The sequence below is a fragment of the Marmota monax genome, unplaced genomic scaffold (assembly GCF_021218885.2).
Source record: "Marmota monax isolate L192 unplaced genomic scaffold, Marmota_monax_Labrador192_F-V1.1 WCK01_AAM20220418_F8-fsc00043, whole genome shotgun sequence".
Taxonomy (NCBI): Eukaryota; Metazoa; Chordata; class Mammalia; order Rodentia; family Sciuridae; genus Marmota; species Marmota monax.
This window is the reverse complement of record NW_026691982.1, coordinates 3,447,100-3,591,278: the sequence shown is the minus strand read 5'-3', so window position 1 is coordinate 3,591,278 and position 144,179 is coordinate 3,447,100. Positions and strand designations below refer to the sequence as shown.

Below are 144,179 nucleotides of genomic sequence, written 5' to 3'. Positions count from 1 at the left end.
CTTGCAGTCAGGAAGCAACTAGGGATTCTAGTGAATAGCTCCTGACATTAGCTATAAGCACAATCACAACTCCCTTAATTACAGAAGAGATGACAACAACACGGCCCCAGAGGGAGCTATACAGACATGTGGCAGGGAAAGCACGCAGAGCACTCTTCTCCATGCTTTTATGTTCTCCACAAAATAAAAACAAAGTCATTACATGACAGTGAGGAGAAAATACAGTGTGTTGGCATTTTGTAGAGAAAGAATCGTAAACTAATCCTCAAAGAGAATAAAAATTTATTAAATTTGGAGAGTATAATATAATTCCTGGTAATTATGGGGGGGGGGCATTTGGGATTAAAAAATACTCACCTAAAGTGAGCTGGATCAGTATGGTTTTACGTTTGCCTACAGCTACATGTAGCCTCTTAACTGGACGCTCAGATTGTGTGGACCTTTGTATGTTTTTATTCAAAAATCAAAGAAAGTGAGTTGAGTGTATATTGCAAGAATTGGATTATAATTCTACCATGGAATGTAGAAAATGAAAGAAATGGAAAACAAAAAACAGAAGGAAAAGGGTTGAGCAAAGATAAGAGAATCAGTGGACATTATGTCCTAGAAAAAATTGAGAAATTATTGAAAGTCAATTGTTATGTTGATGTGAAAAACAGAAGGTGATGTTTAGAAATTAGGATATTTGAAATTTAAATTTTAAAAGGTGTCAATTATTGGTAATGTCAATATCTTAGACATTAGCATGTATCACAGTAGCTGAGGTAAGGGGGAAATCAGATTCCAAGTAGAAGAGATGTTGAAAATACTAAGGAGCAAAGTATTATTGATATTGAAAGATTATCAAGAACTATAAGAAAAGTAGTGTTGTTAAGAGCAAAATGTTATAATAACGAGGAAAAATTAAAGTATAAGTCTAACCAAATGACTCTAAAGGAGTTTCCATGAATAACATTAAATGATAGGATATCATTAAATGCACATCAGAACTTTTGGAGAGAAGGCATAAAAAGAGTGGTCTAATTTTCAGCTAAATTTCTTGCAACTAGCACAGTTCCAGAAACTTGGTAAGAGCCCAAATATTTAATGTTAAATGAATGAAACTATTAATGTGTGAAAAAAACTTCAATATGAAGAGAATCAGCAGCACTTTTAAAAATTAATTACCAGTTCTAGAAATTTTAACATATAAACATATACATATTATTCAATATGCCCTATAATTTTTTTTTATAATGAAAATGACTCAACAACTTGTACCACAATGAGGTTCACCTCAATCCAGTCTAATTATTAACCTTAATGAGTCCTATGCCATTATCTGTGCTTCAGTGTGTCTTGGGTTTAGCTATAAGTTCTCTTTATCGTTGTACTTGTCTTCAAATTTCTCAAAGCTACAGTGGGTAGATTTTTAAGCCTGTGATCACCAGTTTTGAAGTTGAGTTCCTAATATCTTTTACTGATCTTATATGCATAAGAATTAAAATACACTTGATGGACTACCATCTCTGTCTCCAGTGTGTATATTCAGAATCTCATACTTTGCCTCAAAATAGTCTACATATACTTCCCTATATTCTGCCCAATTAATTTTGACAAAATTTGATTTATATGTATTAAATTGTTTTTATTATCATATCTTTGCTTGCCTATTTTCAGGTTTTAAAACTTAGCTTGCATTCCTGACTTTATAAACATCAAAATTCATCTACATTCCAATCTGGTTTACTTATTTGTCTGTGTCCTATGACTGCTTAAATCCTGATCATGACAAATTTATAGTGCTTTGCAGGGAATATTTGTGTGAAAAACAGAAAGAAAATGCAAATACCCAAATAAATTTACAATCTTCTAATACACCACATATCAAGAATAAATGGTATTGTATATAAGTGGTACCAAAAATCATTCTAAGCTTCAGAATTAGCAAGAGTATTCCATAATGAGAAAAAGATATAATAATTCTGTTCATCATCGTATAGAAAGCAGAGGAAGGTATCTATAACATAGCAATTTCAAGCTGAAAAAGAAGAAAACAGCATGTAACCTGGTTTACCAGGCAAAGAAATTAAAAGACCAGTTTAGACCATATTAGAGGGAAAAGACTCATTCTCCACTCCTGACACTTCTTTAGGTGTGGGAGGGATGCACATTAGCACTGCACTCCTGTTCTCTTTCACATGCTTGTTAATTCTCTCCTAGATGAGTTTGGAAAAATGCAACTGGGTGTGATCATTTCAGCCCCTTCTTCTCTCTCATTCTTGGAATCTCATTGTCTACTGGGACCATATTTTCTGCTCTGTTTGTCTATTGTAAACATTTTGCACTGCCTTTAATTGTTAAATCTAAAAATCCCTTCTAGAATATTTCTATTTTTTTTTGTCAGAGTTGTATCTTTTTGTTAGCTACTTTCTAAAACTCAGTTTCTCCTTCTACACTTTTTTCTTTTGCATCACTCATGCACATTAATTGTGCATGTTCCCTAAAAGTCGCTATATTGTAGTAGTTATGAATACAGTCTCCTCACTTATCATCTGAGAGAAATTGAGGCAGTTACTTAGTGACTTTTTGTCTCATTTCCACATCTGATAGTAAGGCTCATAAATGCAAAAGTACAATGGTGAAATTTATTGGTCATGTCTCTGTCTCAAGGAGTTGATGGTTTCCTCCATATCCTCATTGGTAAGGTAATGATACAAGAGTCTTTATGATAATTTCCCTATCCTAGGAAGGCAGAAATATGTTTTACACTGCCCTAGGTGATTGAATCCAAATTAATTACCTCACTTCCACATTTTTAAAAATACTTTGCAATTTGCCTAATAAAGCTTTGTTGCATGAGCTATTTTTGTCTTGTTCCAAAAATAATTTAGAATCAAGTAAATGAATTGAGTTAATGCAAATCTTTATTATGAAAAAAAAATTATATTGTCCATTTTCCCCCCAATCTGTCTACATACCTTGGCACATGCATTGCATCTGAGGAAATTCTAGTCAAAGACAATATGCTAAGCTATCTTTACTAGAAAACTGAATTCTAGAAAATGATGACTCTGTGGACACATGTGTCTCACAGAATAAGAAAACAAGCCTTGATATGGCTATAGTGTGTCCTCACCATTCACTCACCATTCCACACAGAAATAGTAAAGTGTAGGCCTTGGGTTTCCTTCTTTGGAAGAAAGAGGAAAGGAAAAGATTACCTTTTTTGTTGTTGTTGTTAAGACTAATGTTGCTGTAAGAGAACTCAATGGGTATGTGGAAAATGGGAATTTGTAATGCCAGAATCATTTTTTTAATTTTTAACTAATTCTCTCTGGTTTTTTTGATCATTAACTAGAGCTATAAATTTGTTATTTTGAATAAATAAAATCAGTATTACTGTTCTTTGTGTTAATAAAGATTAAATGAAAAGTTTGACAGAAACCTGATTTTATATTTTTAGGGATAAGATTCAGGATGCTTTTAGAAATGCATATATATCAAACATGACTTTCCAGCTATTATTTTAAATGCTTGCTTGTGACACCGCTATGGATATAATCATATTTACATGGAAAGTTGTGTGTTAGTATTCAAAATACAATTTAGAAATGAAATTCTTTCTGTCATTTTCTTTCTGAAAGGAAAATTCTCAATATCTTCCCATTATAATTAGAGCCATCTAATAATGAGGCCCAGTGATGCGCTAGGATCGATCAGCAGCCTGGCATTAATGGTGTCTGAAAGAAATACATCAAACTAATGAACAGCTAAGAGACATGAGAATAACTCTTGGTGCTTTAAGTCTAGACTTTCAATAGATGTTTGAAATACTTCAAAGACTAAGAGGATTAATTTTTAAAATAAATCCTTGAAATAAATTTCTTGAATATATTTTTGGAGTTCAAATGCATACCATTTTAAGTGAAAAATTGATTGCAAAAACAAATTACTGCAAATACATGAAAGTGAACACTATTGAATCTACTTCTTTCCATGACTTGCTAGTGAAAATGCTATAGGTGAAATAGGGGCTTGAAAACTTCCCTAATATTTCTCTTTCACACAGCTCATATATAAATAAATAAAATATATAGGATATGACACTTGTAGTTTATACTCCTAAAATATATTTTAATTTTTCAACTTTTAATGTAGAAGTACTTCTCTACTACAGATGCTGTTCCCTAAACCTAATTGGTAATATGTGTTGTTTTTCATCTTTTTTTTTAACCCTTGGGAATAATGTTATGTACAGAGTTTAGGTGAATATTTTGTGTGTGTGTCTGGAGAGGCTCTTGGTTTAACAAATAGAAATTATTGTCATTATTCTTTTTTTTAATTTTCTTTTTTTGTTTGTTTGTTTAGTAACACATGTTAAACTTAGGGGCACTTAACCATTGAGCCATATCCACAGCCCTTTTTACATTTTATTTTGAGTTTATTTGTGGCAGAGTCTTGCTAAGTTGCTTAAGATCTTGCTAAGTTGATGAGCTGGCTTTGAACTTGAGATCCTCCTGCCTCTGCTTCCCAAGTAAATGGGATTACAGGCATGCACACTGCACCCAGCTCATCATTCTCATTTAACATATTGAAATAGTTACAGCTAACAGTTTTTGAGAGAATGCTATGTTCCAAGAAGTATTATGTATGTTTTACCCTCAGGTGAACAAATGCAACACACCAGAGAGTATAAAACCTATGTGTATAGAATCTACTGACCTTTAGCCTGGGTCCTGAGAATATAACAAGGAAAGGATAGTCTTTTCAATGAACTGTACTGGGAAATGAAATATTCACATGAAACATAATTAACTTGAACCATTATCTTACAGTATATACAAAAATGGACACAAGGTAGATTAAAGACTTAGAAGTAACATCTGAAACTAGAAAAAAAAAATGGTCCTGCAAGAAAACAGGCAAGAACTTGATATTGGTTTTTCTAATTAAGTTTTCGACCATAGAACTAAAAGCACAGTTAAAAAAAAGCAACCTAGAAATGAGAGAACATCTTTGCAGACTGTAAATATGACCATTCTCCAATAAATTCAAACAGCTCTTATTTGTGGCTATTATTTGTATTTTAATTTTTCCAGGGATAAATCAGAGATATAACATAATGAGTTCAATTTGCCAAAATATAGTCATTCAGTAAGTAAAAGAAATCAGGATTGTACCTATGTAGGCTAGCTCAACTAATGCTTTCATGGTTATTCCGTGCTTATCTTATTGGTGCTGCTTTAAGAGGGGATTATTCAGTTATTTTTTGAGAAACCTGAAAAGCCATATTCCTGGCCATTCCTGTGACACATTTCTGTTATTTTCTCTTTAAAAATCACACGGTCTTGAAACTGTTGTTGGTATTTTCTGTTGTTGTTGTTTTGTTTTTGATACCACGATTTAACCTAGGGGTACTTAACTACTGGACCACATCCATGCCCTTTTTATTTTATTTCATTTTTTTTTTCATTTTAAAATAGGGTCTCACTAAGTTGCTTAGGGCCTTTCTAAGTTGTTAAGGCTGGCTTTGGACTTGCAATCCTCCTGCCACAGCCTCCCCAGCTACTGGGATTTTAGGGATGTACCAAAGCTCCTGGCCCCAGTGATGCAAATGTTCTATAATCTCTATTCTTCACTATGGTGGGTATGAGCCCCAGTTAGAATGTAACTAGTATACCTGAGATACTAAATTTATAATTTCATTTTAATTAGAATATAAACTTAAAGAGCCACATATTGCCAGGAAATACCTAATTGGAGAGTAGTGGTGAAGACTTTCCAGTAGAGACAGATAAACTCAAAAGTCTATTCATAGCAGTAGAGTAAACTGTGACATTCATGCTCTTTATCCTAATGATAAGTGTGTTTCTTGTTCCAGAAATCCCATCTGTATCTGCAATCCTGAGATTGTTAGCATTAGTACACTGAAGAAGCTGAAGATCCAGAACAGCAATTAAATTCTATGCACAGGTAGGCCAAAGAAAGAGAAAGTTTAGCTGAGTTATCCTGTGTTCTGATTAGGGAATGTAGTTGTCAGGCTCTTCTACCAATGTAACTTCACAGATGGTCCCCAAGTCTCTCTTTTTATTCTTCTGTCTCCCCACTGATGTTTATTCCATGCCCATGTGTACTGCTACAAAACATGTTCTCTGCAAAATAATTCAGTCACATTACCTTTAATATATTTTCCTTTGACTGAAATCAACACATACATTTTTGAAATGTCCTAATATAACTAATACTAAGAAGGGGAAACTAACTGAAGGGAGAAAAGAATACTTTGTTCTATACTACATTGTCCTATTTTTGTTTTCATGTAGAAACAAACACCTTTGTGCATATATATATATATATATATATATATATATATATTCCCCATTATTATGTTTTGAATACACAAATCTGAAAAGGTTCATAATTTTCATATAAAAATAGCCTTAAGAAATAGCAGAGGTTAAGAAAAAGGGCTTTTGAGGAATATATATATATATATATATATATATATATATATATATATATAACATATGCAAAAATTAAACTAGTGATAATAATAGTGGATGTGAGAGAGAAAAAAGTAAAGAAATATTATTAAGTTTACCACCTCAGGCACACTACCCCCTGCTGAAATCTTCCTTACACCAGTTTAAGACACCTGCTTGGCAGTGAAGGTATCAGAAAATTTCTCAATAGCAATCTATTAGGAAAGAAGCAAATATGAAGAAACAGTACAAAGAAGAGAGTGATGTGTTTTAGCAATGATCTGTTAAGGATGGATGTAATTTAGATATTTTCAGCACAATATCACAACATCAGAAAATTTTTAGTAACATATAGTCTCTAACTCTTAAATGAAGGAGATCAGCAGAGTACTAATTTCCAAATGAATGTATGTTTCTCAGTCTGCATGACACAGTAAATAGTAAATACAGAAATAGATACAGGTAGAAGGACTATTCAAGCAATGAAAGAATAATAGACAAAATGGTGAAAACTAAGACTCAGAAGTACAAGAAATAAACTGAATCTGAGAGAAAAAGGATAGAGCTTGAACTGGTAATCTAGGTTTTTTTGGTGTTTCTTTTTCCTCAGCTACTTTTAAGTGATTAAGAAATTCAGGTTGTCATTTGCTAAGAGCCACAGCCAAGTAATATGATGCATGGCATTTTTGGTTGAAAGGTGACGCCAGCAAGCCATTGAGATGATATGATTATGTTAAGATCTGCATTCTTATGGATACTGGACTCCTGCTGTCCACCTGGGCCTGCTACGGGACTCCTGGAGAGTTCCCATTGGTTGGGGAAGTGCAGTAGGAGGGAATTCCAGAGGAGGGACTTCCTGTTGGGGTCCGGGGAGAATGCCGCGTGGGTCGGTCGGGAATCTTCCCAGGAGCATACGGGGCATTGGCGGCAGTTTCAAAAATAAAGTTTGTTCCTGCTTGAATGGCTTGTGATTTTGTGCCCAGCCAGACTGCGGCAGTCATTCCTGTAGCAGAGGCAATAATTATAGAACAAAGTGCACTCTCAGATTTTGTGGATGAGAATCCTCCTATCAGAAAGACTTAGATGCTTCATGGTGATATACCCAGCACTGAGCTTGAATGGACACATTCTGTCTGAATTAAAGGACATTTCCAGCTGATATGTGGTGCTCCATTCATGTAAACAGCAAAGGTAATTTCTAGAGGGAATGAATCCTGCTTACAAATAAAGGCACTGAATGTGATTCTTAATTAGGCTGCTTTGTTTGAAATATGTATGCTTTATACTGGATTTATGCAGAGAGCTAAAATTCTTGTAAATACATAAGTGATAGAGATTCCAGCAACACCGGCTAAGACTTGGTCTTTAATCTGGATTCTGGATAGGAATGTCATGTGTATTAATAAGGTGATTCTTGGTGGAAATCTGAATGGGGGCTGATCACCAAAAATACCAAGTAACGATTAAAAAGCTGGGAATTTGCAGTCCCATCTCTCATGTTCCCTGAGGTATAGAAAGGATGGAGATTGAGTTAAAAATTGATATCTCTGTGATAAAACCTCCATAAAAAAATTGAAAAAAAGAAGTACAAGGTTCCAAGGGATTCCTGGTTGGTGAACACACCAATGGCAAACCTGGAGAGGACATGGAATCTGCATGTCCCTTTTGCCATCCCTTGCCCTGTGCATCTTGTCCATCCTGAGTTGTTTAATAGGTCAGTAAGCAAGTAGGTGAACTATCTTCTGGGTTCTGCAAGTCATTCCAGGAATAAAGGAAGGAGGGGCAAAATCCTGCACTTTGTAGTTGGTTGGTTAGAAGAACTGGTGACAAGCTGGATATGTAATTGGTATCTGGGGTGGGAGAAATCTTGTGGGACTTAACTTGAGGGATCTGACACCACCTTCAGGTACACACTGTCAGAACTGAGGGAAACTGTTGCACACTCACATATTGCCTGCCGAAAACTGGAAATATTCAACTTCTTGGTAGGAAAATATTACACTCACTTGGCATCATAATACAATTGAGGTAGTTTTGTGAATATTGAGAATCAAATATGGAGAAAAAAAAAGAAATTGAGTTTTCCTTTTGCTTTCTCAAACTCAGTTTTAAAACTTTCCAAAAATTAAAGTGATAATTAAAGAAGTAAATTCAAAGCAGAAACTGAATTTAGAATGAGACCAAAAATTAACAATATCAAGAAAGTGGAAACATTAGTGTTTTAGAATCCTAAAATTCACTGTTTTATGCCTTAAATTTTCTCCTTTTTTTCTTGTTTTCTCAGGCTTTTTCTCTCATATTTTTAAAAATATAGTTTTGGAAATAGAAGCTGTATCTAAAACAGAAAAAAACTATGCTCTGAAAATTATCAACCTAAGGAAAACACAAGATTTTTTTTCCATATTAAAAAGAGTAAACTGCTTAATAATTGAGGTCTACATTATGTGTGTAGGCTATGTGTTTGCTTAACACTGTAATCCTATTATAAAGTAGAATAGCAAATAATTTTTGGAGACATAAAGATCTGTGTAAATTTCCATGGTATCCCTGCACATTATTCCTAAAGGACTTGGGCAATTATCATATGGGAAAACAACACTACAGTGTGTAAGAATTAATTAGGATGAGTGTCTCATTGTAGTTCTCTACTTGAGAGTTTCTGTTTTGCAAATTTTAGCTGTTTTGGTCACTTCAAACTTTGAAATCTGTGTCTTCCATTCAGTGAGGTTTTGCACTGAAGCATCAATATTATTTGCAGGCAGAAAACTGATGTAATCATAAAACTCACCATGTTTGGTTCCTTCTCTTGGGAATTCCTAACCCTCAATGCTCATTTCACCTTTTCTGAAAACCATTGCTGTATACCTTTATACATACACACACACACACACACACACACACACATACTCTAGTTTTATAGTTGTTTTGGGGAAAAGGTCAATACAGTACATGCTTTTTCCATCCTATCTATATATGAAAAAATTAGTAACTCAATATAAGTACACTGATTCCTACAGAAATCAATTACCCATTTATTTGTTGTGAGAAAAAATAGAAACAACATAGAAGTGTTCATTATTTTTGTACAGGATCGAAAAATGTATGACACAGTCTCTCTAATAGAGTATCAAGACATCATGTGTTTGTGTATTCCCTGTAAATATCCACATATAGAATTTTTCACTTTAATTTTGAATTTCCGTCTTAATGCCTGTATTCCACTATAACATTTGTCTTAGTCCATTTGGGCTACTATAAAAAAATGCCATAAACTGGGTACCTTATGAACAATAGAAATGTATTTCTCACAGTTCTGGAGGCTAGAAAGTTCAGGAACTGAGTGCTGGTTGATTCATTCTCTGATGAGGGATCGTTTCCCAGGTCATAGATTGGACCACCTAGGTGTGCTGGAAAGGGAAAGGCAGCTCTCTGGGCCTTTTAAATATATTTATCCCATTTGTAAGTGTTCAGCCATCATGAAACTAATCACCTCCCCAAAGGTCACACCTCTTAATACCATCATCTTGAGACTTAGGGTTTCAACACATAAATTTTGTGAGGACACAAACTTTCATACCATATCAATAGCTCATTATATTTAAAATTTGTATTCTTAATTCTTGGTTTAGAGTGTACAATGGTATGCAACAAGTTAAAAAAAATATTGTTGTACTATTTCATAAAGAATAATCATGGGCTAGGGTTGTGGCTCAGTGGCAGAGCACTTGCCTAGCATGTGTGAGGCACTGGGTTCGATTCTCAGCACCACATATAAATAAATGAATAAAATAAAGGTTCATCAACATCTAAAAATAAATTTTAAAAAACAATAATTCAAGACAAAAAGCAAAACACAGCCATAAGCAAAGACAACAGATACTTTATAAACAGTAAAAATGTATCCCCAGCTTTAAATAAAGGCTTCTGAGAAGATAAAGACCAGAAAACATGTTGGAAATGAGAAAAAGATTGAAACACTAGTCACAGAAAAATAAATACATATGATTCTTTAATATATAAAATGACAGTTGACTTTACATATGAGAGAAAGTGAAAAAGTATTATTTCTCATCTATCAGAGGTGCACAAGTCTCAAGTTTGACAATATGTCTTATACATTATTGATGAGAATGCAAATAGTACAAACCCTGTGGAGGGAAACATGTAATATCTAGAGAAATTACATATGCATCTATTTTTTAGTACTGCAATACCACTTCTAAAAGTCTATCCTAACTATACACTAGCAAAGTGATTTATAAACAAAGTTCTTTATTCTGGCACTATTTGTAATAGTCATGTTAGAAACAATCAAAACACCCATTCATAAAGGACTGGTTGAAGAAAAAAAAAGGAACAATGTTCTAAATCAGAAGAAGGAGTCCTAGCTCTTGTAAAACATATAGGCAAGTGCTCTATATAATGAACTGAAGTGATCATCAAATATATTAAATTTAAAAATCCAAGACAAAATAAAATAGAATAGTTATGTATCATACTTTGATTAAAAAGCGGAAAAAAGTGAACATGCACATAAAACATGATTATATTTACAAAAAAACTAATGAACACCCAGCAAAAACTACTAAAAATATTTATTATTTACAAGGAGTTAGAGGAAATATAAGGAACAGGAATGAAAGGAACTCCTCTGAATGTGCCTATAATATAATTTTCATACTCAAATCATGTAAAACTTTACAAAATAAAATCATGAAGAAAAATAGTGTTAAAATAAGTTTAAACAAACAGCTAATTTTATGAAATTTTGGTGACATGATCTAACAGATGAAAGCAATATATAAGGTCAAAGTAAATGAAAACAAATGTTAAACTTACTCATTTGTATTATTATTACCTTGAACATATTTCATGTGCGATTTTCTACATGTGTATAAATAAGCAATTATGTTAATAATACATGAGAAATACACTTTTCATGAAATGATAAGATCTTAGATATAAATTGAATAAATATGCAATTTATTTTTACATACAATTTTCTTTCTTTTTTTTTTAAATCCAGGGGTGCTTCATCACTGAGCCACATCCCCAGTCCTTTTTTGTATTTTACTTTAAGACAGAGTCTCGCTAAATTGCTTAGAGCCTCACTCAGTTGCTGAGACTGGCTTAGAAGTTGCTGAGACTGGCTTAGAAGTTGCAATCCTCCTGCCTCAGTGCCCCAAGTCATTGGGCTTCAGATGTGTACAACCACACCTGGCAAAATTTAATTTTCTAATGTATATTCTTACACTCTCCATTGAAAAAGATTTAAGATAAATAGCAAATAAATAAATTAAAGCCTCTATCGTCCAGATTTTTTTCATTAAATACCTTTTCACAGTACAAGTAATTGGCTCCTTAGATAAACACCTCTTTTAGATTCAGGAATGAAAATTTATAAGTGTGGTATAAATAGTTAAACATAAGGAAGGGAAGTCTCACGGACTGAATGTTTCCCCCAACACACACAAAAAATTGTATGTTGTAATTCTACCCCCAAATATAATGGCATTTAGAGATGGGCCTTTGGGGAGGCAATTAGGCCAAGAGGATAGAGCCCTCCTGGATGGACTAGCTCCCTTATAAGTAGAAAAAAAGTGGTAATTTCTTTCCTATCCATGTGAAGGTACAGATATAAGGCTCTCAAAAAGCAACACAAAGAGAGACTTCGGAGGCTGAAGCAGGAGGATCACATGTTAGAGGATAGCCTTAGCAACGGAGGAAGACATGTTTCAAAATAAAAAGAGCTGGTCATGTAGCTCTGTAGTAAAGTACCCCTAGATTCAATCCCTAGGAGAAAAGAAAAGAACAAAATAACAAATAATCCAATAAAAATGGACAAATGGTTCAAACATGCATTTCTTGAAAAAGTATAAATGGCTAGTAAAGATTGTAAAAATTGCTTAGTATTTTAATTATCATGGAAATACAAATAAAAACTAGGCTGAGATGACATATCACCATAGTCTGAGTGACTATTATAAAAATAATAATAATAAAAACAAAGGCTGGTGAGGATGTGGAGGAAAGGAAACATTTTACACTGTTTATGTGAATTAGTGAAACGACAATAGAAAACAATAGGAGATTACTCCAAAATCTATTAATAAAACTCTCAAATTATAGAGCTGTACCACTCCTGGGTATATATGCAAAGCAAATGAAGACAATGTATACAAAGAGCTGCATACCCATGATAGCTAAGATACGGAATTACTCTAGGATCCTATCAACAGCTGAATGGATAAAGTGAATAGGTTATACATACATGATGGAGTATTATAGAGCCATGGAGAAAAATGAAAACTTTAGGAAAGAAGATGGAAAATGGAAAATGGATGGAACAGGATGTCACCACATTAAGTGGAATAAGTAGATGCAGAACAAGTGTGGAATGTTTTCTCTCATATGTGGAAACTGGGGGGAAAAATGACCTGAAAATATAAGGTTAAGTATCAGGAACTGGAAAGAGGATAAGGAAAGGAGGGTAATAAATGATAGAAGGGAGGGCGAATGTGATCAGCGCAGGATATGTGCATATTGGTAACATCATAGTGAAAGTCACTCATTTGTACAATTAATATGTGTTAGGAACAAAAAGAGGAAAGGGAGGGAGGGAATGAAAGAAGTAGAGTAGGAAAGAAGGAAGGAGGGAAAGGAAGGGAGGAAGGAAGGAAGGAAGGAAGGAAGGAAGGAGAAAAAACTTTCTCCAATCAGGAACTAGACCCTCAACAGAACTGAATACACCAGTACCTTCACATTGAACTCTAGATTTTTGAGAAATAAATACTGGCTGTTTAAATCCATCAGTCTATGGTATTGTGTTATAGGAACCAGAGCTCATAAAGACAGAAAACTGCAAATCATGATGTCCATTCAAAAAATACCTGTAGGAATGTGTTCTTCCTCTTTAAATTTGTTTGAATCATTTGTATAATTTTAAAGTGGTGTTTACCATGGATTGAAATCTCCAAGTATATAAAACTCCCAGAATGTGAGTGTGAATAAAATCATAGAGAAGTTATAAAAATAGAAGAAAATTAAAAATTTATCCTGCAGTTCTTTCATGGACTACATTTTGAAGTTATGCAACCCTACTTGATGAGGGGAAGCTACTAAAAACAGATTAATTACACACATTAAATGCAAAAAAGATTAAAGTGTTTGAAAGCCACAATTATGTAATTCAGAGTAAAATAGCTGATTCAGACAGTGGTGTTATTTATGTGACTTATTGCTCCAAATGAGGAAGCACCAGTGAATCAAAAGATATTCAGGTTTACAAACTAGTGGCAAGCAGAAATGTCAGTGATTTCATACAATGGTTCTCTCGCTATATAGAAGTAAAGTAAGATAGTAAAGATAGAAAACAACAGAGTTAATTGCATTTATTCCAAAGTGTTTAATATATTTTGGAATCTAAAATTAACTTCCTTTTGCTTGCAAAAGAACTTCTATGCTCAGCTAGGAGGCTGCTATGAAACATTAAACACTGTCAATTCTTACTGTGATACAGCATTAATACTGCATAACATCAATATTTTATATTAAGAATGTTAATTATCCCTGAGTTTCTGGGATGCCTAACAGTGCTAAAGTACTAGTGCACTAATTTTATTTTTACTTCATTTTCTTTCTTCTATTGGCTGTTCTTCCTGGATCTGATTCTTCTTCCTGTAGCGAGAAATGAGTTAAATCAGCACTCACTGTCAACTGGAACAACCTTGGAGCTGAGTTAATTCATCACCTACTGACAAAAGGTTAAAAATATTGAATATCAATATCCAGAATGTTTTCCAACTCACAGCAATTGTTTGGCAGTGCTGATGTCTGAGCTCTGGGAATAAAGTGCAAGATTTGGCATTCTCTGTGTCCATGAAGTTACTTCTTAATGTGCTTTATATATGAATATAATGCAAATTTTCACCTTCACTTTCTTTCAGTGTAGTTGACACCATAGAGAAATTGTAATGCCAAAGCTAATATAATATCAGAATGTACACATATATATTCAAAATTAAGAGCAAATTTGCACAAGTGAGCTGCAGGATTACCAGCTGAATCTATAGACTCCTGTTAATTCATGCATATCTGATTATACATTAGGACTCTGCCTACATATGGAGACAACAATAGCACTATTTTTTGAATGAACTCAGTTCAGTTAATATCTGCAAAGGCTTTGTTAGACATGAGGAGGATTAGTACATGAAACTCTGCCTCTGAACTCAAATAATCAGTATTCTAGCAATTCAGAATAAAATAATTTATTTCAATGTTGTGCACAGACACACACAATACCCTAATGCATTGTAAAATGTATTATACCATAACAAATATGCTAGAAAAATAAAGTAGAAGGGTAAGATTATTTTGACCATGAAAAATCACTTCTTGGACATGGTTTCATTGATATTTAAAAATTAAACATTACAAACTGGCCTTAAGATAGATAAAACTCTGTTGACAAGAGATTGTGGCCATCTCAAACATATAATACATTCTAGCAGTGCATGATTCTGGAGATTTAGGCCTCAGTGTCTAGTAGTATGCAAATGATGATCCCAGGAATTGGGTTGCAATAGAAGAAAAAAACATATGTGAGACTATAGGTACATAATATATAAACACGTTTGCTCACACACATACACACACACACACACACGCATGCATATACAGACATACCCACAAAACATGGTCATCTTCAAAGGAATATGAATATGCTACAATGAAACCCACTATTCTGTATAATTAATATGCAACAACATTTTTTTTTAAATATCAAATTTTTCCTGAACTTGTAAGACAAGTTTATCTATTTCATACCACTTTATATTTTCCCAATTGACCTTGAATGAATCATTGAATATTCCATAATCAGATTATTTTATTTATTTATTTATTGTTTGTTTGTTTGTTTGGGTTTTTTTGTTTATTATTTTTTATATTTATTTTTTGCAGTAGGGGGGATCGATTCCAGGGTTGGTCTCCCACTGAGCTACATTCCCAGTTCTTTTTATTTACTTATTTTTTTTAAGTTTGAGTCTTCTGACATTGCCCAGGCTTGCCTGAAACTTGGATCTTCCTGCCTCAGCCTCCAGAGCAGCCCGGCTTATAGGCATGCACCATCCAACCTGGCATCTCACTCTTAATTCAGTCTTCATGAATCCTTTAGTAGTCATTTTACCAAAGATACTTGAAAGCTAAACACTTTTGGGGTGACAGATGGAAAAATGTTTTCCACTGCTGGAAACTATGTATCAAATAAGTGCTTGCTTTATGTTTTAGTTATATTTTTATTTCAAAAAGAAAATAAAACAGAAAACCTTGGAAACTTTGCTTATTTGCTTATAATTTTACTTAGACTTTTAAATGTATATTTGTAATATTTCTCTCTGAGTGTGTGTGTCTGTGTCTGTGTGTCTGTATATGTGCTTTGAGAGACAGCTTTCTTTTACTGTTCTGCCCTTGAGATGCATGTGCAGAATCTAAGATGCACAGTCATTCCACTCGTCACGTCGTGGTGGGAATTTAAAGTCAATTAATGAACAACTTGAAGTCTATTTTCAATAAATTGCCTAAATGAGAAAGCAAATAACTCTGAAGCAATCTGCTGTTTCAGATGACAAAACACAAACATTATCAGGTAAGATAATTTGTGAATATATTGCATAAAGAAGCTTTTTTCCCCTGAATACTCTTTTTTGGGGGGATGGGGGTGCATAATCAGGGATTGAACTCAGGGGCTCTCACCACTGAGTCACATCCCCAGCCCTTTTTTTTTGTACTTTATTTAGAGACAGGTTCTCACTGATTTGCTTAGTGCCTCATTTTGCTGAGGCTGGCTTTGAACTTGTGATCATCCTGCCTCAGCTTCCCAAGCTGCAGGGATTACAGGCCAGAGCCACCGCACCTGGCCTGAATAGTTCTTAGCTTCCTAAAATATTCATGAAGAACCGTATTTTTGTGAAGAAATTGTTGCAATTTCCCTTTCTTTTTTAAATTTTTTTAAATTTTTTTGTTTGTTTTAATTAGTTATACATGACAGTAGAATGCACTTATATACTTTGACATATCATACATAGATGGGATATAATTTCTCATTTTTCTGAGTATACATATTGTAGAATCACATTGGTCATACAGTCACATACATACATAAAGTAATAATTTCTGTTTCATTCTACCATCTTTCTTATCCCCACATCCCCTGCCTTCCCCTCCTTTCACTTCCCTTTACCTAATCTAATGTAATGCTATTTTTTTTTGCATTATGATTCTTAATACACATATATACCACAATTTTTGTATCTCTGTTTGTATATAAAGTATGTTGACACCCAATTCAAGTCTTCATGCATGTACTTTGTATAATGATTCCACCATCTTTGCTAATCCCTTGCCCCCTCCCTTTCCCTCCCGCCCCTCTTCCCTATCTAGAATAATTCATCTATTCCTCCCATGGTCTCCCTCCCAATCCCACTATGAGCCAACCTCCTTATATCAGAGAAAACGTTGGGTATTTGTTTTTTGGGGATTGGCTGACTTCACTTAACATTATCTTCTTCAAGGCCATCCATTTACCTGCAAATGCCATGGTTTTGTTCTTTTTAATTCTGAGTAAAATTCCATTGTGTATTTATGCCACATTTTTTTTTATCCATTCATCCACTGAAGGACATCTAGCTTGGCTCCACAGTTTAGCTATTGTGAATTGTGCTGCTATAAACATTGATGTGACTGTGTCCCTGTAGTATGCTGTTTTAAAGTCCTTTGGGTGTAGTCTGAGGAGAGGAATAACTGGGTCAAATGGCGGTTCCATAATCAATTTTCCAAGGAATCTCCATACTGCTTTTCCAACTTGTCTGCACCAATTTGAAGTCCCACCAGCAAAGTATGAGTGTACCTTTTTCCCCATATCCTCACCAACTCTTGTTGTTTGTCTTCATAATAGCTGCCATTCTGACTGGAGTGAGATGATATCTTAGAGTAGTTTTGATTTGCATTTCTCTGATTGCTAGAGATGATGAGCATTGTTTCATATATTTGTTGATTGATTGTATATCCTCTTCTGAGAAGTGCCTATTCAGGTCCTTAGCCCATTTGTTGATTGGGTTATTTGTTTTTTTGGTGTTTAGCTTTTTGAGTTCTTTGTATATCCTAAACAGGAAGAGTGAAGCAGGTGGTATCGCTATACCAGACCTTAAACTATACTACAGAGCAATAGTAACAAAAACAGCATGATATTGGCACAAAAACAGGCTGGTAGACCAAAGGTACAGAATAGAGGACACAAAGACTAACCCACAAAATTACAATTATCTTATATTAGACAAAGGTACCAAAAACATGCACTGGATAAAAGATAGCATCTTCAACAAATGGTGCTGGAAATCCATATGCAACAAAATCAAATTAAACCCCTATCTCTCACCACGAATAAAACTTAATTCAAAATGGATCAAGGTCCTAAGAATTAAACCAGAGAATTAAGAATTAACCTAAGAATTAAACTCTGTGTCTAATAGAAGAAAAAGTAGGCCCTATTCTTCATCATGTGGGATTAGTCCCCAATTTCCTTAATAAGACTCCTATAGTTCAAGAATTAAAACCAAGAATCAATAAATGGGATGGAATCAAACTAAAAACAAAAGAAACAATCTGTGATGTAAATAGAAAGCCTACATCATGGGAGCAAACTTTTACCCCTCACACATCAGATAGAGCAATTTCCCTTTTCTATTAGCATGCAATGAGTTCAAAGAAGAGTTAAGAGCTGTGTTTTACTTCTTGACTCTTGCTTTACTCTGGGAGTCTTCTATGAAGCCTTGGTCACAACAGTGATGACAATGATAGTCATTGATAGGAAAACAGATTCAGTTTCATATTTTTTTAAACAGTGCAAAAAAAGTTTAAGTGATGCTTCTATTTTTTCATTTATTTTAAAGTTGTGGATTTATTTAAAATAACACTCTAATTTTTTTCTGCTTAAAAAAGAAAAAAATGGGATGAATAAAACAATGCAGGAAATAAAATATTGGTGAGCAGTGTTACACTGTTGCAAAAACAAATGCCAGAGTTGTCAATAACTGAGAATTCAATAATATTCTGCCCACCAAGGTCTAGGAATCAAAGCAAAGGTTGCCTCTGAAAATTAAACTACAAATACAATATCTAATTGATTATGACAGAGACACAGGAAATGATCCTACTGGGACCTCTAAGCTGGTAACATTTGACTGTACCTTTAGTAAATGTATGTGTAATGTTTTCAAAGAAGTAATTCATCAATAAAGGAACAGTGTTCTTACCATTGAAGCATAAAGTATCCAAATTCTTTTATCCTAGTATAGAAACACTACTCAGGAAAGAAAGCCTCAGATTTATATTGTCCACTACTTAGGGAAGAAAGTTTTAGAGTTTTATTGTCCAATATTGTAGCAACCAACCAATTAAATTTTAACTCTAAATTAATTCAAATTAAAATAAACTCAATCTTCAATTAGTTGTGCTGTCTATATCCTGAGTGTGCAATAGCCCCAAGTGCTTAGTCTTTACAGTTTCAGACTCCATGGAGAACATTTCTATTATCACAGAAATATCTATTGCACAAGGCTAACTTGAACAATAAATTTTGAATATTTAGAATATCATTGTAGTGATGGTGTACTGTGTTGCAGTTAATCAACTTTAAGCATTCTAATAAAATATCTAGAATTAACCACATTATGAGATAAATTTTTGAAACTGTACTAGCATGATGTCATTACCTATTAGAATGATTTAGTGCTCTTGCTTTAAACCATGCTATTAAACAACCTACACATTGTCACTTATCATATGATTAAATTGTGTCAATACAAATACAATGAGTTGCCCATAAGTACTCAATATGCCAGTCTGTATTAAAACATGTCTCATTTAGAATGAAAAAAAAATCCATTATATTATTTTGCAGACTTTGCAAGTAACTTAACAGGGAAATAATGTGGTGATCATTCCCATACAGGTATTTCTCCTTGAAAATTAGTTCTGTAGTTTACTACAAATTACTACCTAGTCCTTCTGTCTTTATGTGTCAGTCACGTTAACTAGTTATTGCTAAATGCATCCAAGATACTTTAACATATGTAGTATATTGTCATTAAAAACTTAAGACTGTATCAAGTGATTAGGTGCTGGACTATGTACAGCTATGTAATAATAAAATTTCAACAAGACCAAACATCACACATATCCAGGTCTTCTGATCAAGGCCCAGATCTATGACTCTTGCATAGTTCTCTTACAACCAACCCAAAGAATCAGAATACTTGATGAAGTCATTGTTCAACGGTTGAATTAAAAACATTATATAATATATATGTTTGTGTTTGTGTGTGTATATATATGTATATATATAATTATAATTATAAAAAGGGGAATTATTAGATTGTTTTACGTGACCAGAGCTGGCTAGATCCACAATGGCATTCTGCAAGTTAGAGAGCTGGAGAAATCAAAAACTGCTCAGTTGAAGAAGAAGGAGTCTCAGAAGAAGAGGGATCAATGATGAGAGAATAAAAAACACTTTGCCAGAAGCACTCATCATCTTTTGAAGTCATACTGAAACAAACAAAAAAAAAATTAAAAAGGACTGGTGATGTAGCTCAGAGGTAAACCACACTGGTACCATGTTAGACCCCAGTGTCAAAAACAAAACAAAACAACAACAACAAAAAACAATAACAAACAAAACTGTGTGGTCTCAACAACAACAACAAAAAGAAGGATTGACAGAATTTCCAGAAGTACACAGTAAATAATTATTACTATTATTATAATAAGCATTATCTTTAACTTAAATATAACCAAAAATTTTGACCTGTATTAACTCCTGAAAAGCACATGATGGTTTTGCACAATAATGGGTGTCACATTATCTATATTCTAACTTGGATATTTAATAATAAAATAACCAGTCAATTAATGAGAATTCAGGAGAAAACTGTAAAGTTGAGGAGTAATTTTTTCAGTAAAAATCTGTCAAAACTAGTAATTCCATATGACAGAGTGCAACACAAATTTAGTTTTTAATTTAATCCACCAGATAAAAATGTATTTATATTTCTGTTCTCTGAGGAAGGTGTTTTATAACCTGCATCAATTAAGCTATTTTCTTTCTTTTCTTTTTTTTTTTTTGGATCAGGGATTGAATACTGGGGCACTTTACCACCGAGCCACATTGCCTGGCCTTTTTATGTTTTATTTTGAGACAGGGTGTTGCCAAGTCGCTTAGGGCCTCATTAAGTTGCTGAGGCTGGCTTTAGACTTGAGATCCTCCTGCCTCAGTTTCCTGAGCTGCAGGGATTAGAGGCATGTGTAACACCCCACCTGGCTGTGCTGTTTTAAACAAGTAGTTATTTTGGATGTTTCAACACTACCTTAGGAATTTTTTTCTACTTTTTCAGCAGGATATTCTTGAAAATGTTCTTGAATTTTATAAATGATCTTAAAGCCATAAAAACTTTCTTCCAGAGAATAAAAAAATAAATTAATTAAAACACCTGAAACATTGAAAAACAAAAACCTTCCTGTATCAAATTTTGCAGTTTCTTCCTGTATTTGGAAGCAGTAATTTGGAGAAATAGTTAACAATTTCATTCAATTACATCAGATGTGATGAGTGTTATTTCTAGCAGAAAATGGGTGAAATGTCTTATATGTGTTCATCCAAATGCAATGAGAAAAATGTACTTTGTTACTTGATGCTATGTCCTAATAATATGGTAAATTTATCTATTTGGAAATATCATTTTCATTTCTTAATGTACATAAAATTCTATAAATACGAATTTATCTGTGTGAGGCTATTCCCTATATATAGTTTGAATTCTATTTCAGAGTAGATGCTTATTTACATACTAGTGGATGATCACTATCAAACATCTACTTACAATTATTTAGAAGAAATGTTGTCATTCAGAAATGAATATGCAGCTAGAGTAAGAACTGACCTTTGTCAGCAAATATATGGATGTTTTTAGTAGTAAGTAATTTATAGAGAACTATGCAAAGCAGTACAGCATTACATATTTCGCTGGCTAGTCACTTAAACCACCATCAAGGTAAAAGACATAATTCTGTAACTCCCTCTACACTATTTTCGTGCATTTCATCTTAGAATTTCATCACTTTTAATTTGCTTGCCACAAAGCAAAGCATATTTTTGTGTAATTCCTCTCTTCCTCTGATACAAAATTACACCATTTCAAATTTATGGGGATCCAGAGATTAGAAACATTATGCAGCAGTCTCATTTAACCAAAACAACATTTTAGACATCTGTCCTCAAATCCCTTACATATTTATCAATAAAACAATACACTCAGACCATATTTATTTATGTGAAACAGCATTCTGCCTAAACAGAAATTTCTGTTTTACTGAACATACTGATTTGTGTGTATCTTGGAATAACATTTATCTGGATTTTTATTTGGTTCAAAAATCAATTTTGTTATTGCCAAAGTAAAATATAAAATAAAACAATGTTACTCTTAATATACTAGGGTGGTAAGGATTTTATATTTCTTGTGGCTGCTAAGGACTTCATGTTTTTTCCAACCAAGTTCTTTGGGTAGATTTTACGTTTATTAAATAAGGCTAAAACTAAACAGGAATTAATAGCTATCTGCAGCAAGTTATCAGGCTTATGCAAATGCAGGATTAGAATCCTATAATGCCATTAAAACTTGTTTTAAAATTCATCCTTCTCTTTGATTTTGGAATAATACTGCCTCAACCTTTGTTTTTCTTCTGTGTAGAATCACACTGTGAACAGGATATATCAATGAAATCACATATCCTATCTTTTGTGCTTCCTAGCATCTTCCAGAGCAAGAGACTGTGATCCTACAAAGTGTGGGACATTCACATCCATGTAGCTTGGTGCTGCAAAACTGACAGTTCTAAAACAAAAACAAAAAATAAAAACCAACCACCCTGAAGCCGTGAGCTGCCCTTGACACTTCTTCCTGTCCCAAGCCATATGGTGCCCTATGTTCAGTTATTTATTCTGACACTGCTTGGACTCTACTTCATCGCTCAACTTATTGGACAACTTACATGTGACTCTGAGAAAAAGAGCTTCCTACAATTACATTTTAACATTCTTGCTGACAATCAAGATTCCTGACATATCCCTTTTTGATAATGTACACTTAAGAATTGGGGCTTGTCACATAAATGACTACAATGATGTGATGTGATGAAACAGTAACTCTGATAATATTTCAAAATGACCATTGAAAACCTGTGGTCCATGATTATAGAAGACATCCATATATATTTCATAGTCCAGTGTTTTGGAAGCTGATAACCAAATAACCTCTGATCACAAAATGCCAAGGATAATGGTGTTAATGGACTATCTCTAGGGCCAGAGGTTCCTATCAAGTACAATAAATAAGATAATCTTACTTCATATTTCTTTTCATACAGTTTTGTATTACACAATATAGAAACTGTAAGTATCAATAATTTTGCTGTTTATCATTTTAAAACATTCAAACATTCATCTGTGGGTATTATTCATCTGACTGTAGAGAAAGAGTTTGTGGGCATAAAAGCCAGAAACAAAATAAATTTAGATATAGAAAAATGGATTCTTATAAAACATTTTCTATATTCAACCAGGGACCCCAAATTAACACTACTAGCAAGAAATACAAAAACCATACACACACACACACACACACACACACACCAGAGGACATGATAAAACTGGAGACAATAAGAAATAGACTTAATTTTCAATCATTCTTTAGTGGGCTTTAAAAAAAACAACTATTAATTTCATTAGACATCAAGGACATTCCCAGTCTTCTATATCAGAGGTAATAACTTATGAGTATTATTTTGTGTCATGAGTCATGCACAATATGGAGACTTTGCATGCAATGTTTCCTTTAATGTCATAACAACAAATATCAGGCAACAATATTATAATTCAGGAAACAGGGGCTTAGAAAGACTGTACAGATTGTGTGAAGTCACAAAGATAGTAAGTATTCAAATCAGTTTGCAATCAGAGATTTTCAACCAGAGTCTTCAAAATGTCACTGGGAATCATGCATCCATCATAATTTATCTATTTCCTGTGTTAGATGCTTGATATTACTACCCCACCACTAGTAAAACAAGGTTCACAATACTCATTAGTTGCCTAAGAATTTATTTGTAAAAATTAAATCATCAACGCTATATAGTCCTACTTGTGTTGCAAAATATTGCTCCAGTGGAGCAGAATAAGAAAATTTAGACATATCTGAAATATTTTGTTTTTGACATTGAATGTCATGTTATAATAAAAGTAAAGTGCAGGTTTCCTTCAAAATGAAACATACACAGTGGGATTTATTTTGTAATTATAAAATATCTAATCTTTTTGAAACATATTCTTTTGATTTATTTTACATTCGTAATTATTGCCTTAATAAAAAGGATTTAAGATACCATAAGACAGGATGAGAGATTAAAAGTTCACCTAATCCTCAATAAAAATAAGCAAGGGTCAGAAGTCCTGGGCTTCATAAAAACTAATAAAACCAATTCTAATGAGAATCTGATAGCAGGCCTTGGTTTGTGCAATCTGCCAACAGCCAAGAGCAATAGAGGGTATTTGAAGTCATTTATCTTTGCTTCTCCCTTCTATTTCATGTTAGGATTGACAAAACAGAAGGAAATGATTAAGAACATGAGCTCTGGATTGTCAGAATTCCTGCTCTGATATTTATAAACAGCAAGACCTGGGAACAGTTGCTTAATATCAGTAAACCAGTGTCATTTTTTTGTGTGTGGTTATATACCCTCCCTCCTATCTATGTTATTATAGAGATAGCATAATATAATGGGAATACAACAATGTAACAGCATCTTGCTTAGTAAGCACTCCACAAATGTCAGCTATTTTTAATTTTTCCAATCACTCTGCATTGGAAGAAATGCTATATTTATTGTGCATATCTAAACATGTAAATTCATGTCAGTAAATATTTATTGTGTACTTAACAATGCCAGCAGTGGAAGTTAACCATGTATAGCAAATATCCCTAATATTGCTGACAGATGTGGCTGTGTTTTATTTCTCTGGAACCTTGAAAAGACTGAAATATCTGAGCAAGAGACAGAAGGAGAATCTATAGTGCTTTATTCTTCTATGGAAGTGGACATTGATATAGAGAGACCTCCTTGCTGACTGAAAAATTTTACTAGTAGCAAGATACTCAATCATTCAACAGTTTTATTTTGATAGATTGTGATTTCCTGGCTTGAGACCAGAGGGAATCCAGAAAATCTAATTTATCCTACAATTATATATATATATATATATATATATATATATATATATATATATATATATATATAAATAATATATATATATTATATATATTTTATATATATATATATATATATTATATATATATATATATATATATATATATATATATATATATATATATATATATATAAATAAAATGCTGGCCTAGTTTAAAATAGGTGGCAGCTCTCAGCATTGATTTAATGTAATTCTTATATTTAATGCATGTTTATTTTTTGTTTTTCAACTAGGATTTTTTTTCCCATTTTAGGAGTGAAATTGAAAATGGAACTCTCTACATTTTGTCATTTGAATTGTTTCATCTTTCTCATGGGCTTCCTGATTCCTTTGAAAAGAAACTAAAGTCACATTTTTTTTTCTTTAATTGAAGTAAGTAGAGATTTAAAACTGGATTCATATTCCAAAGTGTTCACCTACAGCAGTGACATGTGACTTAGTGTTTCATGAATTATTCATTAAGATGAAGCATTCTGACCTACCAACTTTTGTTAGAAGGATTGCAGCAGAAGACCTACTTTGAATGCAAAGCATAATAACTACAAATGCATGTGTACCAAAGCTATGGGTAAGGCTACATAACACAATTCTCTGCAACTAAAAGGATAGAAATGCATGAATTTGAGACATCTTCGAAGGCAGCCCCTGGCATGAATGCCTAATTACTACATATTACTTCTGAAGGCATGGATAGGGTACTCTTCACAGCTACTTGATTTCTTCTCACAGTTCATGATCTTCTTTCTGCCTCTCTAAGATATTCCTTATTTTCCCTCTATATCAATATACTGCTGTTTTCTATATTTTTATCCTCTGCTTTCCTTTCACACAACCCATCACCATCAAAACAAAATCAAAACTAAAATCTTCCTCAGGAAATCTTTTCAGAAGAAGCTGTAATATAATGTCTTCATGACAAAATATTCAGTAAAACCTCAGTGTTGACTCAGCTGCCTATGCCAGGTACTTTTGCAAAGGACATGTGCTTATGTACAATAACATTATTTAAAGGTGATATTCTTAAAGTTGAAACATTTTCAATATATTTCCTTTTCACATCATCATCTTAACATTGTGTTCTCTACAAAAGAATTTTCAAAATTGAGTGCTGTGCTAGACATCCAGGGATTTCTTAACATTTCCTTATTTTCAGCAAAGTCAATTATATTAAGAAAATAACTTCACACAAGGATTTTATAGGAAAGATGTATAAAAAATACATTTGATCCTGACCACAAAGAATTATAGAGTTGGGTGTAACAGAAATGGTAATTCAATGTATAGTTCTCTAATTAGTGATGGCTTGGTCCTAACCATTTATTTTAGGTGTCTTTTCTTGTAAGGCTGAAAGGGACACAGCATAATGACTTTAGAAAGTTAAATTTCCACTCATTTAAGCAATAAGTGTGAAATTAGCAATGCAGAAGATGCCAGGGATATGTTGTTAATCAAAGCAGATGTTGACTTGCCTTCATATTGATTGCTTTTATTCTATTTATTTAGCTAGCTAGCTTGTCACTGTGGAATGGTAGAGGCAACTTTTAATGTAAGATACAGAAAGACAACATCTTCACCAATGCAAGGACTGTGAAGCATGGTGGAATTACAAAGGTAAAGTTCTACAATTTAACGCAGATGCTTGGTGGATTAATAAAGACAATATTGGATAAATACAGTGTGGGTGAAAAAGAATAATTTAGTGTGTGATATAAAATGATAAAAGAGATTACATGTAAAGAAAAAGAGTTTGGATCTTATGTGTACTATAGTATACACTCATTTAAGTGTTTTAAACAAGGTCTTATCTTGTAAAAGATTTAAGATATTATTACTGATGTATGGAAAACAGTTCATAGATGAATAAAATCAGAAATATAGAGGTCAGACAGAAGGTCACTGTAGTTTCTGAGTAAAAGAATGAATACATCCTGGCTTAGATGGATGACTGTAAAGATAGAAAGATCTATACATGTATTTTTTATCAGAAAGATGTACACTTTAAAGGATAAGAGAAAAGAAAGAATTAAAAATGACTCTTGAGTTTTTTCCTTGAGGGACAATAATGGTTTAGAATTTAATAAGAGAAAGAGTGTAGAAAGAACAAAATTGGCTATAAAACTTTCTATTTTAGATTTGTTATGATTGAGATAAGGATCATTAAAAGAAACATTTGAGCTGTATTTGAAACTCCTCACATCTTCCTCACTCAGATCACCATGCTTTGCAAATTTCTTCTTTTTGATTTTGTTCTTCTTAGTTCTACATGACAGAATGGGAACACTCAAGAGAAAACAAGTAACAGTTAATGTTGGCAAGGATGTGGGGGGAAAGGTACACTCATACGTTGCTGGTGGGACTCAAAACTAGTGCAACCACTCTGAATGTGGTATGGAGAGTCACCAGAAAGCTTTTGCAAAATTCTACCAATCCCTACAATGCTTTCTACTCCATTACTCACTTGATACAGCCCCAAAGACCTTGTGAAGGTAGCCCAGAGGCCATTATCAGAAAACTTTCCTGATCTCTGCCATGGATACCCTCCATTCATTCCTGTTTATTTGTCTTTCTCTTCACAATATAGTAAATTTGGCAAGAGCATAAGCTGCTTCTCCATCATTGTTATTCCCAGTCACCAACCTACCTATCCAATAAATCTTTGGTTTTTTATGAAGATCTTCCATTTTGTATTCTTACAATAACAAACATCTGAGCAATATGGAGGAAGAATTTTAGTGAGCAGTGAGTAAACTAATCAACAAACAGAGAATCTACAAGGATTAAGATTCTATATACAAACAAAACCATGGATTATGGTAGATGCAGCTATTTTGATGTTTGATCATTTTGGCTTCTCTATTTCGGCCAAATAATACTTCGGTGGAGAAATGTGCATCCTAAAACCATGATAAACAATGAATTCTTGAAAAAAAAAAAAAAACCTTGAAACAACCCAGTCCAATAAATGCTAATAAATAAGGAATATGTTATGGAATTCTAAGTGTCCCCATAGGAGGAGGAGAATCATTGGCACAGAAAAGTGCCTATCTCGATATTATGGTTTGGATCTGAAATGTTCCCTGAAAAGTTCATGTGTTGAAAGCCTGATCCTCAGTGCAATGAATGTCAGAGGCAGGGATTTTGGAGTTTTGACATTATCAGAAGATTCATCCACTTGATGAATTAACCTATTGAGAGCTGAAAGGGTTACTGTATAGCAAATATAGGCAGGTAGGGTGTGCATGGAGAAAGGTGACTGGGGGCTTGGCCTTTTTCCATATCTGTCTCTGTGTCCATATCACTCCCTCTCTGTTTCCTGGCTGCCCTGAGCTGAGCTGCTTTCCTCTATCATGCCTTTCAGCCATGAAGTTCTGCTTCACTTCAAGCCCTGAGCACTGCAATCAGCTGACTATGGACTGAAACCTCTAAAAATGTGAGCCCCAAATGAACTTTTCCTCCTCTAAGTTGTTCTTTTCAGTTATTTCATCACGGTGATGAATAACTCAATAACACACTGGAGCACTCTTTTCTCCACACTATGTGGACTAGACACTATGTTTCGGAGTATGTCATTTTCTTTTAAAGGAATTTTCAGATTAGAAGAATGATATTGTAAGTAGAGAAGAGCAAATGGAATACTCTAGAAGATTTCTAGTAACTAGGAAAATATGTTCCATGCTTAATTTGTTAAATCAATTTTTTAATTTAGTTTTGTTATTCAAAATGTGTTTTTTCCATTTTTGTTAATAAAGTTATTTATTGTGAATGGACAGATTGGAAATGAAATTCAACTGTAATGGGTTAATTTTTTTCTCCAGCTATCACATTAATTAAGTTAGGTAAAGATGACTTTTTAATTGATTTTAGTTTATTGATGTGAGATGGAAACAGTCATGTTAGTTGAAGACATCTGGCCATACAAAACAAGAGAATTTGGGATGGATTAATTTTTCAAGTCTATGTGATTTACATAATTGGAATATAGAAACTGAAATTAAACTTAACTCTAAATGTGAGGTATTTGCACCAGTTTATTTATTCTTTTTTCTTTCTCTTTTTAAATTTTTAAGCAGAATAATTATCCTCTGGAGCCTTAGGTCTTTTTTTTTTTCCTGTACCTCCTATCTGCTCTTAGATTAGTTTTACTCTTTTTCTTTGTACAAGTTTTAGAATTCAAAAGTAGTGTTTTCTTTTTAATTTTAATTTTGATTAGTTTTCTCTTTAAAAACAATGCCACATTTTAAGTATGCTTTGCATAGAAGACAATGCTTCTGTTGTCACTCACTATTCTTGAGACCTAATGGCTTGACCTAAGATTTAGTAAAGTAAGAGAAAAACCAAAGAGAAAGACAAGAAAAATAAAGAAAATATGTTTGTTAACCTTGGAAAATACTTCATGCAGTACTTCTTAATACTTTTTTTGTTGGTATAAAATACTTAAATACATTTTTATATGTATTTATATATGTATATACCTTTAAATGCCAATGAATTACCCAATATTTGTCAAATAGGAAATATCAGAATTAATGATGATCATTAAATCTTATCATTAATGTTTATCATTTTAAAAACTATCTCATCTGTATTTATTTTCTAATCATGAAAAGCCTTCAAAGATGAATTTACTGCTATTTGTCATGGTTAATCTCAGCAGCAGTATGTTACCCCTGGCAGTCTTTAATCACAGTATTTATATACATTTTCCTCATGAAGACAATATAATAGATCTTATTTTGTGTGTGTTCAATTAATGCACCAAAATTAAATAGAGTAAACACTATCGTTAGCTTTTTAGTTTGTTAACAATTCTGTTTATAAAAATTAATATCTGTGAGAATTATATTTTTAAATAGTAAGATTAAACATGAACTTAAATACACAAGAATGAAAAGCATCAGATATAGTTTAGAATCTTTGAATCCATGTGCAGGTGTGTGTCTGTATGTGTGCATGTGGTTATATCATGGTCCAAATGAAATAAAATGCATTTCCCTTGGTTACAAATTTCTGTTTATTTAATTCCTTGACTTTTCTTTCTTTTATTTATCTGTTGTTCAGCATTTTTATTTTATAAATCATTTAACCCCTTAGCCACTCTAATTTGAATTGTATGCAAATCCAGTCAGTAAATTTTCAAACATTTTTGACACTTGTAATTTAATCAGTCATATTGTTTTTCTATTATTCTCATATTATCTCTTTTCATGAATTTCTTAACTTCATTCAATCTGCTCCTCCACTTCCTGGATTTGTCTTCTAACCACACTGAAAGACTAATATTTTGATACTGTGTTGTTTTTATAACTCATTATTTTATATACTTGCCTGCAAAATTTTATCCCAACTCAAAACATACTCTATATACTGATGAGCTATGCAACTACATATAACTCCACCCACATGGGTTTCTCAGATTTGGAATTCATTGGAATGTTGCTGTGCATATCTCTCGAAATGTGCGCAGGCAACTACAAACTACTATGTTCAAAGTATAATGTTTAGCTCCTTGTTTCTGTAATCAGTCTATCTTAGAGAAAGCAACCCATCCACTGAGGTTCCAGACTCAGAAATGCATATGCATCATGACAAAATGTACTCAAACTGGTCTCCCCATCTCTCTTGCCCTTTGTCACTGGTTACTCCACTTTCATCATTAATCTGCATTATTATAAAAATTCAGAGCCCTTCTCACTGTATCCAGGTTGAAAACTTCCCATCTACTCTTCCATTACTGTCAGAGGGATTTTTCTACAGGAAAATTTGATCATGTCACAATACTTAAAACTTGTTTGCTGTTTTTTTCTCTGATATCAGAAGAATAAAATATCCAAATATGAGCCATGGTTATTAACACCAATTACAATCATATCTCTGCATTTTCTACCTCCTCAACTACAATACTATTCAATAAAACAAACAAAAAAACAAGCAAGTAAATTGTGTACTCGAACCACACCATAGTGCTTGAATACTATTCCTTACATATATATATAGTTTTTTCCTTTTTATATATTTAAGCCTATTTTTTTTTCATTTGACTGAAAGTGTCTTTCATATGCACCCACTTCATGTCTCTATGTACCAGGACAAATTCTACAAGACATTTTGTATCAGCCTCAATGTGTAAGTTTAGCAATTTTCCACTTACTTATTGCTTCATTGTGTTGAGCCTGAGCCCTTGGGATCCTACATTTTAGCAGTAAGTACCTGTTGTGGCCTATGCTCTTGTTTTAGCCTTCTGTGGGTAAATACCTTTTTTGCTGCAATACTACCTATCTCACCTCTCTGTTATAACCATTTTCAATTGCAATGTAATCCTTGCTTTTGATTTTTCATGGTCCCTTTTATACTTTGTCCCGATAATAATGGGTTTGATTTTTCTTATCATTTTTTCACCAACTAAATTTTATCATAATTGCTAACACAGAATTGGCACTTCCAATATTTATAAAATATTCAAATAGAAATTAGTAATTCCAAGTTGACTTAATGGCATGCAAACTAGCTTCAATTTGATTTTGTTGTCATTTTCTAAAGAAGTAATTGAAAACAACACATAGTAAATTAAGGTAGAGATAGTAAAATTCTGTAATTCTAAACTTTGTAACCAGGATGTCCTTCCAGTTTGCTATATATGGCTGACTGATGCTCTTTAATGTTTACTTCAAAATAGTCCATGCATGATACAGTAGTTATCTCTAGTTTTCTCTCTCAGAGAAATATTTTTACATAGCATTCATTCAGTAATTAATGTATACCACTTTGTGATGCTTAAAAGTATTGTTACCAATAAATAATGCCAGCTATTTCTTCCTTACCAATGCAGAACCAGACAGCTGCCACCTTTTAAGTTCCGTTCATTTCATTCCTAAAAATGAAAAAAAAATTCACAAACCATTTTTCTATTATGTTCAAGGTAGATCTAACTCCTTTATTGTTTGTTTGTTGTGCTTTCCTTTTATACGGGCAGTTCTCTATTGGAAGAATGCATTCACAACCTCTGTCTACAATTGCTCAGAAACGTTGTCTCTTCCACCTCACTGGTGCCAAAGGCCCAGGGCACTTCACTGAGAGTTCAGCATCCAGTGAGCTGTTTATGATACACAGCACACACTGAGAATAACTATTTGAATTACTCTTTCAGCTTCAGTAGAGCTTTGTCCCTTTGAGGAACCATCAGAACACCAAATAGGACTTCAGGGTATTCCAAGGATGTTATCAACAAACCACTCAGAGAAAAAAGAGAAAATCCCCCATATCAGCATACACGATTGAACTTTTATTTATTCTTGTACATGTATTGTGCCTTTTGTTCTCTGTGTCTATTATTTTCCTCTATGTCTTCCTCTTCGGAACTGCCTGTTTATGTTCCACTAAGATAAAAACAAGGATATATATACACACACATGTCCAAACAAGTTGGAATTTTCACCATAATTCCTTTCTTTCAGTTTTATTTCTTCTCTAGTCCCACATTTCTTTTTTCTGGATTTGTGTGTTTGTACTTTTGTTTGTTTGTTTTACTTTTGATATTCTCAACTAGTATATAAAAATGGGGCAAAATTAATGGAAAATTCAGATTTGAATGAATTTTGTTTTGAGATGTGTACTCAGGATGTTCTTGTTTTCATAAAGATTTTCAGAAACAATAAAAAATATTGTTAAAAATTAGGAAATACTTAAAGATCTTACACTATCCAAAAACATACATGTTTAATTTGGTACTATCTTTATACTTTAAATAAAAAATTACATAGGGAAGACAGGAAGAAAAACTCAACATGTGATATGAGATATTGCATTTTTGGAAAACTTAAACTGCATGCAGATTCACTTGATTTTCCTCCCACTGAGAGATGGAGTCGATGCTCCTGCCCCTTGAGTTTTGATTGGCCTGTGACCATCTCGAATAAAGTGAAAATGATACTGTGCCTATTGGTTCCCCCATTTAAGAAACTGTCTTCTGCTGATTTCTTCCTCTTGGAGTTCTGAGCCTCTATCTAGGCAGTCTGACTACTATGCTAAAAAGGGTACCTGTAGAAGCCCTGAGGTGACTTGAGGAAGAAGGAAGATTCAGCTGAACCCACCTGAGCAGATTTCTCTTTCAACAGGGAATATAGAAAAGAGAGGCCTTCTTGGAAACCTCGTGCCAGCTTAGCCACCACTAAATACACCAAGGACCCCTGTACCAGTAAGGAGCAGAATTGCCCTCTCAAATTCTGCTCAAATTCCTAACTCACATATTTGTGATGATAATAGCATGACTGTTGTTTTAAATCTCTACATTTTGAAATAGTCTGATATAAAACAATAGGAAAAGGACATGATGGTTTTAGATAACATATCAACATTTATGCTAGTTGTTGTATTTTTTTAACTGAGGTTTTTTTCTTAATGTTGAGTTGTTTCCTTTAATACAAGTCTCAGATATTATAAAATGTATCTTTCTCAAAAAATATTTGGGGCTGTAAAAATTTCTTACAGGAATTTTAGCAATTTTGTTTAATATGTGATTCATTTGTAAAATAGCAAAGCTAAAGCTCACAGGGATGGATAGTCAATATTTAGATATATTTTTAGTGTGTTGTAAATTTTTACCTTGAAAACCTGTTTACACTGCTGTATATCAAATAATTTCATTATTATGACCTGTTCTTCCCATTGATTAAGAATTTTATATTCAAAACAAGTTTAGATTTTTCTTGAATTGGTATTTTTATTATAAGTCAAATATAGAGGAAAATACAAAATGGTAGTATGTATTCTAGATTAAAATCACGTCATGAAACAAGTTATCAGATGAGGGAAAATATGCCTCAGTAGTCCTTGTTTCAAAAAGACAACAGTTGGACAAAAAGTTCTATAAAGCAGACAGGGGTGGGGGATGGGGGTGAGATAGAAATCTAAAAACAGTGGAAAGCATGCCAAAGGCAAAAGAACATTAATCAAAATACAATATACATAGATTTATAAGACAGTTTTGTAAAATTACATATCTTAGCCTTTACATTTTGGTAAGATATGCTTCTGTCTGTATTGCAGCACAGCAAAGCCAGCTTAATATCTTTAATCTGCCCCTTCATCTAGTTGCCATAGTAAAAACAGAAATGTTTACAAATCCTCATTGTGGTCTGGCTACTTCACTCGATTTTCCTTTTTACCAAGCTCTTCTCTGTGTACCTGAAGACTGAAGTGCTTCTTTCTGATTTAAAATGACAAACACTTTCTTCATTCTAGGGAAAAAAAAAGCCAAAGTCAGTTGTGGAGTTAAGAAATATTTAAAACAAAAACACAAAGAAAGAAAAAGAAATGACTGTGTTTCCAAATTTTTAAAGAACACAGATTTTTTTTTGTTGTTGTTGTGGGTACTGTATGCCAAAGGTATTAACATCTGTAATATCCAGTCATTCAAGCAGTAGGTGGTAAATATTTATTTTTTCAGAAGGAAGGATTTTCTGAAGTTTCTATGCAGAGAAACTGAAGATAAATGTTCATCACTTTTATATTATTATCTTTGTTATGACTTATTTGATTATAATATGACAAATTAGTTAGGCTCTCAAAGATTATGGGAAGTTTCTTTGGATTTAGTGTCCAAATTAGAGAGTGGCATAAGTAATATAGCCTTGTGAGCTTTGGGTAGACATATGACTTTTTTGGAAGAAATAATGAAATTATACTTTGCTGGTGACCTTTCTGTTTGAATGCCATATCCTGTATTAATCAGAATATTTTAAATACAACTTAAAATTTCTTAAACATTCTTAATCATTGAAAGAAGTTACATGAGTACTGAGTTTTTGCCCAATCTCTGTATGGTCTCATAATAAAGTTTATGGACCACATAGCATATATTTTTGGGTCAGTCTTCATGTGTAATGGATGGTCTCTCTTCTCTTCCTCGCCATTCCTTTTAACAATTATTTTTAATAATAAAATCAAGAACAATTACGTTTGTGTAAAGTTTTATATCTTATAAGCTATTTTATGGAACACAATGAAATAGTGCTTGAAGGAAATAGAAATTCTAATAAGATCCTTAGTCTTTTTATTTGGGGGGATAGGTACCAGAGATTGAACTCAGGGGCACTTGACCACTGAGACACTTTCCCAGCCCTATCAGCCCTATTTTTGTATTTTATTTACAGACAGGGTATCACTGAGTTGCTCAGCACCTTGCTTTTGCTGAGGCTGACTTTGAACTTGTGATCCTCCTGCCTCAGCCTCTAGATCAGCTAGGGATTACTGGCATGCAATACCATGTCTGGTTTAGTCTTTTGACATAAGTAAATCCAGCAACATTTAAAGTACAAAAAGCAAGAACTGAGGAGAAATACATGAAAATTCACAAGGATTCCCTCTGAATTTAGTAACTCAGTAAAAACATGTAAAATCTCAACAGAAGAAGGTACAAAACTGAACACAGCTATTGAATACATCAGCAGGAAAAAGCAAATGGATACTTCTTTCCTCTGCTGTTCAACTATTTACTTTCAATATTATGTATATGTCACAGTATGATATTCCATGCTTCGTAGCCCTGGGAGTTCTCTGAAATTTGAATAAGACATTATCCCTGCTCTCAAGGAATTCATTCTTATGTGGAACAAATATAATAAAATGTGATAAAAATTGAACTGCAGGTATGTAAAATATATGGCATGCACAAAGGCAGGAGGCTTTGCACCTGTTGAGGGCAGTTTTACAAAAGCCTTACAAAGAAAGTAGAGTTTTAATTGTGTCATGCGATTGGTAGGAGTTAAATGGTGTTTAAATGACTCCTGCAATTTTGGCAGTGCGCTGCAATTCCTTCTAGCAAGGAGGTTGCTCTGATGCATAAACTAAACTCTAATCTCTCAAGCAGCTAAGTCCCAATAACAGAGAAGAGAGTGTGCCATTATAATTAGCTAATGATCATAGTGAACAAAATCATAACGATAACTTCCCATGTCTATATAACATGCTCCCTACCTACCATCATTTTAAACACTGCCTTTACTTCTAAAGAAACAGAATGTGCTTCTTCATTAATGAGCATACCCAGTCCTTTAAATTCAGAATGATCTTTTAAAAATGAAGCCAGATCATGTAACTCCTCTGCTAAAACATTGTGATCACTCCCTACAGCTTTCAGAGTAAAAACCAAAGTCTTACCAATGGCTCACAGTTGGTCCCTGCACTGTCTCTTTTCCAACACACATTTCTTCTTGGTGTCCTTTCTTGGGACTCTTACCTCTCCTGCTCTATTTTTTCCAGCACTATTCAGACATATTCTTGCCTTAGAACATTTGTCTGAGAAATTCCCTTTTACACCTGTTTAAATTATCCTCTGACTTTAGATCCAGCCATATTTTACCCCTCTGTGCTATTTTAATTATCTGGCACTGACATTGTTCTAATTACAAATAAGCAATTTAGAGTGTGTATTTACAAGAAGGTATTCAACAATCTCGCTCCCACCTGGCTATCCAGCTATACAGCCGGGCTGTTTGTTACCAGCTGGTATGGTGTAGGATCTTACATAAAATGGATGTACCTGTGCAATTCCAGCCATTTAGGAGACATTTGGTTGGGGCCAGATGAGCATGGCTTAAATAACATGTTAGATTCCTTGGATTACAAAGTACAATGATCAATCCAGGATTTTAAGTCAGTGTGGCAATTATAATTCTTTAGGAGAGTACTTATTGAGACATTTATATGTTCTTGAGATAGAGCTTATGATATAAAATTTGTATCATAATTATAACAATACAGTAATCTTTGTAAAGTGGACAGAACAAGTAAGCTCTTTCTGTGATGCTGGGTATCAAACCCAAAACACTGTACATGCTGGGTGAGTACTCTACCACTGAGCTACACCCCCAACCCTTAAGGTAAGCTTTTTATGGAAAATACAGCCCAACAGAGCTGGGCTTTACAAATAGAAGTAACTCCAAAGCATTCACAGCTCTGGAAACTTGTTTCACTAGCCTTTCACCCTACCACACACCCAGAAAAGACCGCCTTAGACACTAATTGGTGTTTTGCTACCTCTTGTCTCTTAAGCTCTTTTACTGCTATTTCTGTCAACTGACTATATTTTCTATACCTGTGCATCCTTTGGCTTGTGACCTTCCATAGATTCTTCCATTGATAATCACTGGGGCCTCATTGATTCTGCTGTTTGTCTATTAGTCTGTGCTCTTGTAGGGGTATCACTTCATCTCCAATATTTAGATTGTTCAAGGGAGATGTTCTCTTGGTTCTTTTATTCTGCTGTGAAAATTTCATGATTTATGACTATTAAGGGCTCATAACCTGAACTAATTTCGACTATTTTCCTATCAGTGAAGCAACCTGCTTTGAAGGATTCTCTTGGAGTGGTGGTTGCAATACAGAGGAATTAGCAGTGCTTGTTTTAGGACCAACACTATTAGCCTTCCTGAGGAATGTCATTGAAAGAGAAATTCCTAGGCCTAAGGCTCAACTTCAGACAGAAACTCTTGATTTGAGGTCCTTTGGTCTGTTTTAACAAGGCCACAAATGGTAATATTTGAGAATACCTTATTTAGAAAAAGATTAAAGTTTTAACTGCAACATAGGCAGTTTAATATAGAATAACTTAGTTTCCCAGTGGATATCAGAAACATTAACTAACAGAAACTATCAAATAAGGGGATTCATTTTTGAATTAAGAAAAAACAAAAACAGTTGGGGTCATATTGTTAGAGTTGTGCAGGAGTCACTTTGATTGATATATTTTTGTGATGGTTAATATGCACTATCGACTTGATTAGGATAAGAGATGCTTAGGAATAAGAGACCCCTAGGTATGTTAATGAAGGTATTTCTAGAGATGATTGGTATGTGGGGCCAAAGTGAGTGGGTGGCACTGTCTATAGGCTGGGGGCCCAGATGGAACAAAAAGCAGAAGAAGGAGATAGGTAGCCTTAGCAGACTGAAGCTGGATTCTTCCTGGGGAATTGTATCTGGTGCTGCTATTATCATCCAAGGATATTTAAGCTCCTTCCTTTTCAAAGTGGAGTCTCACCAGTGATTCTCCAGGGAGATTTCAGGTCTTCAATCTCAGATTGGAGTTGCATCATCGTTCATTTCTGTTGTTCAGAAGCTCCAGGTTCTTGGAGTGGACGGCTACTGGTTCCTCTGTCACCCTAGCATGCAGATGGCCCTTTTGGGACTATCCAGCTTCTGATTGCATAATCCCATCTAATAAACCGCTTTTGTAGTCATACATATACTCAACCTGATGGTTTTATTCATCTATAGAACTTTGACTAATACAATTTCTAATCTATCTTTCCTTTAATCTAAAACATACATATATGGGTGCAATATGATTTTAGAACATAACTCAAGCTATATTGTAATAGACCGTTTTATATATTCATATGGAGCCAGATAGGATTGAATGCTACAGTTAGAGATAGAACCTGGAGTGTCCCACAGAGGACCATTTGCATGTGTTAAAGTGTGTTGCCAGTCTGTGGTGATGCTATTAGGAGGTAGAAGCTTTAAAAGGTGGGGCCTTGCTGGTGAAAGTTGGGTCATTGGGGGTATGCCCTTGAAGAGAAAATTGGGACTCTGGCCCCTTCTTCTTTTATTTTGTTCACTGAATGCCTTGAGGTGAAGAGGGCTCCTTTGCTACATGTTCCCACCATGATGTACTTGGCCACCAAAGACCCAAAGCAACAGGACTGAGTCCATGAGCCCAAACAAACCTTTCTCCTTTTAGTTTATTTACCTTAGGTATTTTGCCCCAGTAATAAAAAGATGACTAACAAAACTGAGTTTATCAAAAGAAAGATGATTTTTCCATGGGACTGACTTGATCAAAAAAAGCCCTTAACAGAGGGTTAGGGCTCCAGCCCAGATCAGAAAACCTCCTTGCTGTCTCAGCTCTCGTGTCGGAAAGCCTTCTAGGCCAGCAACAGTGCGCAGCCTCCTAGAACTGCCAGTGGCCTCCAGGACCTGAGGATGGCCTCTTGCCAGTACCTAGCAAAATGCCAGGGCCCTTAGTTACAAAGCTATTAGAAACAAAGTTGGCCAGTCTCTTAAATAAACGGGAGGGAGGATTCTTTCAGCCTGCAGATGAGAATGCTATCCAACCAACACCTTCATCAAATCTCTGAGACCCACGACAGAGAAGTCAGGTAGGCTATGCCCAGATCTGACCCATAGATAATGTGTAATAATATATGTCTGTTATTTTAAACTGTAGGTTTTTGGTAATTTATTATGCAACAATAAAAACAATATGCTATCTCTTTACAGTATTTAATCTGTGGTTAGGCATTTGGATATAAAAATGAAATATATTAATATTAACTATTTGTTTTCTTCCATTTTCCCTCTCAATCCTTTCTTTATCTTCCATGGGAACTGGGGAAAAAAAAAAACAGGATTTCTTAAGCCTTCATAAGACTTAGAAAACCCTTAGGCCAAAACAAACACTTTCTATTGCCACATAAAGATCTTTATGAAAGGTGAATACATAGCTATCATCCTGAAATTCACACCTCATCAGTTCTGTATTAGAGAAATAAAAATAATCTCACACCAAGGAAAAAAAAATGGATGTGAAAGCAAAAAGTAGAAAGGAGAACATAGAGTCTTACTTTATACATTCTGATCCTGAGCTCATCCTGAGGTATAAAGGAACAAAGAAACTGCCTCTGAAAATATTAGTTCTTTATTTGTTTTACCTTTTAAGATCCTCTCACCTCAAAAGTCTCTTTGGAGAACAACTCCTTAACACAGATCTCTTGTACTCCTAATGAGGCAGTAAAGTCTCCTTGCAATTATTTTTAAGAGTTTTACTGCTATAATGAAGGGAAATTGACAATCCTTGGGGATAAATGCATTTGAAAAAGTAATGAAAATTTCCAAAATCTTGAAAGTGCCTGGTAAGTCTCTCACACTAGTCCAAAGTGTATGTGGTCCTTTAAAAATTGGTGTCTTCTGTTTAACTTCGGACCTTAAATCTAAGTTTATTCCGTTTATTATTCTTGTTTGTTGATTTGTTTTTGTATATAAGTTTAATTGTGGTATATACCAGAATCCCACTTTGTGGATGTAAGTCAGATTCCAGATATGGAAAAGGTTAAAAGTTCACTCCTTCCCTTTTTGCAGCTCCCAAGCACATAAATCAGTATCACTGATTGTCCTTAAGTATTACATGGTAAAGAGTCCCTGACTGATCTTGAGATGGGGAATGACAAGTCTTGATTGAACTGAAGATTCCAGAATTTATATGTTGGATTCCTTTAAAATTAAACTTTCCCTCAAGAATTGGAAATTCAGGCTTGTAGCTTTCAAATTATTCCCTGCTTACATATTCAATAAGGACAATACATTGAACTCTTATAAAACTGAATAATAACTTATAAGTTATCTGCAGCCATAAACCATTTTTCCAAGTCAGGGATCCAAAGATCATTTTGGAGGACATATATATCCCAAACTCCTGAGTTTTCTTTATTTTTATAGTCAGTATATCATTTACCTCTTAAGTATTTTCAACTTTGCCCTCCTTTCTCAATCCCTCTTCTCTATTCTTTCTGAGTTAACTCTGGCAAGATCCTATTTGACCCCTTTTTATAAGAGACCATTATAATACATGAGCAAAAGGGCATAATCAGGTCCTAACAAGTGGAACAATTTTGTCAAACAACACTGATAATGTTAAGTATTTTATCTAGGGAAATAATCTGAGACTGAAACCACTGTTAAGTTGTTGCAAATACCACTAAAACAACAAAGAAAGACATGAATATTAAGAATCTAGATTCTAAGGTTAAGAATACAATGTGCCTGATGATTGGCAAAGGACAATGGAAAATATGAAGCAAAATTTGTTCCTGTGTGGGAAAAAAGGAAAAGGAAAATATATGCAATTTAATAGTTATTGATAAGTTCTAATTCAATACATTCTTTTGTTTTATTTTCCTAATCATATAACACCTTTTTAAAGACAGAATACTTGTAGTTTAGAACATAGACTAAGAAGTCAGGCTGACTGCAGTTGAATATCAGCTTGGCTGCTTAAAGTCTGTGTGATCTTAGACATAATGCTTTGGGTCCTCACTTCCTCACCAATAATGGAAATAGTAATAATTGTACTATTTAAACAAACCATTCCCAAGATACACATAGAGTCAATGAATATTTAATATCTTTATTACCTCTGCCATATGGTCTCAAAAGAGACGAATATTAAATAACATGCCCACAGTTACATGGCACATACCCTTATATACATTGGATTAAAATATAAATCAGTTTTACTCAAGAATATATAATCATAATCCCTCTGTCTTATTATCTCTAGTATAAAAGGTTAGACATGCAATTATCAAACAATTTTTCTCTTTATAGTATTTTTTACTCTAGATTTTTTATCAAAACTTTTTAATATTTTGCTCTAAAATTCATGACAAACTTGAGTTTCTTAAGTGTTGCATTAACATTTTAGAAAACCAAAATAAATTTCTGACTGACATTTTCCTTTATTGCAGCCACCTGGAAACACACATGAAAATAGTAAGATTATTTAGCACGTCACCTGTCTATTAATCAAGTCTAAAAAATAATTATCTGTTGAGAAATCATTTTCAGTTGGGACATTTTAGATTTTCCCATTTTACAGATAAACAAATGTTCCCTTCAAGATATTTAAATTAAGCTCATTTTAAAAATAATCTTATTATAGTTTTTTTTTCCACTTTTGCCTAACTATCGTGCATGATTACTTAAAGATAACTTTTAAATTTTAAACAGATTACTTTATAATATTGTAAATTTCAATCATTATTCCCTTTAATTCAAAACATATTTACAAAGGAAAAAAAAATAATCAGCTGAATATTAATTCCTTTAATTCTCTTCATTGATCATTAATTTATTTTAAATTTTCTCATTGATTCCTATTGTTTGAAGTCATAATGTAAGATATAAAGAATTATGCTATTCTTGCTGATATGCTGTCATCACATTGGCATGAAATATGTAGTATGAACCAACTGTGTTGATTCAGAGCAAGGGCCATGGATGGAAATGCTAATGACATGTGGTATAGACATCAGGAAGATTTATGGGAAGACTGGGGGTATTAAGTCAGAGGACACTGAAGTGACTAATGCTGTTATCATCTTCCAGTGTTGTGTACTTGAATCAGACACATGGATAGTGGGGAGTCACTCTGCTCTTTCACAAATTTATAGAGAAATTGGTAGGAGACCAAGGAGTACCCATGCAATTTTATAATAATGGAAGCTTTCATTATGAGACAGTAGCTCTTTATTTTTCCATGTTCTTTGCTCAGAGTAGTATAGTCAGAAATTAGCATCCAAGTATATTTTTATTGGTTTTAGTATAGCAGAGTAACTCTTGTACATAGTTTCATAAAAACATAAGAAGGAGTATTTAGTCAGTTTTCTTAATTGAAAACGTCAAAACCCATAGCAGCTAAACAGACTTGTAACACTTATTAAAACTGGTCAAAAAATCTGTGAGGGATAGAAAACTGGATTCAGAGAGCCATACAGCCAGAAATGTTACCCAATCATCCAGTACAGGCTGATATGCCAGAAACTTTTAGCCAAGCAGACATGGAAAAGTATCTGGGGAGGAAGAAAACTAGATGACTTAACACCCAAAGAAATGACAGAGTTTACAACCAGTACTACTCACCACTGACAAGTGCTTACCCTCTTTTGACTTCAAGGAAGGCTGGGAAATGAAATCTAGCAAGGAAGTGATATTCTGTTACAATGAGAAAAGAGGAGAGTAGGTTTGTCAAATCAATAATATTTTCCACCATAAGCATTATATTATTGAAGTTGTTTCCTCTATCTGGTAATTGATTCCACATTTTCAAATTATGTATTTATATTTTTAGACCCTGACTTTTCTAATTTAGATACTATATACTTCATTTGTTCAAAAATACTGCAAATAGTCTTAATAACCTCTATTGATGCTCTATCCTTCCCTGAATACTATTATATCATATACTTAATTGAATATATTCTTAGATAATTATAGCTATGGAAACATTTTAATATTCAGCTGATTATTTTTTTCCTTTGTGAATATGTTTTGAATTAATTTTCCCAGTTTTTGTACTTTATTATTGGTATCATTGCCCATATACATACTTTTATTTCTATTTAGGTACTTTTGCTGAGAAAGTATCATGTTTTCCAACAGTATCAATTCTACCATTTTACCCCTATAGTTCCAAGCTAGAACCTTCTTTCTCTTGAGCCAATAGGTACAGCTTCTCTTTTCCAGAAGTCTATCACATCACTATCATTATAGACCTCTTGTGATAGAAATACTAAGCCCATAAATGGTACATTTCCTAATATCGTTCAGTTATTTGGTTTTCATAGGTTTAATGGTATCCATTCAATCTCCAAACATTGAATGTTCCTCATCAATCAGCATAATTCCATTCTTTTTTTTTTTGCCAGTAATTGTTTTAGATATATTCATGTGAAGCAGGCTGCTGTGATAAAAAATGGAGATGATACTGGGGACAAGTTTTCAAAATAGAGGTAAGATAACAACTCCCTTTTGATTGTAGGCAATTTCCTCTGATAATAACATACATATTTATGCTAATTTACTTTGTTATGATAAAGAACATCTAGAAAACCATAGAGAAGCTTTTCTGGATCTCTGAATTTGGGATCAGCTGAAATAATCACTTTTGAGGTAACCATGGCTTCAGATTCTTGTTGTGATGGATAACCTTACACATATGCATTATTTTCTATAGAATTTTAAGATTTTTTGACATTTGTTCCTTTGGGCAACAGTGAGCTTTACTATTATTTATGAAAACGAAATTATCATATTTTATTAAGTTTCCATGATTTTATTTTTCTGTTTGACATACCACTTCTCTGAAAGTGTTTTCAGAGTGTTCCGTGATACACTACCTATGCTTGCCTGGAGGTATGCTTACATTTCCTGGTATTTAAATATTTTAACTGTTTTTAAAGTTATGTTTTCTAACTTATTTTCCTTCCACAACTTACAATACTACTCTATTATCTTCTAATACTTAAGATTGTTCCCCAAACTGAATTATTTAATAAAGAATCTTTGTAACTTACTGGATTTTTAAAAAAATTTTAAATGACTTACATTTGCTTTGAGTCTGTGCCATTGTTCTTAAATTGTGTTTAATTGGTGTAGGGGATTTTGCCTGTGGGGAGTTTGTAAGTTTGATTGTGTTTTCCATTCTATGGAACATTTTTAAATAGAACATTTTCTTTTCTAAAGTGGAAAATTCTCAATCAATCAAACATAAATGTATTATATAGACATCTTTATCTTTTTCTGAGCCTTTACTAAAAAAAAAAAAAAAGGCTCAGGCTTACAGTTTCTGATCCAACATATAAGGAACTGACCTAACCAAAAGTAAGCAACACTTCTTAGAATCATGGCAGTTATTGAGGTCAAAGGGAAAACTGTTGCCTGAAAAATTGAAGAGACAGATAGCGAGGTAGGAAAACTTAAACTATAATAGACAAATTGCTTGGATACTCTGTGTGTAGACAGTCTTGAGAGTTAAAATTTCCAGGGGCCAGGAAATTTTGAAATGTCTCCCACACTTTTGTTACCTTTACCTATAGGAGACCTATCAGATCCTAAGTGTGTGGATTGGAGAAATATTTCCTCCTCTTTCTGCAGGGGGGAAGAGGGTATAAGTAGTCATTTTAAACACATGCAGAGATAGTTCTGTTTGCTGAGTAAGGCCTGTCTTCAAGAGAAACTACTCTCCCAGATCCTAAAAGACTGGGGCTTCAGAGAGCCTTACAGACCTAAAGGAGGAGAAATATATAAAATGAACTCCTCAAGCCTTCCACATATGGAAGGAGAAAATACCTAACCTCAGCACTTCTAGCCTTCTTGTTACACCTAATGGGGAGACACCTAACCAACCAAACCACAAAAAACAACAACAAACAAAAATGATGAACACATGTGGTAGTCACAACCCAGAACATAGGGTTATGAAAACATTGAGATGTAAGTAATGTACAGTACAGCATGTCCTGTTGCCCCAGACCTTGCCATTAACCTGTCGCACTCCTGTATAATAATGAGGGAATTAAGCTGAAAGAACATGTCTTAGACCTTAGGGAAGTCACTAGAGAAATCTGAAGTTGACTTCACAGGCAAACAAATCAGGAACAACAGAGAAAAATTTGTCCTTTAACATCTAGCACTGAGGGAAACATAACCTATCTCACTGAGAGAAAAACATAAAAATCTCATACTGAAGGCCTTGTCCCCTTAGATTCTTACACTCAACGAACCATGTCTGTCTTTCAACAAAAGTTATCAAAAGGAAGACTAAAAGACAAAAGCCACAGTGTAAAGAGACAGAGAAATTTCAGAACCTTAATAAGTATGTCAAAGATCTGGAGACTATTGGACTTTAAAATTTAAAGAAATTGATCAATTTACCAAGTTCTGTAGTGGAAAAAAATGGTCAACATATAAGAAAAGATTGGCAATGTACTAAAAAGATAAAAGAATGACTAATAATTAAAAGTTAGGAAATAAAAATGTAATGGGTTTGTTTGCTTTTGATTTCATGATAATACCTTTCTAATAAAATGAGTTAGGCTAGAGGCTGAAATTTCATCGAGGGTTCTGTTATGTCTCCTCTGTTACCTACCATATGTTTCCCTAGAGACTTCATCTTCAGTAGTTTCTGAGCCATTCAGTTCTATCAGTTGTGATCCCTATTATTACAAAATATCCTGATCAATGTGGTAGAATGGTATGGGAGGAGGTGGGGCCATAATTAATTTTAGAACTTTTACTAGGTTTGTGCTTATAGACTGTGACCTTCATGAGTGCTTCTCAACTTTACTGCTTCTCCTCTCATATGCAAAAGGAAAGCTGGAAAGGGCTGGAGTTAGTTATTTCCCTTGCCATAGGTAAGACGGTTTTCTTGGGATGTTCTTTGTTAAGGACAACATGCTATAGTCCTATATTTAAAGTGATTATTTTCCCCTTCCACAACCAGAATCAGGAGAGGATGCTCATCATTGTCATTCTGAGAACATAGGAGGGTTTCTAAATTAAGGTTTCGGGAGATTCCCATAAGATATTGGTCCATGGAGCTTTTAATATCCCAATGTAAAAAATGCTCAACCCCCAGCAAAAACTCACTTTCTGATTCCAGATGCAGCATCTTCATTTTCCAGGGAGCTGTGCTTCTCTATTTGCCCCTTTCCAGTTTTTGGTATAGCAGTTTGATGAGTGATCTCAATTCTCTGATAGATCTACAAAGAGTTGTTGACATTTTGTTGCTATGAGGATAGGGTGGCAACTTCCATGACGTTTATGCATTATACTGGAAACTTGAAATCTGTTGTTGCTTCTAATTATGGTTGAATTCCTCCAGTTTCACTGTATTTCAGTTGCAATGTTTCTCTGGAAATGTAGCTATTGATCATCTTGAATTCTGGTTTCTATTTAGGAAGGATATGTAGGCTTCACTGTGCATCATATTTAATGTTTAGATGATATGAAGAGAGACTCCTGAGGAAATATAATTTGATGCTACAATCTTATATTTATAGTTATCATTTTCAAACCTAAGAATCTAGTTCTCTGGATTAAAAATACAGAAAAAGACAAGGAAAAAAATGGGCTCATCAATTTCCTTGCTAGGTAGTTATACTTGTCCTTTTTCTTTTTTTTTTTTTTAAGGATGCTGCAGCCATCCTGGAATACTTCAGTCAAATTCTCAAATAATATTACTTTCTACTTTGAAATACTGATATATAAGGCTATTAACCAAGAAAAGAACAAACTTAACCATTTCTTTTCCATTCAAATTTCCACGCATTTCAACCATTCTTCTCACATAGGCTGGCATTTTCCTAACAGTTTCCTTCTATTCTCTTTTCCTAAGATTTGTATATGCAAGTCAGATCTATTAATTTACTTTTTGGTTTTATTACATCATATGAACATCATGTAGATTAGGGTCTGAAAAGAGAATTAGCAATGCTGTATAACGTATCACTTGTCAAGATGTAAGTCTTACCACAAGGTTTTATATATTTGTTTTCTGAGATACTTTCTGAGTCATACAGTTTTTATTTTAAGGTCTTTTCCCCCTATGTTCGTGAGAACATTATTTCATTTGTGAATAATGAAATAATAACATGAGACCCTTCATATGAAGTTTTTAAGTTTATTTGAAATGATTACTATTGAATTCTTTTATTTCTATTTTTTAATCCAAAGATCCATTGATTTTTCCTTATTGATCTCCCCATTGTATAGTGGTTGCATCATATCTTATATCATAATCAATTAACTAGAGGTTATTAAAACTACTTTTAAATTTTCTTTGTAAAGAAAAATTTATATTATAATTATTAGAAGAAAAAAACAATAATTATTTTCACCCTTCTGTTCTCAAGACCACAACTGGTACTTGCCAAATTCATCCTTTGCCATCTATTCTAGACATTCTTTGCTCTCAGCACCTCTGCCCATAGATGGTTTATTAGGTGGAGTGACCCAGATCTTCACAGCTGCATGACTTTAGCCTGTGTGCATCATGACAATCTCAGGCCTTCATACTGCATTTATCAATTTAACATAAAAATGGAAATGGAGAGTGAAAAACACATTAAGTTGATCATCTCGATGCTATATGTAAATTTCTTATCCTGTGTGTTGCAGAGAGCATATTGTATCCAGATAAACAGAATTAATTCTTCCTGACTGGTTGGGACTTTTCTCCTGACAATCTAATAACACAGGGAGTTAGAAATGAATGGACAGTCCTAATCTGAGGATTAATGGGACTCTTACTGTGGTGTCTGGAAAAGAATTTCCTGTCTTGGAACCAGAAACTCTTTAAGTCTATAGAGACCAAACTGCAGGTTTTTGAAAGTATGAATTCAGCAGGTCACTGAGAGTGCATACTAGGTTGTGTTTCACAGGAAGTAGACTCCATTGGACATCTTATTGGAAAGTGCTCTTGGCATCAATGATTGCATAAAGCCTAAGAAAATAAGTTTCAGCAAAGGGAGAATTAGATTGTGACACAATCACAATAAAGCTTCAGTTACTACTGCTGAGACTTTATAAAATTGTAAGAAATCAAGATGGGTTGTGGTAGACACTCAAATGTTGTCATATTTTCTTTGCAGAACTCAATTTCTCAGTTTCTCAGTTTCTCAGCTTCTGGTAATGGGAGCAGCCAATAGCTCTTAGTTACAAATGAGAAAATGAAGAGCCCTTTCCATTATTTACCTCAGCTAAAGAAAGTCACCTCAAGAAAAGTCACCAACTTTTCTTGGAATAATCCCCAACTAAACACTGATTAATGATTGGGCATAAAGTACAACTATGATGGCCTAAGATCCAGAATCCCCCGAGAAACAGTTCAGGCCTTTGTTCAAAATGAATTTCAACTTGACATTTCTTTCTATTCAATCCTGCTTCCTTCTTAACAACCAGGCATTGATCCTGAGATAAACTCCTCAATAAAGTCAGTTCCTGTCAATCTCCATAACAGAATCAGATTCCCAGAGAATGGTTTTTGATGTTATAATCTACTTTTAACAGCTCTCCATTAAGGGAAATGTTCACTTACTTCAATAAGCAAATGGATCCAGTATTTTAATCTCAGGTTGCTGTGATTATAGTAATGTTTTTCCTGAGACCTTCGATTTTCCAATGGATGAAACTAAAATGTCCCAGTAACTTTTCTCTGGATGTTAAGGACCCTGTTCTCAGTCTGCATACTGGATGAGAAAATAAGATCAGTGCTCTAGCTGTCCCACAAAGAGATTTTCAACCCACCCTGCTTTATTGCCTGCCTTCCTTCCCTCCTTCTTTCAACCCTCCCCTCCCTCCTTCTCTCCTTCTCTCCCTCCCTTCCTTCCTTTTTTCTCTTCTTCCTTCCTTTCTTTCTTTTGTGCTGGGGATTAAATCCAGGGCCTTTATCATTCAGCTAGCCCCCATCCTTTTTATGAATTATTTTGAAGGAAGGTCTCCCTAAATTGCCCAGGCTGGCCTTGAACTTGCAAGCCTCCTGCAAGTCTTCTGAATCACTGGGATCATATGCTGCACCACTGTACCTGGTTATAAATAATCCTGTTATTTTTGGTTTAACTTCTTACTCTGGACTTTACTGTTGCATCCCAGATTCTATTGTTTCATATGAAGAAAAAGAAAACAAATGTTTCCAGAAAATAAATCTCTCATCTCTAAGCAGATGTTTTGTTTCCTGGCATTTTTATTCTGTAAACAAAGGAAAGGTGACCACCATTCTTACAAGTTTTTGTAAAACATTAGTTTATCCACATCCTGTGCTCAGTTTCCTGGTGGCTCAACAGAGCTGAGTGATTTTCTTAATCCTCCACTGTCTACTCAGATAAAAATGTAATACACATACTATAGAAAAATAAATCCTTGGAACACTATAAATTCTAATTTTAAAAATTCTAAATAATGGATATCTCTTCTGGGCCTTTTTACAAAGATCAAGTGTAGTATCTGTTCTTATCAGTTTGATAATGTTTTATTCAACAATACTCTATGGGATAATATATATATATATATATATATATATATATATGAAAATGACTATACTATTAAAATTTTAACAAAACTATTGAAAATACAGTAGGAAATGGATAGGAGCTGAGGATACCAAGATGCTTTAATGGACAAATGTAATGATTTTAGTAAGTATCACATATAATAAAAAGAAAAAAATTAAATTTCAAATAAATTGATGCCTTGGTGAATTTATTACTAGTTATGCTCACTCTTGGTGATTTTTAAAATAACATTCAAAAGCCACAGTTACTCTTTTCATATATTTGGAACTCATTTTAGTAGCATCATTGTAAACTGCTATACAATTTCTCCAAACAGTGACTCCCGGAAATCTTTCTTTGTTTTGTTCTTTAAACAACATTTAAATATTTAGTCATAGAATCTTAGTTTCAGCTTCATAGACGGTATCTCATATACAGAGTTTAAAGTCAATTTTAACGGCTTTTGGTACTTCAATCTTGACCCCTGTCAAATACAACATTTTTATATTTATAGAAACAATAGTATACAATATACATTTTCATAATCCAACAATCTCTATGGGTACTAATATTGTTTCTGACACCATTTTATTATATCTAGGAAAAAAATAGTTTTGAAATCCTTTTTGCATTAACTTTCTTTAGGTAGATATTTTTATTCATGTAATCTTTTCCTAAGAATTTATATCTTAAAGAAATTCTGTTTATGTGTTTGTCTACGTGGAAGACATTTAAAATTACAGTTGGTCGCTCAAGCATGTCACAAAATTTAATTTCTCTAGAGATTTACATGGACACATGATACCATTTAACAGGCAGCAAAATGACTGAGCCAATTAAATTATCGTTATGGGGTAGACATGAGGTGTTCCCAAAAGCTCTTGTGTGAGACAATGCAAACAAGTTCAGAAGTGAAATGATTGGGTTATAAGAGTCTTAATATAATCAGTGCATTAATCAACTGATAGAGATTAACTAGGTTTTAATTGTAAGTAGGTAGGGTGTGGCTGGAGGACATGGGTGGCAGGAGGTATGCTCTTGGGGTTTATAATCTGTCCTTGGTAAGCAAGAGTCTCCCCCCACCTCTCTGGTGCCATTTTCCCAACTGCTTTTCTATGCCACACCCTTCCACCATGATGTTCTGCCTCTGTTATCTGAGCCCCAGATTGAAGCCCTCCAACTAAAGACTGAAACTTCGAGGAAACAATAAACTAAAATTTTCATCCTCTCCTTTTCTTGTCTGGTCTTTCAATCACAGCAGCAAAAAAAGTAGGGTAAAACAATTATTTTTAGATTCAGTGCAATTGGCCATTTTGCAAACTATATCGATTATCAAGAAATAAAAATAATGGAATGTGATGAGCATAATTACCTAGGTACATGTATGGCTGCACATATGGTGTGATGCTACATCGTGTACAATCGGAAAAATGAAAGTTGTGCTGCAATTGTGTACAATTAATCCAAATGCATTCAGCTATCATATATCTAATTAAAATAAATAAATTTTAAAAAAGAAATAAAAATAATATGCTTGCTCTTAGAAACTGGTATGACTTTTTTTAATACATAGACTAGAGGATGTACTGAATGTGTGTTCACTAGATATAAATATAGTATTTTTATTTTTCAAAAATAGGATCCCTTCATTTATCATAATTTTTTCTACACAATATTTAGAGACTAAAACTGAAGAGAATATATAATTTTTTCCTAAAATCTTAACATGTAAAGTTGAAGAGGTAATAATGCTTTTTTACTGAAGTAAAATTCAAAGATGAATGTGCCAAACAATCAAAAGTTATAAAATGGGAAGCATATACTAAAGATTTTTTAAGTGTTTCATTCTTTAGCTGTATCTAAATATTTCAAAGATTTTTTCCCTGACAGCTATTTTAAAGTGTTATCTCCTAACAATTTTTCTTTTATATTTTCTCCCTCTGAAGTCAAAGAGCCTGAACTAAACAGTTCCATGATCTACTTTTCAAAAGTAAGGTTTTGTTTTGAAACCAAATTTGATCTCAGCTGGGTTTTTCTTTTTTAATAGTAAAGTATTGCATTCTGATTCCTTATGCTGTTCCTAACAAAAATCAATGATGCATTGTTTGATTTATAGAAAATAACTGTTGGAAAGACTTTGTAAACCTAGAATTTTTGTTAGTTTATTATTTTATAAATTACATATCTATTTATATAAATGTTATATACCTATATTCCCATTCTTTAACATATTCCTTTACTTATTATAACAACAAAATGGCAAAAAAGGGCAAAAAATCAGACCTATCATGTATATTTTACAAAAAATAACCCCACTACTTTGTTGGCCAAGTATAGAAAGATCTGTGTCTGTATATTAAAATATTTGTTTGTAGTCATTTAGTAAATTCTCAAAACACATATTTGAGAGTATCTTCCACACTAAGATACCTCACATTATTGGTAGAACAGAGAGTTCCTCATCTCACTCATCCCATCAATATGTAGAGGAAATCACCTCTGTGAAAGTTCTTTAACATAATAATTTAAGATAATTGAAAAGAGCCTTAAGAATTATAGAAAAAAATGGACAGGAGTTTTTAGTGATGATTGGAAAAATTAATGACAGATTAATTAGCTGGGATATTATCAAGAGAACAATTTGTTTTCATATCAAATGTTTCAGTCTGAAGCTCCACCGGGGTATTTTCTTTTTCTTTCTTTCTGTCCTGAGCACAGGACATGAAGAAAAGGACTGAAGCTATGTAATTCAGGAGGAATAATGAAAAACACAGGTCAGAGGGAGAAGGAAAAAGACAGTGAGACCCGATAGTATGAGGGAGGACAGAAGAGGAATAGAGACATTCCATAATAAAGATGGAAATGATAAAACTTTATAGGAAAAGCAAAGATATTAGACTCACTATTTTCTGGGCCTTTTATTGTCTAATGGTTATCAAAAACTAAGAAGTTATGTTCAGTGATGAGTGCTCATTTACTGGTATTACAAAGATAAAAGTGTTATCTAAGGAGTTATAAACTCTTGGACACATCAATTATTTAATAAGTCCTTTCTCTAATTTTTCCACTGCACGGATTTAATTTGTAAGGCTCTTCTAATGAAATTTTAAAAGTTACCCACAAATATATCAACAACTTTAAAGTGCACTTTCTAAACTTTCATTGATGTTAAATGCTTTGCAGGTTGTTCTAAACTGTAAATGTTCCAGCTAATGGCTGAAAGTTAGATGTAGAGGGTCTATGGCTTTGTCATTTGGGGGTTGTGGTGTCCTGACACTCCTCCTCTAAACCTGGAGCATGCTTCTAGCTTTGGGCTTCAGCAATCTTTATCCTTGCTCTGATAGAGCGGGCATGTAAATCAAGTCGATCTGTCTGTTTCTCTTTTACATTGGGCTTTTAATTCATTGTGATAGATTTTGTCTTTCAAGTCATGCCAGACCTACAGGGATTGATGCGTTTTTCATCTGTCACTCTCTTCACACTGTTTGATTAAATTGGTTCTCCTGCTTTCAGGGAGACAGGCTAAAAGCCTAAGAGGCCATTTCTAGCTCAAATGTGTAATTCAACTTTTTTACTATCTGAATTCTAGTCATTAGCCTGGGTTTGGATATAAAGGAATTGCTATAATCTGTAATTTTGTCCTCTAACACCATTTGAAGGCAAGAATTTTAAGTGAAATACCACAGTATATAGTCGTATGGTTTTACATAGATGATAGAAAATTCATTTCTCAGAAGAGATTTTGCATTTCATTATGTTCCTTTCGGGGGAAAAACACATACCATATTTAAAATGAAATAAATACAAACATTCTTCAAGAAACTGTATAGTTATTATATCACAATTCTTTTTCCATGATATAACTAAAAATTATATTGACTTAATATAAGAGGTATGACACTACTGAAATATTCTAAATGTATTAAGAGCTAGAGTTTCCATTTCTGCTATTTAGAGCTAAGACCAAATTCTGACTGTGCTTCACGTGGTAATTTCTAAAGTAAGAAAGATGAATTGAAGAAACTCCAGTTATTTTTAGCTCTTCACAATCTGTTTTTAGCTTTTTTAGAAACTATATTTAGTTTATTATGTGTCTCTGTGTGTGTTAGTGTATATATCTACATATATATCCTTCTGGATGAGAAAGTGAATGGAAATGAATTTATAAGTTATTTTCATAAAATACTCTATTTCAAAGATTCACTTTTCTGTTTCATCTTTAAATATTTACATATATTTTATTTTAAAACTTAAACTGTTATTTTTGTTTAGGTATTTTGGAATTTAGGCAAAACTGGGCTCAAATTCTTGTTTATATTCTTAAAATGTGATCTGGAAATATTGTGTGTATGTACATTTGATATTTGCAAGTTTATGTATTTATACTTAATTATATTGTCATATGTATATGAAAATAATATTTATTATTATGTTATAGAGTTGATATAAGTTCCTTAGTGTAGTGGTATTAGAGTAATACATGTAGTTAGTAGAATGAGTAGTGTTGTAGTATGTGGGAGGTGAGAAATGTTCAGCAACTGTACCAAATGTAGATTGTAGTTACATTAGAAATTATGAAGTATGCCACTCTTTGGAATATATCCAAAGGACTTAAAATCAGCATACTACAGTGACACAGACACATCAATGTTTATAGCAATACAATTCACAATAGCTAAGCTATGAAACCAACCTAGATGACCATCAATAGGTAAATGGATAAAGAAATGATGGCCTATGAACACAATGGAATATTACTCAGCCATTAAGAAGAATGGCTTTATGAAATTCACTAGGGTGTCGATGGATCTGGAGACTATCAGCTAAATGAAATAAACCAATCCCAAAAACCTAAAGGTTGAATGTTCTCTCTGATATGTAGATGCTAACTTACAATAAGGTGGGGGAGGGGAAGAATAGAATTTTATTGGATTAGAAAAAGGGAAATGAAGGGAAAGGATGGGAAATAGGAATAGAAAAGATAGTGGAATGAATATGACATAACTTTCCTATGTACATATATGAATACATCACAGTGAATCTCAACATCATGTACATACTAAGATATATTTCATGCTTATATAAATATATCAAAATACATGTTGATATATTGTCATGTATAACTGAAAATAACAAATAAAAATAAAAAATAAATAAATTTTGAAGTATGATAATGTGTCAGATATGACTTTTTTAATACTCCAAAATCTGTAGAAAATTAATGCTACAATATTCTTATCTTTACCTACAATACCTGGATCATGTAATGTAATTTTTCCTTTGAGAAACCAGTATGTCACTAGTTATGTCACCAGAAAGTCCTTCTGCTGACAGAAAGTCCTCTAAAATTCACTTCTTGTACAACTGAATTATTTGAAATATATAACATTAATCATTCATATTGGACTCAAATTCAGTGAAAGGGAATTTCTGGATATTGGTTGGAATTTTTAATATGTGATTTATTTTCTATTAGGGACAGAAATGGATGATCTGACTCCAACCTCAAAAAATCTAAAGCTTAAGAGATATAGAGCTTAATAGTTTTAATTACATCAGTAAAGGTGAAGATTCTAAAGTACAATCATCCACCTATACCTACACTCAGAATTTTTTGGTGTAAAGGATTCGTAAATATTTCTGGTGAACCAGATAATTGGTAATATTCAGAGAACTGGCATTTCTTAAATGTTTGTCCTGTCTTAGGTTTTAATAGTGAGAAACTGAATTTCTTAGAGCTTTGGGAGGAATAAATCATCAGCCAATTTTGTAAATAGATATACGTCTAGTGATGTGCTAGTAATGTTTAACCAACAGTTGTTGTCTGGAAAAAATAAGTTAGCCTGTATATAGGCACATAAATTTATTATAAACTTAATGATATACAGGATATATAGCACCAATTTTAAATGTCATAAATATACAATACTGTTTATTATAAATTCCATATATCTCAGCAGTTCTCATAAAATGCTTTTATTGATTTTGCTTAACTCTTGTATCTATAACCAAAGCATGATGGTAATGGATGAAATAGTGTACTTCAAACCTGAAAGTTGTTTGCTGTTTTCATTTTCATTCATAAGTAAGCAGAAAGTGAAACAAGGAAGATATATGTTAGAACTTCAGTTATTCCACAATCACATGAATGATTTATTATAAGCTACAGCTTACAGTACTTGTTGTATATTGGGGGAAAAAAGCTATTGTTCAGTTTTTGAGCTATTCACAAATAATTGCTATAGGCTCTATATGATATTAGTTTAATCTACACTATTAATATTTTATCCATTACAGTATTGAATCTAGATAGTGAATATACATAAATAATCCATGATTTGCAATGTTCTGGTTTCTTTGGTGTAAATACTTCTATTACATTTGATTTAAGGCTGCCAACATGACATCATTAAATGTGTGCTGACTTGGGAAGACATAATGCCAAAACATACCACTGCATAAGGTGTTCATTGTACATGCACAAGAGTCATGAATAACCTGAAATCATATAGCATAATACTAAAATTTTAAAATAATCAAGAAGTAATGAGTTCTGGGATATATTATTTTCTTAAAATAATTTAAAGTGTTACATTAATATAATTTGATTTTTAATAACAGTATTGTTACCAAAAAAAAATTTCTGAAACTCTTAACAGTTGTCTGTCATGGTCTGGCAAATGGCAACTCTAGAAAATCACTAGAAATATATATATATATATATATATATATATATATATATATATATATATATATTTTAAAGGCAACTGCATGTGAGAAATTCCTCATAATGTATATGGTGAGAAGAAAATTACAAATCTACTAAGTCCAAACAAGTGAAGAATCAGCTTTAAACATAAACATATCCCCCAAACAGGTATTTGTCTTTAAAAATACCAGGAAAGTAAGTACTCCAACCCCCTAACAGGTCTCCATTTCTGACCTCCCATACTGGCTAGCAAGCCCAGTCCAAGAGAAGACTAGAAACTCTGATAGGGAAGGAAGAAAACGAAGAGATCATTACAGTACTTTACACCTAATTCAGACTTATCCTACCATCTGGCCTGGGGAGTGTTCACCTTAAATCAAGTTTAGCATTTTGATTAATATATGGGACCGGACATATAAATGTCTAACTGTAGAAAGTATTTTCTCACAGAAAACTTAGTAATTTACATTTTCAAAGATATGTGTGAAGAGCAATTATCTTTTTAAACTTGAACTTCAAAAGGATTGACATAAGAAAGGAAACAGTAATTAGTAAATAAGTTCTCCATTTAGATCTCATCCTTCAGTCAACTTTCCATTGCTGTGACAAAACCCCTGAGAAAATTAATTTAATGGAGGAAAGATTTATTTTAGTTCACAGTTTCAAAGATTCCAATCCCTAGTTGCTTGGCCCTATTGTTGTGGGCCTGTGGCAGAGCAGAACATCAGCAAGGGTGTGGTGGAGGAAGGTTACTTACCTCATGACCACCAAGAAGGAGGAAGAGAGAGAGAGAAGGAGCTGAAGGAGACACACTAGGACACACTGCCAAGGACCTGAATCCTCTAGTAGGTGCCAATTCTTAAATTTCTTCGACCTCCTTATATAGTCCATTAAATTACAAACCCATCAGTGAATCAGTCCATTGATAAGGTGAGAGTCCTCATGATTCAATCACCTTCCAAGGTTGCATCTCTGACCATCATTGTCTTAGGGACCAAGCCTTTAGATCATGAGATTTGAAGGGGAGGGAATTTTAGATCTAAACTATGGCAACCCACAAGACACAAGTGTTATGTTTTAATTGCTGGAAATACATTTTTTAATTTTTTTTTCAGTTTTCAATGGACCTTTATTTTATGTATTTATACGCAGTGCTAAAGATCAAACCCACTGCCTCACACATGCTAGGTAAGCGCTCTGCCACTGAGCCACAATCCCAGCAGGCAAATACATTTTTAAATTGAGAATTAAGGATATTTCACATTAAAACTTATTTTTATGATAATTTTATCTAGAATAAACATAGGAAAATAACCTCATTTCTTTTTTCAAGAGTGAAAATACTGAATGTTGGAAATGTTTTGACAACCTTTCTAAAGCGTAACAATTAAGCGATTTAAAATACTGCAATCAATAGTTCATTATCTATATTTATGCCTATTAAATAATATGACAAGGAAGACGGAAAGTTGAATTCACATATAATTCAAGAGGCATTTCAAGAGTAGGAATCCTTGTACTCCGTAATGTTGTTAGCTTTCATTAATCGTGGTGACTTTTTTTTTCCTTCATAGCTTGCCTCTGGATACTCTAATCAAAATTAAAACTCAACACTAACTATATCATTAAAAATCTCTGGTATGCTTTAGAAAACACATTGAAAGGGAAATTATATCATTAAAAATCTCTGTATGCTTTAGAAAACACACTGAGAGGGAAATAAACTATGTGAATAAATGAATAAAAGATAAATGAAGAAAGTTCCTCTTGCAAACACCAACACCTAATTGCTGTGTGTACATAACTTAATGTGTGATTCTCCAACTCAAAGACAAATTTTTCTACTATAACTGTAAGGAACATACCAAAAACTGATAGTGTTTGTATTGAATATAAGTTATATATATTCTAAACAAAATAATTTTATAACTATCCTACCTGTAGGATAATCTCACTAGAACAAATAAAATCCCATATATAATTAGACATAATGTTATTATTTTTAAATTTTATTATAATCTTAATACATGAGGACCAATTTAAGAAAAACTATTAGCATTTTATGGGAATTTTTCTAGTGGTTTGGAACTGTCTTAGTCCATTCAGGCTGCTATAACAAAATACCATATAGCAGAAAAACAAAAGAAGATTTTTCATCACAGTTTTGTAATTTGGGAAGTCAAACAGCAGTAAAACAGGTGTCCAGTGAGGCTCCACATGTGGTTCATACACAGACCCATCAGTCTATGTCCTCAAATGTTAGAAAAGAATACCTGGCTCTCGGGGGTCTCTTTTATAGAAGAATTAATCTCAACTATTTAGGACTCTACCCTCATGATCTAATCTCCTCTTAAAGGCCACAACAACTAATACCATCACATTGGGTGTTAGAATTTCAACATATGAATTCTGCAAAGATGTAAGCAGTCAATTGGAAAAAATTTCCTTCAAACCCCAAACTATAATTGTAGTCCACTTGAATAAGACAATACTTTCCCCAAATGTGGAGGATTTTGTATGGATACATATCTGTTCATTTTGGGTGGGAAAGTATGTGTTTATTTAAGAGCAGTTATGTTCAGATGTAAAACTACATGAATTATAATGATCTTGATTTAAGATGTATGTGTATAAACAAATAAGTATAATATAAGATTTCTTAATTATCACAATATATTCAAAAGTTTTGTCAATTGAACCAAAATATCAGTACCAAAAATTAGTATTGTAACTCTGGGTCATTGTAAACATTTATTACATAATTAACTTGATATAGTATGGATAGCAGCAACAAATGGAAATCATCAGTTATATAACCATTATTAAGTTACTTTATGTGAGCTTACAAAGCTTTAAAACTCACATGAAGACTAAGATAGATGACTAAAAATAAGAATTATGCAATAAAAACTTAAATTGATTGGAATTTAATGTGTTCACCAGTCAAGATAAATGTGTTACTGTTGCCAGTTGCTATTTTCTTGTTGAGGTTTTTGAAATATGAATATAATAAATTACAAGTGGAATTCCACAAGGAAAGGACATGCAAACAAACCATAATCCCCAAAATTATGGTTTGCTATTAGTGTGCCCTTTGTCCTTGTATTTATTAATGAGTCCTTGTCACTTCTAATTATCTAGAAATTCTATTTCACAAAACTAAGAAGCCTTGGGTATTATGAAAGTCCAGGAGGTACTCACCAATGCAATACTATTTATATAGAATAACAGAGAGATTAAATAAATTTTGTATCATAGAATTATTTTCGAAGTCAGATACACTATGAATACAAGGTATTGTGTTATTATGGCAATTATTTTAAGGATTAATACCAATAGTGTGTGAAAATAATCTATCATAATATTGCCTAATGTTTACCCTCAATTAAATTTATATTTTCATCTGCCTTTTGATTCATAGTTACATTCACATAGTTAAATTATTAAAATGAAAATATGCTCTAGCCTCTCCTTATGATAATTTGGTAATTTAGTGAAATAATATAATGGACATGGAGGCAAATTAGTCATCTGGATAGTAGCTTGGGATAAAATATACCACTTCACAGGTATATGGCATTGAATAACTCCTTCAAGTACTTTATGCCTCACTTTCCTCACCTGGAAAATTAATAACAGTCCTTTCCTCAGGTACTGCATTTTAATTACTTACAACATTTACTGGTAAATACTGAATTCTCAGTAACTGTCTTTTTATCAGACCCATTTTGCAAGGTAGATAAATCATTTTTACTCTTTAATGTGGACAGGATTTTGTTGGGACTAAAAAAAAAATGAGGTTCTTTTTAAGCTTTACAGCACAGTGTGAATTATCTTTAAAAAAAAAGTGGTACATAGTTATTTGTTTGGACATTTTCACTAGGTAAATGTTCTTTGAATATATAGCCTGATATAACAGAAGATACAAAAGTAGGTAGAATAGCGAAATCTATAGAGACAAAAGGTAGATTAATGGAGACATAGGGCTGATCTTGGGGAGGCTTGAAAAATGGACTGATAGCTGAATGTTTTAAAGTTTATTTTTGAGATGATAAAAATATTCTGAAATTAACTGGTGATAGTTGCATATATCTGTGAACACACAAACATTGAATTGAACATTTTTACATGAGTGAATCATACAAAATGTAGATTATATCTCAAAGTTATTTTTTAAAGAGAAAGGAAAAATATGCAGATAAAAACCATAAATGTGTTTTTTCACAAACACCACATAGCATAGTTGCTTTAATTTTTGCATTTGTATTAGAGTGCCAGGAGTGTGGTATTATTTTTAGAGTGCCATCTTCAGAACTCTAAAAATATCTAATTTCCATCAACTTCTGTGAAGTGTGACAGTGCTTTCCTGTGATATATTTTGATCAAATAAACTACGATGTGTGTTTTTTTTTTCTCATCTAGTATAAATTGTTTAAAAACAAAACATTTTGAGAACCAAAAAAGGCAGAATAATGAACTGCCTAAAAGCATGTATCTAAAATTAGATTCTGCCTGCTGCTGACTTTTCTGACCTTGAGCAAGCTTATTCACCTCCTGGGCTTGAGTTTCCATATTGTTAACTTGGACACAATGTTCCCAGCTAATAAGGCAAATAATAAATTAAAGTAAAGCATTTTCCAAAGAGTATGCTAAAAAACAAACATTCAGTAAGTATAAGATTCAGTAAATTATCTGCCTGTAAAGAAAAGCAAAGTTATGCGCTTTGTTCTTATAAGTAAATATGAAATAAGAAAGATGAAATCTTCCTGTAATTTTCCTCATAAATCAATTCCCAATTTCTAATTTTTGTCATTATCTTTTATTTTTGGTTGAACGATATACAAAAGATTTAACCTCATTTTTTTTTTTGTACCAGAGATTGAACATGGGTGCTCCCTGAGCCACATCCCTAGCTTTATAATTTTTTTTTTTAAATTTTGAGACAGGATTTTGCTAAGTTATTTAAGGCCTCACTAAGTTTCTGAGACTGGCTTTTGAACTTGCAGTCCTCCTGTCTCAGCCTTCTATACTGCTGGGATTATAGGCATTTGACACTGTGCCTGGCAAGATTTTAACCTCTTACCAAAAAAAATTAAGTGTAATGTACTATGTTAGTAACTATAAGCACAACATTGGTCAGAAAAATCTCTACAACTTTTGCAACTTGAATGACTAAAACTCCCCTGCACCAAACAATTACCCATTTCTCTTTCCCCAATCCCCTGGTAAAAACACCATTCTTCTTCCTACTGTCCTGTGGAACCTTAGGGTCATTAACTTTCCATCAAGTCTTGTGATGTCGCAGCATTCCACAATGATACGAGTGGAACTAAATGAACTCTTATGTTTTTCTTACATCCAATCTCCAAGTAGGATGAAAATAAGAACTTTGGAAAACTAATTATTCATAAGCTGACTTATGTATGCAATAGCCAGGAAAAAAGGTAAGCATATAAGCAAGTTAAAGTGTGATAATTATGGTAGAATTTCTAGCCATGCTGTTGTGCTTTGAGCCATGCAGTCTGAAACTAAAATCTTCACAGCTCACCATACCACCAATGATGTCCACTGTTGTATAAGGTATCAATCAGCTAAAAGTTTTAGTGAAAATCTTAGGATGCTAAAAAATGCTTGCTATCATGACAGATCATGTGGAGGAGACCAATCCCTAACATTCTTTTACTGCTATCATTTAACTACAACCAGAATCACGTCCTTGCTGTTTCTGGAATACATAAGACACAAGCCCACTTCTGAGTATTTGCTTTAGGTCTTCTTTTTAGGTTTTTTTTTTTTTTTTTGGTCTAGAATATTCTTTTTGCAAGCATTTGCTCAGCTTATTCCCTCAGTTTTTAAAAAGTCTTGTTCAGATTTCACTTTCCCATTAATGCCCAGCTTCACAATACTGTTTGATAATACAACCTTCCCTACAAGACCCCAGTCCTTTTCCCTCTTCCTATTACCTTTTTTCATATTGCTAATCAATTTATATTACACAATGTTTCAGTAAAATGGCATAATTAGTTGGATAAATATTTCTCTGAAAGCTGAAAAATATAACATTTGGACTAACTCCTCCTAAATGATGGGTATTTGTACATCTATGGAAGAGATGATTTTAAGTGACCCAGGTGGTAGAAACATTGTATTCAGAGAAGAAGTAACAAGTCATCCACCTTGTCAGAAATAAAAGGCAACATCGATATACCATGGGACACAAATCACATCATATTACTCTAGAAGAGGAAAAAATAATAATTGCCCATAATAGAAAATATATACTATTAATATACTCTAATGTAATAATAGCAATAAATATTCAGCAATAATAAAATAGCAATTCAAAAGTCTGTTACATGATATTTTCTATATACAACTATTTTCTACATGCAAGTATTAATATACTTATATAAAAATATAAATTAAGTGCCTCTAATGGAAAAATATGACAACTCTTTTAATCTGTTTAAATTTCTAGAATTGTCTCTGTGTAGGTACACTCCACATCAGAGCACACAACCTGAGTTATTTAGGGGGCACTGAAAAATACAGTGGATGTGTAAAATTATATTTATGGTGATATACTAGAGAATATATCCTCATTTTAAAGAAGTAATCTACAAAATAGTTTCAGTCATATGCATGTACTTTTTCCTAAACTTCTAGTTGACAGAAAAAAATATGGACTAGTAGGTATATAAGTGAGGCAGGTTATCCAAAGAGATAAATGTTGATTATAAAAGCTTGGAGGGAGTACACTTTAAAAATTCCTCTTTTACCCTCTTTTCCTAAGTATGTTATGGCCTAGACAATCTTCACAGTACAAGACCAGTTCCCCTGAGCCAAATAGCAGTCATATGACATGCAAAATACAATTATCCTCAGCAGGATAGCAGATAATTGGGATATGCATAGAGATATATTTTTATCACTATCTCTGCTGTTTACAGTCTTATTATATTTGCTCTGAGACTTGGGAAAAGTCACAGTACCTAACAGAATCCCTTTTTAGCCATCAGAATAGCTCTCCACAAGGTGTTCCTATCCTGTAATTTAAAAACGTATCTGGCAAACCAAAGAACATAGAAGTAAAATAGAATGTAGAATTCTATCCCTCCCTTGGCCACTAAGAATGTTACTCATGGTGCAGATCCAATCACTTTATAAAAATGTGTTTTTCTCTAAGGAAAAAAATGTAAAAATCAATTTAAAATACACTGACAGAGTCTTCTGGTTTCAGCTCTGACATTCAAAGACACTTTAAATTATCATTTCTATCCTTAACAAAAAAAGTCTGGGTGAACTGAAAATCAATGACTTTTCTTACACCCATAAGAGAATCCAGGTTGAAGCACAAACTGTCACTCAAAATCTGGAAAGTTGGGGAAATTCTGAGACTCATATTTATCTAGAGCAGAAGCCTCTGGACTTGCAAATTGGTAGGATCAAGTGTATTGCTGGATAGTTATGACGTTGTGGACAAATAAGAGAATGGGTACCTCCTGAGAGGCACAGACCTAATGCCACCACCCTCAGCACCATTGGGGACTTTCCCTCCTGGAACCTACACTGTTAGAACTCAAGGGAGATCTCCTCAGGGCTCTGTCAGGGAGGGGGAGCATTGTGAAACCTAGCCAAGGACATCTCCACAGCAAATGCCTCCCTTCCAGGCTAAGAGACTTTGCCAGAAAACTCCCTTTCCACCAAGGGAAAGGGGATTCTTCCCCAGTTGAGCACCCTCCAGTCTACCTTTCTCACCTGTCGCGACCCCTTGCCCGCAAGGAAGACGCAACTCAGGAATCTTCTTTCAGCAGTTTATTCAGGCCCTTGATATTTCTTCTTCTCCCTCTCGGATGCCCCTCCCAGCCTTAATAAAGCATCCCAAGCCCCAATGCAAAGCTGCCGCGTGGAGCTTTCTCACAGGGTGGTGAAAAATCATGTGCCAACTCTCCCAGATAAGGAGTTGTTTGTCACAGACCACAGCGGAGCCAGCGTCATCTTGTAATGGCGACCATAATCTGCAGAAACGGCAGAAGCGGCTCACCACAGTTCCCCCTTTTCTGTTTTCTTAAAACAATACAGGCGAGAGTAGAGGTCCTATCCCACTGTGCAGAAGTGGCTGCATAGTATGACTCAGTCCTAAGGAGGCGCCTTCCCCAGATCTGAAGCCATATCAGCCGACGCCTTTTTTCGTGGGGCGGGGCGTGAACGCGTCTAACCCGCATGCAATAGGACATGCTCTCCTTGAGGTCCACGTCAAGGATCACTCAAGTGCAGTGCCTTGCCTTGCATCCTGTATCGTGATGATGGTGGACGAAGGGGGATAGCTGAGGCTGAACTGTGGCTGTTTATAACTACAAACAAGTTGACAGCACCCTGAAAGAAAGGCACGAACTTCAAGGCGATAGAAAAGCACTAGTGTGGAAACCCATCTGCGTGCAATGGCAGTAAGACCGGCAGAGTGCAAGGGCTTTCCAACACTAAGAGAATAACAAGGAAAGTCATGTCGATCCCAGTGCAATGTTATAATAACTTGGGGTGTAACGACCATGACAAAGGTTTACTGCTTAAGATGCGCAAGCCAGACTTGAGGCGAGTTGCCATTTTCTAAAGCTGCAAGAGCTTGTATGATCATAGACTTTTCTTGTGCATGGCGAGTTTTAAGGCGACAGAGAAGCCACAAACAAAGTACAACACCGAAGCAACACATTGCACCAAAAATGCCTACCCCCACCCACTCTTTGAAGAAGGAAAAAGCAGAAGATATCCAATCGGTGAATTGACCCAAAGTCACTGGTTCAACATGGGTACTATTCAAAACAGCAATCTGAGTTAGTTGAGACTGGATCAAGTTTTCTGCTTCCATGGACCAGGTTCCGGATAGATACTCTCCAATGATGTGGGAGGCATTTCTGGAATCATAAAATCTGACAGAGGTTATACATAAATGTGCACGTTGATCAACACAACCCAAATGTACTAGGTCAGACAATTCCTCAACTTGAGCTTGAAGCAGATCTATCCTTTGATTAGCAGCCAGAATCCCAGATAAAATGTGTTGATTAATTCTAGTTTGAGATTCAAGTATGGTGGATGTTTGTTGAATAACCTGATTAATAGTGGCAGCAGTTTGTACCTGGCTGGCCATGGCTACTCCAGCTATAACTGCTGCAGCAGCAGATACCGCCACAGCTGTCACTATGGCTGCCGTAATTTCAAAATCTCTACGGGCTCTAATCAGTTCAACAATAGGAAATGACTCTGGATCTGCAGTAACCGGGATCGGGACAAAGGTTGGAAATTTCATAACCATTGCCATAGTCCAGGAGCCATTCCAACACTCAGACAAATAACAGGTAATATTAGAACAATTAAGCATCCCCTGTAATGTAACATTAGCCAAAAGAAACAGGAACGGAGATTGGAGACAGACTGCTGCGGAGGGTAATGTAGCATTAGATAATTGTGAATTATTTGCAGAAATTTTAAGCCTCCTACCTCGCTCCGAGTCTTGGGTACTTCCAGAAACATTAAACAGCCAACTTTGGACTCCTAATATTTCCCTGGGGAAACACAAGCGCGGACTAGACTAGCCCAATCTGAGGGAGTCATGCAAAATCTAGTAAGTCCCTCCACCTGAGTGAGAGTGAAAGCGGCATCTATGCCATAAGTGCGGACAGATTCTGCCAAGGTTTTAATTATCTTAAAGTCTAAAGGCTCATGATATCTTCCCCTGTTATTGTCCTGAAATACAGGGTATGCAAGTCCCATATCTGTATTAACTGTCCTCCAAACTTGTGCATGAAAAGATCTCCCGGAACCTTGGCTCCCCCCCACATACGGAGGTGGGGCAATCGGCACCATATCTTCTTCTAGATATTCTACCTCCTCCTCCTCAGAGTTTTGTTGACCGATGTTAACTCCCTTCCCCTTCTTACAGTAGGCCTGCATGCCCTGTGTCTCCTTTTTCTTCTTTTTCATTTTTATCTTATGTAGTTGTTGTAACAATATATCAAGGTCCTCAGAACTCTCTGAGTCGCTTGTGTTCTCAGGCGTTTTTAATTCGGTCAAGTCTGGGTAGAGCCTTCTCCTATTTTTATCTTCAGGCTCTTTTGCCTTCTCACTACTGTTACTTTTAATACTCTCTGCCACTTCACTACATGATCCTTCAGATTTTTCCTCATGCAATTGCTCAAGAATAGCTTGACCCTCACTCACAGCTTCCTGGCATTTACCATCTGTAAGGCAACCACGGACCATTTTCCAAAGGGGGATCACCCCACCCTCTAATATGCCCTGCTCAGAAGCAAAGTCAAGATCTTTGCCTAATTTATCCCAACTAGGCACAGTAAGGCTGCCCGAAAATGCAAACCACGGTGCAGCGATATCTATCTTCTGTAAAAATCTCTGTAAAGTACTATGTTTCACTTCCAGTCCCTTGGAACGTAACAGGCCATCTAGGGCCAGGAGAAGCGGACTTGAAGATGCGGCACCCATGACACAACAACAAAGGAAGCACAAAAAAAAGAAAGCGAAAGTAGGAGCGAAAGTACACAGTGCAGCTGCAATAAAATGTAAGGCTCTCTCTTTCATTACAGAGGAGCTGTCCCGCTTTGGTCGCGGATCCCACTTACTAGGGACTAACCCCGCTTTGATCGCGGATCCCACTTACCTGGGACTAACCGGTGCACCACCCCTGACTGCTGAAAGTTCTGGTTCCCGGGTTTCGGCACCACTTGTCGCGACCCCTTGCCCGCAAGGAAGACGCAACTCAGGAATCTTCTTTCAGCAGTTTATTCAGGCCCTTGATATTTCTTCTTCTCCCTCTCGGATGCCCCTCCCAGCCTTAATAAAGCATCCCAAGCCCCAATGCAAAGCTGCCGCGTGGAGCTTTCTCACAGGGTGGTGAAAAATCATGTGCCAACTCTCCCAGATAAGGAGTTGTTTGTCACAGACCACAGCGGAGCCAGCGTCATCTTGTAATGGCGACCATAATCTGCAGAAACGGCAGAAGCGGCTCACCACACTCACCCAACAGGATGAAAAAGCATTCAACATGGGACTGAAAAAAAAAATACACTGGGAAAACTGCATTCAGAGATTGAAAGTATAATACTCTCCCTTCACATCCTACAATCTTACCAACAAAGGTCCAGCGTAGGAACAATGGATTAAAGGCAAAAGTGGATGCAAAAATCTGAGGAACCATATATAGAGAACTCAAAGACAAGACGGGGAGCAAAAATAAGTAGAGGAAATGGAAGTCTCTGCTATCTCTTCAGCAAACATTAGTACAGCCCACCTCTGAGAATTCTCACCTCTAAAAGCATGTATATTTCCACTTATATTACACATCCAGAAGTCACCACAGCTGCACAAGCCAAGAATAACACATGCACAGACTTTGCTCTTCAAATATTTATTGAAACAATTTTGTAATTGTATACAAGGGACTTTAATCCTTCAAATCCCAGTCTGAGTTTCCTGTGTTTATTCTATGCTATTAGTGAGTTTGTTCTGTATTTGCATGACATTACAGTGTAATTATCAGGAGATAACTGTAATTATGAAAGCAAGTACTGATGACCAGTATACACATTGTCCCCATTGTCACAGAACCTAAATGCAAGAGAGGAAGATGTATTGTTGAAGTAGTTTCAAGGATTAAGAAAAAGGCTCAATTAGAATGTGCATATCCATAGGAGTAATAATATTAAAAAAAACTTACTAAAGATATTGCAAAGTATCGCAGTAGATTATATTATAAATATAAGGGCTTTCAGTGCATTTATTAGAACAATTGTTAGGTTTTATTTTGGCATCTTTTTAATTGTCACTTAAATTAACCACTTTTTTAAGAGTCCTAAACACATGAATCAGAAGATCCAGATTAAGATCAAAATCAGTCTCCATATATACATTCCTTTTCTTTTCTATTAAAGAGAGAGAAAAAGAGTTATGATAGTTACTTTCTTTATTTCAACACTTTTTCTGGAAATTGTGATGTTGAGAAAATGAAATAATATTTTATTAATTTGAGTTGTATTTTTTTTACATCATCAAAATAATTTGGTTCTTTCTATATATTCTGAACTCTATTATGGTCTACAATGGTGAATGAGACATGGTACCTCTCAGGAAAATATTTTAACATGTTATTTTGAGTACACTGCTATGAAAAAAAATCTTACACTAAAAAATCATGCCATATAATCTGTTTTCACTTGCAATAATATGGTATGCAGTTATATCTATTTCATTTCAGTTTTCTACATCCAAAATTTTAGCAATAAATTGTGCACATAACGCTCCACAGATGGAGTACTTAAATTTCATCCAACCAACAATAATCTACCACAAATGCTCAAGAGTTCCATGCTAACACTTTGAACAGATTTGATTCCGGTTTGAATACATCTATTCCTTAATGAAAGAGCCTCTTTGAATTTGTTTCTTTATTTGTTGCTACAATTAACAGTATAATATTTTGAAAATAGTTATTAATCCTTTTAAAGAGAAAAAGCAAAACTTGTTTGATGCTTTTCCAAAAGTCATAGAATGCGTACTTGTATAGAACACTTAAAGTGAAGAAATACTTTACTTAAAAGCTTTCTGTAAAGTTTTACAATAAATGGTTTAGTGTTAAAAATTAGTGTTTCTCCAAATGAAAAATAATTTTGTTTAAATTGGCAAAAAATTAGTCAACTCTGTTAAATGTTTATGTTTAATGCTGAAATGTGTAATTCTCATTACCATTCAGTGCCTCTGGATATTATAATCGTATTTGTATATCGACTTCAAATTTTATGAATATATTTTCTGCCTAATAATCATTGCACCAGTTGGCTTATTTTAATGTAACATGATCATTGCAAGGAAAGAAAAACCCTAGTGTTGCCAGAAGTCATTTTGAATCACTGAAACTGTTGGTAAATTAATTAGATTAATTTTAATTAATTAATTAATTTAATATTGATTTGCATCCCCAGGACTCTAAGACAGTAAAAGGAAAAATCTCTGTCATATTTTGGACCTGGAAAGCCCCTCAAAAATCTCACTTATTAGTGCTCTGACCTCATTGGTAGATTATTCCCCTGTTAGCTGAAGGAGTACTGAGTGGTAACTGAAGGCAGATGTGGCATGCATCAAGGAAGTAGGCCATTAGGAGTGTGTCCTTGGGGACTGCATCTCTTCCCTGGCTGCTCCTATTTCTTTCTCTCTCTCTCTCTCTCTCTCTCTCTCTCTCTCTCTCTCTCTCTCTTCCTCTGTCTCTCCTTCCTCTTCCTTCCTGATTTCCAAGAGCTGAGCAGTTTTTCTATGCCACATCATACACTATGATATTCTGCTTCATTTGGGACCCAGAACAATGGAGTCAGTTGACCATGAACTGTAACCTTTGAAACCATGAGACCCAACTAACTTGTCCTCTAAGTTGTTTTCCTCTAGTATTTGTTCACAGCAAAAAAAAAAAAAATGTTCATTACCAAACTCTCCAAGATTTTGTTTACTATGTGTTCAATTATGAAGATCATATTTTCTTCCTAAGTTTGTAACTGGATCATCTTTTCTGAGATTAATAATAATCCACCAGGATCACATATGATGAGGTTTCACTTCTTCTATTGCTGCTAAATGGATACAGTCAAGACCTAAGGGTACATCTAGACATCAAAGATAATGTTATGAGATTATTGAAGTATATAAGAAATTATCCAAAAGTAAAAAGAAGCACCAAAAGTTTATTCAGAATATAACATTATACTAAGTATTTCTAAAAGTAACTATCATTTATAATATTTCATAATTAACATGTTTTTTATGCTTCCTTAATTGCTAAAATAAGAAAAAAAATGACAATATGCTTATCTTTAAAAAAAAAAAGTATAACCAGTCTTTTATATCCATGGGTCCTATAGATTCAATTAACCTTGAAACAAAAATATTTGAAGAAAAGAATTTATCTGTATCAAACACATAACAGCCTTTTTTTCATTGTTAAATAAACAATATAGCATAACAACTATTTATATAAGACATTAATTGTAATGGATATTATAAGTCATGTGGAAGTGATCTAAAGTATATGAGAGGAAGTGTGTATAGGCTATATGAAAATTCTATGCTATTTTTTATAAGGATCTTGAACATCCATAGCTTTTGGAATCCTTGGGGATCTTGGAGCAATTTCCCCGTGCTCCTGACCCAGATACCAAAGGATGACTGTATTATAGGAGAGGAAAAAAGTTACTTTCATTTATCTTTTTAGATTATTTTTGTTTGTAATACAAATTAAATTGTCATAAGGCAAATAATAATAATAATAATAATAATAATAATAATAATAATAATAATAATAAAAATAATAAATTGTCATAAATCTCTGGCCCCTCTCCTCAACATAAAAGTCATTTTAATTACATATTTATGCACTGGAGTCCCAAAAATATGATATACAAAGGACCAGGTGATTGAGGGTGTATAGCATACTGTGCTACAGAAAGGTATAGGAACTGGGGCTTCTGGGGTATGGTACAGACAAATTATGTGATGATGTGTGGGAGAATCAAGATGGCCTCATTCTGTAGGCTATGACTCTTGGCTAATACAATTTGGAAGTAGCTCTTTTTTCTGATAAATGTTTCTTTATGAATAAAAATTTCCATTGTGAAATTAAATTTTCTTTAAAAGGAGAAATTTTATAACCTTAGTTTACACAGTTAAGGGGGAAGTGAAGTTTTTTCTATATTGGAAGACTTTTAATTTCTTATAGCTACAAGTAATCAATGTAAGGGTGACATATTTGAGGGTGATATCTTCAGAATCCCCTCAGTATCATTAATGAAAACATTATTTTATATGGTTACTAAAAGTAACATCATAATGGAATCTGTTGGGAAGTTTGTGAATAGAAGATCCAGGACAAGAGTGTAACTGGTCCTCTTGAGTGTGGTCTTCATATCTGAGGGATGCCACGGCACGCTGGGTTTGTTGCTATTGAGTTGTATTGTTTTCTGCAATAGTGTGCTTGGTTTATCTGGAAGTTGGCTCACCCTAGGTGTTTTGTTTTTGCTCTTTGGGGGCATGTTCTTTTCTTTTGATAATAAGGAATAGCTTTACGATCATATATATATGCCATCTTCAGAGGACATGCATCACTGTTTATTTCCCATCATTCATGACTGTTTGGCATGAGCCTTCAAAATCAATGACTGTAAGTTTCAAAATAATGACACAATGTGATGTGAACATGTGTATTTCCTAACAGAGCTTTATTAGAAATTCAGCTTTCATATTTTTTCTCTTTGTTTTGTTTATGTCTGAGTAATAAGAAGAGAATGCTCACAGTTACATTTCTCAGGAACCAGAGGAGCTTGAGGACATTAGGGGAACTCTGCTCTGGACCCTGTCCTCAAGCAAGTTCACAGCAGGTTTGTTTTGGTAGTGTTTTTCTTCACTATCCTTCTGATCTTTGTAGGCACCTCTGTGTGTTAGTGCCTCTGAAATGTGAAAGATCACCAGGATATAAAGAATCAGAAACAGCTGCCTCTATTTGTTTCATGGATATATTCATATATGAAATTTTTTGTTGCAAAAGTTTAGTTCTACTATGGTTTATGCTATGAGAACATATCCTTAGGAAGTACCTATACTTCATCAGTTCCTTACACTTTTTTTTAAGAGAGAGAGAGAGAGAATTTTTTAATATTTATTTTTTTAGTTTTCGGTGGACACAACATCTTTGTTTGTATGTGGTGCTGAGGATCGAACCCGGGCCGCACGCATGCCAGGTGAGCCCGCTACCGCTTGAGCCACATCCCCAGCCCCAGTTCCTTACATTTTATAATCAAATTTTCTTGAATTTCCTGAGATACCTGGTACATGTAGAACTCTATTGCCAAAACCACTCAGAAAATATATCTGTAAATAATTTTTCTCCCATTTCTTCTTTCCTCCATCCTCCCCTCCTTATTCTCTTTCTTTCTATTTTGCTGTTCTTGTTTATAAGATTTGGTCTTTATTTCTGTAACTTATTGTTTGTCTCATATTCTTTCTTCTTTATTTTTCTCTCTCTGACTTCCCTCTGGCTAACATTTGGGCAAAAAAGAAGTACAAATTATGCTCCCCCCACCCACGAGAGAAAATTTAAACAAGAGAATAGTCATTTAACATTTAGAAAATTCATACAATTTACCCATTTAAGACAGAATTATGAAATCATGTTCTCTACCTGGGAATCACTACCAGTGTCCACAAGATAATGAAGTGAACGGAAGAAAAATTGCTAAGGCTTCTTAGGTGGAACAGACCTCTGTTACAAATGACTAATGAATGAGAGAAAATCAAACAAGTTTCTTAACATGCGTATTTCAAGGATACCTGGGAGACAAATGACTAGTTCTTGAATGGTGTCTTCCAATTTGAAATTGTGTAGCATCTTCAACAAAGAACAGTACATTTTTAGAGAATGATAAGAAAAAAGAACAGGACTTTGGGACCATAGGATTGGCAACCCTTGGAAAGGCAAATAAATGGCAAATAAAGGCCAGTTGTAAAATTTGTTGGTGTAGCTTTTCTGATACATCTCCAAGTGGCTAAGGGTGTAAAACTATCTTGTGAGTATCTAGAATATGGCACTTTTGACTTCCAAATTTTTCCCTTTAAATTCCATTTTAGTTAAAAATGTTCCTGTACAGTTGGCCCTCTGTACCTACAAGCTTCATATCCACAAATTCAACCAGCCACAGGCAGGAAAAAGAAAATATTCAGTAGAATAAAATTATACTTATACTGAACATGTACTGGCATTTTTCTTCTATTATTCCCTAAGCAATTAAGAATAACAGATATTTACAGAGCGTTTACGTTGTGTTAGGTAGAAAAGTAACCTAGAAGTGATTTAAAGTATATAAAGTGTGGGTGTAGGTTATGTGCAAATATTAATGTATGTTACATGAAGGACTTGAGCTTCCCCAGATTGGTGTTATCAACCAGAGATTCTTGGAACCAATTCTGCAGATACTGAAAGATTGCTATGCCTAATCATTTTATCAAAGGCAAAGAATTTTCAACTTTGTAGAATAAGTTAGAAGAACTTTTAAAAGGAGATGGGTAGTACATATTTCTCATACCATTGGAGGGGAGAAAGAGTAACTTATTGCCCTGACCCCTCACAAGTGGGGTGTGGGATTTTGTAGTGGGATGATGCCCTAACAAAAGACACATTAGCAAGAGAAAAACATACCAGAGTTATTTCACCAAAGTTTTACATGATGTGGGAGTCTTCAGAAATGCAGATCCAAAGACCCACATAAAATCTTTATTCTTAGATGAGAAATTAACATTCCTGTGGACTGTGATTTGACAGAAAGGAGGCACGACTTATTGGTAAGAAACTGGGAAGAACTTGGCAAGGCCTGTTTGGTTTTTTATTATCTTTTGAATATACAGTGGAATTATCCTGGAATAAGACTTTTTATGATCCACTTTCAAGCATGGTAAGTCAGAGAATTTATGATTCTGCTTCAGGGAAGAAAGGCAGAAGGTCAGAGTGACTTCCTTGCTTCTGCAGTTTTCTCATATGCCAAGCTGTGCTGGGAGCCATTAGCCAAGTAGGTATGACAATTTCCTTGCCAGCGTACCCCATGTTGCTGACATGTTGCAGTGACATTGAATGTAGGTGACCTTGCTCAAGGACCAAGGCAGATTAGGGTGTTCCCGGTTTTAAGATAATCGTGTTTAGGGCGTTCCCAGTTTAGGTTCCAGGTTTAAGGTTTAAGATTATTCCTGCTGGGAATAGGGGGTATCCTGCTGTCTGAGTTCCCCTTGAGTTCTCACGGGATTCAGACAGTATATTTTGGGAGATAGAAGCCCAGTGGAGGTGGATTTGGGAAGAGAATGTGGATTTCCCCAGAACGTGACTGTAGACGGCTGGTGTGAGTTCGGGAATAAAGAGTTGCTGTTTGAATCTACAAGCTGTGTGGTGGCTCGTGATTGTGTGCCCAGCCAGACTGCCGCATTTGTGCCCAGCCAGACTGCGGCAAAGCTGATCCCAGACAACATCCACCACAATAATATCCTGACATTGGCTGATATGAGCATTAGTGATCTAATCACTAATAGAGCAAAGACTGAGGTGGAAGAACAACTACCTTGATACCTTAAATTCAAGGAGACAAAGGATCACTATGCTTCTTTTTAGAAGCATAATCCGTTGTTTATTAGTGTGTACTCAATTATAAATTTAAAATTTCTTATAATTCAAATGTGATCTTAAACTTGCAACTAATAGAAACTTACAATATCGTTAAATCAGAACTTACTTCAAATAATAGGGTTTTTTTAAAGCCAAATTAAAATACGAGAATGATATCCCCTTTTCCAGAGTTTTTCTCAAAACTCTAATCTCATTTCATGCTTTCAATTACTATTAATTTCTGCTTCAGGTATATCATGCATTTTATTTCTTGACATTGAGGTCTAGCTTCATTTTATTCACTGTCATGAGACTGCCTGAAATTGACCTTTTGGAAAATATCCTCATGTCCTGACATCTAGTGACATTGTAGCTGCCTTGTGAAGCCAGATTTAAAATTAGGTAGTCAGTGTAGTTAGGTAAATCGGGTCTAATATCGAGTGAAATCTAAAATGGAGGCCAGGCTTTGCGGAGAATGACTCAGGGAAAACACAGGACAACTCATGGAATGTTAATGAAGTCCCAAAAGGCCCTAGGCCAAAGTCCACCTCAAAGAAATGTTAATGAACAGCCCCCAGCAAAAAGGTGCTGACTCAGAAGTCCTTCCTGACCAGATTACTTCTTTGGCCCACCTGTGTCCCACCCCTCGGGCCTTCCCACCTACATTCCATCACCAAAACTATAAAAAGGGGAAACAACCGCACTTCCACGGATTCCACCTCTTGGGTCCCCTTCTTCTTCCAGGAGAAGTCTTTTCTGCTGTCCTTTAATAAACTTCTAATTTCTACTCTGACCTTGCCTCGGCGTGCTTCTTTGGTGTTATTCTTCAACATTGGGGAAGCAAGAACTCGTCACCGGTCAACAGCGGTAACACTTGGACTTGCAATTTTTTACTCTAAGACCTCCTTGGGTTCAAATATCAATGCTCTTCAAGTTAGGAGCCCAATAATGCCATAAGATTTTTGGTGTGCTTGAATGTTTGTTTTCTGAAATTTAAGACTCATGAGTCTTTCTGACTCTACATTAATTCATTTATCTAGAAACACCACAGTTTCTCTCTGCTTCTCACTTGTCACATGGATGGTTCCCACCCACCATTCTCTCTTATTCTGATTCTGCATCAAGGCTACCAGGCTTTATAGTGTCTCCCTATACTACCCAACTCTCAAACAAAAAATGGTACCACTGTATACTTCCTGATTTCCTCCTTTCAGTTCTTTTTCTGAAACTTCCTATTTGAAGATTTGGCTCATGTTTAAGTTAGCAATATGTAGTTGTAATAGTCAAAGTTTGGGTAATTTATCAATCTAAATAGTTGCTTTCTTATTTTGAAAAGTAAAGACAATATACACAAGAATTCATTGTGGATCAAATGGCTCTTCTTTTTAACAAATTCTTGTGTGTAGATATTTTGTATAAAATTTGTTTTGTTATACAGGTATGCCCTATTAAAATCTTAAGTGAATTCCTATATCCTTATTTTAAAAGGTAACTGAGTTGTGGGTCATGCCAAAATCATTTCACACATTTTCAAACAGAATTTACAATAAAAAGAAAAATCTTTAAAGATACATGGATGTGTTAAGAGGGAACTTGTGACAAGACCATTAGTGTCTGTTCAGCTCCTTAGGAAAGAAGATGAAAGAAACCTATCATGTCAAGATATATCCTGTTTACTCTAAAAATATACAGCTAGCATTTCTTGTGAAATATATTCCATTTAATTGATTTTAAGAACTCTTGAGAAACAAAATGATTTAAGGTAATTACTACATGAATTTTCATGAATAAGATTAATTAAAGTTTATCATCACACTTTTTGTTAAAGATTACTTTCTCAAGAAAAAAAATCAAAATGATTGCTCATGAAGTATAATCCTGTCTTACACAGAAAAAGTGACTGAATCAAGAAGACTGGAAAGTTTATAGACAATTATATGTGTATTATTTTGCTTTAAAACTAAAATGGTTCTCAATTTAATTTCCTGATTCTCGTATTCATGAGTCCTTATTTTAAATTCATGAATTTGAGATTTAAGTAATATAACTATCAAGAGAAGTTGTCCTATATGAAACATAGTAAGGTATGACAAAGATTAAACATGTTTATTAAAAATTACTTTTGAGGTCTCTAAAATTTAAATATTGTGTATGTAAAAAATAATCGTGAAATAATTGACTATGATATTTTTAAATAAATTAAAGTAATTTTTTAAATTCAAAAAAGTCAAATTGAAAAACTTTAAGAACTTATTTTGGTTCCACACTTACATAGAATTCCCATATTCTGTTAACAGTAAATGTCTTAGCATTCTTTAACTTGAAGTGAACTCTGCATTCAGCATATTTACATTATACCTATTTTAAGGCTCTAAAATATTATCATAGCATAACAAAGTCATTTTGGATATTTTCTATAGAGAATGAAGTTCAAAAAGAGAATGCTAAACATAGATTAATGTGAATATATTTGATTTTTTTCTTTCCAAAAGGTGAAGAAGGTAAATATTAAGGGAGGATAGACAGCTGGGAGAGAAAAATATTAGAAAAATAAGTTCTAATGAAATAATGAGTAGAATAAAGTAGATAAGTACAGACAGGCAAACAACCAAATTTTGAAAATATTTCTCCTTAATCTTTCACTCAAACTAGTAAATATTTTGTTTGCAATAGTTTTAAAAGGATTTGACTTCAAATAATTCTGTATTATTCTGAAGATGAGCCTGCATTTATAAATTGCCTATAGAGAATCTTATACCTCCAGAAATTGAACCAGGAAACAGTAACCTTTTTCATTCTCTCCTCTGTCAATGGGTAGATTTGTGTCTGATCCATTCAGTGCTAGAGTTATTTTAAAAGGTAACTTGAGTTATTTGAAAATGTAACTTTATGCTTTGATTTTATTTGTGCAATATGGGTGGAATATGTCTAGTCCTCAACTCTGTGCATGAAGACCTATTCAAGGACTTTTCACATCCTGCTAATCCAGTAAAATTAAAACTCCATTGTCCTGAAGACAGGATTGCCTCAGGACTATAAGAGTTATTGCTTTTTTTTTTTTTTCAGTGCTGGGAATTGAACCCAGGACCTTGTGCATGTAAAGTAAATACTCTACCACTGAGCTACACTCTTATTACCTCTTTTTATTCTTGCCTTCAGTTTTCTCTTTGATGTCTTGAGGATATTTTCCAAAATTCAGCTACATATTTTAGCAAGCATTTCTTGCTGGTATGTTGCAGGAGGTTGTTTGGTATATCAGGTTCATTATTCATAGTTCCAAAAATAGACCCCAGGTATTTGTAAGTGACAATGCTTAATGCTCCCAAAGTTATCATGTGACAGGCACTTAATTTTCAACTAAAGGAAGTATTTAACGTTTTTTCCTGGAAAGTCATTTCCATATAGAAATTTAAGATGTTTTATGTATTTTGTCAAAAATAACTTTTCATAAAAATCTTCTGAGCAATTAATCATATGATGATAAACATAACCACTAATAATAATAATACCTTTGTAGTTTATTAAGAAAATGATAATAAGCAGCCAATGAAAATGAGAAAAATACACAATATTTTCATTCATTGAATATATGAATTATAAGTCTTTGTTGTTATTCTGTGTTTGCTTTCTGGAATGGCCACATTCTAAAACTGGTTGTTCCAGGGCAGGTATAGCATATGAAATCACTACATACACCTTCATCCACTGATGTAGCATCTTTAGATTCCCTGACTTGCTGAAGATGATTATGATGACCCTGTTTATGAACGGATGTAAGCATGTGTGTGTTTGCAAGCATGTGGGTGGGGTGCAAGAGAATTGTTGTGCATCTTCCATGAAAGAAGATTTATGATATTCTGTACTTGAGAATAAAAGAGAAAAACTCTGGTTGAATATATACAAGGAAAAGAAGAGAAGAAGAGGAGACACAGAGAATTGGAATAATTTGTGGACTGTCATGAAGTCAAACACTTCAAGAAGACTTTCTCAAGGCAATTGCAGTGGCCATCAAGATAACTACAATATGGGACAAAGATGGAACTCAACTGTTTAAAAAAAATGGAGGAGAGTTGCTGCTTTAACTGACATGTTAAAAAGGGATAGGAATAGGAAAGACAGTAGAATGAATCAGACATAACTTTCTTATGTTCATATAGGAATATACCACCCCTGAAACTCCACATCATGTACAAACACAAGAATATGATCCTAATTAGAATAAGTTATACTCCATTTATATATAATATGGCAAAATATACTCTACTGTCATGTATATGTAAAAAATAAGTTCAAAAATTGTAAATATTTAGAGAATATATCATGATCCTTTATATCATGATCCTTTGATCTTTTATATTTTCAATACATATGTATATTTTTATAAATTTTACATATTAGATAATTACATAAAAATATGTCTATCATACACACACAAAAGACAAAATTACAACAAATATAGTCAAAATATATAATTGACTCATGTGATTCTAGAATTGTGCAATACATCATTCTGTAAAGTAACTTGGCTTAATAGGCAGGAAAGTGCTGAAGAAAAAGACACATAGTACAAAATTCAGATTGGTTATTTCAGAATTACCTTCTACATAAACCTTAAAGCAGAGCAGACTTCCTTACACTGCCTGCCAAAACTAACCTGTTTGAGGATTTGGTTGTTATCTTGTTCTCTTCTGATTTCTTGAAAGGTCAGATAAGCAACTTAGTTTCAGCTTGGTGTGGCCTGGACCTTCCAGAGTAACTCCAGTTTACCATGAACTGCTGGGTCCACTGTGGGAGCTCAGTCTAAACCAATGAAATCCTATACATTTTATTTAACAGTATGGATTGTAGAATGGCTAAATCAAACTATTTAACATAGGCTTTACCTCACTATTTTTTGAGGTGTGTACACTTAAAATCTACTCTTAGCAATTTTTGACTACACAATATATTATTAATAACTATAGCTTCTTAGAAATTTTGACTATATATTATTAATAACTATAGTTACTATGATATACAATAAATCTACTAAAATTTCTCCTACTAATTGAAATTTTGTGTCCTTTTACCAGCATCTTCGTTATCACCTCACCATCAACCTCTATAAATCACCATTTTACTCTCTGTTTCTATAAGTTTGACTTTTCAAAATCTCACATATAAGTGAGATTGGGGCAGAATGGAAGACATATAAAAAAAAAGTTTTGTAACCAGAAAACAAAAGGAAGGAAAGAGAAAAGATGAATTTAATTGGAAAGGCGTGTCCTCCTCCTGTTAACTCCTACTGTTCCTCCCCAATCAAGCAAGTTTTTACTCCTAGACCTGGCACCCCAAATTTCTGGGAAAAATCTACAAATTTTCAATCCGAATCTTAAAGTTGCTGGAAATTCACCCATTTATGACAAGTACCCTGTGCACTTTTAAGTGGCCCACTAACACATCTATATTTAAAATAGATTAAGCAAATATAGACACAAAAATCTATAACTGTAATATGCAGTCCTTTCCCAATATTATCTATTGATCATAGAGAAGACCTCACCCTATGGATGCTGAGAATTGCCTGATCACCTTAACCCTTTTTGTGATCACCAGACTGATGTCATTCCTATATACCTTCCCATGTCCCCCCTCACCAAGTTTCCTTTGAAAGAAGAGTCCCGGACTCCCAAAGTGTTTCTCAATCTCTAGATAGCCCATGCTCTTGTTTGAATGTGTACCTCTTACTTTCTTAAGTAAATTGTTGTGCCTCCGTATCTGATGCATGCTAAAATTCCTTTCCATCATGCACTCAAGGACCCTATTGTTCTGTGTTGAGGGTCCCCTCTCAGGGAACACCTCAGACTTGATCTGATGACAAGATCATGAAGTATTTTTCTTTTTTTAACTGGCTTATTTCATTCAATATAATGTACTCTGGGTTGTCACAAATGATGAAGCTCCCTTCTTTTTTAAAGGCTGAATAGTATTTCATTGTCCATACGTACCATATTTTCTTCTCTATTTATCCATCAATGAACTCTCAGGATGACTTCATTAATTTGGCTCATGCTACAGTGAACATGGAATAGCAGCTACGTCTTCAACATAGTAATTTAACTTCCTTTGGAAATATACCCAGTAGCAGGATTGCTGGACATATGGTAGTTCTATTTTTAATTTTTTGAAGAATCTCTATACTGTTTTCCATAATGGCTATACTATTTTATATTCTCATGACAGCATTCAAGAGTTCCCTTTTCAGGGAGTAGGACGTTCCAGTGGAGATTCTGTAATGTGATTATTGGCCATCTGTGTTTACTGATTGTCTCTCATTGAAGTTAGGCTGCTATCCATCCACAGAGACTCAGAGAAGTACTGTCTTTCTTAATGATTACATTTCAAAGAGATGACTCCCAAGTCCTTGAGAGAAAGACACTTCTGGGTTGTAAAACTGATTAGAGGCTGGGAGAACATTTACATATCAAAGGGTAATGAAAAATATTTCAATTGCAAGTTTTTTTAAAGTAAATGTTCTAAGAGAGGGGAGGTCAGGAGCCTCAAGTCAGAAAGAAATCTGTGTAAAATTTAGGCAAGTGTACTGCAAAGTCCTTAGTCACTTCTGAGCTTGGTAATGCCTTTTTGGATGTTATGCACAGAAATGGAAATTGTGGACCATAGATTAGTTGTTTTTGAATCCAAGTAGGTTCTCATTGTTAAGTTGGAACTAAGTGTGGTTTCTCAGGTTCTGGAGACCACTGATAGGTCCAAAATATATTCAGAAACAGCATAATTCCTATATGTGCTGTAATGCCGAATTTGGGGAACCCCGAAACACCACCAGGAGCTGAATCCGATGCAAGCACACAAGAGTCTTTATTACAAGGTCGAGCCTGGACTCACAACCATTTCCAGTGCAGCGCTTCTGAGGAGTGAGTCCGGGTCCTTTGTGCAGTGAGATTTTATAAGTTCTTGGGGATACTCTAATCATCACACAGCATATCATTCCATACCACGGAAAAACCAAACAAACTTAGCATTGATTAGTACATTCATTGGCGGATAGGGGTGATTGGTTAGTTCAAGAGGTGGGGCTGCAAGGGGTTGCAAGGGTGTACGTGCTAAAACTACAAGGTTTCCTAACATGTTATTAATCACCAAGACTACTGGGAGGGGGGTCACCTGGTTTTGCAGGTATCTTCCCTGTCTCACTCTGATTGGTTGTTGCTAGGGGGTTGCTATGGGTCATCAGGGTCAGGCCTTAGGCCTCAAACATTCTTTGGTCTTTCCAGGAGCTAGCATTGCTGAGTCAGGGACACCTGGCGCCCGCAGACCTCTCCTGTTATTTACAAACAACTCAGCAGGGTAGCTCTTTGGACAGGCCCTGCTCTGAAGTAGAGGCTGGAGTCACATCAGTTTCTCAGTGCCAGTGAGTTTGTGGGGACATCCCTTAACAGCAATGGTGGAATCAGCAGCAAAAAAATCAGCTAAACTTGTCACTGGATTCAAATGTTCAGGCTGCCCACCACTTAAGGTGACCAATGTACAGGACACAGGAGTTGGTGAGAGGGAATCAGGTTTACTTAAAGCTGGCCATAAAGAAAATAGAGGGGTTGGTTTTTCAAAGCTCTGTTTGAGGGTTCGGTTTTGCAAAGGGCTTTTATGGAGAGGGAAATGCGAGAGTGAACCTGCAGGCTGGGCCAGTCCCTTGTCAGCTTGTGTCTTCTCTAGGACATAGGAGTGGCCCCTTTGGGGCCAGCTCCTGTATTTTCATTTTAGACACATTGCTTTCCTGCAAGTTAATTTATGTGATGTGATAATGCTAGTTATCAAAGAACCATCTAGGTGGGGCCTCTATTTAACCAAAGGATTAAGGAGGGTAGGGTGTAAGGGCAAAAATATAGGTGAAGGCAAAGAAAAATTTCAAGGGAGTCCCTGTTACAAGCTGTGTTATTTATATTTATTCACTGTTTAACAACATATTACCTATGCAATGATTTTGAATTATTCAATGGGACAATACAGATTTCCAAGAAAAAACTCCTTAGCTCTTTACTTATTAGAAAATGGTAAAACTTAGTATCTCCAGTAATAATAATAATAATAATAATAATAATAATAATAATATCTGATAATATTTGCACCCAATTTCAAAACCCATTACTTTTCTGGAGATGTTTATATGCTCAATATGCCAAATTATTTTGAAAAAAATGTCCACACTCAAAATTCTTTGCATTTGAAAGCAATTTAGACTGCCTTCATTTGACATATTTTAGTATTAAAAGGAAAACAGCTGTATCCATTTTTTATATACACATGTCAAATCTATTGCTAAGTTTAACATAAAATATTTTCATCAATAATTCAAATAGGTGATATTATTAGAGAGGCTGAGAGAAGCTGCCTTTGCTAAAAAGCCTTGAGTCTTCACTTGAGCCTACAGATGACCAATGTGGGACAAAAAAAAAATGACATCTCTGCCTTTATTCTATATCTGTCTCCTTTGTGACCTTAAACTTTGGGTCAGATTCCTGCTCAGTTCTGCACATACTCATATTAGTCACTTAAGAAAGGTATGCCCAAAGCTGATAATTTGTCACTTCAAGACTGAAGACATCAATGTAAGAGTTTCTAAAGTATTTTCAAGATTTTTAGAGACATCCAACACCCAGATTTTGTTCCAAGCCTCCTACAGCAGAGTCTAGAAGTCCCTGGTTATTTCTCTACACCTTCTACGAACAGGGTAGACATCACCTTATGATGAAACTGCCACCCTAAGCAGGAGCAGCTGTCTCACTGGAACAAAACTTTCCTGCTTCCAGAGACACAGTTCTGATAGATAAACATTCCAGGAAGAAAATGGAGACTGCCCTTCAAGAGATAAGGACATCTCTGGTACCAACTCACAGAAGCAGAGTGATGATAAACCAAGCCACTTTATGACCAAGATTCCTTAATTCTGTACACCTCTTTTCTCCTGCCTCAGTTCTTCCTCTATTTAACCCTAAAGCTCATGTCAGTGCTCCCCAACTCAGGGCTGAGATACTTGAATTCATTTGACTCCCCGGTGTGGCTATATGAGTAGTTTCTTTCCTGCTTTTCACCATTAATTTTTCTTTTGATTTTTTGGGGGATGAGTGGCCAGACCTGATTTTTCGAGATACCCCCAAACCAGGTTTTTGGCCAGAGACTCTGGGAACAATATCATACAAAATATTTTAGTTCACGAAAGTGAGACAGATATGAAATCTTAAGAAAAATATTTTTTCCATAGTGGCTTTAATCAGATGTGTTTTTAAAATATAAATTTCTGTATTATGTCAAGAGTCACTCTAGGATGGAAGGTTTCACAGCACTTTGAAAGTATATTAGTCATCATACCTCACAGTACTATAAACTCATCAAACTTGAAAGTCAGTGTCTGACACTGTAAGTTTATTCTTCCTATTATTACTTTGAATTTTTAACATCAAATAGTTTTTCATCATTTTTTCTTTGGAGAAATGGTAAATTATTCAGCCCGTAAATATAATAAATTACTAAAATTGATATGATACTAAAGTATCATAGCAAAAATAACAGTGATAAAATATAGTTTTAAAATTCAAAATTATCAAGTTAAGAACAAATTTATGATGTAAAAATATAGAAGAATATTAGAAAGCTGGCTATGGAACTCCCTGAGGAAAGAAGATTGCAAAAGAAACTTCTATATTTTGCTCTATAATAAAGTTATATACTTTTAAAAAATTGCAAATTATACTTCTTTTAAATTTTATGTGAATTGGATTGGAGATGACCAGTAAATAAATTAAATCTATTAAATTTCATATTATTGTTAAAAACATTTTGGGACCCAGGTAAACTGAAGACATATTTTTTAAAAAAATTCATTTAAGTATATAAAAATGAAAACTATCATAACTGGCAGAAATTTTTCTAGTCTTATTAGAAGCAAACTCTGGACAAATCATATTTCCTCAGAAGACTAAATTGAAACATCTTCATCTGAAGTTATCTGAAGGATTTTAGGAAGAAAGAACATAAGCTTGGTATTATAATTAATCTGATATAATAAATATGAATTTCAAAAATTTGTGTCATAAAAGACATCAGCTCTCGGGTGATTAGGCCCTAATATTTAGCATTCTCTCTCTGGAGATGCCTTCTCAGCTTGTCTTGCCTTTTTTTATTTTTCCCCCACTGGTGTTTGACCCTGTACTCAGGACTCTCTTATTCTCTTTGTTGTCGCTGACATTCATACTCTAAATACTCTCAATTTGTTAATGACTGCCACATGTGTACCTTTAGCCACTGGTTGTCCCCAAATCGTGTATTTATCTGCTGCTCAAGTACCACTAACAACTAATAATCAATTAGTTCACAAAGTTTTGATCATCATTCACAGACCCCTTCTTTCCTTATTGTTGTTGGTCTCAGTAAGTAATGCAATCCAAATTCACATCAGGGTTTCAAATTCCTAGAGTATGAAGTAATGCTAAGTTGTTCTCTCTCTCTCTCTCTCTCTCTCTCTCTCTCTCTCTCTCTGTCTCTCTCTCTCTCTCACACACACACACACACACACACACACAAACACACACACACAAACACACACATACAACACACATATACACAAAGTGCATAGTTAGTTTAACAATAATCCCTGATGCTCTTACAGGATTTGCCTCTAGCCCCCTAACTTATGTCATTTTCTTTTTTTTAATTAAGTTTTTATTTGTTTTATTAGTTATACATGACAGTAGAATGCACTTATATACTTTGATATATCACACATAAATGGAATATTGTTGGTAAAGATGGTGCCTGGAGCACTTCTCTTCCGGGAGCTCAGGTCCATGATGCACTGAATAGCATTTGAACCCTCACCTCCAATCGCTGTGAATGGCCCGAACATTGAATGGCATACCTCTGATCCCTGAAGTGGCGTGAACTCTCCTGCATTAAGCCCATAAATGTCAATACAATACCCTGTTTGTGCTCACTCTCTTACTCTCCCTCTCTCTCCCTCTCTCTCTCTCTCTCTCACTCTCCCCCTCTTACTCTCCCCATCTCCTCTCTCTCTCTCTCCCCCCTCTCCTCTCTGTCTCTCTCTCTCTCACTCAACCCCCTTCTCTTCTGTGACTGGCCACTATGGTCCTGCTAATAAAATCTCAGACAGGTAAACAGTTGTTTGGGCTTGTTGAGTTTACAGAGCTTTTTCCACTGTTCCTTACATTGGTGCTGAAACCCAGGACGGGGATCCCCATCACTCAAGGCAGAACCCCGTTCCAAAACTCCGAGCCCAACTGTTCCTGTCCTAATCCACTCCTCTGATCGCCTGCCTGACATCCACCACCAGCCTGAAGATTGGTGAGTTCCCTCATCCCATGAGCACCTGAACCCTAACTCACCAGAATGAGGGAATTGGCCATTGAGTGTCTGGCAATCCCTCCGGGTGTTTTAGGTGGAGGAATGCACCCCACCCAGACCCATCAGGGTCACAGTGGACCCCAGGCACTATGCTAGGACACCCCTGGGAATCGACCGCCTGGGACGTAGGATTAATTCTCTCTTTCTAACTCCTCCGTCTCCCTTCACTCTTATCGCCCCGGGACGAGTTAGCATAATTGCTACAGCCCGTCTCACCTGAGTCTGGAACTCCATTCCTCTGGAAACTGACTCTTTTTTTCCAGTCAAAAAACTTTCCTGACGTCAGGTTGCCCGCAGCCCTGGCCCTATTTGGGTCTCACAGATCGCACTTCACTGGTGACGACTGGGTAGTGCCCTCTGTATTTCCTTGCGGCGGTCGGTCATTTTGGGGATGCCCACTTGATCCTCCATTTGCTCTGGAACTTTCAGGAAGCTTTTTCCGGCCCGGGTTTATCTCTGTCCCTCTCTCTAACTCTTTCTCTGACTCCCATCTTGCCCTTCCAGCATGGGAAATTCCTCCTTCCTCCCAGCCGATTCTCCCTTGTGGTGCCTCTTAGATAATTTGAAAACCCTGAGCCTGGCCCCTGATATTAAACCAAAAAGGCTCATAAAATTCTGTACTCAGGACTGGCCTACATACCCCTTAGACAACCACAAGGTTTGGCCCACGTGTGGGTTTCTGGATCCCAATTTACTCCGGGATATTTTAGTCACTGTGAGCAAAGAAGTCAAATGAGATGCTCTATGTGCAGGCTTTTTCTTTGCTTCGATCACATCCAAATCTCTGTACCCAATGCAAACCTCAATAGCTACTCCTTGCTCTCAAACCTCCTTCCTCCTCTTCTTCTTCACCCTCTGCCTCCACACCTTCTCCTCCTCCTTCCTCTTCTCTGCTCTCCACCTCCACTTTTGATCCGGCTGATGAACCGCCTCCATACTGCTCTCCCCCGCCCTCAGCCCTGCTTTCCCCACTTTCACCTCCTCCCACTTCCCCATCTTCTACATCTGTGGCTTCTTCTTCGGACAGTTCTCCTCCTATTCCTCCGGACACTTCCACACAAACTCCTCCCACTTCTGTTCCTTCTGCCCCGTCCCTCAACCTCAGTTTAGTCCACCTGCCACCCATTCAACCACCCGTTCATGCACTAATACAGCACCTAACCCACAAGTCACCACTTCTCATCACCTGACTCAAACTTCACATGTTGTGGCCTTTCTCAATTAGAAAAAAAATTGGGATCTTACACTGCAAACTCTGTTTCTTATATTAAAGAGTTTCAATACTTAACTCAAGCCTATAGTCTCTCCTTTCATGATTTCTATATGATTCTGTCCAATACTCTCCTCCCTGAGGAAAGGAGAAGGGTCTGGGACCAGGCTAGGGTCTATGCAGACCAGGTTCATCAGACTAATGCCCACTATCCCTTAGGGGCCCAGGTGGTTCTAGACCAAGACCCCCCATTGGGATTATAATGACCCCCAAGACCTGGGATGTAGGGACCACCTTATTACCTGTCTGATAGCTGGCCTAAAGGCAGCAGCACAAAAGGCTATTAACTTTGATAAACTCCAGGAAGCCGTCCAGGAGAAAAATGAAAACCCCTCGGCCTTCCTAGAACGACTAACAGAGGCTCTCCTTCAGTACACTAATTTGGACCCTGAATCCCTGGATGGGAGGCTTCTTATGACCTATTTTTTCTCACAAAGCTATCCCAACATCCAGGCAAAGCTAAAAAAATTAGAGAGGGGACCCTTGACTCCTCAGACCAAGGTATTGGCCATGGCCTTTAAGGTCTACCACAACAAAGATGAAACACCTGGGCCAAAAATGCCAGATGTTGGCCCAGGTGTTACAGGGCTCCTTCCAACCTGTGAAAAGGGGGAGACAACAACCCCCACAAAGAGGACTCCCTGGGCCCTGCTTTAAGTGTGGTGATGAAGGACATTGGGCTAGGTCTTGCCCTAACCCCAGGGTACCACCCAGACCGTGCCCCAGATGCAGACATCCTGGCCACTGGGGATCAGACTGCCCCAATTCCTGGAGGGGAGCTGAGGTCAGTCACCCTGTCAGTGACTTGCTGGGCCTAGCAGCTGAGGATTGACAGGGCCCTGGGTCTTCTGTCCCGACCTATTCAATCACCAAGCAGGTACCCAGGGTGGTTATCCGAGTGGATGGGCGTGGTTATCCGAGTGGATGGGCATCCCATAAACTTTTTGGTAGACACCAGGGTCACATTCTCGGTTCTGAGAGAGTTTGGGGGAACTACCTATCCCACTGGATCTCCTATTGTTGGGGTAGGAGGTCAAACCATCATCCCACGCAGAACTCCTCACCTCACTTGCTCCTTATCTGAGTTCTCCTTTTCACACTATTTTTTAGTTATGCCTCAGTGTTCAGTGCCCTTGTTGGGAAGGGATATATTATCCATCTTGAAGGCCTACATAACCTTACCCTTATTGTCCTCCCCTATTTATATCTTCATCATGGCTTTGCTCCCCAATGAAGAAGAGACTTTACCCCTTTGTGTCTGGTGTGGAGACCCCAGCAACCACCAGAACACACATTTTCCCCTCCCCTGTAAAATGGTAGATCCAATTGTATGGGACACTGAAACCCTGTCCTCTGCAAATTTCTCTCCCGTGGAAGTGCATCTTAAAGACCCTAACCACTTCCCAAACCAGGCTCAATACCTGCTGCCAATTGCCAGTATTAAGGGCCTAAAGCCAATCATTCAGAGCTTACTAAGAAAGGGGTTCCTCCGTCCCACACTCTCCATTCAAAACCCCAATTTTAGCAGTAAAAAAGCCTAATGGAACATACCATTTGGTGCAGGACTTAAGGTTAATAAATTCTTCAACCAGGCCCATACATCCCCTGGTTCCAAACCCTTATACTATCCTTTCCTCCATTCCTGCAAACTCCACCTGTTTTTCAGTTATTGATCTTGAAGATGCCTTCTTTTCGATTCCACTATCTGTCTCTTCCCAAGACCTATTTGCCTTCACCTGGACTGATCCAGAAACTAGACATTCCAGACAATAAACCTGGACTGTTCTGCCCCAGGGGTTTTGAGACAGCCCACATATTTTTTGGACAAGTCCTTGCTGGAGATCTTGAGGATTTTTTCCCTCTATGCCCCGACTCAACCCTCCTACAATATGTTGATGACCGCCTCCTCTAAGTCCCTCATTTGTGTCATCAAAGTCTGACACAGCCACCCTCCTGAATTTTCTTGCTCACCGAGGATATAGGGTTTCTCTGCAAAAGGTGCAGCTCTCTCTCTCTCTCTGAGGTTGTTTACTTAGGGTTCCACATTTCCCCATGGAAGAAAACTATTACAACTAATAGAAAAGGCCTTATTGAAAGCCTTCCAGTACCAAAAACTAAAGAGGAGATTCTCTCGTTCCTGGGTCTGGCAGGCTATTTTAGGGCATGGGCACCAAATTACTGATTACTTGTCAAACCATTATATGATCTAGCAAAGGGAACAAGCACGAGCCCTTGTTACTATCAGCTGCACCACATTTCAGAACCCTCCAGACGGCCCTCTTACAAGCATGGCTCTACACCTGCCAGATGTTAACAGGCCTTTTACTCTCTATGTTCATGAAAACAAAGGGCAAGGCTTGGGGGGGTGCTGGGACAAATGTATGGGCCCAGCTTCGCTCTGGTGGCATACCTCTTGAAACAGTTAGATCCAACTGTCCAGGGATGGGCTCCTTGTCTCCGCACCCTAGCGGCCTCCTATGTTTTATTAAAGGAATCACAAAAGCTTACCTTTGGAGCCCAAATCACTGTCACCTCTCTTCATCACCTCAAGGACTTGCTAACATACAAAGGACTGCAAACCCTCCCTCCCTATCGAATTCTCTCTCTCGGTCTCTTTCCTCTACAACTCCTCCGTGTCCTTCCAAACCTGCGCCCCTCTCAACCCAGCAATTCTGTTACCCATTCAGGCTCAAGGTCAAACACAGTCCCCAATACATAAATGCAGGGAAATTCTAGAAAACTTCCTCCCGTGCCCAATTAATATCACTGAGGGACCTCTAGTCCAACCTGATTACACCTGGTTCACTGATGGCAGCTCCTTTATGCATGAGGGGACCAGAAAAGCTGGATATGCCATAGTGTCCCTATCACGAGTAATAGAAGCTAATCCCCTGCCTGCAAAAACCACCAACCAACAGGCTGAGCTGGTAGCTGCAACACGAGCCTGCGAATTGGCAGCAGGGAAAAATCTTACGCTTTATACTGATTCAAATATGTTTTCCACATTCTTTTATCTCATGCAGCAATTTGGAAGGAGAGAGGTCTCCTGAACTCAAAGGGCACCTCTATAACCAACTCCACATACATCACCCAGCTACTACAAGCCTCCCAGCTTCCTAAAAAACTTGGAGTTGTCCATTGTAGATCACACCAAAATGAATCCTCCCCCATTACACAGGGGAGTTCAAAAGCAGATCAGGCAGCCAGGTCAGCCGCCCTTTCAGACCCCACCGTATCTCTCATTGCCACATGCTCTCCATCATTACCCAATAATGGAAACCCACCTAAACATGCCCTCTTTACTTACCTCCACTCCATTTTCCACACCAGTCCGCAGACTCTCAAAGACTTTCTCCACTCTTTCTTTACTCTGACTCCCCAGGATAAAGAAGTGATACAGCATATCACAGCCTCAAGCCAGATATGCAAAAGAGTGAATTCCAATACATCTTTAAAACCCAGGACCTTCCCTTCTCATCAGAGTAGGGGCCATATTCCCAGGGAAGATTGGCAAATCAACTTTACCAACATGCCCAGAATAAAAAACTTCAAATACATACTAGTTTTAATAGACATATTCTCGGATTGAGAAGAGGCCTTCCCCACCTCAAATAAGCAGGCTACCACAGTTGCTAACATCCTCCTAACCGAAGTAATCCCTCCATTTGGGATGCCCACTTCAATCCAATCTGACAACGGGCCTCAGTTTGTCTCTCAAGTAATCCAGAATGTGGCAAAGACATTGTCCATCCCATGGCACTTTCATTGTCACTATCGCCCCCAAGTCTCAGGTAAGGTTGAGAGAGCCAACAGCACAATGAGACATAATAACAAAACTATCTTTAGAGACTCATTTAGATTGGGTTAAACTTCTCCCTCTTGCCCTACTATGCTTGAAGGCTTTACCAAAAAAGCCATCCCTTGCCTTCCCCTTTGAGATAATGTATGGTCGTCCTCTTCTCCCCCCGGGAATCTCACCAGAGCCTTGACCCCTCCTCGACCAATATGCTCTTCCCCTCCTCTTCCTTATACGCCCTGAGCTATGGAGGCAACAAGATTTGTTGCTTCCTGATCCAGAGAACTCAGCTGCCTTCTTTCCACTCAAACCAGGAGAATGGGTCTACTTTTCTTCCCCAGGGGAAAGATCCCTCCTAACCCCAAAATGGGAAGGGCCATTACAGGTAGTCCTGTGTACACACAATGCTGCAAAACTCCATCAGGAAGAAAAGAAACTAACCCCTTGGATTCATGTTTCTAGGTTAAAACTGGTGACATGCCCTCCAGAGGACAATCCCACCACAGCCCCCAACCTTGCAGGACCCCCACAATCGCCAGATTTACCTTAAGATATTCCCAGATAATGCTCTCAAGCTCAGTTTTTCACAGTCATGCACCACCCTTCATCCCATTCCGGAGAAGAACATACATAAGAATGGGTCTCCTGATAGGCAACACAGTACACCCACACCCTTTTTAGAAATCAGCAATTGGCACAACAATCCTATTGGGACCTCTTCACAAACCCCATCAGCCGCTGCATTCTCCTGATACTGGGACCTCTAGTTGGGGTCCTTTTATTCTGTGCCTTCCTTCCTTGCATTTTAAAAATTCCTTCAAGGACAAATTAACAAAATCTCTAACCAAACTTTCAATCAGCTCCTCCTCAGGGATTACTAGCTACTTTCCAATGAGCCCAACGACATGCACATCAAGTCATCCCAAGAAACCTCCACCAAGTGCTGAAAGATGAAGATACCGAATGACAACTCCAATGAAGGGCCATCTTTACCCCAGCATGCCAAAGAAATAAGCCCTTGGTTTTTAGCTTTATATGCTCCCTTCTCCTGTGCATAGGCTTTCTGTACCAGCCCTACAGACTGGATGACATGCCAGAAATTAATGCTGTTTCTTTTCATAGTTGCAGGGCACGTTCATGTACTTCTCCCGGAGGAAATCCATACCTTCAGTGCATGGATATGGGGCCTCCTGGCCCTTCTTCTCCAACCAACTGACTTCCCTCCTTTCCTCTAAACGATGCTCCTACTCAGCAGGAAGTAGCCAGATTGAGTATGATGCCCCCAAACCAAAACAAAAAAGGGAGGAATGTTGGTAAAGATGGCTCCCAGAGTGCTTCTCTTCCGGGAGCTAAGAAGTGTTGGTAAAGATGGCACCCAGAGCGCTTCTCTTCAGGGAGCTCAGGTCCATGATGTACTGAATGGCGGGCAAACCATCACCTCCAATCACTGTGAATGGCGCGAATTTTGAATGGCGTACCTCCAATCCCTGAAGTGGCACAAACTCTCAGCCAATGAAGAAGTAACAGCCCACTCGCCTTGCTCCTCCTCATCCTGTGTTAAGCCCATAAATATCAACACCCTGTTCGTGCTCACTCTCTTACTCTCCCTCTCTCTCTTACTCTCCCGCTCTCCCCTCTCTCTCTCCCCTCTCTCCTCTCTCTCTCCCCTCTCTCTCTCTTCCCCCTCTCTTCTCTCTCTCTCTCTCTCTCTCTCCCCCCCCCCTTCTCTTCTGTGACTGGCTGCTACAGTCCTGCTAATAAAATCTCGGACAGGTAAATGGTTGTTTTGGCTTGTTGAGTTTACGGAGCTTTTCCACCGTTCCTTACAGATATAATTTCTCATTTTTCTGTGTATACATATTGTAGAATCACATTGGTCATAGAGTCACATATATACATAAAGTAATAATGTCTGTTTCACTCTACTATCTTTCTTATCCCACATCCCCTGCCTTCCCCTCCTCTCACTTCCCTCTACCTAATCTAAGGTAAAGCTATTCTTTTTTTTTTTTGCCTTTATAAATGTACTTTTTTTTTGCATTATAATTCTTAATACACATATATACCACAATTTTTGTATCTCTGTTTGTATATAAAGTATGTTGACACCCAATTCAAGTCTTCATACGTGTACTTTCTATAATAATGTCTATCACATTCCACCATCCTTGCTAATCCCCTGCCCCCTCCCTTTCCCTCCCACCCCTCTGCCCTATCTAGAATTCATCAATTCCTCCCATTCTCTCATGCCCTACCCCACTATGAGTCAACCTCTTCATATCAGAGAAAACATTTTGCATTTGTTTTTTTGGGATTGGCTGACTTTACTTAGCATTATCTTCTCCAAGGCCATCCATTTACCTGCAAATGCCATGGTTTTGTTCTTTTTAATGCTAAGTAAAATTCCATTGTATCTATATGCCACATTTTTAATCCATTCATCCACTGAAGGACATCTAGGGGATTAGGCCCCAACTTCCTTAATAAGACTCTTATAGCACAAGAATTAAAATCAAGAATCAATAAATGAGATGAAATCAAATTTAAAAGTTTTTTTTTTTCATCAGTTTCAGAGATCTCAGTCCATAGACAGCCAGCTCAATTCCTCAGGACTCTAGCATATATATATATATATATATATATATATATATATATATATATATAGAGAGAGAGAGAGAGAGAGAGAGAGAGAGAGATGTATATGTATATCTATATCTATATCTATATATGTATATGTATATCTATGTACGTATATAGATGCGACATACATATAGATAGATAGATAAGTAGATGTATATCTATACATGTACATATATAGATGCGGCATATATATATATATATATATATATATATATATATATATATATACCCCATAGCCATGGCCCACTTTCTCCAGCCACACCCAACTGCCTCCAGTTACCACTCAGTTAATCCCTATCACAAAATCAATTCACTGATTGGTTTAAGGCTCTCGCAATCCAATCATTTCTCCTCTAAACCGTGCACTGTCTCACACATGAGCTTTTGGGGGACACCACATCCAAATCATAATATTCTCTTTCCCCTATTAGCATTCACTGAGGCCAATTTAGGAGATTTGAATTTTATGTCATTTATAAAAACATGAGTGATACTATTGGAGGATGTGAGAGAATTGTTTAGTTCTGTAATTTGGGTTGCAAATAAGATCACTGAAAACTAATACTCCACTGGCCTTATCTCATTTGATTTACCTTATTTTGTATTATAATGTATTTGAGAGGAAAAGAAGTCAGAATCTAGAGAGACCTAAGGATAGATTCAAGTAAAGAAATGTCCTAGGAAAGGAGCTGTTTGTCATTGAAAAGATTCTGATGTTCTGACAGTGATAGAGTAGAAGATAATGGAAAATTTATTGAAAAATGTTGTCAGTTTTGGTATTCAGGTTTTTTGATAGGAATAAAAATTTTGTCAGGTCTTTCCTGTTAAATATAAATATATACACTATATATCTTTTTAAAAATAGATTTCATCAAATTCAATATGCAAGTGGTTTTTATGAAGACATATTTACCACCATTATTTCAGTGTGGAGCAATTCCTTCTTGTGACTTACGGATGTTATCTAGAAAACATTCTAATTTACCTCCATTGAAAATAGTAACAATAAGAAGAGGAATGAAGGATCCATTTCTAATGCTTCACATTTTCCAAGTCTATTTCCTTGACTGATGTTTTAATTTCGCTCATTGTGTTAGTAAGAAGAATTATTTTATTTCTCTCTCATACTGTTTTGTTTAACTCCCTCCTTTTATTTTGAAGTAGGCCTTCTCTTCCTAAGAAGAGTTTCTGTGTGTCTGTTCCCATCCTCAACACTCCTATCTCAGATCACTTCAGAAAGTCAAGCCAACTTTGAAATATCAATCACTGTATAAAAATTTAATATTCACGTGAGTGACTGAATGAATTTTGAAGTTTACATATTTATTAATAAATCAAACTTTGATAATAGTTTGAGATACAGGGAAACAGATAAATAGAGAGAGCAGGCGACAGTAATAAGAAGAACCTCACCAAAGAATATGGATGGTTTGCACATTGGCTTCAATAGTCCTTTTTCAATATTTTCACAAGGGACTATCATTTTTTAAAAATGTCAAGCAGAAAAGTCATCATCCACCTTGCTTGCTTACTTAGTGTCACAAAACTCAACATTAATCTAATAAACAGCAGTTCTCTGGGCTGGCAAACTTATTTAAAATCTTTCTGAGGCAAATATTCTTTCATGATTATAAATCACTTTCTTTTGAACTCTGTCTGAACTCAAATTAGCATAAAAATATTGAAATAAGCATTATTTTAATAGTCATGCATGAAGTACCTTATCTAGATATGTTAACTTAATCTTCATTTCATATAAAACATTTGCACCTTCATAGCATTTATCATAATCTTTTTTGTGGTGCTAAGGATTGAACCCAAGACTTGTGCATGCAAGGCAAGCACTCTACCAACTGAGCTATATCCCCAGCCCCTATCATAATCTTAATCAACAACAAAAATGTGATTGCTTCTGTTACTTGGTTTTCAGTTGTGGTCATGGTTTCTTTGCTGTTTCTTTCCTCATAGACATATAAAAAGATTGAGTTTTTTAAAGTTTTTGTTTTCAATATTACATGTCCTAAATTCCTAAATTTAATATATTTATGATTAAAGACAATAATTATTCAATTATTCTTTTTTACTTCAGCCAAAATTTTGCAAGACATTGAGGCATGTACATGAAAAATAAAAACTCCATAGTCCAGGTGTCTAATACATTATTCTGTAATTTATATTTAAAGGGAAATTAGGGAATACATACATATATTCCCACTTTATACAGTACCAAATATTTGTAAATTATCAATACCATAAAATATTATTTATTTGTTATTTGAGAAATTTTATTAATAAAATAATATAAAAATAAATGAATTGAAGCCATGTACAAACATACATATGCACAAAAGAAATATACACACACCCCACATATATGCAATGTTTGTTCTGATGTGACATTGATAATTGTTAAAATGAAACAAGAAATTTCCTTTAAATGCAACTTGTCAGCATGTATATATCTTTTAAATACACATACATGGATATGTATGATTACATGTATGCAGTGAATAAAAATAGGTTCTGAGCCAATTCTGTATCTAATGCAATGTCTGCTTTAGTCAATGATGTTCTTTTAATTTTCATGTGGATAAAAACATATTCATAAAACTTATAGCAGAATTGGCCTAATTGAGGATGCTTCCATTTTATCATTTTTTCTCTGAAATTGAATAGTGGTCACTGCCATCAGTCCTTCATTTCTGGGCTCATCTGAATTTCCTTTCAGCATGTAGTTCTGCTGTTTAAAGATAACTGGCTCAGCTGCTTAATGTTGGCTGCTTAACTGGGTGTTCCATCATGGTTTTCAAATCAAAATAAATCAAGCACCACTACTGGTGAAATTCATCTCTTTTCATCTATTCTCAACCGTCATAGTTACTCATATTTCATATTGAAATGTTAAATGAATCTATGCACAGAAACTGTCTCAATGCAAATAATGTTTTCCAAAGTCATGATGCCTAGCATTTAATAGGAACTTAATTTAGGAAAGCAATTCATATAACTAGCATCTTTGTATTATTTTATATATGCTTATAAATTCTAAACTGTGGTTACTTTTGACATTTAATCATAATATTGATTGATGTGTATTATGTATTATTAGAGACATATCTAAAATATAAAGGATAAGAACAATATTTTTCTATTTTGAGAGGGAGAGGCTGAAATTAAGATAGTACCTTGAAATTGTAATTTTTACTGGAATTTTTATAAGATTTATGCATCAATTCATCTCTTATTTTTCTTCTCTATTACATATATGTGTAGTTATAACTGTATACAATTGAAACACTAACACATTTTATTTTTCACAATATGGTGAACTCTTTTATTGCAATATAGAATCCTAATCTAGATATTCTTCTCAAATCCATTTCTTCACCCAAAAGTATTTACATGAATCAATTGAAAGGCAATTTCTCTATTAATTAAAAAAAGAAATTTATCAAAAATGTATTATATAAACATTTGCAAGCATAAATAAATTTATAGTATATACTACATGTACTTTTTTTTGTGTGTGTGTACACATGTACGTATACAATCATCTTTTTCTTGAATCACCCTACATTCCTACCCACATTAACCCCAGTAGTTACAAAATAACTACTGATTCCAGAAGAAAATCTGATATATGTTTATCAAATGGTTTCTTGGAAAGAGATTCCCAATGCATAATCTTTGCATAATATTTGGAAGATTCTTTGCAGCAGTAGAAAGGCCATGGAAAAAACATAAAATTCCTGCTGCTTTCTCCTGAGCTTTTGTGGAACATCAACTTGATAATCTGAGCTCATAATGTTAATAGATGTTTCTGTGATGGTATAAATACCTTACTGACTACATTATAAGCATTTCATATTCAGAATCCATAAAACATCATGCTTTTATTTACATGTATAAATACCCACCAATTTGGACATGAATTTGTATCAGATGATTTCTTGAAAAGAGACTCCAATATGTACAATCATCCAACAAATCATTCATTAGTGCTTTAAGAACCATGGTACATAGAGTGGTTATTCTACAATACAGATAAGTCATATATTCCTATATAAATATGCATTTTCATGAAGTTTTTTTCCCCATATTCAAAAACATATATTAAATAGCATCAATCATTTATGTTTGTACCCTGGTATTTTGATTTCTAGGAATGTATTTCCATTGATAGATTTGTTGTATATAGATGTGTGTTTATTTTAATAGATACCATCAGATAATTTTTGCAAAATATAATAATTAAGTGTCCTCTAAAACAAGATAAGAATGTTCATGTTTCTGCATTTTTACAATCACTGTTACATTTTTCTATCCTAACTTTTCTAATCTAATGGATATGACTGATATCTCATTCTTATTTTATTTTTATCTTTGACTTTGAAATTCTTTTATATTACTTAATAATTAAAAGTGATGTTCATTAATTTTCTATGTATTTAATTTTATTTTGATAGAATTTTGTTTTCATCGAAATTTAAGACTTCTTTGTGTAGCTTAGATACTAATTCTTCACCTGACACTAGTATTATAATATTATAACTAAATTATTTCCTAATTGATTTTTATATAATTTCTGCTTTAAAAACTATATATAAACACATATTCTATTTATATAAAAATATATATATATGCTGGGAGCCATTAGCCAAGTAAGTATGACAATTTCCTTGCCAGCGTACCCCATGTTGCAGTGACATTGAATGTACTTAACCTTGCTCAAGGACCAAGGCAGATTAGGGTGTTCCCGGTTTTAAGATAATCTTGTTTAGGGCGTTCCCAGTTTAGGTTCCAGGTTTAAGGTTTAAGATTATTCCTGCTGGGAATAGGGCGTATCCTGCTGCCTGAGTTCCCCTTGAGTTCTCACGGGATTCAGACAGTATATTTTGGAGGTAGAAGCCCAGTGGAGGTGATTTTGGGAGAGAAGGTGGATTTGGGCAGAGAACGTGGATTTCCCCAGAACGTGATTGTAGACGGCTGGTGTGAGTTCGGGAATAAAGAGTTGCTGTTTGAATCTACAAGCTGTGTGGTGGCTCGTGATTGTGTGCCCAGCCAGACTGCGGCATTTGTGCCCAGCCAGACTGCGGCATTTGGTGGCCCGTACGGGGAGATGCTGGGAGCCATTAGCCAAGTAAGTATGACAATTTCCTTGCCAGCGTACCCCATGTTGCAGTGACATTGAATGTACTTAACCTTGCTCAAGGACCAAGGCAGATTAGGGTGTTCCCGGTTTTAAGATAATCTTGTTTAGGGCGTTCCCAGTTTAGGTTCCAGGTTTAAGGTTTAAGATTATTCCTGCTGGGAATAGGGCGTATCCTGCTGCCTGAGTTCCCCTTGAGTTCTCACGGGATTCAGACAGTATATTTTGGAGGTAGAAGCCCAGTGGAGGTGATTTTGGGAGAGAAGGTGGATTTGGGCAGAGAACGTGGATTTCCCCAGAACGTGATTGTAGACGGCTGGTGTGAGTTCGGGAATAAAGAGTTGCTGTTTGAATCTACAAGCTGTGTGGTGGCTCGTGATTGTGTGCCCAGCCAGACTGCGGCATTTGTGCCCAGCCAGACTGCGGCATTTGGTGGCCCGTACGGGGAACTTCTGAAGCTTAGAGGTAAGTGAAATTTCTCACCCTTGAGGAAGAGAGAAAGAATGGGTCACCAATTCAAAAAACAATGTGTTATTGTTTTGATTTATTTTGTTTTTATTTCAAGTTGCCTGTTCCTAGAACTTTCTCAGGCAAACTGGGGAAAATGGTTGACTCAAGGTTTGAAGTTGTTTGCCTCCGAGCAAGATAAATTGTTAGAGGAAGGAGGCGCCCCAGTGAGACCAAGAACAATTAGGGCATATGTTGATACAATACAAAAATGTAGCCCATGGCTTTTTAAAGACGAGTTATTAAGTATATCAATGGGACCATCATGGTATCCTATAGAAGGATTTTTCTTCAACAAGAAAGAGATGGCTAATTCTGTTTACTACATTTGTCTAAGATCTTGGTTTTTACAGACATCTGATTAATTTACAAAGCTAAAGTGTTAAAATATCAACCACTAAATATGAAATCAAGTACTCTTTACTTATTAAGTTCCATAAGGTAATATATTTAAACATTATGTGTGTTTTCATAAATTGGTGAATGGAAAAAGTTTAATATTGCTTTGTGTCTGTGTCTTTGCTAAAACAAGGTTACTAAGAGTTAAGATTCTATCATGTGTAATTTATATACAAAGTAGAAAAATTTTCAGTTGGGTTTCAATTATAGTATTATAGTATCATAAAAAACATGAAAGTCTTTCATTTTATTAAAGTGGAGTAATTTGTCTAAATCAGAAATTTTATAAGAGTTGTTTCAAAATGTGAATTTATAAAAAGGGTTAACAGTTAAAAAAAAGAGATAGAAAAAGATTCAAGACGTGGAAATATATTTTAATATAAAAGGTTAAAGGAAAAATAAATGTTTCTAGATGAGATAATCTCTGTGTGGTAAAGTAAAAAGTTGTAAAATGCCATTTAAAAAGATTTTGAGGAAACTAGACTTACTTTAAAAGCTTGAGAAAGGAATAAAGAAGAAAAAGGTATTTGTACATGGCAGATTGAGACAAAGCTTCTCAATGGAGTTAAAAAAAAAAAAAAGCCTTTGGTTGAAGGGCAGCCATGTAAACTAACATTAAAGCGATTTAAACAGAATCTAAGCCTCGTTTAAAAGAGTGAAGTTGTAGGTGGTGAAAAAGTACATTTAAAAGTACAGTATAGATGATAATTAAAAGGCTTTAAAAGGTTAAATTGAAGGTGGTTGAGATACCTTCATGGCGGAAAAAAGATTGAAGTGAAAAACTTTAAAGACAGAAGTATAGAAGTTAAAAAGAAAAAAGATAAAGAAGATGTAGAAAGATAAAAAAATGTAGGAAGACAAAAATTTTAAACCCACAAAATAGGAAAAAAAAAAAAAAACTAGGAGGAAAATAAGCAACTAAGGGTAAATATATAAACCTTAAAAAAAAAACTAAAAGATAGAAATAAAAAAAAATGGTTGAAAATATCAAGTAAGGTATTACAGATAGAAAATGCAAAAAGCTAAGACAACTATTAGATACAGACATATACTTATTAAAGCAAAAAGAGGGAATTGGAAAGGGGTATATATCCCCCATAGATAAACTTAAAATAACCCTTTTTACTCTAAACTTTTAAAATTTGGATTCATAAGGACTTAGTGCTGCGGAAAGACATATGTATCCAAAAAATGTACATAAGCCTAAAGTACTTTGGAAAGATATTCTAACAGGACAATGGAAAGGTCCTGACCCAGTGATTGTCTGGAGTCGGGGGGTCTGTTTGTGTTTTTCCACAGGGAGAACAGCAGCCCATTTGGATTCCAGAGAGATTAACTAAAACAGTTTCTACAGATCGAAAAGAAGATGATTTGACTCAAATCCATAACAGCTGATATCCAGAACTCCAGCTTGGCACTCAACAAGTAATGCTCAATCAAGGAGTTAACTTACTTTGGGAGGAAACGGATTTTGGGAGGAAATGGACATATTGATAGATTCCTCTGCTTTGAACTGCTTGCAGAACTTGCCTGGACTATGTAACTATCGTTTGGTGCAACAAATTGTGGTAATGCTGGCATATCTTTGCTGAAGGTGTCACCAGTGATGCAATTTTTCCCAAGGAGCCGTCAATTGGCTTGGTGTCGTGGCATTTCTGTATCCTCCTCCCTTCTGCTAGTGATGGTCTAAAATTTGGGGGCCAATGGCTTATGCTGGACCGGTAGTCAGTGACGGGTATGATCCAATTGCAGTGGTATCAACCTAAGACAGGAGGCTGACGCCTAAAGGTCAGTTTTCCGATGACGGGTAAGAACCATATGTTGAATTGGACAACCTACCAGGCACGGTCCATAAGCCACATTAACCTCACTCCCCCACTGGCACCAAGGCCAAATTTGGGGGCCAACAGAGGTGAGGCAAAGAACCTCAACCCCCCACTGGTGCATAGACCTATCCACAAGTATGGCTGTATGCTGGACCGGTAGTCAGTGACGGGTATGATTCAATTGCAGTGGTATCAACCTAAGACAGGAGGCTGACGCCTAAAGGTCAGTTTTCCGATGACGGGTAAGAACCATATGTTGAATTGGACAACCTACCAGGCACGGTCCTTAAGCCGCATTGCTTGTTGTTTAATTAATCAGAAGGGGGGAGATGCTGGGAGCCATTAGCCAAGTAAGTATGACAATTTCCTTGCCAGCGTACCCCATGTTGCAGTGACATTGAATGTACTTAACCTTGCTCAAGGACCAAGGCAGATTAGGGTGTTCCCGGTTTTAAGATAATCTTGTTTAGGGCGTTCCCAGTTTAGGTTCCAGGTTTAAGGTTTAAGATTATTCCTGCTGGGAATAGGGCGTATCCTGCTGCCTGAGTTCCCCTTGAGTTCTCACGGGATTCAGACAGTATATTTTGGAGGTAGAAGCCCAGTGGAGGTGATTTTGGGAGAGAAGGTGGATTTGGGCAGAGAACGTGGATTTCCCCAGAACGTGATTGTAGACGGCTGGTGTGAGTTCGGGAATAAAGAGTTGCTGTTTGAATCTACAAGCTGTGTGGTGGCTCGTGATTGTGTGCCCAGCCAGACTGCGGCATTTGTGCCCACCCAGACTGCGGCATATATATAGACATAATTTCTTATATATGTGTGTGTATATGTATATACACACATATATATTTAAAAATTCTATTTTTTCTTTCTAAGTTCTGAATTGTCATGGTTAAGAAAATGTACATTGTCTAAAGTTTGAATAAGTATGTCCTTTAAACTGTTTAGAGTTCAATTTTATAACTCTTTGTAAATATGACTTTTGAAAAAGTAAATATGGAATTAACACTTCAATAATATTGAAAAAAAATATAGACCTAAGACTAGCTTTGTTAATATTGTCCATGGAGTACTATCATAGACACCCATAGGTCTTAGCTATTTATGCACTGAATTAGATGGTATACTGCTTCTAATTACAAAAATATAAGCTTTGCTAGTGCCTTCAGAGAAATATGCAATTCTCTTGAAGAAAACATATGCTAACATAAACTAGTAAGATTAAGATTATGATAAGATTCATGGGGAATGTGGTATAGAGGAGAGGATTAGGGAAAATTAATATTTGAGATTTTATATAAAATTATATTAATGGAGTACACAAAAGGATTTAGAAGAACAAGAAGAGTACAGAATTGGTTTTGATAATAAAAACTCAAATATAGATAGGAATTTCTAAATCCAAACAAAAACTCAACTTTAGATGGATATTTCTCAATGGAGTTATTTATTACATGGTTGTGCTAAATATATTTCTCTTATCTTCTTGCCCTCCATGAAAACAATATTCTAAAACTATTTAGTTTTCCAGGTTTAAAATATATATCATGAATGATTCTGAATTTCAGATGTAAGGGGAAATATTTAATTTTAAACACAATTCTGGACATAACTCTATTGAAATATTATGAGAAATAAATTTTAAAGAATATTAGGTATACATCTGAAAATGAATAATCTATCTGTAATGCAGGTGGCAAAGATTTTCTTTCATTCTGTTTGTCTTCATGTTCTTAATTGTTTCCTTTGCTGTGAAGAAAGCTTCTAAGTTTGATACCATCCCATTTACCATTTATTGATTTTACTTCTTGCATTTTAGGAGCCCTGTTAAGGCAGTAAGTTCCTGAGATAATATGTTGGAGTGTTGGGCCTACATTTTCTTCTATCAGGTGCAGGGTTTCTGATCTAATCCTTAGGTCTTTGATCCACTTTGAGTTTTGTGCAGGGTGAGAAATAGGAATTAAATTTCATTCTACTACTTATGGATTTCCAGTTTTCCAGCACCATGTGTTGAAGAGGATATCTTTTCTCTAATGTATGTTTTTGACCCCTTTGTCAAGTATGTATTTTGGAGTGTTTATCTCTGTGTCTTCTATTCTGTTCTATTGGTCTTCTAAGAACTCAAGAAACAGAAGCATAAAAACAAATAACCCAATCAATAAATGGACAAAGGAACTGAACAAATACTTTTCAGAAAGAAGAAATACAAAAAGTCACCAAACATAAGAAAAAAAAAGTTCAACATCTCTAGCAATTAGAGAAATGCAAATTAAAACTACACTGAGATTTCATCTCACTCCAGTCAGAATGGCAATTATCAAGAATATAAATAACAATAAATGTTGACAAGCATGTGGGGGAAAAAGGTATACTCATACATTGCTCATGGGATTATAAATTGGTGCAACCACTCTGGAAAACAGTATGAAGTTTCCTTGAAAAACTGGGAATGAAACCACCATTTGATCCAGTTTTACCACACTTCTCTATATGTCCAAAGGAGTTAAAATTAGTAAACTACAGTGATGCAGCCATAACAATGTTTATAGCACCTCAATACACACAATAGCTAAGCTATGGAATCAAAACCAACCTAGATGCCCTTCAACAGATTAAAGAATAAGGAAATTGTGGTATATATGCACAATGGAATATTATTCAGCCAAAAAAGGACTTTATGATTTTTTTTTTCAAGTAAATAGATGGTCCTAGAAACATCCTGCTAAGTGAAATAAGCCAATCCTCAAAACCAAAGATTGAATAATTTTGCTAATATGTGGAAACTAATCAACAATAAGGACAGGGAGAAGAAAGATTAGATATTCAGCAGATTAAACAAAGGGGAATGAAGGGAAAGGAGGTGGGGTCAGAAAAGGAGAGACAGTAGAATGAATCCAAAATAATTTTTCTATGTGTTTCTAGGAATATACAACAGTGCATCCCACCATCATAAGAATGGGGTCATAACTAGAATAAGATACATTCCATGCTTGTACAATTATGTCAAAATTAATTCTACTGTTATGTATAACTAAAAAGAACCAATAAAAAAGAATACTAGGTATCACTAATCAAACTGTGTAGTTTGTTTGTTTTTTGCTAACTAGGTTGCTAGATATATATTCATTTTAAGCAAACTATATAACTAAATGTATTGTTTTAACAAATATGCTATCTTGTCATCATTTTAATCATAGCATCACAATGTGATATATGTCATATATATATAGACATATTACATTTAAGTGTACATTGACATTTCAGAAAAATTTTTATTTGTTTTTAAAGAATAATTGTTTTATTATTATTTCAAATAGCTGACATTTTAAATTTGATTTGATTAGATTAATTTCAAAGACATTCATCTACACACAAATCTATGTGTATACACATAGACATAATGTATATAACAATAGTATACATATTTATTAATTTAATATATTTATCTAGAGAATTAAGTTTATACTGTTACTTTATGCAACAGTATTCATTTAAACTTTTTTCCTGATAAGATTGTTAATTTAGAATTTATGCTAACATTTATAAAAAAATTACTGACAAAAATAATCTTCTAATTTGTTCTGTTAGCTCTAAACCTGTTAAGATAAAAAAAGCAGCAAAGTGTTTGATTATCTGTTGCTGAAATAAAAAGTGAAATGGAAATTTCTGCAAACTAGTTCTAATTTAAAGAGATTTAAGGAACTGTACCAAATGATTCCAAGAGTTCATATCAGAGTTCAGACTCTCAGAATTTCATTAAGTCTATGTACACTGAAAATGTGCACAGAATAATTAAAATATTCCCTTTTATTTTTATAGAGAAAATCAGAAAGATGAAATAGGCATGTTGATTGGGGAGGCTGCTTAATTAATTTTGGTTCTGTCTTAATTATTTGATACCAAGCAGGAACAGAGACTGAACACAAACTAAGGGCAATCTGTCTTTTCTTCTGAAGAGGAGAAATTTGTGTCTCTGTAATAAAAAAAATTAAGTATATTTTAGGAATTCTTTGAGAAAAGCTACCATTTTCAGAAATTCTGCTTTTCATAATTATCAGTTGACAAGTTAAATCAAAGAAAATGTAAAGATTTTATTAGCAGAAAAGCAACATAAGAACATTATATAGTTAATGAAGACCTACTAGGGAAAATGCTATTTCCCTTCTAATAATAATTAACTTGTAGCCATCTTCTTTAGGTAGTGCGTAAATGGTAACTATAACAACTTTTGCCCAAGTTTATGAGTCAGAATTCATACCTAAACCAGGAAAAAATATTCTGGCCTACTTAAGCAGAAAATAATGTACTAAGAATACTAGGTAAAGAGGAGGGTCATTGGGAATACAGGGAGTCAGGTTTGCAGATACACATCCAGGCACTGTGTGCACATAACAACGTATGGGATGTACCTGACTTCTCTTCCTCTGCAATTTGCTGCCTCTCTGAGCTCCCTTCCATCTCTGCATGGATATCATGGATGATACCTCCACTTCTTTTCAAACTGAAATCTCTAGCATGATTACATGAACATAGGTCACATGCTTGTGCCTTACACAGTATGTGAAACAAGGTACAGTTTCCCTTCTGAGGGTAGGACCCCACAAAATGAAAGATATTCTAAATGTATAAAGGGTATCCAGAAGTTTAAAGAGTTAGAAATATCAACTTAAAATTTAAAAATAAAACTTCACCCTTAAGCAGATAACAGAGTGTATTTTATTCTTCATAAAATATGTGAACAAGCAGACTAGATAATTATCCAGGTTCTTTATTTTTTGTCAAATTAGTACTAAAGTTTACAGAGAATTTGAAAAGAGAATATATCAGGGCTAACACAGGTTCACACAGACATTCAAACCATGTTTTAAAATGTATTTAACTTCTTTCACACTGCATACTATTTTTCATAAAATCTTGTTGTGAAAGAGCACAATAATATTTTAATTATTTGCTTGACATAATTGCATTTTGGCATAATATTTATGGAAATGAACTTGAATTAAATCGGCCTGTGCCTTAAACCTGATTAGGTCCTGTACTAGTTCTGTGACTTTGGGCAAGTGACTAAGCTACTTTTATTCTCAATTTTGTGATTTATAGGCTAGAATAATAATGCTTACTGTGTTATTTATACTTAAAGACATATTGCAAAGGACAAGACTTAACCTAATACCTTTCTTATTAGGTATTCATAAGCTAAGAGCAGCTGGAGAAACAAGGACACAGAAAGTAAAAGTAATGGTGGAGTTTGTGATCAAGAGGACAGAGAAAGTTGTTTTCAAATTCAGAACATGCTGACTCATCCTTCTGTAAGATATCAAACAGCAGTAAGAGTTTCACTCTTCCCCCATCTAAGATATCTCTGGGAAAATATCATAAATTTTATTGGAATGCAAACATGATTCTTTCAACTGGTCTCATGTGGCTTCAGAGTCATGATTTCTCTCTGGGTTAAGGAATACAGAACAATACACTATCACAATCTGTAATGAAGTCACTTTCTAAATTATGTGTATAAATAATCTGTTCCTATAATGTAGAAAGTGAACTAAAGGTCACTTTAGATACTATATGAGCACTTACCATGCAAATCATTAGATGTAGAAAAGGTAAAGACACTTTTGAAGGAAACAAAGGGCAAGGAAAACAAGAGACAAATGTGTCTAGTGGTAAAAGGTAGTCAAATGTGTGTGTGTGTGCATGTGTGTTTGTGTGTGTGTGTGTAAGAATCATGAAAGGCTTTAGTTGCTTAAGTATACATATAAACACTAAAATCATAGGAAGTATAAGGATGACATTGCCTCAGATACAAAGACTCCTTCAAGTTCCACTCCTCCAGTACTGGCCCACATTTTAAACCCAACACCTGAAAACTTTCAAGGGCCATTTCAGCTCCAAACCTTCTTTCTGGTGGCTTAGGCTGAGCCTGCCAGGCCTGCACTATACTGAATTCTCTTGAATTATAGGTCTATTCTGACCCTGATATTAACAGCACTCTGTAATAAATACCCTGAATGTTAAACCCTGTCTCATCATCTGTTCCAAATTGTGCAAATATTATGGGGACAAGGATAATGAGAGAAAAGAGGAATGGAAGGTGGTTACAGGTGTTTTACTTATTTTACTTTGTGGGTGGTTGTGCCATTTCCTGAACAGGAAAGTCTGAGAAATAGACTTGGTAGATTGTAACTCAAGTACTCTGAATTACACATTTTGAATTTGAGCTGGTTTTATAACACATCAGTATAGAAATAAATTTGCCAGTTTTGCCTAGGAGTTCCCAACTCAGGAGATAAATCCTGATGGGCTAGAAATTTGAGGAATTCTAGAATCTGTATAGAAATTATGATGAGCCAGGAGCTGTGGCACACACCTGTAATGCCAGCGGCATGGGAGGCTGAGGCAGGAGGATTGTGAGTTCTAAGCCTGCCTCAGCAATTTAGCAAGGCCCTGAACAACTCAGCAAGACCCTGTCTTTAAGTAAAATGTAAAAAAAGACTGGGGATTTGGGTCTGCGTTTAAATGCCCCTAGGTTAAATCCCAGGTACTACTTCATCATGATCATGATCATGATCATCATCATCATAGAAAGAAAGGAAAAAAATTATAATGATAGCAAAGATAGCATTACCCAGCAAATATGTACAGGTAAAGATAAGGGTGAAGAATCAACCGTGCACTGAAGGGAAGTTTAGAGCTTGAGGGGCACTTCTGGTACCTGTTCTAATATCAGAAAAGCCTTAGAAGTTTCCTCTGTTCTAACAAGAAGAAATTCCTGGGCAAACTAAAAATAGCAAGTTGGGGTTGTGGTTCATGAGGGGAATTGGGTCTCAGGGCAAACCTGTGCCCCCAAAACTGCATCCAAACATATACAGCAACTGCCTATAGGAGTTAATTGCTGGAGGCCCAGGGCTTATTAGAGGAAGAACAAGAAGCTCCAGGGGAACCCATCATATTTTCATGGACTCTCTCTCCCAGGATCTACCAGGTTCTCACAGTAAGAGTCCAGGAAAGATCCCCTCATCACTATGGCTCTGGAAGGGAAAAAGTAACCATGGTGAAATTACCCAGAAATTTCTCTATAATACCTGCTCTCCAGAGAGAAAGGAATTATCCAGAGCACAATTCCAAAAACCTTCTAAGAAGGGTACAGGGATTTCTCCTGACAGAGTCGCCCTTCCAGCTTTCTTTTCTAGCTTAAGAGGGCAGAAAACCTTGCTAGGCACTGTGGCAAATGCTTCTAATCCAGCAGCTCAGGAGGCTGAGGCAGGAGTATTACCAGTTCAAAGCCAGCCTCAGCAATTTAGCAAGGCCCTATCTCTAAATAAAATATTTTAAAATGGTTGGGGATGTGGCTCAGTGGTTAAGCACCCCTGAGTTCAATCCCCAGGTACAAGGGGGAAAAAAGGCAGAAAACATAATTAAAAGTGGACACAGATTTAAAAAAATGAACTGGGAAAACTAAAGTCAAGAAAGTCAGGAAAGAGTATTTAGGCAAGATTGGAGGACTGAATGATTATGATTGGATGAGTATAGAACATCTTCCCCCCGCATGCATACACTCTATAACATCATGTAAAGCAGCTTCAGTTAAGAATAAATTTTAGCCGGTCGCAGTGGCACACGCCTGTAATCCCAGTAGCTCCAAAGGCTGAGGCAAGAGTATCAAAAGTTCAAGCCAACCTCAGCAAAAGTAGGGCACTAAGCAACTCAGTGAGACTCTGTCACTAAATAAAATGCAAATAGCACTCAGGATATGGCTCAGTGGTAGAGTGCCCCTGAGTTCAATCCCCAGTATTCCCCCAAAGAAAAAAGAATATATTTCAGCTGGAAGAATTGAAAGCCACAAACTCCTTCCACCTCCCTTCTAAAAGCAGTTTTAAAGGGAAGTCAAAAAATAATAATAATAACAACAACAATATTACAGAAGGAAAAATAAAATATAGATGGAAGATATTAACCAGTAATCAGAGAAAGACTATTGATGTATTGATGTTGGATTTATCAATCAGGGAATTGAAACAATCATGATTGATATGGGCCCTAATAAAAAAAAAGTGGTAGACATCATGGATAATGATGGATATTATAAGCAGGGAGTTTGAAAATATAATAAATATAAATAAATAAAAAAATGGTTACAAATATTTCTTTTAGAGAATTAACAGAAAAGAAGAATGTCTTAAACAGACTCAATAGCAGATTCTGCGTGGCCAAAAAGTATCTAACTGAACTTTTAATGCAAGTCAGGAGAGACGCACAAGAGAATAAAAAATGGATGAAAAGAAAAGAGAAATCATGAACTATGGGGCAATACCAAAGGATGTAACATACACATAACTGAAATTCCAAAGGGAAAAAAGAATGGAGAAGAAATATTTGAAAAAGTAGTGTCAGAAGATGGCAAAAGTATTATCCAACACAAATCCGCACAGCCTAAAAGTTCAGAGAGCACACAAAAGAACAAATCCCTGAAATAGTCTCTATGATGCAGTTTCTGTGAAAGGTGCTATCGATATTCCTCAGGATACACTTCCACTGTACTTTTTGGCTTTGAGATCCTTAACTATACTTAAGTCCCTGAATCAGGATGCCCTTGAGGATGAGATACAAAGTCTGGGTGCACTGTGCACCAAAAGAACTGACTGCATGATTTTTCCAAGTTAGATATACAGAAACCTGGAGACTGTGTCCAAAAAATAGGTATATTAAACACATAGGTAAAATGATGGGAGGAACATAAAGTTAGATCAAAATGAATATACTGATATAATCTAAGTAAAGCAAAATTGCACACACAATGTTTTAATTCAAGGGTTAGGATGAGTTATAATAATTTGGTAATCCAAAATAAGAACCAGTGGCCTATATGAATGAATACCCAAAACTGTTTTTGTCTAGAGGAATTATCTAAAGGTTTATTGAAAATGGTATGTTACAGGGGATTTACCATGTAAGGCATGCTCACCAATCCTGAGTTGGTCCAAAGGACATATTTTTCACTGCATCTGTAAGAAATAAAAAATTGGGAAGTATCAGAGGAACATGGCCAGCATCTCCTAAAGCCACCCTAAAACTTACAGTCTCAAATAATCAGTAAATAACAAAACATAAATACTCAGAAATATATTTACAGAATATGAAGCCCCTGATAGATCTATTCCACATGGATTCTGGAACTAGACAAAAAGAAAATGGCTCCAGGGGTTTATTTAAGGGGGTACATCAAAAGCAGAGATAAGGTTTCAAGGGCAGTGTTAGAGTCTGTAAACAAGTCAGGATGGCACCTGGCAAATGTTAGAGTCTATAAACAAGTCTGGATGGCACCTGGCATTTTGCCAGAGGGAGTGGTTTGTGAAGTAACCCCAGCGAGCCATTAAGTGTGGAGATTCCTTATTGGTTGACTGCTGTGAGTTTATGTTAATTAGATAAGCTGTGTGGAATGTATATATACCGCTCCAGTCCTACAATAAACGGCTCCCTCTCCTGCTATATCAATCTACACAAGTTCCTCGTCACACCCCCCCCCCCCCAGTTATTTTGCTGCAGCCGGACTGCGGCAGGGCAGAGTCCTGCTTCTGATGTCCTGCAGTCAGCAAGTTGATTCACATCTTAGCAGGTCACACCCATCACAGGTGCTGTGTGGGATCTTTTGCAGAGCTTGATGGGTAAAGTCACCTGCATCAATCATTTCCTGTGGGGGTACCACAGGGAATTCCCCATGCCAGACTTATCCCCTCAGGAGGCTACAATGCACAACAGTCCATACACAGCCCACAGATGACTCACGAGAGTCAAGGAGTGCTGATATGCTTCAAAGAGTTCTTTGATCTTTCTTGTCTGAGTGTCAGAAATTGGAGTGGGGAGTGCTGCCACCAAGCCAACATACCCAAATGGTATGTCAGTATTTGAATGCTATGGTAGCAGGTGTCAAATGGTGGTAATCACTAAAGGCAAGAGAATATGGTCACTGTGTTAGTTTGCTCGCAATTCTGTGTCCAAAACACCTAAATAAAAAAAGAAAAAAAAAAAGAAAACAAAACAAAACTTAGTATTTTGGAGTATGGTTTCAGATGTCTTAGTCTGTGGTCAGTCAGCTACATTGTTCTGGGCCTGAGATTTGGCAGAACATCATGGCAAAATGATGTGGCAAAGGAGAGCTTTTCAGCTCACGGAAGCCAGGGAGCGGGTGCAGGCAGGGACGGGGAGTGTAAGTACCTAGGAACAAAATATAATCCCCAGGAACATGCCTGAAGTGACACATTTCTACCAGCCCTGCCCTACTTGCCTGCAGTTACTATACAGTAATCCATTCAAATTATTAATCTATAAAACAGATTAATCCACTGATTAGGTCAGAACTCTCATAATCTAATCATTTCATACCTGAACATAACTGTATTACCTAACATAAAACTTATGGGGGACACCACCTTATATTCAAGCCATAATACTCACTATGATGGAAAGAGGAATAAAATACTTATCAGAATAGTCTAATACAAAAAGACATATGGCATTGTCTAGTCGATCATAGTGTCCCTAGAAACAAAGTAGATGGGAAGTTTACTAACTGCATATAAAGAAGAGTTCTAGGTGAACAGAAGTCTAACTTGAGTGACAAAAATTGAGTATCACAGCCGTCAGTTAATTCCCAGACTTGAGTCACTTTTGAGACCCAGAATACCTTCAATGAATAAGAATTGAAGTTCCTTCAAAAAGCATATTGTCAAAATTTTTTACAGTTAGAATTTTCTAGCCTTCCACAAAGATACCTACAGATCTTTATCAGGGTGGCTGTGCATGGAAGAAGGGAAATAATCAGACTTTGGGGTGTTATCATATTTGATGTTATATAAGTGGCACTAATAACTAGGAGCCCCAAAACACAGATTAGACTACCTGTTAAAGACAGGTTATTGGAGGTCAGATGTTAAGCAGATTTTTGTTCATAGTAAATCCAGTGGGTCCTCAAACTTACCCTGTAGTGATTTCTCCAGTTCTGGCATGGAAATATGTGGGAATAAATTATAATAGATTCTAGTCCAGAGACCTTCAGCATATTTCTAAAAGCATAAAGGCAGAACAAATTCAAAGGTACTGTCCAAGAATGAATCCCCAGCCACTAAACTAGATCTTACATCTCAAGTTAAATTTCATGGGAAATCCTAAACTTTTTAAAGTTGAAGAATTGCTAAAATTTTGGGGTCTGGACAACAAAGCTGCTAGCAATTCTCGTTGACTTAAGAGAGACAATCTCTTTATTCTTTTAACTTTGATTATATGCTCCTTAATAAAAGGAAAGGTACTCATAAAATTTAAACAATGTTCCTGTAAATTTCCCTTTCTTAAGTAATAATTGGATTTAATATATTTTCACAAATAATATTTGGGTTTAGTTCAGGATGAGAACTGATTATCACTAATGAATATCAGATTCCATGATTGAATATTGCTCTGGAAACATTTATGAGATGATTAAGTATAGACAACAGTGACAGTGACCATAAATAAAGTAGCAAAGCATAATTAAACATGTTGAATAAACAGAATAAAGACTAAAAATTCTAATCTGGGTAAAATTATCGCATTGGTAATTGATATTCATATTATATTTTCCTCCTTCACACATATGTAGTAAGGCTTACACAGGTATTTCTATAGCTTACTAGGAAGCACACCTATGAAAACTTAGGAAATCCTCAACAGCTAAAATGGAGGCCTCATACTAATAATATTTCATAAAGTTTCAATAATCTTGTAACTTCCTAGTTATAAACATTTAAATTAGCATTGTTACATAGAGTAAATCACAAATTGCCACTTAGTCATCAAATTTCCTGGAGATTTTAGCAGGGTAGAATTCTTTTTCTATGACATATATCATTAAAATTTATTTAGAATGGAGAATTCACTTCAGATTTAGTTTTCTTTAAGAGACAGACAAGGAGCCTCATTAGTTTTTCATACACACACACACACACACACATACATATATACATTAATTTGAACTAAGCCATTAATTTTCAAGGGTCATGACAGGGGAAAGTATAAGGGGGTAGTGTTTTATACAGTAATCCTGCAGACTACCCATCTCTTATATCCCACACTGTTGCCACTGTTGTGTCTTAATTTCATTAGTGGAATTAGTCTCATATAGTTAGATTCAGTATATGGAAAGAAGAACTTGGGGAGGCATTAATAGATTGTGGGGTGGCTAAGAACAGTCTGGAGGTAGAGTGCAGAGATGGAATCTCAGTCCACCACAACTATGGGTTCCTGAAGATACAAATGATTATTTCACAAAGCTTTTGTAAGCATTAAAGTAATTTTCAATTAGCATATGCTTACTAGTTATTTTAAATGCATTTCACACTGTTTTAAAAATTAAAATATGTGTCCAGCATATTAGAATACCTTGGTTTAATGTTATAACAGGTTATATTTATAACTTCCCTGTTATAAATAGTAAAAATTGTCAGAAAAATACCATATAGTCAAAATTTTATAAAGATTGAATTGAGCTTTCAATAAATATTTGAAAGATCATATAACTCAGCTGAATTTTCAGTTAGCTTAAACATGACAAAATATATAAAACAAGAATCTTTGAAAAATAGTTTAAATATATTATTCCAATTTGTTTTATTTCTTCCAAGAGACTAAAGTCATGTCCTAAAATGTTCTAAAAATCTACTTTTTAAAACATGTAATTTTTGCTTGTTATCTATTAGAATAAGTTGGTGGAAGTGTGATGTTTTAAAACATCACAAGTTTAGTGTAAATATATTATATATTATAAAGTATAATGTAAATATAATATATTCATAGGTAGAATTTAATTAAATTAATAAATACACAAAATGATATATATTGATGGGTACCATGTGATGTCTTGATACATGTATATAGATAAAATTTAAACCATCTTAAACATATCTCTCTTCTAAAACATTTATCAATTTTCTTTCTAGTGAAAACATTCAAATCATTTTTTAAAAATTATTTTTTCTAGCTTTTTGAAATATCCAACATTATATTGTTATCTATAGTTGTCCTACTGTGCAAGAGCATATCAGAAGTTTTTACTTCTGTGTGCTATAAACAATTTAGTATACTACTGATATCCTATTATCCCATCCTATAAATCTCCTTAGTAAGAGATGCTCTTCATTGCTGAATTGTTGTATGGGTTATATTTCCCCATACTCTTTTAGTTCCGAAAGGTTATATGCTTCTTGGAATCCCCTTTTAATTTCAACTCCTTTGTCAAAAATACCTTCATTACTCAGTATTTTTTCTATTCTTTTTCTTTGTTGTTGCTATCAGACATAGATAGACACTTTTACATGGACTACAAAATGCCCATCTCAAGGACAAAGAAAAGGCCTGAGATTACCCATCTGTATGATGTTCGTGACTCATTTAATATATTCCAATTATTCCAATATAAACTCCTGGGTTTTTATCTTATTTTTTAATGTACTAGCAAAAGTTTTATCAAGTACTTACTATGTACCAGGCAAATATATTAGCAGGTTGAATCATCATAATAAAACTTTTAAACTGTGACCATTGAAATTCTTATTTTATGTCAGATGAAATCAGAGCTCAGAGACTATATCAAGTTACATACTCTGGAACATGTGCTTCCCTTAGTCTAAGCAAGAGCCTTAAATATTATTCTAATCTACCTCTCATTCAATCACACACTCTTTCAATTATATACAAAAATTGAATTACTTTTAATATGAACTATTCTAATAACTACTCTGTAAATGAAAACCAAATCTACTTTCTATTTTCCCCTAGAGATTATTATTATTTTCTTATTATTTTTTGCTGGGAAGCCTTCATTATTTGTTTTATTTCATATTTTGAATTTTGTTCCTTAGAATATTCAGTTTTCTCAGGATCGTGCTCTATCCAGAAAAATTGTCATTGGCACATACCCAGGAAATTGATGAACTCGATTTTCAGAATTGTATTGAATATTTATTGTATTTGAAATTATATTATATATTAAAATAGTACAGGATTATCTATGACAATTTTGGTTACAATTTCTTTCTTTTTAAAATTCAAGCTAATACAATGCCAACAATCCAGCCCCCTTTCCTTATCAGGTTAACTTTTACTTCCAAAATGCCTTTTTAACTTTTCTGCCATAGAGTATCTTGGATATTTTTAAAAATAGACTTGAGATACTCTCCTTATTCTCCTCACACCTTTTACAAAACAAGGCAATTTAAATAAGAAAATAAAAAATATGTTTTTACTAAATCATTAGATTTAAGGCACTAATTTGCTCTGTGCTTTAGGTTTATTATAACTTGGTAACTTTTACCATGATAATTGCTGCTAGACATTTCAGAGTATTCAAAGTCAACTTACTTATTACCCAATTGAAAGGGGTTTTTCTTTTTTTTAATATCAGGCAAACTCCCAAGAGACATTAATTTTATTTCATAGAACTTCTCCAATGAAGGCAAATCATAGATAGAATCATGCTAGTGGCACAAATAGGTATTAGAAACTAGGCAATGAAAAAGATCCTTTCTACAGCTCAGGGTAAATTTCACCCTGCCCTTTAGCACTAGCTAGCATGCTGCAAGAAAGGTTAACTCTGAAATAGATGTGAAAATATTCTGCAGGCAAGACTGGACATGTTTCTTGGCAGATAGGCAGTTGTTGGAGTTTTCCCTTAAAGCAAAAGAACAAAAGCTATAGATATTAGAACTAAACTAAAATTATTGGCCAATCCTGAGTGCTCCATAGGCTTTGTAACCACCTACATATCTTGAGTTTCACTCGAGTAAACTAATGGAAAAATACAAACATACTATTTAAAAATGCTCAGGGTTAAATTCCAATAGCTACACTTGAAACGTAAAATAACTTTTTTTGGAGTGTTAATTCCTTGTTAGAAATGTACAGTATTAACTAATCTTTCCTAGTGAGTAAATTAAAGATTATTTCAAATGCACATTTGCCATAGTATTTATACTCATGGATTTTTTAAAGTAAAATACCATAAAGTAGGTTAAAAGAAAAGACATATATACATGCATGCATTCAATGTTTTCATCAAACCTACCAGGAACTATTTGAAGTACTGGGATACAGAAATAAATCAGTAAAAATCTTGATTGCTAACAGAGAGAGATGGTACTATGGGACAAAAAAAGAGAGAGAGAGAGAGAGAGAGAGAGAGAGAGAGAGAGAGAGAGAGAGAGATAAATTATTTTAAGTGGAGAAACAAAGAAGTCTTACTGGAGGGAGAAAAGTTTAACTTTAATGAAAATGATATAACTGACAGCCAAATAGTCTTTTTAAAAAAGTTTTCATTTAAACTTTATTTTTATTAATAAATCACTTTTCTTCCTTCTGCCTTTCCATAATATGGGATGTGCTATGAGACAACATCATTTGTAATTTATGAATAATAGTTGATGCCCATTAGTTTAATTTTATTTATGTTTAATCTGATATATCAACTGGTAATTTTTTCTTTAAATTCCACTCAGGAATTACAACTAAACCTAACCTATAACACAGTTTTTAAATGTTGAGTTGACCCAGTTTTCAGATCCTAAAAGTGAACGGTCAGTTCTCTTCTTTTTGGTTGTTGATGTTTGTTTGTTTTTTATTTTGTTTTTGTTTTTTCAAATATTTTTTAGTTGTAGATGTACAGACTGCCTTTATTTTATTTATTTAATTGTATGTGGTGCTGGGGATCAAATCCAGTGAGTGCCTCACAGGTACTAGGCGGGCGCTTTACCACTAAGCCACAACTGGAGCCCAGTTTTCTGTTTTGTTTTTTTTTTTGTCTTGTTTTGCAATTCACTTCCTGAGTAGCTGATCCCATACTACAGCCACTTCCCTCATCTATTTCTCATATTTCAGGCCCCTATAAAAACAGCCCCAGTTTTAACCCTCAGAAACAGGTACTAGATAACTAGGAATAGCCTCGATACCCTGGAGCCTGAAAATATTCAAATGAGCCCATTCACAAGGAGGCTGGGAAACCAACCTGGTTAATCCCACCCCTTTGCCATACATATACTGCCCCCTAAGATCTAGTTTGTCTCCTGGTGAGACCCCTTGTGGCCTTGGCTTTGCCTGCAGACAGCATTCTATTAGTTGGATCTGTAAGTAACAGAGTTCTACAATTTACCTGCCCAAATGAGGATGTGTTGTGTTTCACCATCAAAAGAATCAATCGTTAAATCTTTTCTATAAAACAATTGGCTCTATGAGAGACACGGTTGACTTATGTCTAATCAAGGTTAATATTAAAAAAAAAATCATACAACCCAATAGCAAAACACAAACTTTCCTATTAAAAATGAACAAAAGTCTTCAGTAAACATTTATCCAGAGAAGACATACAAATAACCAACAGGTACAAGAAAAAGTTCTTTTTATCTTGGGTAACTCTGTGGGGGAGATTACTCTTGGTTTACTGATTTTGATTTAAGCCACTGAAAGATTGGTTTGGAAGTGAACTTTCAAGTTCTGCTTAAGAGATATAAAAGTGTATTTTTGAATGATAAACATATCAAACTTTACCTGAGCTTCTTACAAATCACTTACTTTAAACAATTTACATTAATTAATAAAAGTAGGTATGGGTGCTTCATAGAGAATATAGGTGCAAATATGACTTTTAGATTAGTACATTTATATTTTTGTCCCTTAACATTGATTCACATTTTAAATGGTTTAGATTATGATTTCATATTAATAAAGAAACTGAATCATTTTGTGTTGATTGAACATATTTATCTCTTCCTTGACTTTTAAGAGTATAACTTGAGTTCTTCTAACAGTCTTGACTGTGTGATACCATATATTTGAATGAAATAATGCTGTCACTTTCTAAGTATTCTTTTCTGAAAGCACATTTCTCTGTGCCTGAGGAAAAATTTACTTGGAGAACTATATTTTTATCCTTAGAGCACAAGTTATTTATTGTCACTGCAATGAGGAGAATTGTGAAAAATTTGTTTACAAATTGTATTTTCCTTTCCTATGCAATTTCGAAAACAGTTTTTAAATATGCATTTATCCCAACCTTAGAAAACACTTAAGAAATGATAGTTTTTAACTGTTATGAAAATAACAAAACTTTGCTTTGGGATATAATACTATTTAATTATTTTTCTAGGAAAGAATAATGTACTGAACCAAATGCAAAATACTAATACATTAATTGAGTTCCAGAAAGTACCATTGCATGCATTTTAGTAATTAATTCTACATAAAGATCAAAACTCATTGAAGAACTGATTTTTTTAAGATGAAAATATGTTAAATATTGAGAATTCCTTTAAAGAAGCTTCAAACTAATCTAACTAGTATTCCTAGTGTTCAACACATGCCTGCCAACTGAGAAGTTCAGGGCTTACTAGTAACAATATCTTCTTCCCTCAAATGGCAATAGCCAAGTATTTAAAAATTGCTCTTTAATTTGTGAGTTTTTGGAAAAAAGCAAAACAAATAATGTTTCATCTAGATAAAATATTAATTTAAATGCAGAATTTAATTAAATCGGACAGTTCAGAAGGAAAGAAGTGATCTTGATACTGAAAAGAAATGCATTCTATTTCACTTATACAGCTGGAATAAGAAATGAAAAGATTAAATAACAGAATCTTAGGCTTTCTTATTCCAAATAAAATATAATATTTTCTTTCTCAAAAATGTTTGAGATCAATGTAAAAATATTGTAAGCAGAAATGATGAAGATGTTCTAGTCTTCAGGTCAAAAGTGAATTCTCCAAATATCTGAACATGGTTAAAAATACACACACACATACACACACACACACACACATTTCAATCTATGGAAGAAGTACCATTTTTATCATTTCCTTTTTTTGGGGAGTGAGGGGTACCAGGGATTGAATTCAGGGGCATGGCTTTGAACTCAAGATCCGCCTACCTCAGCTTCCTGAGACATTGGGATTACAGTTGTGCACCACCATGCCTGGCCCATTTTATATCATATTCTTAATCTTTATATCATTTCATACTCTTATGAAATTAGCATATCAAATTGCTTACTAATCTTACCAAATAATATCTTTGCAAAAATTCCTACAAAGCTTTCATTAATTCCAGTATAAATGTAATTAGTAGTATACACTTATCTAATATATGTTTAATATACATTTATCTAATTATCTGTGTTACTTAAACTGGAAGAAAAGTAGAGAGGAAAACTGTTAGGAGAATTCATTGCATCCCAGAGAAGGGGAAAGAAAAATTGCCAGTTACCATTTCTGCCATGTGATTTCTAATATTAGATATATGTTTTGGCTGTATGTAAACGATGCAAAAGTCATTATTGTACAGGATGTGTTTTTCTATGCCAGCTTGTTTTTCTTGACATTGTACTTGTGATTATACCATGCTTTTGTTTGAGAGATATTTTGTTCTTTTTCATTGTTGATGAGTATTCCACTGCATGAATACACTGTAATTTATTCATCTATGCTGTTGAGTTTTGATTAATTTTTGATTTTGACTATTATAAGTGGTATTGTTATGCACACACTTGCACATGACTTTCAAAGAACATGTTTGCATTTTGATGAGAACATACTTCTTAGTGGAATTACTAGGGCAATAGCTATTCATATAGTTACGTAAATAGATACAGCATAGAAAAGAGTTCATAGTGGTTTTAAGCAACATTAATTTTTACCAGTACTTGAAGCACATTCTCATTGATGTTTTAAATTGTCTCTCTTTAACATATACTATGTTGCATAGAAGATTTTTCTGAGATTGCTTTCAAAAGATTTATTGTTTAATGCCACAGTCTGGCTGGGCACAAAATAACCGGGCCACCACACTGCCTTGTAGATTCAAACAGCAATTCTTTATTCCCAACTCTCATCGCTCTACACGCACGTTCTGGGAAAATTCCACACACTCCACTGGGGCTCTGCATACCAAATACTCTCTGAATCCCACGAGAACTCAATGGGAACTCAAGGAGTGGGCGCCTGAGGCAGCAGGATACGCCCTATTCCCAGCAGGATCCACCTTAAACCTGGAACCGCCCTATTCCCAGCAGGATCGACCCTAAACCCAGATGCACCCTAAACCCGGATCCACCCTGGTCCTTGAGCAGGGTCACCTTTCTCAAACATTCATGCAATGTCACTGCAGATGACCTGGGTCCAAGGCAAGCCCATTTCCACAATGGAGAGTCCTCCCTCTAAGCAACATTGGGTAGGCTGACAAGGAAATTGCCATGCGTCATTCCTACTTGGCAATGGCTCTCAGCATCTCCCCCCTTCTGATTAATTAAACAACAAGCAATGTGGCTTAGGGACCCTGCCTGTTAGGTTGTCCAATTCAACATATGGTCCTTACCCATCATCGGATGATCTGACCTCTAGGCGTCAGCCTCCTGTCTTAGGTTGGTACCACTGCAATTGGATCATACCCGTCACTGACTACCGGTCCAGCATACAGCCATTCTTGTGGATAGGCCTATACACCAGTGGTGGGGTGAGGTTCTTTGCTCACCTCTGTTGGCCCCCAAATTTTAGACCATCACTAGCAGAAGGGAGGAGGATACAGAAATGCCACAACACCAAGCCAATTAATGGCTCCTTTGGAAAAATTGCATCACTGGTGACACCATCAGCAAAGATATGCCAGCACTAACACAATTCGCTGCACCAAACAATAGTTCACAATGTATACAAGTGATACATAGTCCAGGCAAGTTCTGCAAGCAGTTGAAAGTGGAGGAGTCTATCAATATGTCCATTTCCTCCCAAAGTAAGTAGACTCCTTGATTGAGCATTACTTGTTGAGTTACATTCATTGATGCTTCAGTTTATACAGTTTACTGTGATAGCTATCATAGAAGCTGTAGTTTGGTTTTATCTTTGTCTTCACTGGCACTGGGATGAAGATAGGAATTCTGGCAATGATGCTAAAGAGACATTATCCTGAACAGAATTATTAAATATAATGAAAAGGAAAGGTGAAAGTAAACAAACAGATCTGTTTACCTCCTTTAAAAACAATCCTTAACAGCTGTTTGACTAATTTAAATTAAACCATTTAAATCAAGTGAATAAAAAAAAATTCGGATCCATGAGCGCGACTCATATATGAAATATGGACATACGCACACACAGACATGCAACACAAAACACAAGAGTGCACACAAACGTACAACATATAAGACAATAGTAAAGGCCTTGTAGCTTTACACAGGTGAAATTTCCATTGCAATGTTTAAAAACTCCACAGTCAAAAAATAAAACTGATCAGAAAAACATTAACTTAGGTTTGTATGAGCTCAAAAAATAAAATAAAACTTTATGATGTGGGAAAAGGCAATAATAAAATAGATATTGAAAAAAGCATCCTAGTTAATCACTGTCGTAGATGTAAGAATAGCCAAGCTGGAGCTCTGGATATCAGCTGTTATGGATTTGAGTCAAATCATCTTCTTTTTGGTCTGTAGAAATTGCTTTGGTTAGTCTCTCTGGAATCCAAATCAGCTGCTGTTCTCCCTGTGGAAACACACAAACAGAACCCCGACTCCAGACAATCACTGGGTCAGGACCTTTCCATTGTCCTGTTAGAATATCTTTCCAAAGTACCTTAGGCTTATGTACATTTTTTGGATGCATATGTCTTTCCGCAGCACTAAGCCCTGATGAATCCAAATTTAAAAAGTTTAGAGTAAAAAGTGTTATTTTAAGTTTATCTTTGGGGGGTATATACCCCTTTCCAACTCCCTCTTTTTGCTTTAATAAGTACATTTTAATAATTTGATGAGCTCTTTCAACTATGCCTTGTCCCTGTGGATTGTATGGGATTCCTGTTATAAGAGTAATACCAAATGATGAGCAAAATTGTTTAAAAGAGGTAGAGGTATAGCCAGGACCATTATCTGTTTTTTAACTGGTTTGGAACGCCCACAGTGGCAAAATTTTGTAAGCAATGAGCTATAACATCTTTAGTTTTTTCTCCGGCATGAAGGGATCCCATCAAAAATCCAGAAGAAGTATCAACTGTAACATGCAAATATTTTAATTTTCCAAATTCTGGCAAGTGTGTGACATCCATCTGCCAAATATGGTTAGGTATCAGTCCTCTAGGATTGACTCCAAGATTAACTTGTGGTAAAAAGGTCACACAATTTTGACATTGTTTTATTATATGTCTGGCTTGTTCCTTAGTTATTTTAAAACGCTTTTGTAAAGTATTAGCATTAACATGGAACCTTTTATGAAAATTTGTAGCTTCTTCTAGTGTAGAGAAAATATGTATGTCATGTGTAGTTTTATCTGCTAAATCATTGCCCAAACTAAGGGCTCCAGGCAATCCTGTATGTGCCCTGATATGTCCTATAAAGAATGGATCTTTTCTGTCCCAGATTAGACTTTGTTTAGTGGAAAACAAAGAGAAAACAGTAGAGGAAGGGGAAATCCTACCAGCATCTTCAAGGGATATTATAGCATTAACTATATACCGACTATCAGAAAATAAATTAAATACAGAATCTTTAAACATCACAAAAGCTTGTAAAACTGCATTAAGCTCTACCTTTTGAGTGGATTGTTTGGGTACTAAAAATGTAAAAGTTTGATCAGGGGTAACTACTGCTGCTGTACCATTATTTGACCCATCAGTGAATATATTTGGAGCATTCATGATAGGTGTTTTTCTTGTCATTTTTGGAAAAAATACAGGATGCTTATACCAAAAAGACAACAAAAGATTAGATGGTAAGTGATTATCAAATGAAACATTAAATTTACATATGATTATTGCCCAAGTATTTAATTCATTAGCTAACTCATCAATTTGATCCATAGTATATGGAGTAATAATTTTATTGGGAGAAATTCCAAACACTCCCTTCACTGCTTTTATTCCTTTGAGTATTAATTGTCCTACAACCTCAGGATACCTAGTAATAATAGTGTTAGGAGAATAAGATAAATGTATCCACAATAATGGACCTTCTTGCCAAAATACTCCTGTAGGAATATTTTTTGTTGGTAGTACAATAGATAATAAAGGCAAACTTATATCAATTCTACCCAAATGCATATTTTCCATATATGTTTCAATAATTTTTAGTGCCTTTCTTGCTTTAGGAGGTAACATGCGGTGTGAATTTGGATCTGATGGACCTTTTAGGATATCAAATAAAGGTCCCAACTCTCCTGTTGGTATGCCTAGATAAGGCCTTATCCAATTTATGTCTCCCAATAACTTTTGAAAGTCGTTAAGTGATTTGAGTTGATCTACTCGTATTTGAATTTTTGGTGGACGGACCATGGTTGAGGATAATAGAACTCCTAAATAATTAATTGGAAAATTTAATTGTACTTTATCTATTGCTATCTCTAGATTATAATTTTTTAATAAGTTTGTAAGTGTGGCATAACATTCCAGCAATGTGTTTTTATCTTTATGTGCTAATAATACATCATCCATATAGTGAAATATTTGTAGTTCAGGATTTTGATTTCTAAGTGGCTGGATTGCTTTGTTAACATAGATTTGACACATAGTCGGACTGTTAGCCATCCCTTGAGGGAGTACTTTCCATTCATATCTCTGATCAGGACCTTCATGATTTAGTGCAGGGATAGTAAACACAAAATGTGGACTATCCTCGGGATGAATTGGAATTGAAAAAAAACAATCTTTAATATCTATAGCTAAAACATGCCAGGTTTTTGGCAAAGCAGACAATTGGGGAATCCCTGATTGAGCAGGTCCCATAATAACCATCTCATTATTAATGGCTCTTAAATCTTGCAATAATCTCCATTTACCAGATTTCTTTTTGATGACAAAAATTGGAGTATCATGGGGAGGTACGGAAGGTTGTATATGTCCTTCCGCAAATTGTTGTTTGACCAGGTCATGGGCTACTTGTATCTTTTCTTTAGTCAGGGGCCACTTAGGAACCCACACTGGTCTTTCTGATTTCCAAGTAATTTTGATTGTCTCAGTGGCCCTTTCTGAAAACCCAATCCATGTCTATTTATTCCTTGATCTATTTTAATTGGTGCTGCTATACCTTATTCTTATTCTCCTGATCTTTTTTCTTTCCTAAAACCTTGTCTAGCCCTAGTAGTGGGCACATTAGGATTGATGTTATTTGATAATGTCAAACCTAATTGATCTAGGACATCTTGTCCCCATAAATTTATAGGAAGATGATCCAATACATATGGCTGTATAGTTCCTTCACATCCTTCAGGATCCTTCCAATCTAATACCATTGCACTTCTGTGGGGATTAGTCACTACTCCTAGGCCTCAATGCGTTTGAGTGGCTTGTTGTAATGGCCAATGTTTTGGCCATTCTTGACGAGATATGATGCTAAGGTCAGCACCTGTGTCCAGTAGCCCATTAAATTCATGTCCTTGAATATTTAGTTTTAGCATTGGGCGAGAATATAAATTTAAAGACAGCATAGCCCAATCTACACCTGTGGAGCCTAATCCCCTGGAACCTCTTTCTACACTACGACAGGAAAATTTATTATGCAGGCTGGGTATTATTAATAACTGTGCTATTCTATCTCCTGGTGAAATTACTGATATACCTCTTGGAGAACTAGCTATAATTTTTATTTCACCTACATAATCAGGATCAATTACCCCAGGACTTATTATAAGTCCTTTTAGTGTAGAAGAACTGCGTCCCAATAATAAGCCTACTGTTCCTTGGGGAAGAGGTCCTTTTACTCCTGTGGGATGTAAATGATTTGAATGATTTGAACTCCCATCTCTGGAGTTAGTACTGCTCTGGCAGAGGTGCAGATGTCCAACGCTGTGCTCCCTCTGGTTTGTCTGATGAGGGATTTAATGGACAATGTGTCCTGGGCACTACACTGATGGTGTTGCTGGGTTCCTCCACTGCCCTGTATATTTGTGGTTGTGGGCCCCGGAGCATTGGGCCCCCCAGTCCGTTTTTTGGCAATGGAGCCTGATGCATTTCTCCACGATATCGTGGGTAAATACCTGGTCCTTGTCCGTTTTTTGATAAGGGACTTCCCTCTATGGTGGTTTGAGAACGGCATTCATTAGCCCAATGTCTCCCTCTATGGCATTGTGGGCAAATACCCGGTATTCTATTCCTTTGATACCTAGTTTTGTTAAACCCTTTTCCTATGGGGCAATTCCTTTTAAAATGTCCTGTTTGTTCACAATTGTAGCATGTTTTTGGCCTGGCATCTAAAGCCTGTTGTACTGCAGCTGCCAAGACTTGCCCTTGTTCATTAATGTCTCTACATAATTTAATATATGTGTTTAAATCTTAAGTTTCCATGGTCTAATAACCTCTCTGCAGAAACGATTTGCTTGATCATAAGCCAGTTGTTTTATTAATGGCATTGCTTGTTCTGTATCTCCCAAAATTCTGGCAGCTGTTTGAATAAGCCTATCTACAAATTCAGCGTAAGGTTCATTAGCTCTCTGTATTACCTTAGATAGCTGACCTTGTAAATCTCAATGTCTTGTAAGTCTTCCATGCCCTAACTGTGTCTGCAGCAATTTGTGCATATATAGCAGGATCATATTCAATTTGTTGCCGTTGACCCTCATAAGGTCCTTTTCCTAACAACATATCTAGATTTCTTTGAGGGTAACCGGCTACTGCATTTCGCCTAGCTGAATCTGTGCAAAATTCCTCATTGGCAACCTTCCATAACAAATATTGTCGTCCATTTAGCACAGATTTACACATGATAGCCCAATTTGCTGGTGTTATGTCCAAGTTGGTAATGGATTCGACCATGCTTACTGTGAAGGGTGCTTGGGGACCATAGGTTTTTACGGCCTCCTTTAACTGCTTCACTGTTTTGAAATCTAAAGCACGGTGAATTCGCTGCCCTCCTGTCTGCTCAAGTACAGGGCATGCTAATCTTTGAGGTCCTGTCTCAGGATCCCATTTATCAACTACGGGGGTTGAGGGTCACTCAGCTGTCTCCATAGGTGGAGCTGTTGGTTGAATTACGCCCTCTGGTGATAGAACGGAGTTAGTAAGAGCCTCCTGTTGTAGCCTTTTTCCTAATAGCCCTTTTTTCTTTAAATTTTCTTCCTCTGTCTGACTAGCTCGAGAGACCTTCTCTTTTGCTTGATCTAAAATGTCTTTCTCCATGGTCTGAACCTCTAACAATTTACTTAACACTCTTCCAGTTTGTTTTTTTTACTAATTTCTACTCTACTATAAAGATAACGCAACGCAATAAGATAACACAAAACAAAACTGAAACTGAATGAAACAAAAACGGAATAAAAAAATCGTTGAATCAATTTTCTCTTCCTCAGGGCCGACAAACTTCAAACCTTGAGGCAACCATTTTTCCCAGTTTGCCTGAGAAATTTCCAGGGATAGGCAGCTTGAAACAAAAACAAAATAAATCAAAACTAGAACACATTGTTTTTTGAAATGGTCACCCATTCTTTCGCTCTCCTACAGGGGCGAGTAATTTCACTTACCTCCAAGTTTCAGACATTCCCCGTACAGGCCACCAAATGCCGCAGTCTGGCTGGGCACAAAATAACCGGGCCACCACACTGCCTTGTAGATTCAAACAGCAATTCTTTATTCCCAACTCTCACCAGCTCTACACGCACGTTCTGGGAAAATTCCACACACTCCACCGGGCTCTGCATACCAAATACTGTCTGAATCCCGCGAGAACTCAACAGGAACTCAAGGAGTGGGTGCCTGAGGCAGCAGGATACGCCCTATTCCCAGCAGGATCCACCTTAAACCTGGAACCGCCCTATTCCCAGCAGGATCGACCCTAAACCCAGATGCACCCTAAACCCGGATCCACCCTGGTCCTTGAGCAGGGTCACCTTTCTCAAACATTCATGCAATGTCACTGCAGATGACCTGGGTCCAAGGCAAGCCCATTTCCACAATGGAGAGTCCTCCCTCTAAGCAACATTGGGTAGGCTGACAAGGAAATTGCCATGCGTCATTCCTACTTGGCTATGGCTCTCAGCAGTTTAACACTCTTGAAACCATTTTTGCCACATGTGGAGCAATTTGAAAAAGTTAGTCTCATTTTATGTAGAGAGTGTAAATAAAAAATACATAAAAATTTGTTCTAGCAAGATAGAATTCATGGCACTTGTGAAAGCAAAAATAAAGGAATGAAGAGAGGAAAGCAGGAAGAGAAGGAAAGAAAATAAAAAGGACACATTTTAAAAAGGAAGGTAGGAGGGAGAAAAGAAATAAATATTAAGAAAGGAAGAAGAAAGAGAAGGAAGGAGAGAGAGGGAGGGAGAGAGGGAGGGAGGCAGGGAGGGAGAGAGAGAGGGAGGGAGGGAGGAGAGAGGGAGGGAGGGAGAGAAAGAAAAAGGAAAGAAATCATCAAGAGTGAACTAAGTTTAGGCTGGGGATGTGGCTCAATCGGTAGCGCGCTCGCCTGGCATGTGTGCGGCCAGGTTCGATCCTCAGCACCACATACAAACAAACATGTTGTGTCTGCCAAAAACTAAAAAATAAATATTAAAATTCTCTCTCTCTCTTTAAAAAAAATGAGTGAATTAAATTTGCAATTACCAAGGAATAAAGGAATTCCCATTTTAATATATTTTAAATTTTTATGTGAGACTACTGTCAAGAAATATCTTTTATGGTATCCTGCCCTTTTTCTGATGTTAGCATTTTGTATTTTATGTCTTCTTAAGATAAATTTTTAATATTTTTGAAACCCTTACATTTATTATGTATTATTTCTCATGATGGTGTTCTTCATTCCATATTTATTTAAAAAGGTATATACTTTTTGAAATATTGTATTCATAACATTAGAAAGCTAAAAGTAAACTGAAATCACTTCATTGAAGAAGTGGGAAATCCTGGGCTGGGGTGGTGGCTTAGCGCTAGAGTGCTCACCTAGCACGTGTGAGGCCCTGGGTTCAATCCTCAGCACCACATAAAAATAAATAAACAAAATAAAAATATTGTGTCCAACTACAACTAGAAAATATTTTTTTTAAAAAAAAGTGGGAAATCCTGATGATAGGTTTAAAAAGGAATCACTTGGTTTCTTAAAGACATTGAGTTACAAACATATTTAATTAAATATTTTCATTTGATTAAATATCAAATATCTTAGTGAATATTAATGAAGACTTACTTATATTTTAAATCCATTGTTTTGCAACAATTGGTGCACATTTTATAAGGTATTGCATGATACTTTGGTAGGCAAAAAAATCCAAAGAATAAAAACCATTCATCAAAAACTTCCTTATGTTCCATGAACTTGAGAGACTAAATATATTGCAATTGTCTGGCTTCAGAAATGCTCTCCAATATTGAGATTGAATTCCCTTGGAAAATAGTTGCAATAAATTTTCACTTGATACATTCAGCTACTCAATGAAATTAGATGTTAGAATTTATAGTATAACTTGTGCAAATTATAGTTTTCTTGCAAGGGTGAAGACAGAGAGAATATGCAGTATATTCTTGTACTTGCTGTTCAGCTTTTAACTGGATACATAAACTAGTAGTGATCTGATCAGAAGGAAAGTAGGGCAACATTTCAATTTGAAAGGAAGCTGTAATGATCTGAAATACTGTTCTCTTTGTACACTTGGATTTTGCCAAAGCTATAGAAGGGAAAATCTAAAACAGGAAAGGAACACTGTAGGGGCAATGAATTTCTCCATTAGAAAATGAAACCCATTTTTCTTCTGTGAATGAAGGAACACAATTTACATATAGTTTATGAAAATACTGAAATTGCAAGATAGAATGTGACTTTTTTTTTCCCCCGGTAACAAGGATTGAACCCAGGGGTGCTTAACCATTGAGCAACATCCCTAGCCCTTTTTAAAAATACTATTTATTTATTTATTTATTTATTTATTTTTATTACTGGTTGTTCAAAACATTACAAAGCTCTTGACATAACATCTTTCATGCATTTGATTCAAGTGGGTTATGAACTCCCATTTTTACCCTGTATACAGATTGCAGAATCACATCAGTTACACATCCATTGTTTTACATATTGCCATTCTAGTGTCTGATGTATTCTTTTGCCTTTCCTATTCTCTACCATCCCCCCTCCCCTCCCCTCCCCTCCCATCTTCTCTCTCTACCCCATCTACTGTAATTCATTTCTCCCCCTTGTTTTTTTCCCTTTCCCCTCACTTCCTCTTATATGTAATTTTGTATAACAATGAGGGTCTCCTTCCATTTCCATGCAATTTCCCTTCTCTCTCCCTTTCCCTCCCACCTCTCATCCCTGTTTAATGTTAATCTTCTTCTCATGCTCTTCCTCCCTGCTCTGTTCTTAGTTGTTCTCCTTATATCAAAGAAGACATTTGGCATTTGTTTTTTAGGGATTGGCTAGCTTCACTTAGCATAATCTGCTCTAATGCCATCCATTTCCCTGCAAATTCCATGAATTTGTCATTTTTTAGTGCAGAGTAATATTCCATTGTGTATAAATGCCACATTTTTTTTTATCCATTCATCTATTGAAGGGCATCCAGGTTGGTTCCACAGTCTAGCTATTGTGAATCGTGCTGCTATGAACATCGATGTAGCAGTATCCCTATAGTATGCTCTTTTAGGATCCTCACGGAATAGTCTGAGAAGGGGAATAGCTGGGTCAATGGTGGTTCCATTCCCAGCTTTCCAAGGAATCTCCAAACTGGTTTCCAAATTTGCTGCACCAATTTGCAGTCCCACCAGCAATGTACAAGTGTACCCTTTTCCCCACATCCTCGCCAGCACTTTTTATTGTTTGACTTCATAATGGCTGCCAATCTTACTGGAGTGAGATGGTATCTTAGAGTGGTTTTGTATTGCACTTCTTTGACTGCTAGAGATGGTGAGCATTTTTTCATGTACTTGTTGATTGATTGTATGCCCTCTTCTGAGAAGTGTCTGTTCAGGTCCTTGGCCCATTTGTTGATTGGGTTATTTGTTATCTTATTGTTTAATTTTTTGAGTTCTTTGTATACTCTGGATATTAGGGCTCTATCTGAAGTGTGAGGGGTAAAAATTTGTTCCCAGGATATAGGCTCCCTATTTACCTCTCTTATTGTTTCTCTTGCTGAGAAAAAAATTTTTAGTTTAAGTAAGTCCCATTTGTTGATTCTTGTTATTAACTCTTGTGCTATGGTTGTCCTATTAAGGAATATGGAGCCCGACCCCACAATATGTAGATTGGAGCCAACTTTTTCTTCTATCAGGCGCAGAGTCTCTGATTTGATATCAAGCTCTTTGATCCATTTTGAGTTAACTTTTGTGCATGGCGAGAGAAAGGGATTCAGTTTCATTTAGTTGCATATGGATTTCCCGTTTTCCCAGCACTATTTGTTGAAGATGCTATCCTTCCTCCATTGCATGCTTTTAGCCCCTTTATCAAATATAAGATAGTTGTAATTTTGTGGATTGGTCTCTGTGTCCTCTATTCTGTACCATTGGTCCACCCGCCTGTTTTGGTACCAGTACCATGCTGTTTTTGTTACTATTGCTCTGTAGTACAGTTTGAAGTCTGGTATCACTATTATTTAGAGGCAGGGTCTCATTCAGTTGCTTAGGGCTTTGTTAAGTTGCAGAAGCTTGGTTTGAACACATGATCCTCCTGCCTCAGCCTCCTGAGCCATTGGTATTATAGGTGTGCATCTTTGCACCTAGCTAATGTGACATCTTTTAACAAATGAATATTGGTAAGGGTAAAAGGAGTGAACTAGCTATTAACATATATGTATATACTTAAATGTAAAATTAAATATTAATTTAAATAAAGATTAGAGTTTTAGATTTAATTGAAGTATTTCTTTCTGTTAGTGTATATTATTAAAACAAGACTCCAGAAATTCTAAACTCAACCACTGCTTATGTGTTATATTATAAATAATTAAGTCATTCCATATATTCTGAATATCAGTTAATATGGACTATTCCCTGCACATATTAAAATAGATTTCCTCTCCAACTTCTCATCTTCTTTCTTTCCAAAGATGATATGTTGTGTGAGTATAATAAAATCAATTTCCAAAATAATTTAATTTCTTTTTCTATTTAACTAACTGTTAAGGTCACAGTTTATTAAATTTAGATTACAAAAATATATATGTTTACTGAAAGTTCTAGCTAAAGGTCAATGGGAAAATTAAAGCAAGACTTTTCAGAAATGTAAATATTAAAATTTTATTGTAATGAACAAAGTTATGATATTCTCAGAGTTTTTAATTCATTTTGCAACGTTTATTTAAGATTTTACATAAAATTGAGGAAGCTGGCTTGACATAGAAGAGAAAAATAAAATATACAATTCAACAGAAATACCTCACTCTCATGTCAATATTGCAATATTATTATAATGATTATTTTAGTCTCATAATCATTATCAGTATTAGTATATATTGTGTTGCATTAACTGTTTCAAAGGCTTATAAGCATACGAACTGCATGAATTTAATACTTAAAATATCTTAAGATAGATGTTTTTACCCAACATGTTGTTATATGAAGTAATACTTAGAGTCAAGTCGTTCAAAGCCCTAAAAAAATGATGGGTTTATCTTGTGAAGAACACTAGATAAAGAGTGAAGAATCTTGGGTATTATTAATTATTTTCTGCCCATGTCCAAAACTAGATAGGTAGGTGGGTATCTTGTGTATTATGTTTCCAGTGAGTGGATAAAAGCTGAGTTCCTTCTGCCCAGGTCTTATTTGGTACTATTTAAACAATTCTGGATGCTTACTATTTATCTGTTTTTACAGATTAGCAAACTGAGGTTTGAGAGCTTGAGCAGTTTCCCAAAATATATATTTATAAGTAGTGGATATAGGAATTAAAGCTAGATCTATTTTAGAGCCAAAAGGTCAGGTTCATTTTATTATCCTAATCTTATTCCCACAATTTTGTATCATGTTAACTATTCTTCGTAAAAGTTAGTCTCTAGAATCAAAATATCTCCACTAACACCAAAGAGTTTTAATGGTTCTAATAAATGACTAGTGTTCCAAATAGAAAATTCCATTGCAACTTGTGGTTTATAGCCTAACTTCATTTCTCATTAGTGGTTGATGATGTATGTCAGGCTTGTCCTAAAAAAAAAAAAAAAGCTCCGCTTTCCTACCCAGAGTAATGAAGACACAAATCCATTTTATGATTATGAAAAATTTTGAACTGTATATGTTTTACTATTTTTAGGTCAATATTTATATTAAAGGTGAATCATTCTATTAGTTAAAAACTTCTCCAAGGCCTGGCTCGTGTACCAGGCATTTATGTTACCTTAAAATGATATGGGCATAATACTTTGATTGAAAATCATACTTTATGTATTGAAATAAAACTTAAAACTTACTTGATAAATTGATAAATTAAATATATATATATATATATATATATATATATATATATATATATATATATATATATATATATGTAAATCAAATATATATAAATATATATACTTAATTTATCAATATATATATTTTACATACATACATATATATTATAGTAACTGGTAGCCTTGGGCAATGAAGGATACTAGAAGACTATAAATGAGAATATTCTATTGATTGGATATTCATTACTCTATTTCAATTTATTTTTGTGTCAATAAAGAATGGAAATTTGGAAATGGATATGTGACTCCCTCAAAAAAAAAGTGCTATGTTGAATACTAAACGAAATGTTTCCTTTCTCTTTATCATTGAAGTGGAGGAGCTAATTGTTCCTCACTCCCTCAGTTGTAAATGTTCTCACAGCTCCACTGCCATTTCAAGGTGCAAATGCACACAAAGATGCAGCTTCAAAAGTCATCCTGTACCAAAGGAACAAGGGGACACTGTGAGCTGAAAGATGGATGTTGCCAGCAATATGAAGTGCTGAATTTAATTGGAACCAAAGCTCAGAGGAAATATTCAAAATTAAATGTACACAATCTTGAAGTCTTATTTAATTTACCTACACAGAAATATTATTTTTTCTTTTGGATTGTCACCATCACCTTATTTTTGTATACATTGTTAGCACACAGTGATAGATTACAGAGCTCATATAGTGTCATTCATTTAACTGTAATAAGATTTCTTGAAGGAAAAGGAGAATATTTTCTTGATTTAGGAAATATCCATGTCTCCTTCAATTATACAGCATTGAATGGAGAAATAAGTTACAGTACCCAGAATGTTAGTATAAAGCAATGATGTTAGCACAAAGTATTTCCCATTGGTTCAAAAAGATTAGTAATTTGTGCTTTTTAAACTAGATAGCCACAATAGAAACTTAGAACATTTTTTTGAAATGCTTTGTTTTCATTAAATTTCTGAAAACTTCCAAATGTGACAGAATATTACAATTCTATACTTGAAACTATTCTTAATGACATCAATTGTCAACAAATGTCAAGAATAGTTATTGCTTGTTTGACTGCCAAACATAAACATAATTTTTAAAAATTAGTTTAGCTAACTGATATTTTGAGTGATATTATAGCAATGATAATGCAGATGTTGTTTTTTTTTCCTTTGTAAAATAGTTTAAAAAACAATTTATGGCTCAAATAATCAAAGATAATCACATTTGAAATTTAGAAATCTAAATGTTGTTCATCCCAATAGAAAAGCAAAATTTCCATGATTTTTAAACATCTTCTGGTAAAAACATTCCAGATATTATTGCCTGCAATTATAGAAGCAACTTATAAGCCAAAAAATAACCCTCATTCATTAATATATTATAAACTGAAGGGACATTTGTCATTCAGTTCATGGTTTGTTGTCAAACTTGATTTGAGCCACCATGATATCAGTTTGGTTAGAACACAGGCAATGTTGCCAATTATTTGCAGGCCATATCACCATATATAACATAACTGAAGGTTGTTCAGATGAGAGATTTGACCAATTGTACTGAAGCAAGATTGCGCTGTTTCCCATATTTGTGAAAGCAAAGAAAGAGCTCCAACAATCATGTGCTGAACATAGATTAGAGGAAAAACACAAACCAAAATAGAACAAGAACACCACCTCAATCTTTCTGTTTAGAGTCACTTCTCTTATTCCTCTGGTCTGTTTGCTGTAAACTCAAAACCTTGTTCCTGTTACTAAGGAAGGAAGCTACTCCTTTTTGCATGCTGGTATGTATCTTATTCCTGTTTTCATTTGCAGCCCTTCTCCGTTACAGATGCTTAAATTTAGAAAAGGTATGTGGTTTCTTGTCCTTTTCTATGCATTTTTCTTTCAGAATCTAAAAATGTAAATTCATTGTACTCACCATAGCCTCTATATGTAAAGGTGGGTAGGTTCCTTAACTTATACACTTTGTAATTTAGTCTCTTCATCTGCAAAATGGAGAAAATACTAGTATTTATCATCACTAGTTAGCATTTTTATAGAGCCTATTATATATTGTTTCCAGTTCAGAGTAATTTATCACATGCTAATTTATTTATTCTTCATAATATTCTTATGAGAAATTTAGAAGAGGAAACAGATATAGAAAGTTTTGGTAACTTACAAAATGTTGCACAACCTGTTAGTGTCAGAGGCAGAATCTGAATCTAAACAGTCTGACTCAAAGTCCTTCCTTCATCTTAACCAAAATTTTATTCTATTTTTCATAAGACATTTTTAAATATTAAAGAATATAAGCCAGGAGCCATAGCTTATGCTTGTAATTCCAGTTACTTGAGAAGCTGAGAACAAGAACTGCAAGTTCAAGGCCTGTCGAGACCCTGTTTCAAAAGAAAAAAAAAAAAAGGACTGGGGACATACCTCAGTAGTAAAGCACTTGGTTTAATCCCTAGTACTGCAAACACATGTGCACATTCACACACACACACACACACACACACACATATACATATTCATAGGTATAAAATTTTGATGGGAATACTTCCTGGAACATTACAAAATACTCAATAGTTATTGGCTACTATAATCATTACTCTTCAGATATTTCAGATACTTCTTACGATTGAAGAAATAAATGGTGTCTATTCATTATTTTTCACTTCTTCTGCAACAATATTTACAAGATACACTTGTAAATTTTTATTTTCAATTTCACATATTTTTTTCTTCTCAGTAAGTTATACTTCTGTATACATAGCTTTTGTTTATTTTACTTATTTGTTTTATTGGTATTTAATTTCAAGAAGCTGTGGTTTTTATCTTTCATTGATATGTTCACTATTTTTTCACTGTTCTAATTGCTAAATAAGATATGTATGATTAATAAGACATGTCTCAGATCATTTTTAGGGGCCATAGAGCTATGCACATTTGTACTGACTTCTGTAATATCCTTGATATTTTCTAATTAACTCTTCAGATTTTTTTTATATTAAATTGTTTGCCCCATGGTTCTGTGGTATTTCTAAAATTCAGTGATTATGTTTTAAAGGTCAAAAACTTCTGAACTCATATTTTTTCTCTTATTGATTTCTGTATTTCTTTTATAAATGCAGTTTCCTTATGTCTCTTTCTGAGTTTATTGAATTGGTGATAATATAATGTTTCTCTGTCTCCATCTTTCTTCCCTAATAACTAAATTCCCAAGTTTTAATTCCTTTTAAATAAAATCTGTGTGACCTATATGTTCCCTGAATTTAGAAGATGAAATTAATTCTGACAGATTATAGTGAACTCTTGTTACGCTTTTAGGCCTACATAAAAAATGAAGGGTAAAAATCAAGGAACATTTTCATTTTGAGCTGCCAGAATAGAGATTTTATAGTTTGTGGAAAGTAAAATGGGAGGCACAGCTGACCCAGTTATGGCAGAGAGTTTGTTGTGGCTGCTCCAAATGATTTGTTGCAGTCTCTCAACACCTTACACATCTAGCACCATGGCTCTGTGAGAAGTAAACCTTTTAATAGTACTTTGAGGACAAGGGGAAAACGTGTATTTTATACTACAGGGAACATGCATTTTTACAGTGGAAGGTGGAAATTGTTTTAGTCAGCTTTTTTCGTTGCTGTGAATAAATGACCTAACAAGAACAACAGAGGAGAAAAAGTTTATCTTAGTTCATGGTTTCAGAGATTCAGAGATTGGATTATTCCTTAGCTCTGGCCTTAGGGGAAGCAGAATATCATGGTGGAAGGGGGATGTCACGAGGGGGCAAAATTGCAATTGAGGAGAGAAATAAAGTATGTTCATCGTCTTTTGCCCCTTTCAATGCTTTATTCACTCAAATTACTCAATACAATTTCACTCTATAAGTTCTTAATAAGAAAACAACAATCCTTAAGGTTAGGCACTGTAATAGACATAATCAATTCACAGCAAACAATTCTAGATTAATTAATTCACAGCAAACAATTCTAGATTAATTCTAAGCACAGCAAACACACTTAATCACAACAGCTAATGACAGACATTCGCTCTGCTTGCTACATTCCAAAGTCTTAAGCCTTAGGCTTTATGTCCAGCAGATGCACACTCACTCAGACCACGGTGATCAGGTCAGGAACCAAGGCAGGCTTTTCCTGGCATGGAGTGGATGACCCATTGAGGAGAGGGTCCGACAGAGAAGTTGCAGCTCTCATCAAGGTCCAGAGGAGGCTGCAGAGTTTGAGAGTGGTGAGGATCATGCAGAGGATCAGGAAACATGACAAGTGATGGGATGTCAGTCTAGGTCCTCATCAGGTTCTGCAGCTTGAGTGCATCCTTGTTTCGGCTGGCTGAATCCCTGTTCACCAGCTCTATTATTTATACTAAATTTGGGGGCTTCTGACCCCCCCCCCTTGGAATCCTTATCAGCTACCACCAGTTTTCTCCATGACATCAATTACCCTCTGTTTAGAAACATCTGGTCTGGTGATCTCCACCCTTATCTTCTCCATTTTCCTCTTATCAGGAGAGGACAGCCTGCCAGAGGCTTCACTCTGTTTATCAGAATGAGGGGAAGTAACTTGTTTGAGGCCATAAAATTGTTCTGTTGGATGTGCCTGGTAAGACTGCAGGTTTCAAACTGGAGTCTTTAAAATGGAGTTGCTTAGGCTCAGGCCTAAGGCCATCCTCACAGGGGAAATGGAGAAAAGACTCAGGATCTGGCAACCCAGAAGCACGGAGAGAGCTCCACACATGTGGAACAAAAGGTATACCCCAAAAGCCCACCCCCACTGACCTATTTCCTCCAGCCACATCCTACCCACAGTTACCCCCCAGTTAATGTATATCAGAGGATTAATCCACTGATTAGCTCACACATCTCATAACCTAATCATTTCACCTCTGAAAATTCTTGTGTTATCTCACATATCAGATCTTGGGGGACACCTAATATCTAAATGATAATAGTTATGAAATTTGATATTTGGCCCCACCGAGTGATTCAGAATCAAAACTTACAGACATATTCTTTCATATTACAATGTTAGTTATCACTAGCTTTATTTCTAACTCCCACTCGGGGAATGTCTTTAACTTACATTCAAGGCAGCATATCTCTCCATATTCTTTTTTATTGGTAGTGTGCCACAGGGATATACAAGCGCAAATATGTGTTTAATCTTTAGGAGTTTAATCAACAACTCGACTCGCATTTAGAGGCTAATATTTCCTTATAATATATACTGGTAAAATTTTAGAAAACAGAAATGAGAGTAATAAGCAAATATTTATGAAAGCTTCTGGTGCAATCAGGTTAATGGAAGCTGGCTCCACTAGCTGCAAGGCACTGAACATTCCCCTTGGCATACATGAGCGTATGTAAACAATTTGTATAAGTAAAATTTATAAGTTTCCTTCTGCTTTTAAAATTCTGTAAGACTCAAAATCTTGTGCACTGAGTTCAGCAGAAGCAGCATAAAATCTGAGACCAGAGGAACTTGTCTGAAGTACTGTTCTTTCTCTGTCTGTTCCTTAACTTCTGCTCTGAGGGAGGATATCTCCTGCTATTTATTTACAGGTAGACGACATTTAACAGATAACTCATATTATCTATGACCTTAAGAAAACCCAGAGTAGTATAATTGCTATATCATTCATATCCAAGAAATCCCTCTACCTTTTTTTGATCTTCTGGTTGGACTCACACGGCCTCCAGGACATTTTACACTCTACTGCCTTTTTTATTCCTCACGGCATTTATCATGTTGCAACTCTTCCTTATCCTACTGCAAAAGATCCTGTTTCTTGATATCCGACTGAGTATTGACTTACCATAGAATAAACTTTTAAGCTTGGGCATTTCTTAATTCTCTGAACCCTTCAGGGTCAGGGCATGGAGTGTAGTACACTATAAGAATGTTCCATGACTGTAAGATTAATGAGAACCATAAGGTCCATCCAAGTGTTTTGCCTGGCTAATGCTGTGTGTTACTCTGCAGCGAGATGCTACCTAGCATAAACCCTAAAGGAAAGCAAACCTTTATCAGGATAGTGCAAAGGTTAGTTTTAGATGTCAATTTTAGATGACTAGCTTAAGGGATGCCTGGTGAGGTATTGTTTCTGGGTGTGACTTCAAGAGTTATTTTTGGATGAGACTTCATGTGAGCCAGGCAGTCTGACAGTCTGTACTAATAGAGGGAGATCCATCCTCAATGTAAGCAGGTAGCATCCAATCAGCTAAAAGTCTGAGTGGAGAACAAGACAGAAGAAGGGCAAATTCCCCAAATCTTCTCCCCACTAGGATAGGGTGCTCTTTTCCTGCCATCACAGATCAGAACTCCAGGTTCTTCAACCATTGGACTCTGAGACTTATTTCATCAGACTTTCAGAATTCTTGGGCTTTCAACATTGGACGGAGAGTTACATTATCAGTTTCCTTGGTTCTTTGGCCTTTCAACTTGGACTGAGCCATGATTCTCTAATGGCTTCCAGATGGCCCATAGCAGGATTTATGCTAATTAACAATCTGAATACATATAAAAGAAAGAGGGAATGGTCCTTCAACCCTTGAAAATGGTGTCCAGATGGAGAGCCTCCAAGTGCATCCTCTGATCCTGTGTAACTGGCCCATGTTACCAGACTGTTACTGGTATGTATTCAGTAAGAACACTGCCAGAATTGATAGGTTGAGAACCAGATGGTGCTAAAGACTCATCTCTTATATCAGTCAAACAGAAGGAGAAAAGTCATCCCTGAGGAACCTGATTAACTAGGACCACCAAAATCTCTGAGCATGGGGGATTCTTCAATATGGATATATATTGACAAAGAATATAAAAGAGTCAGGAGATTAAAGACTAACATGGACATTTGTGGATTTTTAAATTCTGTCTTGTTCTCCTATCTCTGTTTCTCATCATTATAAAGTGTTAGAGTCTGCCTAATTTAAGTTGGAGTACCTTTGAGAGTACAAATATACACAAAAACACAGGACTCTTTTCCCAGTTTGTTTCTGGCATAAGAGCATTGTCTAGTTATTTTACAAAGGGAGGAAAAAGAGGGAAATTATTGTATTTATTATGTTCTCATTTGGCATCACTTTGATTTTATTATTTTAAAAATAATTACTAATTTTAGGTAATGTTTTTCCAAATTTTATATATGAAATTTTGAATTAAGTTTGGTTCTTTAACCAGCAACTTTTATATATTTAATAAATTGCAGCTTCAAATGCTCTAAAAAAATAGAATTACTGTGTCTGTTATATACATCATCCAAGAAAAAACTTCATTTTCAACAGTTTTGGTGACAAATAACGTTTGGATTTTAATGAATTTTAATTTTTAATGTAGATCTAATGAATATATTTACACATATGTGTCTATGATAATAAACATATACAAATACTAGAAAATCACTGATTCCTTTAATCAAAGCTTAACAAATATTTGTTAAACACATTTGTTTTAAAGTACTGAATAACTGAAGTCCAAACAAAGATTTTTAAATTCTGATTTAAAATAATAAGATTAAAAATGAATGTCATATTTCCATGGAAACCAAACAAGAGATGTTTTGTGTTGTGGATTGTTTTTTCTTTACATAAAAAATTTTAAATTTCCAGACTGAAACAAGAAGTTAAGCCTCTCACATAGAGTATCAGGAAGTAGGGGAAAAAAAAGTTAACAGATTTGTGGGGCTTTTTAAATTTAAAATGTGTGCACTTAGCCATTGAAAAACTTAAGAGATTAAAATTTGAATAATTTATCATATTGTGTCAAAGACTATTTTCAATCCAAAGGCTATAAATTTTAGCAGAGGGAGCATGGGATTAGAATTAGAATCCTCTCCTCTTGGTATTACTTTAAAAAGTTATCTTTAAAATGATTGTTATTAGTTTTTATAGCTGTAGGGATATTGATATTGATTCTATAAAGTTTCTTTTTAAGTTAAATAAGAAAATAAATATAAAAACTTGCTATAGACTTGATTTAATAAAGTTTTATTTATTTTTAGCCATCAATAAATTTTATTGCATAGAAATCAAATAAGTTTTAGATCTGGTATTGGGTTTTCTGAAGTTTATCATATATAGTTCTTTGAGAAACATGATTCTATCTATTGATGAACATTATAATATTGTATGTGATGTATACAAAGTGAGTGTAGAATTAGTGAAAGTGAAAAGCATTTTTATGTGGCTGCAATATTCAAAGACCAATTAGTTTAGGGTGTTTTCTTTGCTCTTGTAGTAATGCAAAGAAAGTTAATGCCTAAATCAACATAAAAGATAATTTCAAAAAGGTTCATGAAATGCTGTTTTCAGCAGGTACACAGGGATTGTAAGAGAGGGAAAAATGTAAGATAATTGTGTAATATAGAACCATTAGAAATGCTGTCTTCAGGGAATTTAAACTTTTTATCTTGGGCAGTTCTTTCCAAGCTTTTATTATATAAGACTATTGTATACATTACACTAAAACAGGAATAGCTTTTTTTTTTTTTTTTTTTTTTTTAATTTTTTATTGTGGGTTGTTCAAAACATTACAAATTTCTTGACATATCATATTCCACACTTTGATTCTAGTGGGTTATGAACTCCCACCTTCACCCCATACACAGATTGCAGATTCACATCAGTTACACATCCATTGATTTACAAATTGCCATACTAGTGTCTGTTGTGCTCCGCTGCCTTTCCCATCATCCACCCTCCCCCCTCCCCACCTCTCCCCTCCCCTCCCCTCCTCTCTCTCTACCCCCTCCACTGTATAACCCTGAGGGTCTCCTTCCATTACCGTGCAATTTACCTTCTCTCTCCCTTTCCCTCCCACCTCTCATCCCTGTTAAATGTTAATCTTCTTCTCCTGTTCTTCGTCCCTACTCTGTTCTTAGTTACTTTCCTTATATCAAAGAAGACATTTGGCATTTGTTTTTTAGGGATTGGCTAGCTTCACTTAGCATAATCTGCTCTAATGCCATCCATTTCCCTGTAAATTCTATGATTTTGTCATTTTTTAATGCAGAGTAATACTCCATTGTGTATAAATGCCACATTTTTTTTATCCATTCGTCTATTGAAGGGCATCTAGGTTGGTTCCACAGTCTTGCTATTGTGAACTGTGCTGCTATGAACATCGATGTAGCAGTGTCCCTGTAGCATGCTCTTTTTAGGTCTTTAGGGAATAGACCAAGAAGGGGAATAGCTGGGTCAAATGGTGGCTCCATTCCCAGCTTTCCAAGAAATCTCCATACTGCTTTCCAAATTGGCTGCACCAATCTGCAGTCCCACCAGCAATGTACAAGTGTACCCTTTTCCCCACATCCTCGCCAGCACTTGTTGTTGTTTGACTTCCTAATGGCTGCCAATCTTACTGGAGTGAGATGGTATCTTAGGGTGGTTTTGATTTGCATTTCTCTGACAGCTAGAGATGTTGAGCATTTTTTCATGTACTTGTTGATTGACTGTATGTCCTCCTCTGTGAAGTGTCTGTTCAGGTCCTTGGCCCATTTGTTGATTGGGTTGTTTGTTCTCTTATTGTCTAATTTTTTGAGTTCTTTGTATACTCTGGATATTAGGGCTCTATCTGAAGTGTGAGGAGTAAAGATTTGTTCCCAGGATGTAGGCTCCCTATTTACCTCTCTTATTGTTTCTTTTGCTGAGAAAAAACTTCTTAGTTTGAGTAAGTCCCATTTGTTGATTCTAGTTATTAACTTTTGTGCTATGGGTGTCCTATTGAGGAATTTGGAGCCCGACCCCACCGACTGTAGATCGTAGCCAACTTTTTCTTCTATCAGACGGCGCGTCTCTGATTTGATATCAAGTTCCTTGATCCATTTTGAATTCACTTTTGTGCATGGCGAGAGAAAGGGATTCAGTTTCATTTTGTTGCATATGGATTTCCAGTTTTCCCAGCACCATTTGTTGAAGATGCTATCCTTCCTCCATTGCATGCTTTTAGCCCCTTTATCAAATATAAGATAGTTGTAGTTTTGTGGATTGGTTTCTGTGTCCTCTATTCTGTACCATTGGTCCACACGCCTGTTTTGGTACCAGTACCATGCTGTTTTTGTTACTATTGCTCTGTAGTATAGTTTGAAGTCTGGTATCGCTATACCGCCTGATTCACACTTCTTGCTTAGCATTGTTTTTGCTATTCTGGGTCTTTTATTTTTCCATATGAATTTCATGATTGCTTTCTCTATTTCTACAAGAAATGCCATTGGGATTTTGATTGGCATTGCATTAAACCTATAGAGAACTTTTGGTAATATCGCCATTTTGATGATGTTAGTTCTGCCTATCCATGAACAGGGTATATTTTTCCATCTTCTAAGATCTTCTTCTATTTCTCTCTTTAGGGTTCTGTAGTTTTCATTGTATAAGTCTTTCACCTCTTTTGTTAGGTTGATTCCCAAGTATTTTATTTTTTTTGAAGATATTTTGAATGGAGTGGTTGTCCTCATTTCCATTTCAGAGGATTTGTCGCTGATATACAGGAATGCCTTTGATTTATGCGTGTTGATTTTAAATCCTGCCACTTTGCTGAATTCATTTATTAGCTCTAATAGTTTCTTTGTAGAGCCTTTTGGGTCTGCTAGATATAGAATCATATCATCTGCAAATAGTGATAATTTAATTTCTTCTTTTCCTATTTTTATGCCTTTAATTTCTTTCGTCTGTCTAATTGCTCTGGCCAGTGTTTCGAGAACTATGTTGAAGAGAAGTGGAGAGAGAGGGCATCCCTGTCTTGTTCCAGATTTTAGAGGGAATGCCTTCAGTTTTTCTCCATTCAGAATAATGCTAGCCTGAGGCTTAGCATAGATTGCTTTTACAATATTGAGGTATGTTCCTGTTATCCCTAGTTTTTCTAGAGTTTTGAACATAAAGGGATGCTGTACTTTGTCAAATGCTTTTTCCGCATCTATCGAGATGATCATATGGTTCTTATTTTTAAGTCTATTGATGTGGTGAATAACATTTATTGATTTCCGTATATTGAACCAGCCTTGCATCCCAGGGATGAATCCTACTTGATCATGGTGTACAATTTTTTTTATATGTTTTTGTATCCGATTCGCCAGAATTTTATTGAGGATTTTTGCATCTAGGTTCATTAGAGATATTGGTCTGTAGTTTTCTTTCTTTGAAGTGTCTTTGTCTGGTTTAGGTATCAGGGTGATGTTGGCCTCATAGAATGAATTTGGAAGTTCTCCCTCCTTTTCTATTTCCTGAAGTAGCTTGAAAAGTATTGGTATTAGTTCTTCTTTAAAGGTTTTGTAAAATTCTGCTGTATACCCATCGGGACCTGGGCTTTTCTTAGTTGGTAGTCTTTTTATGGTTTCTTCTATCTCCTCAATTGATATTGGTCTGTTTAGGTTTTCTATATCCTCCTGACTCAATCTGGGCAGATCATATGACTTAAGAAATTTATCTATGCCTTCACTATCTTCTAATTTATTGGAGTATAAGGATTCAAAATAGT

The 144,179-nt window shown here is 35.1% G+C and overlaps 2 long non-coding RNA genes and 1 pseudogene across 2 annotated transcripts; 2 read left to right on the top strand and 1 right to left on the bottom strand.

Moving 5' to 3' along the window:
• Nucleotides 1-38,912: 38,912 nt before the first annotated feature.
• On the top strand, nt 38,913-107,174 carry LOC131424307 (uncharacterized). The gene is made up of 3 exons (XR_009227090.1): nt 38,913-38,999; nt 43,323-43,406; nt 106,529-107,174. It is a non-coding gene; the product is annotated as an uncharacterized LOC131424307 (long non-coding RNA).
• On the top strand, nt 49,360-49,454 carry LOC124095352 (U2 spliceosomal RNA; annotated as a pseudogene).
• A 25,653-nt stretch (nt 107,175-132,827) lies between the features above and the next one.
• LOC124094388 (uncharacterized) lies at nt 132,828-137,042 on the bottom strand. The gene is made up of 3 exons (XR_006852214.2): nt 136,806-137,042; nt 134,630-134,696; nt 132,828-133,175 (listed from the first exon to the last, which is right to left on the bottom strand). It is a non-coding gene; the product is annotated as an uncharacterized LOC124094388 (long non-coding RNA).
• Nucleotides 137,043-144,179: the final 7,137 nt, after the last annotated feature.